At 43.0% G+C, this 144,179-nt stretch overlaps 1 protein-coding gene across 1 annotated transcript; it reads left to right on the forward strand.

Moving 5' to 3' along the window:
• The first annotated feature begins 19,878 nt into the window (after window positions 1–19,878).
• On the forward strand, window positions 19,879–62,981 carry UGCG (UDP-glucose ceramide glucosyltransferase). The gene is made up of 9 exons (XM_056117203.1): window positions 19,879–20,136; window positions 40,808–40,949; window positions 48,329–48,431; window positions 49,729–49,830; window positions 51,828–51,940; window positions 56,399–56,577; window positions 58,268–58,354; window positions 58,802–58,991; window positions 60,386–62,981. Exons 1-9 carry the CDS (start codon window positions 20,039–20,041, stop codon window positions 60,554–60,556), a joined length of 1,185 nt encoding a protein of 394 aa, XP_055973178.1. The 5' UTR covers window positions 19,879–20,038; the 3' UTR covers window positions 60,557–62,981.
• Window positions 62,982–144,179: the final 81,198 nt, after the last annotated feature.

Below are 144,179 nucleotides of genomic sequence, written 5' to 3' on the forward strand. Positions count from 1 at the left end.
GCAATTTAAAATGAACAATTCTATACACATTCTTCTCTAGTGTGCATGGAACATTTTCCAAGATAGACCATGTGCTAGGCCACAAAACATACCTCAATAGAATCAGGAAGATAGAAATAGTATCAACAATCTTTTCAGACCATGATGCACTGAGAATAGAAGTGAATCACACACAGACATGGAGAACCAAATCAAACACCTAAAAATGAAACAACTCAATGCTGAACAATGAGTGGATCAGGAAGGAAGTCAAGGACAAAATCAAAAGATACTTGGAAACAAATGAGAATGAAGACACATGCTACCAGAACTTATGGAATGCAGCGAAAGCCGTATTAAGGGGAAAATTTATAGCTCTGCAAGCATATCTCAGGATGGAAGAAAGGATGCACATAAACAACTTGACTTCACAGTTCAAGATCTTAGAAAAGGATCAACAGAAGGAGCCCGAATCAGGCAGAAGGAAAGAGATCATAAAACTTAGAGCAAAAATCAATGACATGGAAACCAAAGAAACAATCCGAAAGATTAATGAAACCAAGAGCTGATTCTTTGAGAAAATTAATAAGATAGATAAACCACTAGAAACACTCACAAATAAACAGAGAGAGAGAGAACCCTAATAAACCGAATCAGAAATAAGAATGGGGATATCAAAACAAACCGAAACAGAAATAAGAATGGGGATATCAAAACAAAGAAATTCAAAAGATCATCAGAGACTACTTTGAAAGTCTGTATGTCACAAAACAAGAGAACCTAGAAGAAATGGATAAATTCCTGGATTCCTATAATCTCCCAAAGCTGAATCAAGAAGATATAGAGTGTCTGAATAGACCTATTAAAATCAAGGAAGTTGAAACTCTGTTCAAAAGTTTTCCCAAAAACAAAAGCCCAGGTCCAGATGGATTCACTAGCGAATTTTTTCAAACACTTAAAGAAGACCTATTTCCAGTTCTTCTGAAGCTTTTCCAGGAAATTGAAAAAACAGAAACTCTCCCAAACAGTTTGTATGAAGCCCATATCTCTCTAATACCAAAAAGAAACAAAGACATCAAAAGAAAAGAAAACTACAGACTGATATCCCCACTGAACACGGATGCAAAGATTCTCAACAACATACTAGCAAATAGAATTCAACAATTTATCAAAAAGATCATACACCATGACCAAGTGGGATTCATCCCGGGGATGCAAGGATGGTTTTACATTCGGAAATCAATCAACATAATCCATCATATCAACAAATGAAAAGATAAAAATCATATGATCATATCAATAGATGCAGAGAAAGCATTTGACAAGATCCAGCACCCATTTATGATGAAAACCCTCGCCAAAATGGGGATAGAGGGGATTTTCCTCAATATAGTTAAAACCATCTACCACAAGCCTACAGCAGGCATCATCCTCAATGGGAAAAAACTGAGAACCTTCCCCCTAAGATCAGGGACGAGACAAGGATACCCACTCTCTGCACTACTGTTTAATATAGTACTGGAAGTACTTGCAATAGCGATTAGGCAAGAAAAAGATATTAAGGGCATCCAGGTCGGAAAGGAAGAAATCAAGCTCTCATTATTCGCAGATGATATGATACTATACTTAGAGAAACCTAAAACGTCCACCAAGAAACTCCTAGAAACAATAGACTTGTATAGTAAAGTTGCAGGCTATAAAACCAATACCCAAAAGTCCATGGCTTTCCTATACGCAAATAGTGAAAGAGAAGAAAGGGACATGAAGAAAACAACCCCGTTCACAATTGTGCCCCAGAAAATCAAGTACCTAGGAATCAGCTTAACTAAGGAAATAAAGGACCTGTACAAAGAAAACTACAAAACGCTACTTCAGGAAATAAAAGAGGACACGAGGAAATGGAAAAATATCTCCTGTTCATGGATCGGGAGAATTAACATTGTCAAAATGGCAATACTTCCCAAAGCACTATACAAATTCAATGTGATCCCTACTACAATACCCATGACATTCTTCAAAGAAATGGAGCAAACACTCCTGAAATTTATATGGAACAATAAGCCCCCACGAATAGCTAAAGCAATTCTTGGGAAAAAGAAAATGGGAGGAATCAACCTCCCTAACCTCAAATTCTATTACAAAGCAGTAATAATTAAAACAGCATGGTACTGGAAAAAGGCAGAGCTGTAGACCAATGGAACAGGGTTGAATATACTGACATCTCCCCCCAAGCATATGATCATCTAATCGTCGATAACAGTGCAAGAAAAGTGAAGTGGAGCAAGGAAAGCCTCTTTAACAAATTGTGCTGGCAAAACTGGAGAGCTACATACAAAAAAGTGGGCTCAGATCTCTGCCTAATGCCATGTACAAAAGTAAGATCAAAATGGATTAAAGACCTCAACATCAGACCAGAATCCATAAAGTTCATTGCAGACAAAGTTGGTAAAATCCTCCATGATATTGAAGCTAATGGTATCTTCAAAGATGTCTTACCACTGGCCAAGCAAGTGAAAACAGAGAGAGACAAATGGGTCTATCTTAAACTAAGAAGTTTCTGCACCTCAAAAGAAACAGTGACCAAAATACAAAGACAGTCTACAGAATGGGGAAAGAATATCTGACAAGGGGTTGATATCAAGGATATACAAAGTACTGGTTGAACTCCACAGGAAGAAAACATCCAACCCCATAAAACAAATGAGGCAACGAAATGAACAGAAACTTTCTCAAAGAAGAAATCCAAATGGCTAACAGGCACATGAAAAAATGCTCTACATCATTAATCATCAGGGAGATGCAGATCAAAACAACAATGAGATATCATTTCACACCACAGAGACTGGCCCACATCCAAAAGAACAAAAGCAACCGGTGCTGGCACAGATGTGGCGAGAAAGGGACACTCCTTCACTGTTGGTGGGAATGCCGACTAGTTCAGACCTTCTGGAAAAGAGTATGGACGATTCTCAAAAAATTAGAAATTGAGCTCCCATTTGACCCAGCAATACCACTCCTGGGAATATATCCCAGAGAGGCAAAAATGTACAGTCGAAGTGACATCTGCACTTGTTTGTTCACTGCAGCACTCTTTACAATAGCCAGAATCTGGAAAAAACCTGAGTGCCCAGGAACAGATGACTGGTTAAAGAAACTTTGGTACATCTACACAATTGGAGTACTATGTAGCTGTTAGAAAAGATGAAGTCATAAAATTTACATACAAGTGGTAAAAAGGTAAAGGTAAAGGCCCTCCCGTTGATCGTCGATTTGCTCGAGCGGGCCCAGTAACATCTCCATTGGAGACTTTGTTGTTACTGTGTCTGGCATATCGAATACTCTCGGTAGCTTGCCGGGCTCTCCGAGAGGGGCGGAGGAATCGAACTCGGGTCGGCCATGTTGGCCGCGTGTAAGGCAAATGCCCTACCCGCTGTGCTATCGCTCCAGCCCATACAAGTGGTACTACATGGAAAGTATCATGTTAAGTGAAATGAGTCAGAAAGAGAGGGATAGACATAGAAAGATTGCATTCATCTGGGGAACATAAAGTAACAAAATAGGAGACTAACATCCAAGAGAGGCTGAGATTAGTACCAGGAGTTTTGCTCCTTGGCTTGGAGGCCAGCCACACATGCTAGGAAAAAAGGCAGCTCAGATAGAGAAGGAAACACCAAATAAAGGGTGTTGGGAGGATCCTCCCAGGATGGGAGAAGCATTTTGAAAGTAGACTATACACTAAACAGAATTGCCACTCAATGCCTCTTTTGCAAACCACAACACCTAAAAGGAGAGAACAAAAGGGAATGCCTGCCACAGAGGCAGGGTGGGGTGGGGAGATGGGGGGTGGGAGGGATACTGGGATCCGTGGTGGTGGGAAATGGGCACTGGTGGAGGGATGGGTATTTGATCATTGTATAATTGCAACCCAAGCACAAAAATTTGTAAGTCTACAACTGTACCTTATGGTGATTCACTAATAAAAATTAAATTAAAAATTAAAAAGAAAAAAATAAAATGAACAGTTCTAAACTTGAGTTATATTTAAGAAAGTCTGACAAATTTCGAACTTTATCCATGATGAACTCATTAAATCTTAATAGAAACACTAAATATAAAATATTTTAAAGGTAAGTTTTCTTATTTTTTGTATCATATTTTTTCTGGAGCCTTAAGCACTGATTGAGGTCAATTCAGCCTTGTGTTCAAATGGATACTAATACTATTCTCTGTGCAGTGCATTCCAATATCTTCCTTACTCAATATTAATTTACTTGTATCATCTAAAAACTTGCCCTACTATCTAATTTCTTAAAAGAAAAGAAAATGTTCCTGCCTTTACACATTTTTTACATCTCTCAGAAATGTTATCTACATCCATTCCAGAAACCGCTGTTAAAGTTACAAATGGGCTTCTTAGTGTCAAATCTCACAGTCAGTTCTCAGAAGTTGTTGGTTTCTGCACATATTGCTATAATTAATAAAGCTATTCTTTACTTCTTTCTTTATTTAATGTTCATGACACCAAAATCTTCTGATTTCCTCCCACTTCATTTTCCTTCTACGTCTGTTTAGTTTTCTATTCTGGATGAGATCATTTTTGATAACTTCTAAAGAATTTCTAATCTGAGTGTCTCCAAATTTAACTCTCATATATCTATCAATACCAGTGACTTGTCCATCTCAGTAGATGTAAGAAATATATATAACAAAAATTAATAACACTTATGATAATAATAGTTAATAATATTTAGTTTTGTTCAAGATATTATAGATAGAAAAATTATAATGAATCCACAAGGAAGCTATATTAAATCATAAAAAGCTTTGATAAGACCTCAGGCTATAAGATCAACATACAAAAATTAATTGTATTTCTGTTTGCTAGCAATAAATAACTCATAAATTAAAAAATTATAATATATTGGCATAAATAATTAAATACTTGGAAATATATTTAAGAAAATATGTTTCCACTAAAACCTAAAAAATATTGTTCAATGAAATAAAAGACCAAAATCAACAGAAAGCTGTCCAATGTTTATATATCAAAAGCCTTAACATGAAGATGGCAATACTACCTAAACTAATCTGTGGATAAAAATATCACACATTTTGCAACTTCTATCAAGATGCCAGTTTTGTTTCTATATATATAGTTAATATATAGTTTATATAGATAAAGATCCTAAAATTCATATTGAAATTCAGGAAAGTCATAAGACTTAAGGAAGAATGAAGTTGACATATTGACTCTTCCCAATTCCAAATTTACCTCAATTTATAATAATTAAGATATATTTCTGGAAATTAGCTTAAATTAAAGTTAGACATATTTGAGTAAAATTAAATCCATGTGTTTATGGTAAACTGACTTTGACAAGGGTGGCAAGACCATTCAATTGGAAAAGAATTGTGTTTTAGACAATGCTAAGGCAACTAAATATCCATGTGCAAAAGAACAAAGTTGAACTCATAGGCTCAGTGATAAAGCACATGTCTCACTTATATGAGACCCTGGGTTGGATCTCTGGCAATGCAATATAATAATAATAATAATAATAATAATAATAATTTTTAAAAACCTAGATACTACATCTATAAGTTTCAGGGGAAAAAATAGGAGTAAATCTTATGACTATGCATTAAGCAACAATTTCTTTAACAATAAGTGACAAAATAAAAAAATAATAAATAAAATTATTGAAGTGAAAAAGTGTGTCCAGAAGCCAGAGGGAGAGAACGCAGAGATTAACTTGCTTGTCTTACTTATGGCAGACATTGATTCATTCCCCAGCATCACCTGGGATCCCTGTGTATCACTAGGGGTCACTTGCAGATCTCGTTGAATAAAGAACTTCAATCTAGAATAATGAATTGAATTCTGCAACTCAATAAAAACATTAAAACCTAATAGGAAAATCAATATGGGAATTTGGGAGAGGGTTCATGTCTCCCAAGTGGTAGTTAGAGGGCCTCGTTGCCCTTCTCGGTGACTCTAGGCCAACCTGACTCAGTGGTTCAAAGCAATTGCCTGAGCCTGTTTTTCCCCCTCTGACAGACTTCACTCAACATGATACTCTTCAGATCCATCCACATTGCAGCAAATTACATGACTTTATCTATCTTTCCTTAGGGCAGATAAGTATTCCATTGTGTCTATGTACCATAGTTCCTTTATCCAGTCATCACTGTGGGTATTTGGGTTATTTCCATACTTTGGCTATTGCATGTAGTGCTGCAATGAATATAGGAATGCAGATGTCTTTTCTGCATTATAAAACTCAGTATTTTTGTTTAGTGATGGGAAACCACGCATTTCTCTCTTTCTGCGTGTAAAGGAAACACCATTTATATAGGGAGCCATTGATATTCCCCCTCATGAAAGGAGTCATATTCAGAACAAAACCAACCCAGGGAAAAGAAACCAGCCTCAACTCTGAGAAATGGAGCAAGAGCCCTGATGGAACCTCACCCACCTCCTGTGTCCTTTAAAGAGGGTGTGACCATCTGACTAATTTGCCTGGGACAGTCTCAGTTTACACCACTTCTCCAGTCTGACTGTTAACAGCTCTCAATTCTTTCTCAATAGCGTCCTGTTTTAAACAATCATTTATAGGACCATTCTCCCTAAACTGGATTTTCAATGGCATGTCAATAAATCTCAGCTTACTAAGAGAAACTGTTCTTTCAAACTTTGTCCCTTCAGATTTTTCTAGTTGTCTCCCAGACTGCTTCCCCAGATGCTTGAGTTGTTTGAAATCCATAGGTTCACAAAGTAACCACAAAGGCTGTGGACAAAAACTTGTTTTTTTCTCAGGCTTTACCGGCCTAATCACTTAACTCTCTTTTCAGTACCCAGGGCTTTCCCATCGAATCTCTGGAGACAATTCTAAATATAAGCACCTTCCCAGTTCTCTAACAATTCTTCTCATACCTGTGGATCAGAATCCAAGAAAGGACATCACAATGATTTTTTTGTGCGAGTTTCCTAGACAACCCTAAACTTCTGTCAAGGATTACATCACTTTAAACTTTGTATTCAAAGCATGAGAACAATGTGATCCTGGAACATAGTTTCTTTTTATGTCTGTGGAATAATAAAGGAAAAGAGGTGCTAGATAGAAAAGCCATTCATTGGTGTTCTTTGTCATCTTAGAATGCCCCAGTGATTTTGCTTCATGTTTTCCACGATATAATGACGACTGCAAAGTCCAGTTGATATCAAAATAGTTTTAAAACAGGCAATTGGATTTAGGGATGAGCTTGGGGCTTGTTTTTACTTCTACAAGCTGCACAATAGATTCCATTCATGTCTCTTCACACTCGAGAGTACACTTACCAGCCAGAAACAAAGGCTTAAAAAGTTGAAAATGATGTTTCAACCAAAAAATTACTAGATTGTATAAAAAGTTTATCTTCTCAAAGTAATAGTTAGGTTGACACTCATTCATGAAAATATATTTTTTAATTAAGTATTTGTTTATTTTATATTTTGTTTATGATGATTTGTTACAGGCATTCAGTATTCCAACACCAATCCCACCACCATTACACCTTTCCTCCACCATTGTCCCCAACCACCATCTTTCTTCAAACACCTCTTAAGACTACCCACAAAGCAGTCCCTCAATAAATGTTTTTTAATGGGTAAAAATTTTTTAATTGAATCACAGTTACAAAGATTGCAGTTGAGATATGCAGTTATAAAGTTATACGTGATTGGGTTTCAGGCTGTCAATAATTCACTTTATATTTCTTATGATCAATAATTTGCTAGCATGCGCTCCAGGAAGTCCAAAATTTTTAACAGGGTGATTCAGTTGAGTTAAATTTTTAACTGAATGGTGGCATTGGGTGTGTGCATGATTGCTGGGGCTTCAGGAAGTATAAGGAGATGGAGAGAGGTAGCTCATCCCCAACTCCATGAAAGCCTGGAGATTTCAGTCATGAAACCCACATACCTGAGTTTTTCAGCAGATTAATTTCTGGGTGGGGCTCGTCCCAAGCAGTGGAGGCTAGTTCATTGGGTTGACCTTTTTATTTATTCTGAGCAAGTTAAAGGTGTTTGTTTATTTATTTATTTTTATTTATTTATTTTTTGGGTCATGCCCGGCATGCACAGAGGTTACTCCTGGCTTTGCACTCAGGAATTACTCCTGGTGGTGCTCGGGGGACCATATGGGATTCTGGGAATCAAACCCAGGTTGGCTGCGTGCAAGGCAAATGCCCTACCTGCTGTACTATTGCTCCAGCCCCATAAAGGTGTTTATTTTTTTAAATATTATTAACACCTGTGTGTTAATTAACATCTTATTATCTCATTCCTACTTTGGACAAACCGGCAGGCTACCGAATGTAACCTGTCCACACGGCAGAGTCTGGCAAACTCCCCGTGGCGTACCCAATATGCCAAATACCAGTAACAATGATGGGTCTCATTCTCCTAACCCTGAAAGAGCCTTGAATATGGCACTTTTTAAAATCTCAGGGCTAGGACGAAGGAGACGTTACTGGGACCTGCTCGAGGCAATCGACAAATAACAGGATGGTCGTGATTGTCGTGATCGTGTAGGGTGCTGAGATTTGACCCAGGACCACCTACATTCCAAGAATATGCCACAACCCTATTCTAACATTTTGTATTCCAGTTACATCTCTCAAAAGGTACTGTCACTCTCACTGTCCTCCTGGTGTTCATCGATTTGCTCGAGCGGGCCCAGTAACGTCTCCATTGGAGACTTTGTTGTTACTGTGTCTGGCATATCGAATACGTCACGGGGAGCTGGCCAGGCTCTGCCGTGGGGCGAGATACTCTCGGTAGCTTGCCGGGCTCTCCGAGAGGGGCGGAGGAATCGAACTCGGGTCGGCCATGTTGGCTGCGTGCAAGGCAAACGCCCTACCGCTGTGCTATCGCTCCAGCCCCTCAAAAGGCACATGTGCATCTAAATTGTCTTTCTACTTTTTTACGGCATATTTTATTTCAAAGCATGAAATGCACTTTTAATGCAACAGAAGTATCTTTGCTCTTTTACTGTTTAATTCCTTTTCTCCCACTTTAGACAATTGTTATCTAAGAACAGCTACTGCTGATTTGTTAAAGTATTTAAATAAACAAAATAAGATTTATGGGACATTCTGTTTTGTATAATAAAAACAAGCTGTATAATGTTCTATGTCTCTATCATAGAAACCCAATTGCTAAAAAGTACAAATCTATTGGCTAGAGAGAGAGCACAATGAACTGAGCACATGCTCTGCATACAGGAGGCCTGGATTTAACCTCCAGGACCATGTGGTACCCTGAGCTCCTCCGGGATTGACTCCCTTGAACACAGCACTGGGTGTAGCCCCTGTGTGCCACAGGGGGCCAAAACAAAACAAAATAAGCCAAAAAGGGCATCACACGTATACATTTTTGTAAAAGAAAAAATACAGAAAGTTAATGGTCTAAATGAAATCAGAATGAACTCTCATAGAAATTACTTGTGACTAAAACTATCCTACACATTTGATATATAGGTAAAGGTAAAGGCCCTCCCGTTGATCATCGATTTGCTCGAGCGGGCCCAGTAATGTCTCCATTGGAGACTTTGTTGTTACTGTGTCTGGCATATCGAATACGTCACGGGGAGCTTGCCAGGCTCTGCCGTGAGGGCGAGATACTCTCGGTAGCTTGCCAGGCTCTCCGAGAGGGGTGGAGGAATCGAACTCGGGTCAGCCGTGTTGACTGCGTGCAAGGCAAATGCCCTACCGCTGTGCTATCGCTCCAGCCCTTGATATATATTAACATATATTAACTGTCCTCATAGCAACCAATTTTATTCATTCACTCATTTTATCATTATTAGTTATCGTTATCAACTAACATTATTAATATAATTTTGGTTTTGGGGCCACACTCAATGCTGCTCAGGGCTTAATCCTGGCTCTGCACTCTGGGATTGTTCTTGGTGGAGCTTGGGATCAATATGTTGTACTGGGGCTTGAACCCAGGTCAAACACCTGAAAGGCAAATGCCCTACCCCGGTATTATCTCTCTTGCTTCTCATTTGTTTACTTTATATGGGTCACCCATAGAGGCTCTTGGTGTTGGGGGGTAGACATGAAGTTACTCTTGGTGATATTCAGGCTGGCAGTGGGTCAAACTGCTCATTGTTTAACCCTGTAATGTGGAAACTATGCCTTGAAGTTCTGGGGATCATCTGGCCACCCTGGCAGTGGAGTGAGCAGAAATTGCGGTGCTGGGGGTTTGAAAATAGTGTGCAGCATGTGGCATGCATATGCACTACCCATTGAGTTAATCACCCCGTCCCCTCCTCCCCCCACTGCCAGCCCATAACCCATGAAGAGACAAGAAAATGAAGAAGGCCTGGAGCGCTAGTACAGCAGGTAGAGTGATTGCCTTGTACCAGCCAATGTGGTTCACTCTCTGGAACCCTATCTGGTCCTCCAAGCCCTACCAAGAGTGATCTCTGAGCACCGAGCCAGGAGTAAGTCCTGAGCAACACTGGGTGTGATCCAAAAACAAAAAAAAATGGGAAAAGAGGTCAAGTGAGTTTAGATGATACAACAAATAAATGGTGGAACTGGATTCAAACTTGATTTTCTCTGAGTGTGTGCTTGATCATTGGCTCGTGTATCCTAAATGATACTCTAAGGTAGAAGGCATTTGGGTCAGATTCTAAACTACGAGATGTAGTTTATCTCAGCAGCCATTGTTCTTGATAAAAATAAATGATTGGGGACCAGAGATCATATAGTGGTTAGAGCAATTGCTATACACACAGTAGACCTGGTTTCAGTCCCTGGTACTTCATATGGTGCTCTAAGTTTGCCTGGAATGATCCCTGAGAACGAATCCAGGAGTAAGCCCTTCACAGAGGCCTGTGTGACCCCCAACCCGATAAATTATTTTTATTATTATTTTTGCTTTAGGGCTCACTCTACTGCCAGGGTGGCCAGATGATCCCCAGAACTTCAAGGCATAGTTTCCACATTACAGGGTTAAACAATGAGAAGTTTGACCCACTGCCAGCCTGAATATCACCAAGAGTAACTTCATGTCTACCCCCCAACACCTACTTGTGCTCTGGCTTACTCCTGACTCTGTGCTCAGGGATCACTCGTGGTTGGGCTCAGGGGATCATATGTGATGCTGGGAATCAAACCCAGGTTGACCACTTGCAAGGTAAGCCATTACATGCTATACTATGGCAGTGGCCTAGCAAATTCATATGTTAATGATATTGTTGACAATACTATGAGGTAATACAATAAAGGACTGAGCTCATTGATATTTTTCTAAATTATTAAGAAAGACTTAACAAAGACTTAAAATTGTTTATTTTCTTAGATGAATTGTTCTGAAATAGCATAGTGAAATTACTCTTTTTTTTCCCTTTATTTTATTTTATTGTTTTTTTACAGTTGTAGATTTACAATTTTTTGTGCTTTGGTTTCAATTATACAATGATCAGATACCCATCCCTCCACCAGTGCCCATTTTCCACCACCATGGATAATATCCCTCCCACCCCCATCCCCCCATCCCCCCTGTCTCTGTGGCAGGGCAATCCCCTGTGTTCTCTCTCTCCTTTTGGGTGTTGTGGTCTGTGAAATTACTCTTAATGGAAGGAAAAGTTGTAATGAAAAAGGGCAAACTGTTTAAATTGCCTCTGTCTTAACAGAAAAGCAATCATCTGATACTTTCTTAAGTCTCAGACAGTAGAATGGACCTTAATAGGACATTGGTAACCAGAGTAAATATTGCTAAGCCAAAATCTATTTTGCAATATGAACTTTAAAGATTCGTTATCTAAATATCATTTAAATTCACTCAATACTGTGCTTATAAAATAGCATTGACTGGCTCTCTTCTTTTCAAATATATCATCTGGGACATAAATTTCAACTTTCTCAGCTTCCAATGAACAGTTTATGACTGTGAAAATCAAGCAAATATTTTGAAATTTTGTTTGGTACAAAACCTATGTGCCTTGGGTTCAATTAACACAATAAATCATATTTTTAGTCTCAAGCTCTCTTTTGTAAACTAATCAAGTTTGTCTGTTGCACACACATATAGACGGTTTTAACATTATTTTCTTTTTAATAAACTAAACACATTTGCTTATATATACACATGGAGTATAGATAAGTTTTAACATTACCATTGTCAATGCATTGCATTGAGTCATGACTGTCTAGCTGAAAGCACAATTTCAAAAACACCTTTAAAAGAAAATAATTTATATTTACATGACACTCTGGAAATCATTTCAATGTCACTTCTTTTCAGAACAAACACTAGTGATTCAACCTAGCACACCATGGATAAAAACAAAATCAAACCTGAAATTTAAAAAAGAAACATGATTAGGGCACAAAACATTTTAGTTAGTCATTTGAATATGAGTTAGCAAAACAGCTGAGAACAAGATGCACTCTAGTGACCTCCAGGCACTCCCCTGGACCACACCCGCACATATAAACACTCTACCCCAGTGGTTTATCAAGATCAGGCTCCGAACTGACAATTTGCCTGGAGCCTTTATATCATTCCAGGACTCTTCACAATAACACAGTATCTAAGGGTCAGAGACTTTTACAGCTACCATTCCATGAGTAACAAAACTAATATAAGTTTCTATGCTTATTAAGTAGAAGTGTTTTTCTAGTAACTTTAAACTCTGGGAAAGAAAAAAGACAAGAACTAACATTGCTCCTTTTGACATTATCACCTCAGATTTCCCATCAATGTACAGTTTTCAAAACTTCAAACCTATCTAATTGAATCACTTTTTTTTTTTTTTTGGCTTTTTGGGTCATACCTGGCGATGCACAGGGGTTACTCCTGGTTCTGCACTCAGGAATTGCTCCTGGCGGTGCTCAGGGGACCATACATATGGGATGCTGGGAATTGAACCGTGCAAGGCAAATGCCCTACCCACTGTGCTATCGCTCCAGCCCCTGGATCACCTTTTAATGAAAAATTTTATTGAGCTGAAAAGTAAAGTTACACCTATCTTTAAAAAAATAACAATGCACCAACCATATGGAACTGAACTGTGATCTTTAAAGTTTTACATGACAGACTATAATAATTACAAAGATAACAGTATGTCCAATAATCACATAGTGAGTATGTCAAGGAGTGTATAGACTTTGGAACAGATCTCTGGATTATGATTAATTAAACAAATATATATATGCTCTTAACTCTGTGGTCTAATCTGTATAATGCAGGAAGGAAGGGATATGGTTGTTCATGGATACTTCTTTTACACAAAGAAAAAATAATTTAAACAATTATTATTTTAAATTACAATGTTAAATTAAGAAATATTAAAATTTTTCAAACACAGAAGCAGGTCGAATAAACTTTTTCTCAATGGACATTTTAAATTTATTTGTTCAATAAATTTATTTAAATTTAAATTAGCACCTAAAGGTGCAAATCCTAGGAATCTGATGCCACATTAGTTTGTCTCGCTTATTCAGACACTCAATCTTTCCAATAATTTTTTGAGTGGTGCATTCACTAACATTTTCAAAACTATTTTAAAAGCAGTTTTAGGTTTACAGCTGAATTAAGCAGAGTATGTGGAAAGTTCCCAAATACCTTGTGCCCCAACACAGATGACTTCGCCCACCAATGCCCTGCATCAGAGTGGCCCATTTGTGATGGCTCATGAACCTCTCTTGACACATTATTATTGTCAAAATCCACAGATGACATTAGAATTCATAATTGGTGCTGCAATATTTACGGGTTTTGATTAGTGTACAAAACATGTGTTCACCTCTGTAGTATCCAGTAGAATAGTTTCATTGACTTGAAAATCCTTCCTGTTCTGCCTCTTTATCCCTCCCTCTCCTCTCTCACTTGGTTGCTAGGGATCTTTTCCCTTGTTCCCATCGTTTTAACTTTTTCCAAAACAGAATCGTTAAGAATATGGTCTTCCAGACTCTTTTCCTTCAGCAATATGCCTTTAAGCTTCCTCTATTTTATTAATTTTTAATGTGTTGATAGCCCATTTTTAGGCACTGACATGCGGCCAACCAGAGTTCAATTCCTCCGCCCCTCTCTGAGCGGCCGGCAAGCTACCGAGAGTGTCTTGCCCACATGGCAAAGCCTGGCAAGCTCCCTGTGACCTGTACAAACACACTAACAACAAGTCTCACAATGTTACTGGGCCCGCTTGAGAGCATCAATGAACAACGGGAGGACAGGGACAGTGACAGAGACAGTCCGTTGTCTGAAGTGTCACAGTGTATTTTGGCATTCATCTAGTGAAGGACATCTTGGTTGTTTACAAGTTTTGGCAATTGTAAATAAGGCTTCTATAAAAATCCATGTGCAGGGGCTGGAGTGATAGCACAGTGGGTAGGGCACTTGCCTTGCACGCAGCCGACCCGGGTTCGATTTCCAGCACCCCATAAGGTCCCCTGAGCACCACCAGGGGTAATTCCTGAGTGCGGAGCCAGGAGTAACCCCTGTGCATCGCCGGTGTGACCCCAAAAAGCAAAAAAAAAAATCCATGTGCAGGATTTTGTATGAACAATAATATGGAAAGTGAGACATGAGAAAGGTGAAACAATCTGTAGAGTGAACATATTTGCTTTAATTGAGAATATCAGATAAATGACCTCTTCTGTTTTATGTGAGTGAGCCTAGTTAAACTTTGTTTGTACAAGTCTGATTCTGAAGCAGGCTAATATAAGATACAGTTATCTTAGATACTGTAAAATCTAAGTTTCTTACTCGTAGTGCGGCAGACCCTGGCTGCTGATAACATTCTTGGTAGTTCACACTATTTGTTTATCTAGGATCATTCTCTCTTAGAAACCAGTTTCATCGAGTTCAGGGCTTCTAGTCCAGTATCATTTAGAATATATTGAATTCATACATTTTAAGCAGCAATATTTTGAGAGGCAAATAAAACCCAAGTTTGGCTATCATTTAAGGTAAAGGTAAAGGCCCTCCCGTTGATCGTCGATTTGCTCGAGCGGGCCCAGTAACGTCTCCATTGGAGACTTTGTTGTTACTGTGTCTGGCATATCGAATACTCTCGGTAGCTGGCCGGGCTCTCCGAGAGGGGCGGAGGAATCGAACTCGGGTCGGCCATGTTGGCCGCTTGTAAGGCGAACGCCCTACCGCTGTGCTATCGCTCCAGCCCTATCATTTAAAGCTGTAGATATTTTAGTTCGGGAAAACTTAATAAGAAAAGAATTCAAAGTGTCTGGTTCAAACCAAGTGGTTGGAACACATTTTCTGCTTACCCAAACCCAAAAGCAAATAAAATAACAATAGTAGACATCAAGCTAGAAGTGAAATGAAACAGCAATGATTCAAGCCCCAAGTCTTGAAAAAGATAAGAACAGAAGGTTGGTAGAGTACAGGTAGACAAATTATTGTAGAGAAACAAAGCAATCTCACTGTTAGCAAAATGGTACTTACAGTTACAGTGTGCCCCACATACCTGTATTTAAAAGTTTGTGTTGCCAGGGGATTGCCCTGCCACAGAGGCAGGGGGGGATGGGGGGATGGGGGTGGGAGGGATATTATCCATGGTGGTGGAAAATGGGCACTGGTGGAGGGATGGGTATCTGATCATTGTATAATTGAAACCCAAGCACAAAAAATTGTAAATCTACAACTGTAAAAAATAAATAAATAAAAAAAATAAATAAAAAAAAATTTTAAAAAAAGTTTGTGTTGCACTTTGAAAAGATTACATTTTCAGTAATGAGATAGCTTCACTTGAATTGTCTCCTTTCCCCAAACTCAGGAAGTTTGGTGAGATTTTTCAACAGATTTTAAAAAGTGACACTGACACTGGGGGTGGGGTAGGGTGAGGGAATACCTTAAGAAATTTACAAGTACAAATACCAGTGTTTGTTTTTGAGAAAAGAAGGGTTTTATTTGACTTTTAAAACAATTTAATTTCTTAACACTTTTTTCATTGTTGTGGTGATGATGATGATGATGTGATTCCTGGCTATGGTGCTCCCACATTCAGCTGTGGGAGGGCTGGTGGCAGGTCCCACACTAGATGTGCTGCTGACACTCTTGGTCATGGTGCTCACAGAGGCTTACACTGCTTTGGTTATAGTGCTTGCAAAAGTAGTTGAGGAACCCAAGTCTTGGCTGCAGTGCTAACACATGCATCTACCAAGGGTTGCACTTCTGCCTGTGGCAACTGAACATTTTTTTTTTTTTACTTCTGGTGCTCACTGGGTGTATGTGTGTGTGTGTGTGGGAGGGGGGTCACCTCCCTTTTTTGTAGTGTGTGCACATGCTGGCTGCATTGTAATTGAAAATTACAATTGTTTGTGGTTCTAAGGATCACAGACTGTAGAACCAGGCACACATAGCAAAGCAGCTGAGGTTAATGCTCTATGCACATGGGACATTGGAATTTGAACTCATTCCCATATGCTTGAAGAGCAAGTACTCTAAATCATACTTTAACCTTTTAACATCTGCAAACTGGCACCAACCCATGGGTCAGCAGTTGAAGACCACTGCACTCAACTACAGCACTATTCCTTCAGACTAAAAAGTGTGGTTTCAAAAAATGTGGCTTTTTCAACAGGTGCTGGCACGGATGTGGCGAGAAAGGGACCCTCCTTCACTGCTGGTGGGAATGCAGGCTGGTCCAACCCTTTTGGAAAACAGTATGGACGATTCTCAAAAAATTAGAATTCGATCTCCCATTTGACCCAGCAATACCACTCCTGGGAATATATCCCAGAGAGGCAAAAATGTATAGTTGAAGTGACATCTGCACTTGTTTGTTCATTGCAGCACTCTTTACAATAGCCAGAAACTGGAAGAAACCTGAATGCCCAAGAACAGATGACTGGTTAAAGAAACTTTGGTACATCTACACAATGGAGTACTATGTAGCTGTTAGAAAAGATGAAGTTATGAAATTTACATACAAGTGGTACTACATGGAAAGTATCATGTTAAGCAAAATCAGTCAGAAAGAGCGGGATAGACACAGAAAGATTGCATTCATCTGGGGAACATAAAGCAACAAAACGGGAGACTAACACCCAGGAAGGGCTCAGATTAGTACCAGGAATTTTGCTCCATGACTTGAAGGCCAGCCACATGTGCTAGGTGAAAAGGAAGCTCAGATAGAGAAGAGAGCACCAAATAAAGGGTGTTGTGAGGACCCTCCCAGGGTGGGAGAGACATGCTAAAAGTAGTCCATAGACCAAACATGATTGCCACTCAATGCCTCTCTGGCAAAACACAGTACCCAAAAGAAGAGAGAGAGAACAGGGGGGAATGCCCTGCCACAGCGGCAGGGTGGGACGGGAGGGGGGGGGGATGGGGGGTGGGAGGGATGCTAGGACCCGTGGTGGGGGAGGATGGGCACTGGTGGAGGGATGGGTACTTGATCATTGTATAACTGAAACCCAAGCACAAAAATTTATAAGTCTATAAGTGTACTTCATGGTGTTTCACTAATAAAAAAAATGATAAAAAACAAAAAAAACAAAAAAAACAAAAAATGTGGCTTTTTACATTATTGACTTTCAACAAGGAACATAATCTTTTTCTACTTGACAAAGTAGTTGATCAGTGATGGAAAATACAGAATATTTTTTGTAATAAATGGAGTTTTAAATCACTTTGGAAAATAATTTGGTAGTTATTTGCAAAGCTAAATGTATCTTTACTATATGATCCACCATGCATTCCTTAACATTTACCCATAGAGACGCGGCATATGCTTTTTTTTTTTCTTTAAATTTTGGTGATTTGGGAGCCACACCCTGTGGTGCAGGGGGATATTCCTGACTCGTGCTTGGGGTCACTCTGGCAATGCATAGAGAACCACACCAGGGATCAAGCCCACACTTCATGCTCCCAAAGCAAGCTTTCAGCCTCCTGAGCTGTCTCCAGCTCAGGCCAATCATGTAGAAAACAAACTTGTTATAAGTTTCAGACAGAATATTTTGGAAATGCAGACTTTAAAAATGCTTAAACTGACTTTTATGACGTTAGTTAAATTTAGAGAACTTTACTTGCAAGATGCATCATTATTTTACATAAAGAAAAAACATCCTTCAATCCAATGCAATCAATTCCCTTCACTGCAATGCATTTCCACTTCAGAAAAGTTAAAATGTGTTAGTTTTCCAAAAGTGTGTTTTAGAAATGCTTAGCTACATTAGTGACATTTTTAGTTTTTCATTTGCAACGTTATTTCAATTTTAGTATACTACCCAACTAATTTATCAGCCATTAACTCTCAAAAATGGGAATTTGGTTTCTAAGTATCTCTCTCTGACTTTCCAAGACTGGGTCATAATATAAGCACTTTTCTGAGAGTAGCGCATCACTTAATTGTAGATTGAGGTAGCTCACTCACTCCGTATTAAGTACACCAAGTAAGCAATGCTAAGATAAACTTCTTTTCAAAATGGAATTCAGCTCTTACATCTCTCCAGGAAGGTCAAGGATTTCTTAAAAAGAAATCACTTGAAATAATAAACAGCGCCGAAGCATAAAACAATTGAGAACCAATCTAACCTCATCTAGGCTAAAGAAACAAACAGACCCATTTAGTACTGGATAAAAACATCTCCTAGGACGATTTTAAATGAAGATAAATAGCAAGTTACCTTAATAGCCACAGTATCACGCACCCCTTTTCAGCAGAGCTACTCAAGTGTGATATAAAAAATTTCTAGCACCAAACCCCGTTTAAAAGGTAAAAAACCACCCAAATAAGTCAAATCAATGTAGTAATTGACTTAACCCAAATGCATCTGAAATACTGCCCTAACATAACGTCAATTTAAAATGTACTGGGTTGCTCTTAGGCATTTGGTGGATGAACGTACGTCTCAGCGCGTGCTCGCCACATCTCACCAGCCACTAGGGGCCGGGGAGATTGCGTGGTGGGTAAAATGCTCGCTCTGCCCGAGGCCAACCCGGGTAAGATCCACCGCACGCAGGGCCCCCCAAACACCGCCGGGAGCGATTCCTGAGCGATTCCCCTCGGGTCACACTCCACCGCCCAGCAATCGCCACGACTCCCGTGTGACTTTCATCTGCGCCGACTCTTCTCCTTCCGAGTCTAACTTCGCACCTATGGCATGCGGGCCCTAAGGTGCTGAGCGCTCGGTGCCCAAGTGGCATTGCCTCTCGGGACGGCTGGGAGCGGGCTCGAACGGGCAGGAAGGCAAGTGGGCACCCCGGAGCGGGAACGTGGCCCGGAGGAGGCCCCGAGTCGCCCGAGCAGAGGCCGGGCCGAGGAGGCGCTGCGGACGCGGCCCGGTCACAAAGCGATCACGGGACGCGCGGGGACGCCCGGGCCACCCGAGGGAGAAGCAGCCGGTGCGCCGGCCCCGGGGTCCCTCCGGCGCGGGGAGCCCCGGCCCGGAGCGGGAAGGCCGGCGGCGCAGGGCGGGGAGCGCGGGGAGAGCCCGGCCGGCGCCCGGCCCGAGCGGTGGCCCGAGGCGCGCCGGCCCCGGTGACGCACGGGCGCGCGGGCGGGGCGGAGGGGCGCGCGCCGCCCTGCTGGGGTGGGGGCGCGCGGGCGGGGCGGAGGGGCGCGCGCCGCCCTGCTGGGGTGGGGGCGGGCGCCGGAGGGCGGGGGCGGGGGCGGGGCGGGGCGCGCCGGGGCGTCCGGGCTCCCGCCGCCGCTTTCGCTTAGTGCGCGGAGCCGCGGCGGCCGAGCAGGGCGCGGGGCGCGCGGGCGCGCGGGCGTGCGGGCGTGCGTGCGGGGTCGGCCGGCGGCGCGAGGGTGCGGCGAGACGAGACGAGCCGGCGCGCGGGAGGCCCCGGCGGCCGCCCCTGACCACCGAGCCCGGCCGCCGCCGCGAACGCGCCCGGGGCTGGTGCGCGCGGGCGGGGGCGCGCGGCGGGGGCGCGCAGGCCCTGCCCGCCCCTTCCGTCCCCACCCTCCTCCGCCCCTTCCTCTCCCCCCGGCCTCTCCCCTGCTGCGCCCCCGCGCCGGGCGCCCACCCCGTGGTCCTCCGGCGGGAGCGCTCTCGGCGGCGGTGGCCGGAGCGGGCCGGGCCGGGCCGGGGGATGGCGCTGCTGGACCTGGCCCTGGAGGGAATGGCCGTCTTCGGGCTCATCCTCTTCTTGGTGCTGTGGCTGATGCACTTCATGGCCATCGTCTACACGTGAGTGAGGGGCCCCCGGGGCGCCCGCGGCGGGGTCCGGGCCTCGCCGTCGGCAGGGAGGGGTCCGGGATGGCGCTGTGGCGGGGCCGGGGCGCGCGCGCGGGAGGAAGGAGGCGCTCTCGGGATGCGCCCCTCGTCCTCCTGCCCCTGGACCAGCTGGTGCGGCGGTGCGGGGTGGTCCTCGGGAGGGGAGGCTGGCGGGGGGGGGGGCTGGCTGCGGAGCCCCGGGCCGGCTGCAGGGTCGCTTCTTCGCCGGACTGGCTCGGGGCTTCGTGCGCATCTGGGCCGGGATGTTCGGCGTCTTGTTTTCCTCTCGCTCCCGACCCGGGCCGCGTTTCTGGGATGGGGATGATCGTCTTCCCTCCTCCGGGCGCGGCAGGAGCCACCCGGGGACCTCTCTGGGGTCGCCTTCTGGGGAGAGCTCCGTGTCCTTAGAGTTAAGCGTGAAGCACCTTGAAAAATGCCTGTCACACCTCCCAGCTGGCCTCGGAGCCTTGCTGCGTCCTGGCAGCTCCCACGCTGCGGTGTGATTCTGCCCCCCATCCCCGCCGCTACTCCCCAATTCCTGTGGGTTGTCTGGTGTAAATGTGTCGCGGCCCCCTCCCCCCATCTTTTCATCATTTATTTAGCAAATGCTCCGTGAGGCCTACCAGATGCCATTCACTTGGGGACACAGCACGGAGCAGGACAGGATTCCTGGCCCTCATAGGGCTTACGTTCTAGAAGGGAAAGAGAATACAATTCCAGCAAGATTATTTCAGGCACTGCTGATGGCTTCTGAATAACCTTGCACACAGTGGCAACGCCGTGAATAAAATAAGTTGCAGGGGTGAATTGAACGAGTATGTGGCTGGTTTGAATAGTGTCAGTGTCCTTATAATGAAATGGCCTTTGCAAGTAAGTGAAAATACTGAGTAGAGCTTGTTACTGATGAGGATTCTTAGGGCTTTGCTTTGTTTGTTTGTTTTTTCCCTGGCCCTAGAAATCAGGTGTGGGCCTCACACATGAGCTACTAGCTTTTACTTGGGGGGGGGGGGGGGGAGGCAGGCACATCTTTACCACCACCTAGAACTGGGTAGGTAGAGGAGGAGGGGAAAGAGGTTGGTAGAGCAGAGGGCTTTTTCCTCTGCAAATGCTGCATTTTATTAGTACAGTGTGTCATTTCCTGGTGCAGGAGAAGGATGTTCCATTGTACGAAACATACCCTAGTATTTGGAAGGTAAAAGAAGCTCTGCTAGTAGACTGTTGTTCATCTCTAAGGTTTTGCAGTTTGTGAGTTTAGTCGCTGAACCTGACCCTAGACTTCATCTTCTGTGTATGAGTTTTTAAAATGTCGTGTTGCTTTCCCTCAATCATAACAGTGACAAAATATATACTGTATAAAGAATTTAAAGAATGCAGAGGAATAAGGTTAAATATACACCAAAACTCTCTATACCTTGTCAAATTATAGGGATACTTTTGGTTGTGTGTGCGTGTATGTGTGTGTGTGTATTTGAAAGAGTGTTGGAGTGTGCGTGCACATAATGAATATTATGATTATTGATCAGAAAGACTATTCTGATTGTTGTTTTGTAACCTGCTTTAAAACTTAATCCATTTCAGTGTCTGAAACTTTATTTAAACACCATGATTTATGATACAGTTGTTTGTAATATGGTTATTTCAGGTATTTATTGTTCCAACGCCTGTCCCCCACCAGTGTGACATTCCCTTCACCAGAGTACCCATCCCTCCATCCCCCATTCCATAAGCAAAATTTAATCTATTTAATACTTTCTGGGAAGCTTTTCTTTACAAGGCACTGTTATAGGTGCTGGAAATAGGATTGAAGAACCAAGGACCCGTGTTGATGTGGTATTTTCATGTCGAGGAATGGTAGAAATTTTTGTCATGTCAATGTGTAATTGCTACATCATTTTATCTGGTGCATGACATTTTCATTTGAAGTACTCACATGTGTTCATTGTTTTATTGATGGGCATTTAAATTGTTTTCAATGCTTTAAGATCACAAACAACACTGACATTTTTAGGCAGATGTCTTTGAGAAATAGCCTCTTTGTAAAAATACACATTTCTTAAGGAGGACAGGCATTACAAATTTTGCAACATATCACCCTCTGGGAAGGTTGTATCCATTTCATAGTAGTGGTAACAGTCTCCTAGGCCCATTCTTCTTACTCTCAGGCCTTTTTCTATACTTTGTATCATTCCTAAAACTATTGCTTCCACTATGGCTTACACTTACATTCTTGTAAATTAATTACAAGCTCATGTCTGTGCTACAACGCAGTTTATTCCTGCGTTGATAGGCATTTAAACCTATTTCTTTCCAAGTCTGTTTTCTGATTTTAAACTTTGTACATATATTCGACAGAGAAGTATATCTGTGACCTTTTTTTTTTTTATAGATATTTTCTGGCATTAAAAAAGTTAAAAGATAAAATTTTTATCTCTTTAGTCCCCCATTTATATGGTATGTTTTCTTTTAGTATTTTGAATTTTCTTTCTTTTTTTTTTTTTTTCCTTTTCGATTCACACCCAGCGATGCATAGGGGTTATTCCTGGCTCTCCACTCACTAATTACTCCTGGCAGTGCTGCGTGATCATATGGGATGCTAGGAATCCAACCCGGGTTGGCTTCGTGCAAGGCAAACACCCTAGCCACTATGCTATCGCTCCAGTCCCAGTGTTTTGAGTTTTCTTAACCTTTAAAACTCTCATTTTATTTTGTTACATGAGATTTAGGGCCTTAATTTTCATTCTGCCTAATTAGTTAGGCACTTGTCCCCAAATCATTCATTGACTGATTATTTAATTTTTCTTCAGTTTTGAAATACAATCTATAATATAGACATTTCTCCCTCTCCCCGTGTACATGGATGTGTTTCAGATCAGCACTGTTGATCTACCAGTTCTTGTATCAGTAACTGCTGGGGCTGGAGAGATAGTACAAGGTGTAAGGCATTTGGCTTGCTTGAGATGGACCTGGGCTCGATCCCTGGCCCCCCATATGGTCCCCCGAGCCTGCCAGGAATGATCCCTGAGAAGAGCCAAGAGTCATCCCTTAGCCCCAGCAGGTGTGGCCCCAAAACAAACAAATGAATTCTATCAGTAACTGCTGTTTGAATTACTCATTTGCCAAAGGAGTCCTCATTCACGCATTTAACTATGAAGGTGATGTGTGTGCTTCTGTATGGAACATAACAGACTTCTTGGCTTGGTTTCACAGATTATAGGGTGTAGCTATTTCTGTGGTATTTACATTGTATTAGGTATTCTAAGTAATCTAAAGAGTTTTTAAACTCATATGCGCAGACTGTGCCCTAGTTAAATACCACTATTTTGCCATTTTTTAGAACCAATTTATATAAGGAACTGGAGCATCAGTTGATTTTGGTGTCCATTGGTGACCCTGAGGGACAACGACAATAAAATTGTCTTAACCTCTCTTACCCTGTTACTGGTAAGAAAAGCCCCCCTTATCCTTTTGTAAACCCTTTTTGCTTTTATGTGCATTTTTACTTATAGATACGATTTAGCGTCCTTTTCCCCAAAACTGAAAATCATTTAATGTAACTTAATTCTTTTTGTTTTGTTTTATTTTGAGGGCCACTCCCAGGAGTTCTCAGGGACTATTCCTGGTCCTCTGCACAGGAGTGAACCCTGGCATTTCTCAAGGGACCATATATGGTGCCGGAATTCCTCTTATACAATGTTTCTGGTTCTAAATTATTTTATTTCTTAGCTGTAATAATTAAATGTATAGCTCTGCTTGGGGAAAATTTGCTTCTTTCCAGATGGGATTATGATATATTTCCTCATTTCTCTACAATTATTATAAAGGCATATGTCCTTAATAAGAAAGTAATAAGATGATATAGCCCAAGAGTGCAGACAGTGATTGTTGGGGACAGTTTATCCTCTTAAACTTGAAACAACTCTAGAATTGGTTTTAGTAGTTTATTTTGTGCTCAATGATTAAGTAGCAAGTTTTTAGAAAATATTCTTAGTTTTTGAGAACAGTATAGGAATGGAGAAATGGTCTAGGGGTTAAGTCACTTGCCTGCACGCGCCCAACTTGGGTTCACTTCCTGGCATAGCACATGGTCCCCTGAGCACCTTCATGAATGATCACTGAGCACGGTCAGTATGGGCCAAAAAGCACTTCCTTTCTTCTGGTCTCAATTTCATAATTATGTGTTTTATTTGAGTCTTAGTGAAATAAAGACACATCTCAGTAAAATATGAGTTGCTTTTAGCTAGAGAACTAAGTATTTGCCTCTCCTATTTTTGGCAAAATTGCAAATTTCATATATCAACATTTTGGCAGACAAGGTTAAGAGCATAGGAAACAAGGTTTTGATGAAAATACTGTGCTAAGCATTCTGTATTTTACTGAAGAATAAAATTAAGAATTTTAAATATTAAAATTTAAGAATAAAATTAAGTTCGGAATACGTGCTCTGCATTCTCTCGAATCCTTTCTTGAAATAAGATAAAGTATAATAAGTTAAAAGAAACAAATATTGATGCTCTCCAAATAAAACCTTATGCTGATAGATGATAGAAATGGAGCTTATTTCCAGAACGTGTATGAATCCATAGTTGTGTGTTAGAATAATCTGTCAGCTCCGCCTTGCTAAAATCGCTTAAGTAATAAAACTATTATAGGGAGAATTGCTGAGGAAGACTATAAGACGTGAAAGAAAGCAGTGGTTATTTAGGGGGAAAACTAGATACAGTGGGTAATCTTCAGGTTCAGTTTTTTTTTTTTAAATGGTGTGAAAAGTGAAGTATTGATCTGTATTTGAAAATGGAGCAGACGGGCCAGGAGATAGTACAGTGGTTAGGATGCATGGCATTTGCCTGACCAGTGTCTGATTTCTGACACCACATGGTCCCCCTAGCATCTCTGGGGTATGGTCCTGAAGCCCCCTGAATATTGTTGGGGTGAGCCCTGTAACCTCAGCACCACAGGGTCCCAGCAGCACAACATCCTTCATTGAGCCATAGAGGCCCCACCTGTGATTCGGGGCCTACAACCTCCCCTCCCCACCAAATAAGATAGAACAGCTGTATTTGATTAGTACAGTGAAAAGTTCTGTTCCATGAAATTAACTTGTTTAGATTTTTCTAATTTCCTATGAATTCCTATCTGTCTCATGTTTTTCACAGTTGAGATATTAGAGAACTCAGTAAACCATGTTTTCTGTATTTTGAGAAACTATTTCTACTTGCTGGTATCAATCTACTGCTTTTCTCCTCTCCGGTTTTCATGTTGATGTGCAGTTATTTCATAACACTTTTAGATGGCAGGGACCTCTGGGGTGTTTGCCTATAATGTTAAAGATCACAGCATTTGAAACCCAGGACTCTTTTCCCCAAGGTTTTTTATTTTCTAAAAATAATAAATGTTCATATCCTCAGTAGGCAGCCTTGGTTAAGTGATCTTTATAGGTTTTTTCCCCCCTGAGATTTTTTTGAGGGTGGGGCGGGGGAGGGGGCACCTCTAATGATGCTTAGGGCTTCCTCCTGGCTCTACACTAAGGAATCATGGAGGTGCTCAGGGGACCATATGGGATGCCATGAATTGAACTTGGGTTGGCCACGTGCAAGGAAAGTGCCCTACCCAGCTCCATTTTGTTTTTTTTAAACTGTTTTGGGAGCTAGTATGGTTTGCTCACATGTGGGCTGCAGTAAAATCATAGGAAAGTCCACAGTCATTTCTTTTCTTCTTTTTTTTGGGTACTTAGGAGCCATATGATGGATGATGAGAGTAGGCAAAAACATCTGGCCCGTTTGTGCATTTCTTTCCTTTTATCTTCATCCTCTTTTCCTCGTATTCACCTTGGGTTATTTTACCCCCTCTGGACATAATATCTTAGTGTTTTGTGTTAAGATATATTTCTTCTATTAGTTGATTGGAGGTGCCAGGCTAGTGTGGAATTGCTCTTTAGGTTCCATAAATATTAATGACTCTAGTAAAGCAGAGATCCTTTCCCTGAAGAATATTTTTCCCAAGTTAATTTTGCTTTTTAAAAATTTTTCTAGGTAGCTTTCAAATGGAATTTCAGTACTCACTCTATCAGAGTAACTGATAAACTACCTGTCGAAACCAAACTTTTAATACCATTTTTATCATTTCAGATAATGCATTTGGATAGTATGGCTTGTTCAGTTTTTTTGTTTTGTTTTGCTTAAAATTCCTTGCATGTTGTTATTCTGCACCTCAGGGGAACATGAATCAAGCACTTTCGCCCTAGATTTCACCCAGAGCATGCACTTGGGCTCTGCTCCCATGTATTTGGTTAAGGCCTTTGCTGCCAGAACCACTTTGGCTGAATGAATGAGACAGTTGAGCCCCATTAATGTGAGCCTGGAAAGAGACAGGATTGCACTCTAATGTGAGGGATTTAAAGAGCAAAATGAAAATTGTAATTGAGTTTTAATGTCTGGTGATGGCTCTGTTCATTCATTATTCCTTCCTTTTCCTTCATAATTCAGTGCAACCTTTCCCAGCGATGGGCCATATGGCTCCTGGGAGCCTCCAGGATATTGTATGGTGAAAATCAAACGGTGAGGGTCGGAGTACAAGTCAAGGAGCTCACATCTAGGACAGGGACTCTGCTGGGAGGGAACAGGGTCAGAAGGGGGCCAAGGTAGGAACAAGGTAGGAACAAGGTAGGAATAATCCACCCTCTGGATTATTGAAACTCTATTCACTGGTATCTCTACCTACATTTTGGGCTCCCTTTCTGCTTTATTTTTCTTAAACATTGTCTTATCCTTTGGTGGAACTAATCTTGGATCAAATGGCATAAAAACATACAATGGTTTTTCTTTGCCTTCAGGTTAAAAGTGCCTTTTTAATTTGCAAGATATGCATAATTCGGGGCTGGAGCAATAGCACAGAAGGTAGGGCGTTTGCCTTGCACGGGCCGACCCGGGTTCGATTCCCAGCATCCCATATGGTCCGCTGAGCACCTCCAGGGGTAATTCCTGAGCGCAGCCAGGAGTAACCTCTGTGCATCCCTGGGTGTAACCCAAAAAGCAAAAAAAAAAAAAAAAAAAAAAAGATATGCATAGTTCTCAAAGGAGCTGTATGCATAGTTTCTTAAGGAGTGGAGCTGTCCCCTTGGACCTGCTTCTTTAGCAACATTGAATTGCTGTCTTTCGCCTGAATACCTGCCTGCCTGCCTTGCCTCTCTCCCTCCTTCTCTCCTCCCTCTCTCCTTCCCTCCCTCTCTCCCTCTCTCCCTTCATTCCCCTCCCCCCCTTCATCAGCAGTAACTCAGGGGATGTGCTCTGAAATCTCTCCTGGCAGGGCTTGGGGGACCATATGGAGTGTGGGGGAACTGGACCCAGTCAGCCATGTGCAAGGCAAACACGCATGGCAAATGCCCTGCCTGCTGTACTATTGCTCCAGCCCCAACCAAGCAAGATAGTTTTTATTGAATGAAATTTATTTGGAAAGACGGTGAGGAGAAAGAAAAGAGAGGGATCACACGTTCAAGAGAGAACTCTTCATCGTGGGAAAAGCAGAGGCATAGAGACCGGCAAGAGGGCTGCATGAGGAAGGAAGAACGTGGGCTTGAAAGCAAGCCTGCCTCGTTTCTCTTTCTCCCTGACTTTCCCTCTGCCTCCGCCCAGCATTTTGTTGAGCTTGTTCAAGTTGTTTTAGACTTTAGCTGCTTCCTGGATTATTAGTCCACCCCTTTTCTGTCCATGACTGTACCCATCTGAATAGTAAATGTGTCCTTTGTTTCTTTTCCTAATGAGGAGATTGGAAGCTTTTTTTTTCTTTTTGGGTGACACCTGGTGATACACCGGGGTTACTCCTGGCTCTGCACTCCGGAATTACCCCTGGCGGTGCTCAGGGGACCATATAGGATGTTGGGAATCGAACCGGGTCCGCCACGTGCAAGGCAAACGCCCTACCCTCTATGCTGTTGCTCCAGCCCAGAGATTGGAAGCTTTTAAGGGTAGGGATGGTGATTTCTTTACTAGTATACATCCAGTGTCTTGGTACTTAGAATATTACTCTTTAACTAAAAGAAATTTGAAGTTTTTCCAGTAGTAATGGTGGTTCAGTCCAGTATCAAATAACCAATTCAGTGTCATTTGGCCATTGTGATTTGAAGTGGTCAGAATTCAGGATGCTTTCCGTGGCCATGGGACCTTTTTATAATAGTTTATAACTTAGAGTTAAGAGAGAGCCAGAACCATGAATTCTCCCAAAGCTTCTAGAAGGTGTGTCAGCCCTGTGCTGAACTCTGACCTTCAGGGAAGGTGGGGCTGCATGCAGAACCGAGGGCTGTTCTGAATGGTTCACACTGCAAATCAGAAGTCCCCAGAACTTTATTTTACACACAAAAATGGCTTCAGTGTCACCTTCAGCTTTTCAAGGGCAGCTGTAGGGGATTGTTAAGTACACTGCCATGTTAATTTCTTTCCGTGTAAAGCATAGATTTTACTGGTTTGAAAGGCTTCTATGGGTTTTTGTTTTTTTGGCTCATTATCTGCTGGGACCACATTGTCTGCCGGTTGCCTTTCTGCCTTAGTTACTCTTAGCAAAATACTTTGCTTATCAGTTTCCACACCCTAGGGCTAACAATTTTTACCAAAGGATTAGTGAGTTTGGTTTGGGGTTGTGGGAGGGCTGGGGTGGGTAGGGGTGAGTGGGTGAGTGGGGAAGGAGACCAAAAAAAAAGATCTCTATTTGTTTTCCCTGGTGATGGAATCTTTTGTATTCATTTGCCTGAAAGTACTGTGCAGTGGCAATAGTTGGTTTCCTGTAAAGCTAACTCTGGGCCACTTTATATTCTGGCAGAATCTCCTGGGCCCCCTTTCATCAGGAGTACATTGTCATGCTGATGACATCTATTTGATGCCATATCCCTTGGGCAAGATAAGTGCTCTACAGACCAAGCACTTAACTATAGAACTTGACACACCACTGGCCCAGGGACACACAGGCACGCCCTCCTGGGCACAATTGTCAGTAACACTACAGAAGTTGTAATCTTTGGAAATTGCTGCCATGGTGTAGGTGAAGTGGGGGGTTGTTGATCTAGCGTTCATTCTACATGAAATATTAGCAGACTTGGAAATGGAGCAGAGAAGATAAATTCCTGGGAGTCAGAAAATTTGCTTCCACTAAATCACCACTAAATCACACAGCTGAGCTATAAAAATAGCAGCCTGAGACAAGGCGCACTTTGCCCTCAAGGAATCTGTATCTTCTCCCTTAGAAGCCTTGAGGGAGGTTCTGGTGCCTCTGCCCCCTGGGAATGGGGAGCTCTCTGGGCTTCTCCTGCCAGGCTTAGCTCCTGATAGAAACTTATTTGAAGTGGTAGAAACCCTCACATTGGAAGGAGCAACAGAGAAAGAGAAACTGGAAATTCCAGAGAAGAAAAGGTGAAAAAAAAGAAGGCCTCACTAAAAGATGAAAAGGGAAAACAGTTCTTTAAAAGGAGAGACTAACAGTTTCAGAGCCGGAGATCTTCTGAAATCTACTTGGTAGATGGTGTCTTGGCAATTCAAGTTTGTGAACCAATAAACATGGACACTTGGTGGAGTTTGGTTTGTTTGGTTTGGGGCCACACCCAGCTACGCTCAGGGCTTACTCTTATCTTTGCTCACTGATCACTCACTCTTGTTGGGGCTCCGGGGACCATACGGGGTGCTGGGGATCAGAATGGGTCAGCTACATTCAAGGCAAGCACCCTGACCACCATACTGTCTCTTCAGCCCCTAACCATGTACACTTACAAAAACACATTTAAAAATATATAGTATTAATCAGTTTGGATAAAATAAGGCGTCCTATCAACTTTAAAGTTGAGACAAGGCTGAGGAGATAGCACAGTGGATAGGGTGTTTGCCATGCCTGGGGCTGACCCAGGTTCGATCCCTGGCACCCTGTAAGGTTCCCTGAGCTGGCCAGGAGTGATCCCTGAGCATCATCAGGTGTGACCCCCCAAAAACACCTGCCCCCCAAACAAAAAACAAAAAAAGAAAATTTGTGTGCCAGAAGGGAAAAGTCAGCAAACTAAAACACTACCACATCCAGCCCCTGAATAGTTCTTTGGGTTCTTTGGGGTGTGTGTGTGGGGGGGGGGGGGCTGGGACTCCTTCTGCCTCTGCTTTGGGGTTGCTCCCAGAAGGATTCAGGGAACCATGAGGTTCCCTTTCGGCCTTTTGGACCCCTCATTGCTCTGAGGAAACACCCGGGTGAGACTGCAGTCCTGTCCCGTCCAGTGCTGCTGGGGGTCCACAGGAGCTGGGAGCTGGGAGCACCTCTCTTCCCCGTCCATGAGCGAAAGAGACCTAAAGAGTTCAAGGCTCTTTTCCTCTTTTGACAGGGGACCTCTAGAACCTGATTTAAAATTAAATGTGGAAATAATTCCTTGGGAAAAGTGACACATTCAGGTTTTATGCTTTCTGGATCACCCACCCCCACCCCAGATTGCCCATTTATATATTTTGAGAACATCCTAGAAAAATGAAGCAAATCAAAACCATTGCCGGGTCATATAGGATGCCCCCTCTGTTGATCTCTCCTCCCCCCGGTATTCTTGGAAAAGTCATAAAATCAAACGTCAGATGGGCATTCTTGTTAGGAGAGGAAGCTCTATTGACTTGGGTTTTTGCACCACACCCAGCAGTGCTCGGGGCTTACCCCTGACTCTGCATTCAGGGATTACTCCTGGTTGGGTTTGTAGGGGGACCATCTGGGATGACAGGGATTGAACCCAGGTCAGCCTTAAGAACTACAAATTTGATGAAAATCAAAATGCTGATGAAAATCCAAGTGTTGGTGAGGTGGTGGGGAGGCACTTTCTTGGCTGGGAGGGGTTGGGGTGACCTATTAATGCCCTGTGCTTTGGGCATTACTGAGTGGTGGGGCTTGGAACAGCCTGAAATTCTATCTGGAATCATTGGCTTCCACCTTGGTGGAGTTGCTGCCTTTTAACAGAATCAAGTAAAGAGAAATTCTGGGGACAACGTAACCCAGCATGTGAGTGAGGAAAAAGAGAAGCCAGGAAGACTAATCGCCACCTCTAGTAGGTGCGTTCTAACAGTCGACAAGGAAAACTCAGGGGCAGAACAGTGACCAGTCGTCGGTAAATGAAAATCTGTGCCCCCAATTCTTGTTTTGCTTTTACACTGTTGGATATTTACCATTGACCTTGGAGTTGGTTCCTAAATATTGGATATTTATACTGGACCTTTTCATAGGCTGTCTCGTTGGTATAATTCCAACTTGACATTAATGTTTTTGCATCTTGTTTTGGCTTATTCTGTTTTAGCCATGATTCAGTCCTTTTGATGAGTTTTATTTCCCTCTTTATAATCACGGGTTGGTTATATTATTATTTTTTTTTTAGGAACAGAATAGCTGAATATTTAAATATATGTGAATTTTTACTCTCGGTAGCTTGCCGGGCTCTCCGAGAGGGGCGGAGGAATCGAACTCGGGTCGGCCGAGAGCATTCGATATGCCAGACACAGTAACAACAAAGTCTCCAATGGAGACGTTACTGGGCCCGCTCGAGAAAATCGACGATCAACGGGAGGGCCTTTACCTTTACCTTTATGTGAATTTTTAAATATATGAATATCTTGTTTTCGTGTATAACTCATCAATGTTCATCTTTCAAAATCTCATGAGAACTGTGGTAATTGAGGTATTTTTTGTGGAAAGTAGCAGTCAGAGAAGTTAAGTGGTTGTTAATAATAATAACCAATATTTTGTGGCTTCATTCCATCTATTTCTAACAACTACATTATGAGTTAGGTGCACAGTGGGTAGGGCGTTTGCCTTGCACGTGGTCAACCTGGGTTTGATTTCTCTGCCCCACGGCAGAGCCTGGCAAGCTACCCCTGAGGTATTCGATATGCCAGAACTGGTAACAACAAGTCTCACAATTTTGTTGTGAGATGTTACTGGTGCCTGCTTGAGCAAATCGATGAATAATGGGAGGTGCTACTTAAAAAAAAATACAGCATGAAACTTCAGGTAAAGAAATAACTTGCCCTGGGTATAGAAATCCAAGCATTTGCCTCCTACCCAGTGTCTTAAACAGCATGCTCAAGATTGTCAGTGATAACCTAAAAATAACCTGGGAATTAATCCATAGGGATAGGGTGACCAAATGGGAAATTCTCCAGTTGCTCTGGATCTCTATTTATTGCGTTAGCAACCCCGAGGTGACTGACAGAGTGCCCCTCCTCCCCCCAAAACCCCTCCCCATTCTCACACCCCCTCCTGCTGAATTTTCTAAGTTAACTCTCCCATTTCTTTACAAGTAATCTCATCTTCCCAGGCAGAGAGCTTTCAACTCTGACAATACTTCACTCACTGGAAGAGCCCTCCCCTCTCCCAGACCCCCCCCCTACACACACACCCTCAACTTGACTGCACTTGGAATCACAGGGGCTTAAAACAGTGCCCGCCCACAGACATACACGCACATACACACTCAACTTTGCACTTGGAATCTGGAATCACTGGGGCTTGAAACACATCACACACACACACACACACACTCACACCCCAACTTTGACTGTGTTTGGAATCACTGGAGAACTCAAACACCCACCTCGCTGCCCCCCCTCCCTCGGTCCATCCCTAGAGATTCTGACTTAATGGGGAGCCAGGATTTTTTAAAGCTCCCTAGGTGGTGTTCGTGTGCTGATGAGCTTGAAAACAACTGCCACAGGCTGCTTAGGCACTGCCCTGGCCTCCACCTGCTGCCTCTTCATTCCTTCTTCATCTGGCCCAGAAGACACAGTTCAGTGCTTCGTGATCCTGCCCCTGGCCTTGCCTCCTAGTCTGCCCTGTGATCCTGACTCCGTCTCATAATTTTCAGCTTCTCCACCTGAGAGTCCTGCAGAGGTTAATCACAGGCGCGTGATTGGTGCTACTCCACGTGCTCAGATCTCAGCGCAGTCCACAGTGATACCTCGAGTGCTTGGTTTCTTGTGGAGCTGTGACGCCCATTCTTGGCTGATTCATTTGGAAATCTTCCTGTTTACCCCAGTTCTAATCAGATTGGCTAGACTCTTGTCTGCAGATCCTGTCATGCCATTGTTTTCTTTCACATCTACCCCCATTGGCTCACTTTTTAATTAAAAATTGTATTGAACTAGTTGGAAATGATCACCGTAGATGAGAACTGAGTGTTGAAAGCAGGTAAAGGGATACACGTAATAACCTCTCAGCATCAGTATGGCAAGCCAAAATGCCTAAATTGAGAGAGAGAGAGAGAGAGAGAGAGAGAGGAGAGAGACGTAGAGAAGAGGGGAGGGGAGGGAGGTGCTGGCTAGGGTGGGGACGGTTTGAAGGGGTGGGAGGGAAACTGGGGACACTGGTGCTGGGAAATTACACTGGTGGAGCGATGGGTGTTGGAACATTGTATTACTGAAACGCAATCATGAAAAATTTTGTAATGCTCTACCTCACGGCGATTCAATAAAAAAAAAAACAAGACTGAGAATGCTATAAGAATAAATAAATTGAATTGAGGTGAAAATTGAAAGTATATACTGATCTTTCAAAAATAAAAATGCACCAACCATATGGAACTAAATTGTGGTCTTCAAAACTTCATCTGAAAGAATGTAATAATTATAAAGATTAAAATATGTCCAATAATCATTCTTTCCCCTTATAGTATTTACTAAGCTGAAAACCCTTCTGCATTGAGTCACTTCAACCCTTTTACTCACTGCCAGGGTTCAGGAAAAGCTAGTGTTTATTCTCTCTGACCGCATCTCCCCTCCCATTGATTTACTTCCTAACCTGTTTTTATCTTTCTCCCGCTCTCCACAGTGCTCTGAGGTCACTGTGTACACAGACTCGTGGGCATTTTGGTTCTTGTCTTGAATTCTCCTTAGCTTTTATAGTGTTACTTTCTTGAACCCTTTCAAAATGGGAAGAAAAAAAAAACAGACTTGCCAAAGAAACTCTTCTGTGACTTAACGTCCTCACTGTCTTTTTAAATTTTTTATTTGGTTTGGGGGCCACACTCAGCTGTGCTCAGGGATTCTCCTGGCAATGCTCAGGGGATCCTATGTGGTACCAGGGATATATTTGGGATCAGCTGCACTCAAGGCAAATGTCTTGACACCAATACTATCCCTCTGACCCTAGTTCCCATGTATTTTTATCTCTGGATCAAAGCCACTTTTCTGAGTTGTGTATTAGTTTCTGAGTTATGTATTTGTTATATATTGTTATATAAGCATACTGAGGTATGGTATTATTGATTTATTCAATCCTTTATGGAGTTGACACCATACTATATATTATTTTGCTCAGCCCAGGAGAACTTCTTTCCTGGAGTGCACCTGCAAGTGTGATTCATTGAAAATCTGCCTCACAATTATTTGGAATTATTACAAAAATTTAAAATTCCAGAGCTGAAAAGATAATTCAGTGGACTGAGTTAATGCAGAGTTTTGCATGCTGGAGGCCTGGGTTACCCCCTAAGCACCATATGGTCTCCCAGCATTGCTGAGTTTGGCCTTCTCAAAATGCAGATACCTTGTCTCTGCACCTGAATCTTTAAGTTGTGATCTTCTACCTGTGGTGTGTGTGTGTGGTGTGTGGTGTGTGTGTGTGTGTGTGTGTGTGTGTGTGTGTGTGTGAGTGAGAATTGAATTCACCTGTAAAGCCTATTGTCTACCACTGAGTTCCATCCCAGTAACCCCTGGCATTTGTGTACTAAATGTTGAAAAACACCTGCTGGATCAGAGATATTGGTAGGTGCTGTACTAAGACAGGTGATGTACTGAAGTTAGTGCATTTAAAACAGTGCTCATTGCTTTCCACTAGCTATATTGCACAGATATTATGAATGGTGCTGCTAGTTATCTGACCTAAAACTGGGATTCAACAATGGTCAGTTCCCATTCTCCCTCATTGCCTCCACCTCTGCCTCCTTGTTGCCCATAAGCCGAGTCCCATAAATTCTGAATTCTTTCTTTCTACTTCCATCTTTCTGTTGCTGCTTTAACTATACACTTTTTCTTCTGGGGATTTATATTTTCCTTGTGTTCCATCTCCCCTGCCTCTGTTCTGTTATCTAAATTTTTGTAAAAAATTATCTTTGTTGTTTCCATGTAACCCTTCATGGTTATTTCTCACTTACACAGTAAGCTCCACTTCTGTTCATCCTTGTCTGTGATGTCAAGAAAGAGTTTATAGCAGAGTGGAGTCTCAAAGGAGTGCTTCTCAAACTTGAAGGTGCCTATGAATCATCTCGGAGCTTGTTAAAAAGCAGATTCTGGTTTAGTAGGTCTGGGGGTGGGACTCAAGGTGCTGAATTTCTAGCAAGTTCCCCCGTGCCAATGCTGCTGGTCAGAGGCGCACACTTGGAATCTGAAAGTCTTTAGAAGGATTATCTCATAAGAAAGGCACACTGCTTCCTTCTTTTGGCCCTCATACTTTCAGTATCGTCTCTGTCAGGCTGCATTACAGAGGCTGTGCACAAGTTGTTCCTGCATTTGAGGACAGTATCTCTTAGTCATGGTTTTGTGCCTGGGGTTGAATCCAGGGCCTCATGCATGTGAAGTGTGCACTTGACCTTTGAGCCCCATCCCTGACCTTCCGTCCTAGTCTAAACACATGAAATGCTGTCACGATTTTGCATCCTTACAGCCTGAACATAGAAGAAAGGAAAACACTCAGATTTCAGAATTGAAGGAGGAGTTAGAGCAGTGAGTTAGACTCGTCTGCTAACTTCATCTCAGGGTTGCTTTCCAATGGCTGATTTTTTCCCCCTCATTTCCCTCACAGGCTTTTTCCTGGCTTTTGGCATACCAGATATTTTATTAGACACCAGACAGTTTGAAGTTCGCTTTGTTGGGTACTGGATATTTTTATGTTTCTGGACACTCGACTCCACCTCCTCAGTTCAGGGGTCCTACTGGGCTCTGCCTGTGTTCTTTTCTCCGTGCCATACCTGGAAATTGTCTCAGAGCACTAAGCTGGGACTGGGGGGTGGGGGGTGGGTGGGGTGGATGGGGGAGGGACACGACGACACACCTCTTTGCCCTCAGGGATTCCGTCTTGGACCAGGTTCTTAGATGTCCTATGATTCTGTCTCAGAATTGTGACAGCTCTAGGTCTTTGGGCAGATGGCCTTAGGCAAACATCAGCCAGTTACTTATTCTTTCCTCGTTTCTGATGGTGGGGGGGGCAGGCGGGGGGGGGGGGCAGCTTTCCATTCTTTTTCTAGCAATTTAGACACATTAGATACCCATTTAGTACACTTGTATTAAAACGGAGGGGAGAACGTATTATATGAGAACCTCTCTCTCTCTCTCTCTCTCTCTCTCTCTCTCTCTCTCTCTCTCTGCTTGTGTATGCATTTAAAATCCCCTGGAAGGGCATCAGAGTGAGAGTGATAGTACAATGGTGTGTGTGTATGTGTGGGGAAGAGGGCTTGCCTTGCACATGGCTGACCCAGATTTAATCCCTGGCATCCCATATGATCCCCTGAGCTCTGCCTGGAGTAATTCCTGAGTTCAGAACCAGGAGTAATCCTTGAACATTATGGGTGTGGCCCCTCCAAGAAAAATTCCTGGAAGCATAAGCACAAAACTGTTAATTTTGGAAATTTGGAGAAGGCTGGTAATAGGAATGAGGCAGTGAAGGGATGGGGAGATTTTATATGAACCTCTTAATAGTGATTTAAATCATCATGCAGATACATTACCAGTTCAATTTATTTAATTTTTTATTTTTATAAGGTTGTTCACAATAATTTTTTACAGTCAATATTCTAACACCAATTCCACTATCATTACACCTTACTACCACCACTATTTTGAGTTTTACCACCACCTCCCAAGCCTGCCCCCTAGGCAGATCCTAAATAATTTATTTTGTGTTGCTTTTTAAGAATAATCTGCTAAATATGATTTTAAAAGTTTTCCTTAGAGGAGAGTGTAAGATTGTTGTATCTCACCTTGGAGCTATTTAGTCCTTGTATAAGAGATTACTAGCATACTGTTACAGCTCGAGTCTGAGTCTTATGTGCTAATATATGACTGTATCACTGTCATCCCATGCTCGAGTGGGCGCCAGTAACATCTGCATTCGTCCTAGCCCTAAGATTTTGGCAACCTCTCCTTACTCGTTCTTCCCAACAGTGCCACACTGGAAGCTCTTTCAGGGTCAGGGGAATGAGACACATCATTGTTACTGTTTTTGGCATATCATATACGCCATGGGAGCTTGCCATTTGGGCAGGATACTCTCGGTAGCTTGTCGGATTCTCCGAGAAGGAGAACTATAAGAGGTCTTCCAGAAGCTTTGTTCTATAGTCTCTGGATCTTGGCCATTGATGGGATTTCATGGTGCTGGGAGCAGTTTGTGGGTGTGATGGCCTGGCTACTAGAAAATGGGGGATCTGGGTAGAGGAGGCCCAGTCCCGATCTGAGCAGGCTTGGAGATCTCAGCCCCGGGACCCACGCATCTGGGTTTCAAATAACTTTTCTTTCTGCTACTGCATTTTAAAACATTTTTTGTTTGTTTTTGAGTCGTTCCCACAGTGCTCAGGGTTTACTCCCTGCTCTGCGTTCAGTGACCATGGGACCTTATGGGGTGCTACACATTAATATATATAATATATAAGGTTTTCAAACTTTTATTTATTTTTTATTAAGATCAGTTGCCTTTTGCTTCATACCCCATCCAATGTGTTGTGCTACTACTCCTAGTAGTGGAGTGGCTTAGAGTGTGAGATGTTGTTCCAGGAATTCTAAAATTTTAAACAGGATGATAGAGCTGGAGTTAAATTTTTGACTGGTTGGTGACTTTCGGGTTCAGAAGCATCTCTGCAGCTTGCGGCTCTCTTTCGAGATTAATTTGTGAGCGTCTAGATCATGACTGTTAGCTTACATGGCACCAGAGACAGTTCGTGGGTGTGACCGCTTGGCTCCTGGAAGAACAGGGAGATGGGGGAAGGTGGGGGCCTCTTCATTTTGTTCACTTAAAGGTATATTCAAACATGATGGCTTCTCGGTATCTGTAATTGCAAACCATAATGCCCCAAAGGGGTTGGGGTGGGGGGAGAGGGGAAAAGAGATATGCCAGAGAGGTGGTGGGGGGTGATGGCAGGAGGGATACGGGGAATATGGTGGTAGGAAATGTTCACTGGTGGAAGGATGAGTGTTGGAACATTGTATGACTGAAACCCTTTCATGAAATCTTTGTAACCGTATCTCATGGTGATTCAATTAAAATAAATTAAAAAGTATAAATAAATAGACACAGCAAAGTAGCAACAGAGGTCCCAAGACAATATAGTAGGAGAACTGATCCATACAAATGAGTTGATGGGGGCAGAGGGGTTGAAAGGGATGGGTGTTAGGGTCCTTAAAAATAAATAAAAATAAAAAGATATTTTCCTGGGGCAGAAGGGGATGCTGAGTAATTTTGTCCAGAAAATGGGGTGGTAGCCACAGCAATTGGGGAAACCTCTATAGATCTGTATATTCCAGACTGGTCAGGGAACAGTTCTTTAAAATTTCCCAGTCTGTCTTAGACCGATACTTCTGTTAATTGCAATAAAAATAAATCACTGATCAAGTAATGGATCGAACATAAGTGTCATGACACTGTCATTATGCTGAGCACACTTCTAAATGCTTTCTGGCCACTCCTATTCATCATCAGTAAGTTTCAGAGCTTGTGGATCAGCTGTAATGGGCACCTGCTCAGAGATGGTACTCCATTATTTTCCCTGTAGGTTTAATTTTTTCTTCTGTTGCAAGTAAACCAATTCTCTTTCTATGAAGATGTTTGTATGCACTTATTTGAAACAGTAGGTGTTTGTTCTAGCCTGCTCCCGCCTTAATTAGGGGAGCATGTCTTCACCTAACTGCTGTGGATAATGGTACTAGTGTACCTCCAAAAGCCACTGGTGGATAGAGTGCTTTTCATCGAGCCTAAGATGATGGATTCTGCTGTTCTGATCTTCTGAAAGGGTTTGGTTGGTTGGGCTTTATGCTATTAAGTCAGGAAGATGCCATAGACTTCAAAGTTATTAAAGCGCAGGAGCACATAGGTCTTCAAAGATCCTTCAGATGATGCCATGATTGTTCTAGCCTCTAATTACTGGTGAGTGCTTGGAGACTTGCTTATGAAAAGGAAAGAGGAAGTCATTGGTGACTTCCTTTAGAATAAATGTTGCCAGTCTGCTGAATGACATCTTTCTGTTGTTTGGTTTGGGAGCCACACCCATAGGTGCTCAGGGCTTACTAGGAGGGAACTCAGGGACACGGTATGCAAGGCAGGCCCCCACCCTGGCTCCAACGTGAGAGCCTTCTGTCTATATGGCCCACTCTGGCTTCTCTATGTCTGGACTGCCCTCATTCCGTGCTGCAGCGTTCTTGGGCTGGATCAGCACAGAGAAGTTTTGCTTACAAGTTTTGCTTGTAAGTTGGTGGCACTACATCGTAGCTAGTGTCGTTGATAGCTACTTTTTCATCCTTGAAATTTTTATTAAAAATTTAATTTTTTTTAGTGAAGCAAGATCATTTTTATTATTTTCTCCCTTCTTATTGAACGACCGTGATTGTGTGTCCAGTCATACATGTTCCTAACACTCAACCCTTCACCCGTGTACATTTCCTACCACCAGTGTCCCCAGTTTCCCTCCTGCCATCCCCTGTCCCCCCTCCCCCCCAGTCATTGAGATTTTTGTTGTTCTTACCTTCAGTATTTCTCTGGTCCGCCATCATCATCCTGAGCTTGTTGATATTGGCAGTCCTGTCTGGTTTTTATTATTATTATTATTATTATTTTATTGAATCACCGTGAGATACAGTTACAAGCTTTCATGTTTGAGTTATAATCATATAATGATCAAACATCCATTCCTCCACCAGTGCACATTCCCCACCACCAATCTCCCCAGTATCTCCCCCCCCCTTCCCATCCTCCCCCTGCCTCCTTAGCAGGCAGTTTCTCCATGCTCTCTCTGTACTTTTGGGCATTATGGTTTGCGATACAGATATTGTGAGGCCATCACCTTTGGTCCTTTATCTACTTTTAGCACACATCTCCCATCCTGACCGATCCCTCCAACCATCATTTTCTTAGTGATCCCTTCTCTCTATCCAGGGCAGTCCTATCTGTAATTCTGACATATTATTTGCCAAATCAGCAACTTGGTACTTCTAGACTCTTACAGAAATTTCTTAACATTGCCTGGCTACCCTCCCGGACTGCCCTGTCCTTCTTTTCTCCGCTGTGTGTTTAGTGATTGCCTGGCATTGTGCAAGGTATAAGGCATAAAGCAATAATTAGTAGTCTTTAGTTCCAATCTTTAATGGACCATTCATCCTGCTTAGTGTTTGGTCTTCCTGTTTTATTTTCTTCCATTTCCTTTAAAAACCTCTCAGTCTTTAAAAGCAAGTGAGCATCAAAACTGATGGTTGCTGGGAACTGAAGTAATGCAGTGCTTTTGAGGGGTCAGTGGGGATTGTGCAGTCTCACACATGCTAGCTGTGTGTTGTACCTCTTTTATAACCTCCTGGACTTTCAATATAAACATTTAAAACACTTTATTGATAGTGTGATAATACCTTATATCGAGTTAGCACTGTTTGATTTTTGAGAAGTAACATATGTTTCCTTTGCCTTTCAGTCGGCTACACCTCAACAAGAAGGCAACAGACAAACAGCCATATAGCAAGCTCCCAGGAGTGTCTCTTCTGAAACCTCTGAAAGGAGTGGATCCTAATCTGATCAACAACTTGGAAACATTCTTTGAATTGGATTACCCCAAAGTAAGTAGTGTTGTATTCATTTGGAATGGGCTAGAACATACTTTTTTAAAAAAAATGTTAGTTTTTCTCTTTTCTCCTGGTAAACAGTTAGAAAGGAAGTTCTGACACAGTATAAGGTAAAGGTATTAAAAACTCCTGGTGATGTCCATCTCATTAGACTTACATGTTAGTAGTCAGAGGGCAGAAACAGGATTGAGAAAATGGACTGTCAGTTCCTTTTGTAACTGCAAGTGACCACCATCAGAATCAGCAGTACCTGATACTGGGAGACTAGTGAGTGCCCGGTCGTTTAAACGGGGAAATCGTGTTCCTTCCAAGCTGTGTGCAGGCAGCTGGGCCTGGAGGCAGGGAATGAGAAGTAATGCCCAGTGGTGTGAATGGACAGACAGAGGGACAGGTAGAAAGAAAATGAATTCCCTGGAAATCTGGACTAGATCTGTTGATGGGAAGATGGGCTTCATGCCTGATTTTTAATTGCATTCATTTCTCTTTATTTTAATATTTGTTTTGCCCTCTTTCACTTATTGCTAACAATCCGTAGGTTGTAATGTGCATTTCCCTTCATAATTGCAGGACTTTCACTTCTCTGAGATGGGAGAAATTTTTTTTCTCTCTTTCCTTAAGTTTCTTAGGAGACTTATATTCCTTGATATTTGGGGGTGGGGGGGTGCTGGGTATTTACTTCACTTTTTTACTTGCCTCTTTGTGGCACTGCATTTAGATTTTGCCACCCCGATGGCTCTGCCCTTATTAGGACAATGTAGACTAAGTAAAGAAAAGATAGATGATAAATGTAGACCTCTCTCTCCTAGTGACTGGTTTTCATGATCTTATTTCTTTTCCTTTAGCCCTTATTTTTCTCAGTAGCACCAGTAACGTCTCCATTGTGAGACTTGTTACTGTTTTTGGCATATCAAATACGCCACAGATATCTTGTCAGGCTCTGCCGAGTGGGTGGGGTACTCTTGGTAGCTTGCCAGGTCCTCCAAGAGGGACAGAGGAATCGAACCAGGATTGGCCGCCTGCAAGGCAAATGCCCTACCTGCTGCGCCATCGCTCCAGCCCTATAACTTTAGGAATTTTCAAGTCTAGGTATGTGAAACTAATTTAAAGCAGAAGTATATAATTCAGTTTGTGTATAATAATGCAGAGAGTGCATTTAGATAATTTTTTAAAATCCTCCACCCCTCTCGGAGAGCCCGGCAAGCTACCGAGAGTATCCCACCCGCAGAGTAAAGCCTGGCAAGCTACCCGTGACATATTCGATAATGCTAAAAACAGTAACAACAAGTCTCACTTCATGTTCCTGGAGCGAGAAGATGCCATTGGGCGACATTAGCACGTGACAGGGATGAACGGAGATGTTACTTGTGCCCCCTCGAGCAAATCGATGAACAATGGGACAGCAGTGCTACAGTGCTATTTGATTTTTTTTACCAAGCTAACAGTGAAAGTGTGGTCTTTCTTCCTTTTTTTTAAAAAAAAACATGTTGGGGCCACACCCAGCTGTGCTCAGTGCTGACTCCTGGCCCTGCACTCAGGGATCACTCCTGACAGGGCTCAGGGAACCATTTGGGATGCAGGGATTGAACCAAGGTCAGCTGCAAGCAAGGCAAGCGCCCCCGGACCCACTGAACTTTGGTTCTCGCACTGGAAGTGTGGTCTTTTCTAATTCTGAATGATGGACAGAACACTGATTTTAAATTTTTTTGCAATTAGAAAAATGAAATTATTTGAAAGCTCGTATGTTGCAAGTAAATGCAAAGAAGAATTTATACTTTTGAAAGAAAAAAACTATAGATTGTGAATGAATCTCATAGCTTAGAATCATATGCATCTTCCTTTTTGAGACTTGGTCTCACAGCTCTAACTTTTATAACCCTTTGCTCTTTCATGGCTCGACCACTCGTACAACTTAGTTCTGGTTTTTATGCAGTTCCTCTTCTCAACTGGTTGTTTTAGTGCCTATGAAAGTTAGTGTGAGTTTTAGTTGTAGAACATACTTATCTCAGGAACATATTTATACATTATGAAAATTGGGATGAATTGATTTTTTTTAAATTTCTCTGAATGTTTTAAAATTATAATTTGGGATTACCTCAAGCGTCTTGTTGTTTTACTTCTTTTGATTTTGTGCTCTGGGATCATTCCTTGCAGGGCTGTGGAGACCGTGTGTGGTTTCCAGGAATTGAACCCAGATCAGCTGTGTGTAAAGCTAGAGCTCTCCCAAGGCCTTACTTGTTGTATTATCTTTTTTGGCCCATTTTTATTTTTTAGTTTGCAGCTCATTCCTAATTCTAAAAGTATCATTAGTCATGCAATTTGGAATGCAGAGGAAAGGCAGTTCAAATCTGCAATCTAAAGAAGGTTTTGGTCACACCTTATTTTATTTGCTTTTCAAAGACTAAAAACACAGTGGTGAGTATTCTGCAAGAGAGTGGAGCAGAGCCAGTGAACTCAGATTGGCGTAAGGGTGAACAGATGAGGCTATTGTATCATTCCACACAGACAGTGGTCAGTCACCAAACAGACCTCGTGTGACTGTCAAGCCCCAGCACGCCTGATTACTTAACTTTTTCCTTACTGTCAAGTATAAACATTCTTTTAAAAAAGAATGGAAATATTTCCATCCTGCAATTTTGAGAGTGGGAGGTGGCGGTGGGGGAGGGGTACACACATCTGCCCGTGTTCAGGACTCACTCTTGGCCGAGCTCAGGGACCATGTGGGGTACTAAGGATTGAACCCGCGTCAGCAAAGTATGTGGCAAAGTGCTTTGCTTGCTGTACTATCTCTCTGACCCTGCATTCTGGGTATAACTTATTCATCTGTTTTTGGCTGAGGATACTATAAGTCTTTTTTTTTTTTCTTTGTTGAAAAAAGGAAAAGAACATGTTGAGGTTTTAAATTGTTTTATTTAACCTTGTATACATGCAAGATGTTTACTACTGGCACTAGCTGTGAATTTCTAGGTTGACATTTTGGTGGGACCAGAGAGATTTCTCTGTCTTAAGAACCTACCTTATATGGATACCTAGTTCTTTTGGGAAAAAGTCATTTCTTAGGAAAGATTACCAGAATGAGAAAGTGAGGATACGTTCGTTTTCTATTAAATTGCATACAAGATGTCCTTTGGGCAGATTCAGCACTGACAGTGACTTTTTAAAAATTCTGGCCATCGGAGATTTTTTTAATTAGTGATCAGTTATTAACAGCGAGGTTAATAACTGATGGTTAATAACTGAGGTTAGTATGGTAGCTGATACTCATTTTTCATTTTTCTCAAATACACACTTAATTTATAGTGTGCCAGCCCTGCTGTTTAGATTTTTCATTGTCACTAGTGTGGCTTTTCTTAAGAGGAATTATTTTATGACTAATCTCCTAACAAAGAATTCAAGAAAATTGAAAATAGGAACATTTATTATAACACCAACCACAGTACTTGGAATGAAACTAAAGTCTGATAGGTTGCGGATTCACCAGATTTGAAAACCCATATAAATTACAGAGCTCTAGAAAATAGGTGTGTGTTCAGTTTTATCAGAGCAGTTTTCTTATAAAACTCTGCATTAATCTAACATACATTCATCACTTTCAGTGCCAGAGAATATCCTGGGCAGTTGAGGTTTAAAGTTTATTCAAGAAGAATTGGACCATACCTCCAATTTAATAAGGTTTTTGATATCAGAGACAGCTGAAAGTTATCGATTTGTTATGTGACTTTCTGAACATAGTTAAGATAATACTGAGTTTGGTTGAAATCTGGCTAATCAGAAGGTGTTTGATAATCATTTGAAGTTAACTTTAAGAAGGATAATCAGTAAAGCTTAAACTTTGAATTTCAGTAGAGGTAAACTATTCCCTTCCCATTCTCTCAAAATTTCCTCTAACCTAGTGTGGTCCCCCACCCCCAGTTTTGAGTATATTTCTCTGTATTTTTCTTAATAATAATGACTTAAAACTAAAATTGGTCTTTTAGTTACATTTTATGAAATTGGAATGCTTTGAAGTTTTCCTTTCACTGTATTTACTCAGACCTGAAAAACAGCCTACTTCAGGAAAGCATTAAAGAAAGCTTTGCGATGGCTGGAAAAACAAAGAACTGTTTAGAGCAGGCCTGGCTCAGAAGCTTAGTATCATAGGAAAGCTAATTGTTACTTTTATCCTCTGGAAAGCCCTTGAACCTTTCTAATCTTCCTAGTTAAGATCATTGTCTTTTTGGCAGCTGTATAGAGCAATGTTTTGAAAGTCAAATTTGGAGGATGCTGAAGATGTGTAGACATAGAACCACCCACTAGGAAATTTCAGGAGTGTGCCAGGAATGGTGCCCTTCCCAGGCTGAGATACTCATCTGGTCCCTGGGGATGGACAGCTATAAGTTACTTAATAATTTTAACATCTTTCGAATGGAAATTTGGGTCAGTCATTAAAGGTAGAGCAAATATATAATGCAAATATATAATAGCAATAGGTAGGAAGAATGAAGGAGGAAAGCAGAGTGCCGTTTCTCTATCACAATTGTTAAGAAAATGTGGTTTGTTTGTTTTTCACAGAGGGGGAAGAAGAAATTTTCTTTTGTTAGCTTAACCTTCATTGATCCAAGGTCTGTCTGGTTCTTAAGTGCTGAACCACTCGTTTCTTTTACGGCCAGTTTTTGCTGCTAAATGTAAGGCAAATGGTAATTAATCCCCGTGCTTGAGGACACCGTAAATATTTTATTTCTTCCTTTCTTGGGAATGTTTATCAGTGGAAATAATTAAACTGGCCTTCCTGTTACCTGAGTTAGTCCTTGCATGTTAATCACTTAGAAAGTTGTGTCCTTGGCTCTTTGTTATTTTTTAGAGCAGAAAGGTAAATAGCTTTGTTAAATTTTCATGGACATTAAACTCCCTCCTTTCCTTAAAAATGTTTAACCTACTGGGCCCGAGTGATGGCTCAGTGGGTAGTGCGTTTGTTTCCCTTGCACACAGCAGAAGTGGCTTTTTTTCCCCCAGCACCCCATATCGCCCTCTGAGCACTGCCAGGAATAATCCCTGAAAACCGCTGAGTGTGGCCCAACACACACACACACACACACTGTGTTCAGCTGGCTTGAGTCAGCATGAATTTATTACCACATCACTTTCCAAAAAATTTCTTCATATTCCAGAAAATAATAAGGTAGTATCTTCATTTGTCAAAGCAGGCAGTTAAATTTTTTGTTGTTTTTTTTAGTAGTTTGCTAAATGGTGACTTAGAGATTTAGCTCAAGATTATTACAAACCTGGGCTGGAGTCAAGGGTCAGCTCAGGGGTTAAGGCACTTGCTTTCATGCAACCGCCCCATTTCGATCCCCAGCACCACATGGTCCCTTGAACTATCGGGAGCAACCCCTGGGCATTGCTAGGGGTGGCCCCTGCCCAGGAAAATGAGGCCACTATTAACCTGACTATGTCTGAAGCTCCAAAGATTCTTACTGCAAAAGTATAATGGATGCCCTGGAGAGAGAGGACAGCAGGTCGGGCACTTGCCTCAAATGTGGCTAACATGGGTTCGACCCCTGGCACTACATACATATGGTCCCCTGAGCTCCACCTCACTTAGACTTCATCCCTGAGTGCAGAGCCAGGAGTAAGCTCTGAGCACTGCTGACTGTGGCCCCAAACAGAAGTGTAAATGGAGCTAGATGTGGCATGAGAGGTTAAACAGGCTCACCCTGTGCAACACTGTCACGTCACTGTCCTCCCATTGTTCACCAATTTGCTCGAGCGGGCCAAGTAAATGTCTCGGTTGTGGCGCTTGTTACTGTGTTTGGCATATCGAATACGTCACGGGCGGCTTGCCAGGCTCTGCCGTGCGGGCGAGATACTCTCGGTAGCTTGCCGGGCTCTCCGAGAGGGGCGGAAGAATCGAACTCGGGTCAACCATGTCGGCTGCATGCAAGGCAAACGCCCTACCCACTGTGCTATCGCCCCAGCCCACCCTGTGCAAGACACCTTAACTTGCTTGCATTTTGTCTTGGCTCTTTTGTGCCCTTCCTACCCAGTCATTTGGAGGAGGGAGGTCGAGGGGCCACACTCAGTAGTGTTCAGGGCCTACTCCTGCCCTACTCCTGACTCAGTGCCCAGAGGTCACTTCTGGCAGGGCTGGGGGACTGAATGGGTTGGCCATGGGCAAGGCATATACCCTACCTGTGATGGAATGGGTTGGCCACAGGCAAGGCAAGCACCCTACCTGCTGTACTATTGTTCCAGCTCCCAGATTCTCTCTTTCAAGTGCTTGCCCCAGGGAAGTTTTGACTTAGCCAGTTAAGTGCTCTTAAATGACTTCCTTAATTTACTATCTAAAAGTAAACATAGCAGCAGGCAAAATAAAACACTGAGGGTCAGAGAGATAGTACAGCAGGTTAGACACTTGCATAATACCACATAGGGTCCCCAAGCCCTGTCAGGAGTGATACCTGAACAGAGTCAGGAGGAAGCCTTGAATATAGCCTGGTGTAGTTAAGTGCTCTTCCCACCCCCAGCTCTCCCTCCCCCCCCCAAAAAAATAAAAGGAAATATAAGAAAGGAAATAAAAGAATATATTTCATTTCAAAAAATTATTACCAACACAAAATCTAGAGGGCAGCAAAGCAGTACCTTGATACAACACCTGGCCCTGGGTTCTATCCCTAACACTCCACCCCTCCAACCCCCATCTAATACCACGTTTATTTTTTAAAAAATTTAAATGTAAAGAGTTTGGAAAGGCCTTTTAAACTGATCAGAATTTGATTTGATTTCTAATTTTCAGCATTTTTATGAAATAACAGATTTTAGGAAAGGGTGTTTTATTTTTATTTGCTTTCTCTGCTGCTTTTGCACTGTGAGCATTTTGCCTCATAGAAGATTTCTCTGTGATGATTTGGAGAAGCTTGAGATGGAGTTTAATTACTAGGCCAGGGCTCTCCGGGAATGAATGGCAAGATGCAGCTGTGGGCTCATCCAGCCTCTTCCTTCTCCTGCTTGCAACCAGTTCCCCATTCTGGGGAAGTTACTGTCAATTAAAACAAGTGCTATGCTGGCTGTGTAGATCTATTCTGAATTCTCACTTCACTTCCTGATTTTATTGGTGGGGGCATGGCTCACACAGGGTGTGCTCTTAGGAGCTCTTGCCGGGCTCAGCTGTCTGTCACCCCTGGTGGCTCAGGGGATCAAATCTGGGCTGCCATCTGCATGCCAGCCCATCGATCCATCTCTCTGGCTCCACTCTGTACTTTTAAACTTGGTACAGTTGCTTGTTTTTATTAATTTTTTTTTTTTTTGGTTTTTGAATCCATCACTCAATGCTAATAATAAGTGCTTTTATTTTCTCTTCAAAAAAGTTTTAACATAAATGAAATATATTCTTTGATTAGTATGAAGTACTCCTTTGTGTACAAGATCATGACGATCCAGCCATTGATGTGTGTAAGAAGCTTCTGGGAAAATATCCAAATGTTGATGCTAGGTTGTTTATAGGTAAGTAATTGAAATTCTAAGTAATTATTTTGCTTTAATAGTATCGTCAGTAATCTTGCATTAAACTCTAATGTGCTAGCTTCGCCCCATTGAAATGATTAGCATGTTTGCTTTATTCTAAAGACTTGGAAGGGTATTTTTGTCTTTTATATTCATTTTTCTTTAACTGACGTAAGAACATAAGACTTAGATAACCGAAACTAATGAATTTCTAAGAATAGAAGATGCATTTCTTTTTTTCAAAAAGTATTCTTTTTCTGAATTATTTGTAGCACTGTCCTCCTGTTGTTCATCGATTTTTCTCGAGCAGGCCCAGTAACAATCTCCATTGTAAGACTTGTTACTGTGATTGGCATATCGAATACGTCATGGGTAGTTTGCCAGGCTTTTCCGTGCGGGCGAGATATTCTCAGTAGCTTGCCGGGCTCTCCAGGAGGAGCAGAAGATGGCTAAAAAAGGACAAAACAATTTTAAAGCTTATTGCTTTATTTTTGTAATTAAAGAACTTAGTCGTCATGAAATTGCTGTTATTCATGATTGGCTTTCAGGCATACAGTGATTCAATACCAGTCTCTTTACTAGAGTTCACTTACCTCCACCAATAGGGGGGCTCCCTCCCTCCCCATAAGTGCGTTGTGATTTGCAGTATTCTTACTGATAGTACTTCACACATAACACTTCACCACCGTTCAGCACCGTTCCCTACTCCCCACTGAACATTTCTCTCTACCATGATCACTGCCCTCTCCCTGTCGTATCCTTCAGCACGCCCCCACCCCACCCCAAGTGGCATATTTCATATTGAGTTTCCTACCAGTTCTCATGTTCTGTTTCCGTTGTCTTTGCGCATTTTGTTATTCCGCTATTATGTTTCTTTATATCCCCAAATGAGAGAGGTCATTCTGTGTCCATTTCTCCTTTTCTGACTAACTTCACTCAGCATGAGACTCCCCAGATCCATCCATCCATGTAACAGAAAAGTGCTTGATTTGATCTTCTCTTATGGCCTTGTAATATTCCATTGTGTATAGGTACCAATAGTTTATCTAGTCATGTGTCCTTGGACATTTGGGTCGTCTCCAGATTTTGGCTATTATGGATAATGCTGCAGGGAACCTAGGAGTGCAGATGTCTTTTCTCCGTTTTGTTTTGGGGCCCTTGGTATGAAAAGTTTCTCACTTTAAATTATTAAATATGTGTGTACTTTTCATTTTTCTCAGTCATGTGTTTATAGAATATAAAATGTTCATTGTTCCATCAATTTCACAATGTTTCACCTCTATCTTTAAATTTTTAGGTGGCAAAAAAGTTGGCATTAATCCTAAAATTAATAATTTAATGCCTGGATATGAAGTTGCGAAGTATGATCTTATATGGATTTGTGATAGTGGAATAAGAGGTGAGGTCTTATTTTATGGGAACTGTTATTTCATGATAAAATGCTGAAAATAGTCAAAAAACATTATCGGTCCATTTCGCTAATAAGGTGGATCATTTCATTGCTGTTTCATGGTACAATAGCACAATTTTGCTTGCTATGGTTTTTATGCTAACCTAGAAAATTACATGTTTAAAAATACTTTTATTTTCAGTGGAAAATTCCAGCCATTATAAATTTAGTCATGGGCCAGAGTCATAGTACAGGGTGCTTACCTTGCATGCATATGACCCCAGTTTGATTCCTGACCCTGCATGTGGTCCCCCCAATACTCATCAGCAGTGATCTCTGAGCACAGAGCCAAGAGTAAGCCCTGTGCACTGCCAGGTATGCCCCTCCGCCCCAGAAAAAGAAAAGCCATGGGTCATTATAAAATCTACTAAGTTCTTGGTTTAGTTTTTACCTTGTTCTTATAAAATTTTGCATTTTAATTGGTGTCACTCATAGTGTACTTTCTCACAAAAAGGGACAGAAATGAATAGGTTTTTACAGAAATACATACATTTTAGAATTTATGGCTTTGTACTATAGAAAATTTCAGTATCAAGTGGAAAGTTTTAATATAGTAAAATTATAATCTGCTCTTTTAAATGTTTATGTTCTTAATAACATTGCTTGACAAACAAACACTGTCCTCCCGTTGTTCATCGATTTTGCTCGAGCAGGCCCAGTGACGTCTCCATTTTGAGACTTGTCACTGTGTTTGGCATCTCGAATACATCACGGATAGCTTGCCAGGCTTTGCCGTACGGGCAAGATACTCTCAGTAACTAGCCAGGCTCTCCGAGAGGGGCGGAGGAATCGAACCTGGCTCGACCAGGCTGGCTGCCTGCAAGGCAAACCGCTGTGCTGTCGCTCCGGCCCCTTAATAACATTAGTATCCTATAATAAGAGCAACTGTGAGGAGCATAACAAATTGTGTTAGATATAATTATTTCAATTTTTGGAGGTGATGATGATTATTATTGGAGATAATCACCTCATTCCTATTGCTATTTGGCATTGGGTGCTTTTTTGTTGGGGAGACCTATCAGGTGACCTCTGCCTACTTAATATAGCACCCCTCTCCACTTATAACTCCAAAATGTGTCCATTGCCCCTTTGAGGCAGCATTTGGGGACCACTCTCCTAGAATGATAGGTGTGGTATTTCAGGTAAAAAAAAATCCACATTAATTTATACAATAGATTAAAATTCTTAAAGACTTGAAGGAACTCAAAATGCAGTATTACGTGAGATGATATGAGATGTTTGCTGTTGGATATGTACAGTGTTTTTTTTTTTTTTTCAATTACTCCGAAGTTAAAATTTAAAAATTAGTGGAGGCTTAGCATTTTTTAGTAATCAGCATTGGTACACTTCAGTGAACCCGTGATCAGAGACTGTGTTCGTTCCTCACATTTGTTCGTTAGATTATTTGCTGTTGTTTATCGGTTACTTTTTCAGCATGCAGATCGGTCAAGTATAATCTCCTTTGAATCCTCTTGACAGCTGTTTAAGATCGGTTATCTCATACCCTCTGAGAAAATGGTGGCTCATTTCCTATGGCTAGGAAATGGGGAGCCATTATAAAAACTGAGGTGCACTGACCTCTGCTCCTGTATCTTGTACCTTTTCCCAGTAGGACACAGAGTTCGTGATTCCACTTTAGAGGCTCTGACATGGGGGTGGCGGGTGCAATTTCAAAATATGTCCTGCTACTGGTACATAGGTATAGAGGAGCCTGGAGACATGTGGAGGAGACATTGCTTCTTGTAAATTCAGCTTTTTTTAAATTTTGTATTCCACTCAGAAAGGGTGATGAGATGTATGTTATTAGATACAAGTGGTTTAAAAAATTGCTTTTAGTAGTTCGTAACTCCCAAGATAACATTTTGCATTAGTGGGTGTCTTACTAAAATAATTCTTTTCTCCCTTCTTGTTTACCTTCCCCTCCCTCCCCCCTTTTTTTATTATAGTAATTCCAGACACTCTCACTGACATGGTTAACCAGATGACAGAAAAAGTAGGGTTGGTACATGGGCTGCCTTATGTGGCTGACAGACAGGGCTTTGCTGCCACGTTAGAACAGGTAAGTGTGATCTTCCTAAATATAAATGTTCCTAAATATTTCCAGCTTCCTACCTACCTTTTTAGAAATTTGACATGATCTTGAGATTTGGGATGAGCTACCTGAACACTAAATCCATTTGAATCTGCCAGGTCTTAGAGCCCAAAGTTGAGAGTAATTTTTCTTTCTTGGGTGCCATGCCTACAGTCCTCAGGAGCTATTCCTGGTTCTGTGTTCAGAAGGGACCTCTAGAAGTGCTCGGAGGGTTGAACTGGGGTTTCTGCAAGCAGGGCAAAGCACCTTGCCTCCTCTCCAGGCCGAGTATTTTCTTTTGTGAGCGCATTTCTGGGTCCCTCACCACTGAACGAGCTACGCATTAACAGAAAACAAATGCACAGGAAGCATCTGGAAACTTGATTACCAGCTCAACACAGTAGACCCTCTGTAAGAGCATTTGCTGCCACTTCCAATTTTCTCTTTGAGACTAAGGGGTCTTAAACCATCGTTCTTATTTGAATCACTTGGGGAGCTTTTAAAGCCCCTAGTGACTTTCTAATATTCCTCATAACATGATTGAGGGTGAGACCACAGTCATGTCAGTGATATTGGAGCCTTTCTGAGGGTGGGATCCAGGCCTTAATATTTTTAATTCTGTTCAGATGACTCCACTGTGAAGTCAACATTGAGATTCACTGCTCTAGACTTACCCACTTGTGACCCCTTTTACCCAAGAAATATTTACCTAACTCCCTGGTAGGTAGGGGTTTAAATTAGGCATATACATCAAGCATTCACTGATAATGAACCACAAAAAATTTTATTTAGGACTGGAGAGATAGTGCAGTGAGTAGGGTGCTTGCCTTGCGTGTGACCTACCTTGGTTCTATCCCCAGTACCCAACTATGAGTGATTCTTGAGCCAATAACCAGAGAAAGCTCTGAGTACTCTTAGCACAGTGGTAGGGCGTTCGCCATACAAGCGGCCAACATGGCCAACCCGAGTTCAATTCCTCCGCCCCTCTCGGAGAGCCCAGCAAGCTACCGAGAGGATCTCGCCCACACGGCAGGGCCTGGCAAGCTCCCCGTGACGTATTCGATATGCCAGGCACAGTAAGAACAAGTCTCATGATGGAGACATTACTGGGCCCGCTCGAGTAAATCGAAGAACAACGGGAGGACCGTGATTATTGTGATACTCTAGATATGGTGGCACAAAGCATATCCCCAGATTTTTTCATTTTTAAATGTTAAGGGTTTTTTTGGGGGGGGTGACACCCCCCTGTTTCACCATTTAGCACTGTCCTGACCTGTAGTCTAAATAAGCTAAACCAGAGTTTGTTGACCTTTTCTGACCATGACCCTCTTCTTACTTTAGTTTCTTTCTACACCCACCCCCACCCTGTCCTACTCATTGGTCCCTTAGTCTAGTGCTGTGGCCCCCTTGGAACATCTTAGAGGGATTATAAAAGCTCACGTTAGATAGTTTTTTCAAAGAACCAATCTTAAAAGAATGGTTTTTAAAATGTCAAGAGTATTTCACGTATATAAACAATGAAAGTTGTTTATAGTAAATGTAAAATCAATTTAAGATATTGCTAAATAACTGCAAATTTTTTTATTTTTCACTCTTTTCTTTAACCTATAACTGAGATACAGACCTGTGTATAGGAAATTATAAATTATTTCTAAAGAAAAATCCATGGAACATATAACTAGGTTTTAAAAATTACAAGTTTTTGTTTATTTTTGTTAGTATCTTTCCACTTTGATAGTAGTAGTATTCTAAAAACAACTTGCACCTTTTTTGCCCTCAGTCCTTAAGCTTTCCTCTCTATCATTAGTAATTTCGTTTAATAGTAATTTTGGAGGTTAGCATTCCCCCAAATGGTGCTCAGAAGGCCAGAACCTATTATGCGGACTCTTTAGTTCAGTGTTCAGGTCTGGTGATACTTATAATTCTCAGGCTTGGAGCCACAGTGGCTGCCTGGTGGTGTGCCCCAAGATATGTGATGCTGTTCTGGGGATTGAACTTGGGGTCTTGTGAATGCCAGGCTAACATACCTGCCCATTGAATCCATTGAGGTATTTCTTGGTCCCCCAAAGTAATTTTTATTTATTATATTATAGTCTCATCATCTATATGTTTTGTACTTGATTTGACTATCCTTATACTGTTTAGCATTTAGAATGAAGGACTTAATGTTATAAGAGACAGATTATCATTTCAGTCTTTGAATATGGCAGATTACTTCCAGGTTATCTGCATTAATGCTTCTTGGAATTAATAATCTTTTGACCGCCACATAGTAAGTACAGGTACATTACTAAAACTTGAATTTTGACCTTTGGCAGTATAAAGCATAAGCACTTCTTCCAATGCCTCCAGTATACTTGTCCTACAGTACGAAATCAGAAGTCTTAAATAGGATTTTATTTAGAAATTCTAAATAAATTAGAATTTATTCTAATAATTGTAGGTTTTATTCTAAATTTGTTGTAATAAATTGTATTATTTTTTTTTAATTTTAATAAAATTTATTCTAATAAATAGCCAGAGTGGTAATACAGTTGGTAGGGCTCTTGCCTTGCATGTGACTGATCCAGATTCTATCCCTGGCATTCCAAATGGTTCCTTGAGCACTGTCAGGAATGATTCTTGGAAGCAAAGCCAGGAGTAACCCCTGAACATTGCCACATGTGGCTCCAAATAAAAAAATAAATAAAAGAAATTATAGTAGGTGCTGAAAAAAAAAAAACCAAAAAAGTTCTTGCATGACACCTTGTTTTTTTTTTTTATACAAATATCCAAGCAATGTATGTGCCATTGATAAACATCTCCCAGATACTTAGGTTTAATTTCTAAGGGACATTCTGCCATACTTTGAGTGGATGGAAAGAATTATTCCAGTCTGTCAAGTAACTTCTCCTCATGGTCCCTCATTGTGTTTCCTTCCTGAGATGTCACCTCATCGATAATTGCTTAAAAAATTAGGATATATGCTTCTAGGGGCTGGAGCAATAGCATAGCGGGTAGGGTATTTGCCTTGCACGCGGCTGACCCGGGTTCGATTCCCAGCACCCCATATGTCCCCCGAGCACTGCCGGGAGTAATTCCTGAGTGCATAAGCCGGGAGTAATCCCTGTGCATTGTTGGGTGTGACCCAAAAAGCAAAAAAAAAAAAAAAAAAGATATATGTTTCTAGTCTTAGAAGTTTTAAGTTTAAGTTTTCTTAAAGTTTTAAGTTTTCTTTGCTTTTTTGACATAGGTTAATATGGAAGTAGGCCATCAGAATCATATTCTTGTCCCATATTCCAAATCTCTCTTATTCCAAGTCTCTGGGTGTAACTCTGCCATTGAGAAAGATCACTGTTCTTTATTCAGAGCTAATTAGAAAGTTCAGCATATCTCAGATGCAAGTAATGCATGGTTTCATGTGCAGTAACTGCAGTGATGCCCAACGATTGGACCAGGAATTTGGCAGCTTCTATAGTTCATGGTTTCAAAAGCATACCTAGGGAAAGGACATGAAAATAGGGGCATTTTAGTACTCATCTTGCTTGTGGAAAGTAAAATGGGAGAAATTGGGAAGAAACTGACCCACACAGGGGCAGGCAACACATAGCTGTGGAACAGTTACAGAAGGATTCTCCTGTAGATTGGTCTACCCATGGGAGGTTTGTGTGTGGGTGTATCATGCGGTCTACCCTTCATTCACTTCCTTGAATATTCTGTAAGTAGGAAACTTTGCTGGGACTGGGAATCAAGCACAGTTATAGAAACCCAATGCATGGCCCTGTGTTCAGTCCCCAGCATTACCGGGTATAGCACCAGTGGCCCCAGAGCACTCCTGGGTGTGACCCCTATAAAAAGTATTGTTAATGTTTTATTAACTGATGTCATACCTGTCTTACTTTCTATTCAGATTAAATTCTACTTGGATTAATCTTGTCATCCATCCTGCAGATTTAGAAATGGCAATGTTTGTTTCAGAACAAGATACTCTTGTCTTTCCTATAAACAATTTTTTTGTTTTGTTTTGGGGCATATATTTGTAAAAGAGATAATAACAAGAGTGGGCAACCAAGTAAGATATTACTGCCTGATATATATATATATTTTTTGGCTTTTTGGGTCACACCTGGCATTGCACAGGGGTTACTCCTCGCTCATGCACTCAGGAATGACTCCTGGCAGTGCTCAAGGGACCATATGGGATGCTGGGAATCAAACCCGGGTTGGCCGTGTGCAAGGCAAATGCCCTACCTGCTGTGCTATTGCTCCAGTCCCAATTTTGCACCACTTTTTATACAGATAGTTTCTCTAAGAATCATATGCATAAATTCACATGTAATTATGTATTCTATATTTATATATACATTCAAGTATGTTTTAAGGAAATTCATTACAAGAAAAAGTCACATACACCATACATTTGATAATCAAATTGTAATTGCCCACTTGATGTTTTTGTTTTGACAGGTGTACTTTGGAACTTCCCATCCAAGGTCCTACATCTCTGCCAATGTAACGGGTTTCAAGTGTGTGACAGGAATGTCTTGTTTAATGAGAAAGGACGTATTAGATCAGGCAGGAGGGCTGATCGCGTTTGCTCAGTACATCGCTGAAGATTACTTTATGGCTAAAGCAATAGCTGATCGGTAAGAAAACGAGATTAAATTAAGTTCTGCTTTTCCACCCTGAGCTCCCCTGTGCTCTTCCCATTGTAGTTGCCGCAGTGACTTGGGGACCTGCACACACCTGGCCTTATACTCACAAGCATTCTCCTTTTTCAATTGTGATCCTCACACACGTGGTTTGCAGTGCGCCAGTGGGTCCCTTGGCTGAGTGCTGGGCATGGCAAACACCAGTGCTTCTCGGGTCACACTTGGCATGGGGGCTGTTCTGGGTGAGTGGGGACTGGTGAACTCGCGGCCTCATGCCAGTAAGATAGGGATTCTACCTTTGAGCTCTTCCCAGCACCCCCTAGGCTGTAGAATCTTCAGCGTTTAGCTTCACTTGATCTACTCTGTTCGTTAAACTCTTGGATCAAAGTCGGTTTTATTTTCGGCTAGTGAGTACAAATGTGTTTTTTTTTTTTGACAGTAATTCTAGTATTTTCATTGATGTATCCTAATGAAGCAAATAAGCGTTCCAATGGCTCCACAGTCTTCAAAGTAATGCCTTTGAAGTGATTGAAAGGCAATTGCCCTGTGATTGAGTTTTTGTTATGATGGATTTAAATTTTTGTGCGTTTTAGAGTAATTTTTTAAAAATCATTGTTACAGGGGGCTGGGGAGATGGTGTGAGTGATCTAGCACATGACTAGCAGACACATGGTCCTGAATTTCAGTGCCAATACCACATGTCCCCAGCCCTCTAAGCACTGAACCGTGAAGTCTGTACCGGCAGGCCGAGTGTCCCCACCAGGAGAAGACAACAGCATCAAAGGATGTGGCCTCTTTAAAAAAAATAATAAAAACAAAACCCATGCATAAGCCAAGAGGAGAGATCTTAAGGAATATAATTTCAAATTTGAAATTTCAGTACTCTGCTAGGAAACCACCTAATGATTCCCACAATTGATTCAACATTTCTCTATCCCAAAATGATAACGTGTTTGGGGGCTGGAGCAATAGCACAGTGGGTAGGGCGTTTGCTGCCTTGCACGCGGCCAACCCAGGTTCGATTCCCAGCATCCCATATGGTCCCCTGAGCACCGCCGGGGGTAATTCCTGAGTGCAGAGCCAGGAAAGTAACCCCTTTGCATTGCCAGGTGTGACCTAAAAAGCAAAAAAAAAAAAATGATAACAATGTTTGCTTAGAAAGGGGGTCATTGCTTATGTGATCATTTGCTAAAGATAGGATTTTAAAAGTTTAAGTGTGCTTTTAAAAGTCTCTAATAGGGCGTTCATGTTGTTCATGGCATCGCTCTGTCTCCCAAAAGCCAAGTGCATAATGTCACTTTTTCTCATTTTGTGTTTCTTGGACTTCTTGGTGTCTTCATAACCCTTCCTTTTATTTTTTTTTAATCAGTAGTGATCAGAGACAATTATTCAGCAAAGCCCTCTCTGCATTTGGTTATCTTCAGAATGCCTATATGTTTTGAGTTCGTTAAACTATAGTGCTACAGTTCTTCCAGCTGTTAGATGATACTGTTGTAGGTCTGTATAATTGCTGAAACATCCTTAAGTATGATATGTTCCCTAAGCAGATGCTAATCCTGAGAACAAGGCTCGCCCAGAACATGAGCAGTTGGTAACTCTTTATAGTGATGAGTAAATGCATAACCAGTCAGGCTTGTATGTGTTCATAGTCCAGAGCTCATTTTATAATTATCTTTCTTTTCAGAGGTTGGAGGTTTGCAATGTCCACTCAAGTTGCCATGCAAAACTCTGGCTCCTATTCAATTTCTCAGTTTCAGTCCAGAATGATCAGGTAAATCAGCTGACTTTTTTCTTTTTTATATTCTTTTATAAGAGAGGTAGGATTCATTTTTATGTAATCTAACATTTAAAATAAAAGCTAAGGATAGATTTTTTTTTAGTTCCACAAAATAGTTTAACTTCTAACTTTAAATGTGTATATTTTCTTATATTACACTCTTGTGTGTTACACTGAAACCATTCATACAGAGATGCTGAAACTTAGATTATTCTTTTATATGCCAGTCTATTTTCTAACATTCTATCTGCTCTTTGGATTTCGTAATCTTTATTCATCAAGAATGTCCTTCATTCAAATAAATTTGTAAAGTTTCATTAAAGATTGATATAGAGGAGTGTCTGTGTAATAGTGTGGAGACCTGTGATGTTTTGAAGAAAAGAATCATCAGTCTTGAAACCGGGCTATGAAAAGTAAACCTTTAATTTTTTTTTTTTTAAGGTGGACCAAATTGCGAATAAACATGCTTCCTGCTACAATCATTTGTGAGCCAATTTCAGAATGCTTTGTTGCCAGCCTAATAATTGGTTGGGCGGCCCACCATGTATTCAGATGGGATATTATGGTATTTTTCATGTGTCATTGCCTGGCATGGTTTATATTTGACTACATTCAACTCAGGGGTGTCCAGGTATGTGGATAGGCATGAAAAGGCTTGGTAGTCACTTGGAACTACAACTATTTTAATTTATGAAAGGTCGATCTAAACTGTTGTTCAGCTTCCCACAAAAGGTTGCTTATGTGGTTTAAACATTGCTTTCCCTAACGGTGCATAAACATACAAGTTGAAGTAAAAAATATTTTATTATTATTACAGTTTAGATTATAATATTAACAGTAGTAGTAGTAGCGACAGTAGTATTAACATGCTTTTAATGGGTGTGGTTACTACAGCTCACCAACCACCAAAGTGCCCAATGCCTCTGCCACTGCCCTTATATTCTTCACTTCTTCATTCCTCCCACCACCTCTGCCCACCACTTGGTAATCTGATAACTTTTCTTTTTCCATTTAGACACCATGATTTACATGGTTATTTACATTGGGGTTTTCAGGCACGCAGTCTTCTCACCTTCACTCCCCCACCCCCAAATCTAACTCTTTGACAGTTGCATGTAATTGCTATAATTTGGGGCCCCCAGTCTACAGTAGTGTTGGATCCAGTGGTGTAGATATGTTCAGATACTTTGACCCTACACCAGAGAGGGATCCAAGGCCCTTGTTCCTGGCCCTCGGTAGCTTCCAGATCTCTTCTTCCTTCCCAGCTCTATTTCTCTCTTGCCTTGCCATTTTCATGCCCGTAATCTAGAACCAGTGTTTTGCCCACCTCTGCTACCTGCCATTCCCTCGGCAGGTTATTCTGTATGCCAGAGATTAGTGAGAATAACTTAGTGTGGCCCTGCCCTTTAACTTAACATAAAGATCATCCTCCAGTTCAACCCACGTTGCTGCACATTGACATGATTTTATTAATAACTTGATGTTTAACGTTCAGAGGTTTTATAGCTAGGACATGGCCGGTGGTAGGCCACTGTCTGCACCCCACCAACTCCGAAATATCTCAAGAAGACAAAGTGGTTATATTGTCACTTTTATTAAGCTTTTGGATACTGTTAAGCTATCACAAATAGTGTGCTAAGGTAGCAGGATTTTATAAGCAGTAGGTTTTCATTTTTTTGGAGGGGTTGATTGGGCCACACTGCTGTGCTCAGGAATCACTTCTGGCAGGGCTTGGGCACCGTAATAGGGTGCCAGGGATCGAACCCAGGTCAGCGGCTTGCAAGGCAAGTGCCTACCCCACTGTACCTGCTATACTCTCTCTTCGACCCTAGCTGTAATTCTAATGCTGCTGCTTCTTGTAATTAACATTTCCTTCATCAATACCGCGTGGAAATTGAATTATATAAAGAAGCAGACTTGACTTTCGATACTGCTGAAAAGATTAAAATGGAAGAAATGATTGTTAAGCGTATCTTAGTCTTGCGGCTGGCCAGTCAGATGTCCTTTCTCTTTTTTCGCTTTTAGGGTGGCACGCTGTGTTTTTCAAAACTTGATTATGCAGTAGCTTGGTTCATCCGGGAATCCATGACAATATATATTTTCTTGTCGGCATTATGGGACCCTACGATTAGCTGGAGAACTGGTCGCTACAGGTTACGCTGTGGAGGCACAGCCGAGGAAATCCTCGACGTATAACGACAGCTTTGTGACTGTACATAGAGGAAGAAAAGAGAAGTATTATAAATTATGTTTATAGAAATGCTTTTAAAAGATCTACCTTCAGTAGTTTTATCATATGTATGTTTTTGGTATCTTGTTCTTTAATTTATTTTGCATGGCACTTGCGTCTGTGGAAAAACAAAACAAAACACATCGGTAGTCTTGGCCAAAAGGTACACTTTAATTTTGTGGAAGTAGAGAATCAAGAGACTTGGTTCTAGGAACCTGGGTTTGGGTTTTGTTTATTTTTTAAAATTCAATACAGGTAGTATATATATATAAATGCTCTGCAACAAGCCCTCTGACAGTATCCTTCAGTCGAGAAAGTTTCTTACTTGTTGATGATACAACATTTAAGGGATGATGGCAGCTTGGTTCAAAGGTTCGGAAATAGCTAGAAGGTAATCACTTAGTGCATCTAAATGGAACTGAACAGCTGCATTCGAGGTACTAACTGAGAAACTTTTTCATGCTTTATGCCTACCTCTTGTAGTTGTTGCAGAGCAAATAAAAACTGTAATAAGGTAGCTAGGCCTTGCAAAAACAAATGGAAAAAACTTTAATAAAAAGAGCTGGAGTCTAGTATTTATATGAATCTGTGAGGAGATGTTTTTGGTCTCACTGCAATGAACCAAAAGTGGCTGAGTTTGGTTTTCAATTGTAGCCACGTACTGAAGGCATCTTTGTGACCAACTCTTGTTGGTTCTGTCTTGAACCATTGTTAATCAATCACTGTGCTGGTAAACCTTTCCTTCCCTGCTCTCTTCTCTCCTGACCCACCCCATCTTCCCTTATCTTTTTGGGGGTGGGGGGTGGTTTTATTTCTGCGTGAGTGAATGTTTTGATAGTTGTGAGGGAAAAAAATGCATTTCAGACACATTTCACACATTGAGCTATTTTCTTACACAGTATGTCTTCTTGTTAAAAAAAAAGAATGTACTTTCATGATACAGGTATTTAATATCTTTTTAAAGTAAATATTCTAGCCATCAATAAATAAATTGCAGTTAGAATATTAAGCGGGGGGGGGGGCGGGGGGAGGACAGGATAAGTTTGACCCTTAAACTGAATCAGTATCGAACTAAGTCATCAAACTAAGTCTACTGTGTGTGTGTGTGTGTGTGTGTGCGCTTTTGTTTTTACTATTACAGTTAGTCTAGCCCTATTTAAATTGGATTTTTGTATTCCACTTTGTATGACAATAGACTGCAGTGCTAGTCGTAAGTGCATGCTGAATTTCACTCTCTCCTACCCCTCATGCGCCAAACTTGCTTGTCAGGTTGTGCTTAACTTGTGGTGAACTGGACTGTTTTTGTTTTTGTTTGTTTGTTTGTTTGTTTTAATAGGCAAACATGTAAGAGACAGTGCATAAGCCACTTCTCCCCGCCCCTTTTATTTTATTTTTCTGGTTCTTCCTTTTTCTTGTAGTGGAGTTTTTGCTTTCCTCCAGGGTTGGATGGCATGTTGTCCATATGAATGCCTGCTACAAGGCTGACCTGGCAATATGGCAGCTTTAAATTCCAGGTGATGCCAGTTTTTACGTCAAAGCATAATGAATAGCATATTAGCAATAACAGATCTATAGAAAATGAACACGTTTTCACTTCACTGAGCCAATTCACTTCATTGTTAGATGACTTCTCTACATGGTTTAAATGGCAGTATATCCAAGAATATTTATATACTTTGTATATGCATATTTTGAGACTTTTCTCTGGGCCAAACTGCTTTGTTTTTAATTTTTTGATTCTTTTTTTTTTTTTTTGCCTGATGATAAGTTAATTTGAAGGGCATTTTCTTCGTGAACAAAGACTTTGATGCATATTCCTGTGTATGTGAAATGGGTAATATTTTCCCCAAGGAAAGTTGCACAGTGAAAACCAGTCTAGTTGTGACCCACTCTTTTATTTATTGTTAAATCACTATTACTCAGTTGAATTTTGCCGACCTTGTTTGTAATTTTGTTGGTTTGTTTAATGAAGTTTGGTTGATGCCATCCTTTGTACTGCTGAAGTGAGGCCTTCCTTCTTATTAGCGCTTTGCTGGTCTCAATGTGGGCAGTGTAACAGCAAAACCAAAATGGCAGGACAGACTTCTTGTATTTTGTAAATAGAAAATATGACTGTTCGGTACATGTGTTTTATGTGGGAGTGTGGAATATTTCCGTCAAGTGATGCCTCATTTAAGCAGTCAGAATGAACCTTTGTTTAGCAAGTTTAAGTGATAAACTAGAAATAATATACATGTTGAAGAAAGCATCACAACAGAACTGTAGGAGTCCAAATTTAATAAACTGTCTATAGAAAAAAAGGTCTAGATTATGCCATGTTTTTATTATTTAAAATCATTGTCTTAAGTTTTTGTTGAAAAAAAATAAAAGTTTGAATACAATCAAAATATGGGCAATGTGTTTTGGTGTACTTTTTATATTTTTATTATGTTCTTACTATCTCATTAATTACATACAATAATTATTAGAAGAATTCTGTCAAGCGTTAGTTTTGAAATCTTCACAATCACCTCTGCTACAGATCAGTTAATCACTTAATATTGGACTTTTTGAGGTAATTAGAGTCTCTTGGACAACTTTCTAGAAATTAAAATATATATACAGATGCAGAAATTCTGATTTATTCCATTGTTTTCTGCACGCCCTTTTGAGAAGCACTGGCCAGTAATGACGTTTAGAATAGACTCAGTGTTCCCTAGGCACCTCTCACCTGTCTTGCACCACCTTAACCCAGCCAGATAAGGAATGCAATGGTTTTGCTCTCAGAGATATAAATGGGAGCCAGACTTAACTGCAGCCCGCACAAAGTCCAAGGCCGGACTCCTCCCCATCTCCTCTGACACATGTTTTATTGCCGGTCTATAAAAGCAGAATGCTCTTGTTTGGGGATGAGGTTCAGGAGAGGAAGAATCTTAAGAATCTAAGGTTCAGGAGAGGAAGAGGGGTGCTCTGGTGAGAGCCCACTAGAGGTTCCACTCCTGACACCTTCACCCCCAAAGAAGCTCTTTCCTCCTACTTTATGAAATATAGTCCCAGTGTTTTAAGAAATGATTAAACGAATGGTGAATTTTGTGTTGTTAATTCTTATAGCTAGGCAAACTTTGAAGAGCCCTTGCTTTTTGGGCCACACCCAGCGATGCTCAGGGGTTACTCCTGGCTCCGCACTCAGGAATTAGTCCTGGTGGTGCTCGGGGGACCATATGAGATGCCAGGGATTGAAGCCCGTGGGCAGTATGCAAGGCAAACACCCTACCCGCTGTACTATTGCTCCGGCCCAAGAGCCGTTTTTAGAGTGCATGCGTGCTCACACACACACACACACACACACACACACACACACACAGATACACAGTGTCAACACTGGTTACACCCAGGTGGCTGGCAGAGCAGGAAGCGGCCCCACAGTATAAGTCAATTCCAGCATTGTATGCCATTGTATTCATCTCTCCTCTACATCTTGTTTATAGTTTTTTTTTTATTAAATCACCGTGAGATACAGTACAAAGCTTTCATGTTTGAGTTTGTCACGCAATGATCAAACACCCATCCTTACACCAGTGCACATTCTCTACCACCAATGTCCCCAGCTTACACCCTCCTCCCCCTTCCCAACGTTCCCCCTATGGTTCTTTCTATGATAGTTTTAAACCTTGCTTTTTATTGTCTTCATTGAAAATCACAAGAAATCTAGGGGGAAGAAATCCTAGGAATTAAAGTAAGTTGAACAAGGTATTAGGGTCCCAGATAACCTTTACAACACCATTGCATTTGTATTCACTGGGAATTGTATAAACGTCAACTTAAAATATATTAGTATTTACAATTGCCAACAAGAACAGAAAAGAAATATGGAGCTTGGATGCTGGATATTACAAAATGCAAATGAAAAAGATACTTGCATTGGCTAAGTCTGGTTTTATCCTTGGCACCACATGGTCCAAGTACTGCCTGATACAGCCCTGGATTCCCCTGCCCAGGTGCTCCCTGGCACTCAAGTACCCCCCAACTACCCAACAAGTTTCCATGAATTGCTGGAAGGGCCCATAAGCCTCCTGACCTTGTTTATTATTTTGCCATTTGAGAGACCTGGGACTACATTTTCCCCACCCCAAAATAAATGGCATGCATAACCAAAGGTTCATAGGGCTCAGATCAACAACATCAAACATTGTTGATCTGACCCTTAGTCCTCAGAGAATCTCAAACAGTTCCTTAGGGGCTGGAGCAATAGCACAGCAGGTAGGGCGTTTGCCTTGCACGCGGCCTACCCGGGTTTGATTCCCAGCATCCCATATGGTCCCCTGAGCACTGCCAGGGGTAATTCCTGAGTGCAGAGCCAGGAGTAACCCCTGTGCATCGCTGGGTGTGACCCAAAAAGCCAAAAACAAAAAAAGTTCCTTAAGCAACAATTGTTTTAAGAATTAAAAATGTGTCGAACTGTTGCATGACTCCTCCCTAATCCAGGGAGACAGGCAGAGGCTGCTGTTGTCTGTGGAGTGGTTTCCTGTGGTTGTGCTGTTTAGGCGATTACTCATCTAGACATCTGTGCTCTTAGCATGAACTTGTAATTATCTAAACTATCTAAATTATCATTTCTTTCTACCCAGGACTAGAAGTATCCGTATTGGCCAACTTGCCTTGGCCTCTTCTGACTCTTTCATACCTCCACTTGTCATCTTGTTTTGACTTGGTTATCCTGCCCTTGTCATCAATCCTGGGATTTCCATCACCTCATGACTGACTAACACAATGAGTGTTGACAAGATGTGGGAGAAATCAGAGTTCACTGGGGTACAGCTCTGGAACTTGGGTGAAGGTTCAGAAGTGGAGGCATGAGAATAATTTCCATAGTTGATGGCAGTGAATGTGTCACTCAGGGCAGTGTCGCTAGATAGTTGAGAGCTAAGGACCGAAGCATGGGGGTGAGAGGTAACTTTGGGAAAAAAAAAACAACAACAAGAAAAAGGGCTGCCAGACTTGAGGCCAGACCAAGCCTCTCAGGGGATTGGGGAATTTGGACACACCTTGCTCTATCTACCCAAGCCACTGACTGCTAATAATTGAGACTTAAAACACTTGCTGAGGTGTAGACATGAGGAAATGAAGTCATGTATATGGGGCATAGGGAAGGTTAGCTTCCCCTTTATAGAAAAAAGCAAGGAGGACAGGAAGGATAAAACAGTGGGGAAAGTGCGTGCCTTGCACACTGCTGACCCAGGTTCAATCCCTGGCATTACATATGGTCCCCTGAGCACTGCCAGGAGTAATTCATGAGAAAGAATCAGGAGTAAGCCCTGAGCATCATTGGGTGTGGCCCCAAAACAAAAGGAAGTAGTAAAAGCGTCATAGGAGCCTTGAAAAGGGCTTTCCAAAAAATGGGCTAGAGGTTGATGGACAGTCAGAAGTGTGTCTACAGTGCTTGCTCTTGGTCCATTATGAATTGACTCCAATTAATGAAAGGTGCGGTCATCTGACCATATAGCTTCATTCTGAATTGATAGCTTATTTTCTTGGGTGAAAGAGAAAGGGCTGGCACACTCATGTAGAGCTAGAAATTGCTCTTGAATCCAGAGAGTATCTGGTTGTGCCAGGCAAATGTTAAAAGATGGTAGCTGTTGTGAAGTCAGTTTGGTAATGTGGGAGGCACAGAGATCAAATTATTTGAGCTAGATTGGGATGGGGGGAAGGGGAGTGGAAGGGATACGGGGACTGGTGGTGGTGGAGAATGGGCACTGGTGGAGGGATGGGTATTCGATCATTGTATAACTGAAACCCAAGCACAAAAATTTGTAAGTCTACAGCTGTACCTCATGGTGTTTCACTAATAAAAATTTAAGGAAAAAAATATTATTTGAGCTGGAGAAGAATAGGAAGATGGATTAAAGCAATGATACAGGCATTTTTAATTAATGAAGAAACAACACACCGTTTCCCACCCAAGGGCCAAAGTAAACCTAAACCGAAAAGAATTGTGACTGGAGTTCTTTCAGCATTCAAGAGGATGGCAGGTAGTTAATTGCCCATCTGAGCTTCCTGTCCTGTGATGGGATCTTCCACCAACTTCCCTATGCTGCAGACAGCATCCAATGAGTCTGAGGCTTCCTGGCCTTACCTCCATCCTGTATCTTTCAGTTTGGGTCTTAATTGCTTCTATATGCCAATTTTTCTGAATTTTCTCTGTACTCAGAGTAAAATGGCTTAGTGTCTAACCTCTGCCATCTGGCATTTTTCTTACCCACATTTGTCAACATTATTCAAAGCCTGCAAAAGGTTGTCCTTTCCTTTCCCTTAACACCTGTCACCACCAGAGCCTACCCTCAACCTTTTCGCCTCACTCCTACTGTTCTCCAAATGGAGCCAGAGCTTCTCTGTTTCCATCCCAGCTCCTGGATCCGAAGTAGCCCTGTGAATTCTCTGCCTTTCGATCCCCCCAGACTCATATTCAAGCATTTGCAGAAGGCCCAATACTTACCTTCCTGTCGCTCTCTGTCAGTCATTTTGTGTCTCCAAAAGTGTCTACCTCTTTAAGAAACTGGACTCAACCTGCCTCAGTTGTGATTTTATACCCTTTCTCTCCCTTTCCCCTACCTGCCCTCCAGTGCCTCCATACAATAGTTAAGTGTTCATTACTTTTTTTTAATATTTTTAAATTTTATTTATTTATTTATGCTTTTTGGGTCACACCAGGCTTTGCACAGGGGTTACTCCTGGCTCATGCACACAGGAATTACTCCTGGCGGTGCTCGCAGGACCATATGGGATGCTGGGAATCGAACCCGGGTTGGCCGCGTGCAAGGCAAACGCCCTACCTGCTGTGCTATCGCTCCAGCCCCATGCGTTCATTACTTTTAGTGAAGAAACTCATAAATCTGGTTTCAAATATTTAGCATGCTTTAACTGCTCATTGTGTTGGCAATGTATTTGTTCCATTTTCTTTCTCTGCTTAATAAAGGGACTTATCTATACTGGAGTGCTTAGTTTTTGTTTGGCTCAAACAATCTTTAAGTTCTTATTTGTATGTGTGATTTTTGGTTTTGATATACTTTTTTTTAATGTTTAAATTTGTTTTTATTTTTTTCTTATATTTATTTATTGAATCACTGTGGGAAAAGTTACAGAGCTTTCAGGTTTAAGTCTCAGTCATACAATGATCAGACACCTCTCCCTTCACCAGTACTCATTTTTCACCACCAAGAACCCCAATATACCCCCCTCCCACCCCTCCCAATGCCTGTGAGGCAGATAATTTCCACTTCACTCTTCTCTACATTGATTGCATTCATTATTTCGACAAAAGATGCACCATTATTGTTTAGAATTCCCCCCCTCCCCCCAACAATCAGAATTGCTGAAAAGGCATTGTGAAATACTTTGTTTTCTATAGCTGGTTATGAGAATCATATAATCTCGCATGGCCGCAATAGTGGCCTCGCGATTTTGTATTTCTGCAAAGAGCCAAATAATTACGAGATTGGTTTCTGTGCATCTGGTGTTATGGCTGTGCCAGAGAGCCGCTCATGGGGGGCAACTCGTGACCTTGGTAGGGAGTGAAGGACGAGCCGGTACGCCCCCCTTCCCATGAGACTGCAGTTGCCCCGTCATGGCCGGCTCACACCTGGCTTTCCAATAAACTCTGAGGCAGCGGCTACCTTGCTGCTGGGGGCGGGGGGGGGGGGGGCGTTGAAAGGAGCTAACCCTTTCCCTCCCAGGGAGGCATGGCTCCGTAGTTTAATTCATGGTCAATTCACTTTTCTGCCTTTCTGCCACAAGCTCCTGGACTCTGGATTAAGTCCTTTTGCCTCTGGAGCCATGGCCGTGCTGGAGAGCCACTCATGGGGGGCAACTTGTGACCTCAGTAGGGTGTGAATGATGAGCCGGTACCATCCCCCTTCCCATGAGACTGCAGTTGCCCGTCACTGCAGACTCATACCTGGCTTTCCAATAAGCTCTGAGGTGGCGGTCACCTTGCGGCTGGGCAGGAAAAAGGCGGAAGGGAGCAACACCCTTTCCCTCCCGGGGAGGCATGATGTTGTAGTTTAACACATGGTCCATTCACTTTTCTGCCGCAGGCTGCCGAGCTCTAGATTAAGTCCTTTTGCCTCTGGAGCCATGGTTGTGCCAGAGAGCCACTCGTGGGGGGCAACTCGTGACCTTGGTAGGGCGTGAAGGACGAGCCAGTACCGCCCCCCTTCCCATGAGACTGCAGTTGCCCCGTCACCACCGGCTCATACCTGGCTTTCCAATAAGCTCTGAGGCGGCGGCCACCTTATATGCAGTCCAGATCAATTCTGCCAAAGGCCGCTGGGTTTCGAGATTTGTTTCTGAGTCTCTGGGAACATTGTCATTAATCAGTTTGATCAGGAGCCAGAGAGGCCACTTGTACGCAGCAACACGGGATCTCGCTGGGATGGGGAGGAAAGGGCCGGTTCCACCCCCATCTGGTGAGGCCCTGTGTGTCTCATCACTGTCGGCCCAAACCTGACTGTTCAGTGGCCTCTGGAGGATGGTGGTCACCGGGCTGCCAAGGAGAATAGGCCAAGGCATGAAACCTATTCCCACCTGGAGTGTCCCAGCACCAGTAACCTACTGCAGGAACAGGATGCATTTCTGCCAAAAGCCTTTGGGTTCCGAGATTCGTTTCTGAGTTTCTGGGATCATGGCCGTTAAACGGTTCGATTAGGAAGCAGAGAGGCCGTGCCTCCAATTATATAGCTGAGCCGGAGGTGGTTTGTGGGTGTGTCTCTCACATACCTAACTTTTGGCCGTTTACTTTCTTGGTAAACTTTGCCCCAAGTTTTTGGGGTCTGGCTAAAGGCACAGCAGCAATTTTGGGGTATCTGAAAGTCTGACGGTGCCATCAGGCTGCTGATGCACTCGCCTCACAGGTACAGGTTGACCTGCTGGCGGCAACATAGGGTTTTGATATACTTTTGAAGTTGATGATTAATGGGGAAAAAAAAGGGCAGTCATCATGAAATATTTTCACTGACAATGTACAAACAAGCTTCTTGGGTTTTGACAAAGAGACCAAGAAATATAAGGCACACACAAAACTCAATAATTAAAACTCAAACATCCTCATCAAAAAAATAAGAGTGGTTGAACAAATTCCTCAAAAAAAAAAAAGTCATATAGGGACTGAAGAGATAGGCCAGCTGATAAGACACTTGCATTGTATGAGGCTGACTTGGGTTTGATCTCCAGAATCCTATATGGTCCCCTGAGCTCCTCAGGAGTGATTCCTGAGTGCAGACCCATGATTAACCCTCGAACACCACCAGATGTGGCCCAAAAACAAACAAACAAAAAAATAGAACAACCACAATGATGACCAAATGAGAAAATATTCATCATCACGGATTATCAAGGAAATACAAATCAAAAGGACAATGAGATACCACTACTCTAATAAGAACGGCCTATTTTATTTATTTGGTTGGGGGAAGTTCTCAGACAGTGCTCAGGGGACCACACTGTGAGTGTTTGGGGTCTAGTGATTCATCCTCATGATGCTTGGTGGTCCGTGTGCTGTCAGAGATCAAACTGGTCAGCCTCTTGCAAGTCAGGCACCTTGAATCTTCAGCCTGACAACAGCTTAATCTCAAAACTCCAGAAGCAATTGGTACTGGAGGGGATGTGGTGAAAAAAGAAGCCTAGTCTACTGGTGAACTGTCATCTGGTTCAACCTCTATGGAAAGCTTCCTAGTCCCAAATTAATTGCCATATGATCCAGTGATTCTAGTTCAAAGCTTCTATCCTAAATACACATACAATAAATAAATATGCACCTATGATCACTGCAGAACTGTTTCAACAGTCTCGATTTGGAAACTACCCAACTGCAGATGAGTTTATAGTGAAATTGTAGCATAGGTGTACAATGAATTACTACCCAGCTTAAAGAAAAAAATGAAATCTTGAATTTTACTTCAATTTTGATGAAACTAGTGGGTGTCACGCTAAGCGAAGTAAGAAGGATAAGTGCCAGATGATCTTGCCCACATGTGTAGTGTAAAGAAACAAAGTAAAGGAATAGACACTGGCCATTACAACAAACCCTAAGATTCTGTCAGTAGACCTGCCAAGTAGGGGTGAAGGAGGTATTAGGCAACAAAGGGCCTAGGGACAAATGATTGAGATGTGGGTGGAAAGCAGTAACGTGATATAGTTAAGACATTAATATTAATGTCACTGTAAATCATGATACTAAAGTAAAAATTCTTCTTCAAAAAACACTTCTTGGTTCTTATTGGTGGGTTTGGTTTTGGTTTTGGATTTTTGTTTCAGAGGACTCCCAAACAGTACTAACATGGCCTGGGGGGCCCTCCTGGTGGTACTTGACTAATAAGACCACTGGTTCAATGTGAGGACCCAAGGATGCTCGGGTCCCGTGGTATCAGGGACTACCTAGGGCACCCCAGTGCAGTTGGGGGCCTCCATGTTGGAACTTAGTGATGCTTAAGGTACTATGTGGTACTGGAGATCAACCCAGGATCATCCAAATGCAAGGCATGTACCTTAATAGTACCCCTGTACTATTTCTCATGTTCCTAAATTTTGTGATAAAGGCCCTCCCGTTGTTCATCGATTTGCTCGAGCGGGCCCAGTAACGTCTCCATTGGAGACTTTGTTGTTACTGTGTCTGGCATATCGAATACGTCACGGGGAGCTTGCCAGGCTCTGCCGTGTGGGCGAGATACTCTCGGTAGCTGGTATATATTCACTCAAGTGTGAAGTTCGGCCCAAGTGTGTGGAAAGCGGCCTGGAGCATGTGTAGCGTTTGGGTTGTGGGGGTCAGCTGCCGGGACTGGGTCCCTTGGGGCAGGGAGGGCTCTCACCCGCTCCCCTCTAGGGCATCCTGAGTGAAAACAGACTGGCACGGAGTCTGGTGGCATGGTTATGGGGGCCTCATTCTATGCTCCCTCCTGGGAGAAGCAGCCATGAGTTCTCTGAATTTTGTACTTTAAAAGGTAGATTTGGAGAGAGAATGAGAGAGAGTCTGAGAGAGAGAAAAACAGACAGAGAGAGACAGAGAGACAGAGAGAAAAGGAAAGTGCCTGCCATAGTGGCAGGTGGTGGGATGGGATGGGGAAGCAAGAGGGAAACTGGGACTGTTGGTGGTGGGAAAATTACAATGGTGAAGGAACAGGTATTGGAACATTATATGACTGAAATCCAATCATGAACAACTTTGTAGATGTGTATATCATTGTGCTTCAATTAAAAAAAAACAAATAAATGGGGGGCGGGGAGTGGATTTGGCAATCATTCTACTGGTGAACAGGTTAGGCATGCGAAAGGGTAGGGTTTGGCCAGAGTGATAGCACAGCAGGTAGGGCGTTTGCCTTGCATGCAGCCCAGCCGAGGTTCAATCCACAGCATCCCATATGGTCCCCTGAGCACTGCCAGGAGTAATTCCTGAGTGCAGAGCCAGGAGTAACCCCTCAGCATCGATGGATGTGGCCCAAAAAGCAAAAAAATAAATAAATTAAAAGGATACTTTTTTTTTTTTTAAAAAGGGGGCAGTGTTCCAGCCCTAGCATCACATGGTCATTAAGCAGAGCAACCCTGTACACGGCGGGGTAGGGCCCAAACACCAAAAAATCAATAAATTTATGATATTTGAATCATATCTCAATTTTAAAGAGATAATAAAATGTCATTGTTAATTATTTCCTTCCAGTATTCTAACCCATTACTGAAATGTTTTCTAAAGAGAGGGGTGTGTAATTCCCATTACTTGGCATCCTTGCAAGATCTCAGATTTAGTATTTCCTAAAACTTTCTACAAAAATATTCTGTCTCATTGTTTAGGCAAATGCTTTTAATGACTAGTTATACTATTTTTAATAAATGACTTTTCTTTTAAAAATATTATTGATGAAGTAACTTAGTTATAATGGTGTTAACGTTTATACTTTTGGTGTACAAAGTTATTGTACCAACACCAAGTGCCAAAGACCCTCCACAGCTCCTCCTATGCCACTTGTTGGCCTCTCCCTCTTTCCCCTATTCTCTCCATCCCAGACCCCATCTTGGTCACCTCAACACTATTGTCAGGTCAAATGATTTATCATTACTCTACCTTTTCTTTTTTGTTTCTTATGTACCACATACAAGTGAGATTATGCCCTTTGCCTTCTCCCTCTGACATTTTGCTTAATTCGACCCCCTCTAGTTCCATCCGGAAAAAAAAATCAAGCCCACCCCCCATCCTGTCCCGTCCCATCCTGTCCCTTTTCTTTTTTATTTCTTTCCTTCCTCTTTCCTTTCTTTCTTTCCTTCCTCTTTTCTTTTTTCCTTTCCCTTCTTTTGTTTTTTTTCTGCCCCCTCCCATTTTGGGGGCCACACCGGGCAGTGCTCAGGGCCTACTCCTGGCTCTATTACCTCTTACTCCTTATTACTCTATTACTTCTTACTCCTTACTCTTTTCTTATAAGCAATGAGTAGAGTTTCATTGTGTACATGTACCAGTTTCTTTATCCGCTATCTGTCTTTGGTCATTTGGGTTCTTTCCAGATCTTGGCTACTGTAGATAATGCTGTGTGAGCATAAGTGTGTATATATCTTTTTGAACAAATATTTTAGTATCGGGATAGATGCCAAGGAATGGAATTTCAAGGTCGTATTATATATATATATATATATATTTGAGAAGTCTCCTACTGTTTTCCATTGAGACTGATCAGATGGCAGTAAATGAGGAGTTCTTTTCTACCACATCCTGACCAGCCTGGTTTTCTCCAGGATTTTTGATAGGGACCATTTTTACTGGTGTAAGGTGATATCTCATTGTCATTTGGGGGAATTTTTTTATTACTGTTTCAGTTTCCTTACTGGAACTGATTTGTTCAAGTTTACTGCTTCCTGCTGATTCAGTCTTGGAAGGCTGTATGATTCTTAAATTTCATTAATTTCTTTTAAATTCCCAATAAAATTGTTCAGAGTATTGCTTATGTTCACTTGCATTTCTTAAATATCTGTTGTAATTTCTCTTTCATTTCTGATCAAATTTATTAAAGTTTTCTCTCTTTTTTATGAGTCTATCTTAGGAACTGTCAATTTTATCTATTCTAAAACAACATCAAAAATAGTCCTTGGATGGGGGCTGGAGAGTTAGCACAGCGGGTGGGGTGTATGCCTTGCACGCAGCTGACCAGGGTTCAATTCTCAGCATCCCATATGGTCCCCTGAGCACCGCCAGGAGTAACTCCTGAGTGCAGAGCCAGGAGTAACCCCTGTGCATCGCCGGGTGTGACCCAAAAAAGCAAAAGCAAAAGCAAAAGCAAAAAAAAAATAGTCGTTGGTCTCATTATTGATTTTTCATTTTTTAAAATATTTTTATATCATTGGTTTCTGCTCTAATTTTTATTATATCCCTCCTATTTACATTGTCGTTTGTTTTTCTTTTTCTAGTTTCTTGAGATGTGAGGTTAGGTTATTTATTTGAACTTTATCTTCTTTTCTATTGTAAGCCTGTATTTACACGAACTTTCCTTTTAGTACTGCTTTTCTTGTGAAATAGGTTCTGAAGATACAGCTTCTATTTTCATTCTTGTTTGTTTCCAAGAATATTTTTATTTCTTCCTTAATTTTGTCTTTGGGTCAATTGCTTTTTCCATAATATTTAATTTTTTCTCTTCATTTTAGATGTTGCCCTATACTTTGTTCTCCAGGTATAAGACATAATTTAAATTCGGAGTTTGATTCAGAGTTTGGCTTCTTCCATTCTGCTGCCTCGTTTTGCTGACGTGTTTTTTTCACTCAGCTATTGTCCTCATTGGCTAATTAATTTCTATTTGCAGATCATTTATATTTTCTTTGAGAACAACAAGAATTTTTTTGCAAGAACAACTAAAAAAATTTGTTTATTGTTGGACATGTTTCACTCATCCATCAAAAAGACCCCCCAAAATAAATAGTAATATCACAGACCAAAATTAGGGGGAGGAATCCTCTTATTTTGGTTTTTTGAATCATATCATACAAACCAACTGCTTTTAGCACAGACCAAAGAAAGTTACTAGAACACTCAGAATAAGATTTTTCAATTAAGAGGTGGGTGTTTGGGGCCATACCTGGCTATCCTTAGGATTTACTCTTGGCTCTATGCTCAGGGGCCAATCCTATGGATGGTTGGGGACTATATGCTGTGCCAGGGATTAAACCAGGGTTGACCATTTTCAAGGCAAGTGCCTTACTTCCTTTACGATCTCTCTGACTCTAAGAGTATTTTGTTATTTTTGCTTTTTTTTAGTATTTTTTAGATTGTTTTCCTCCTTAGAGATTTTAGTGGTCATATCACTAAATCAGAATAAGAGAGAATGTTCTGAAGTCTGAGTTGGTCATCTAAGATCATTAAAAGTAGATGGTCTTGTGCAGCCGCATTTGCGGCCATGCGACACATCATAAGACACTCCTTACTTAAGACACTCCTACCTTAAGACACTACATAAGTACCACACCATATTTGATGGGGTTCAAATAGTAAGAAACAAATTATAGAGGGAAATATAGGCAGAGCCTGGCAAGCTACCCGTGACATATTCGATATGCCAAACACAGTAAGTAAAGTAAGTAAAGTAAAGGCCCTCCCGTTGATCGTCAATTTGCTCGAGCAGGCCCAGTAACGTCTCCATTGGAGACTTTGTTGTTACTGTGTCTGGCATATCGAATACTCTCGGTAGCTTGCCGGGCTCTCCGAGAGGGGCGGAGGAATCGAACTCGGGTCGGCCATGTTGTCCGCTTGTAACGTGAACGCCCTACCCGCTGTGCTATCACTCCAGCCAAACACAGTAACAACAACAAGTCTCATGATGGAGACATTACTGGGCCCGCTTGAGCAAATTGAAGAACAACGGGAGGACTGTGACTGTGACTGACATATTTTCAGATATATATATGAAAGCTCACATCACTCAACCTTTAACAACATATTAGTGACATCCTAAAGAATGTCTTAATGGCCCCTCCAAAATAAAACAATCTTCACACTGTCTCCTCTATGGTACTTTTTGATAGCATTTTCAGTGCTTTTTCATAACAAACAATATAAAATATATTATTTCAGTTGTGCTTTGGGACAGGGGTTGGGTCTTGGGATAGAAACATCCCAAATTTGATGGTGAGAAGGTGTAATGGTGGTGGTATTGGTGTTTGAATATTAAATGTAATCAAATACTGTGAACTACCTTATAAAATAAAAAAATAATAATAAAAAAATATCTGGTCCTATCTATGTGTACAAAATACAAATAAAAAATACAAGTAAATTTTACTTTTAAAGCAATCCTTTGTAAAATGTAAATGGAATCATAAAAGTTAAATACAAGTGTAATGCAAGTCTAGCAATGAAAAGTAAAATTCCTTTTGAATATTATTGTGCCTAGTGAAGATATCATAAAATTGATTGGAAATATTAATCTGTAAAGACTATTCTCAGCTTTTGAACCATACAAAAATAAGTGAGACTTATATGTTATAGATTGCCAGTCCCTGCAGTTAAACTGATAGTTATACCTGTTCTTTTCTTTCTTTCTTCATCTTCTACCCCTACCCCCCGATGTAGCCAAGAAAATAGGTAGGAACATTCCTCCTTCCTCTCTTCAGATTAGATTAGGATTCATAAAACACACTGAGGAAAATGCAGGAAGAATTCTATAGGTTATGGACCTCAGAGGTGTTTGACTCAATTGGCAAAGATAAAGAAAAAAAATAAACAAATGGGACTATATCAAATTAAAAACTTTTTACATAGAAAAAGAAACTCAGGCTACAGATAAAGCTCCTATTTTGCACATGGATGACCCACGTTCAATCCCCAGCACTCCATGTGGTTCCTTGAACTTACCAGGAGTGATTCCTGAGCACAGAGCCAGGAGAAAGTCCTGAGCACCACTGTGTGAGGCCCCCAAACAACTCCCTCTCACCCCCAAATCCCTCAGACTGATTAAAGGATACCCTGCTGAATGGGAGAAGATACTCGCACACATTGCATCAGATAAAGGACTAATTGCAAAGTAAATGAACAACTCACAGAGCTCAGCAGCAACAACAAAAAATAACCCTGTCAAAAAATGAAAGGAGATGAACAGACGTTTCCTCAAAGGAGACATATGAGGAGGCATATGAAAAAGGGTTTATCATCACTGATCAGGAAAATGCAAATCAAAGCAACAAGATATCATTTCATGACCATGAGGATGGCATATATCAAGAAAACTGAAGACAGAGTTGGTGGGAATATGGAGAAAAAGAAATTCACTGTTGGTGAGAATTTATCTGTCTCAACTGTTATGGAAATCAGTAAGGAGATTAATCCCTAACGGAAAGAATAGAGATTCCAAATAAACTAGCAAATCCACTTCTTGGCATCTACCTTCCAATCACCAAACTCACTGTATCACTGTATCACTGTCATCCTGTTGTTCGTCAATTTACTTGAGTGAGTGCCAGTAATGTCTCTATTCCTCCCAGCCCTGAGATTTTTAGCAGCCTCCTCTTACTCGTCTTTTCCCAAAGATTGGAGACTCTTTCAGGGTCAGGGGAATGAGACCTGTGTTTTGCATATCAAATACGCTGCAGAGAGCTTACCCGCATCCCTGCGGGTGGGATACTCTCAGTAGCTTTCCTGGCTCTCCAAGAGGGATGGAAGAATAGAACTCAGGTCAGTCGCATGCAAGGCAAACGCCCTACCTGCTGTGCTATCACTCCAGGCCAATATGCTCCTAGTTGGGAAATTTTTTTCTAACAACTGGGTACTCCTAAATCAAATTTATAAGTATGAATCTAGAAAGAAAAGAACTGACCAAAGTAAAATTTACTTGTAGTGAGCACTACAGACAAAGATTCAGGAGAGTTGACTCTGGTGAGGATTCTTACCCTTTTTAGCTTCTGTGGTTCTTTAGACTCTGAAGGAAGTGGGGTTTGAAGTAGCATTGATATCCAGTGGAATTTGACAAGATTTTCCATTTATTTTACTTTTAATTTCTTTACTTTCAAAAGCAGTTTACAAATCTATTGATCTACTGCCTCCTTTGCAAGAAAAAAAAGTCAGAACCCCTTTGAAAACTATCTTATTTAAGCTAACAAATAGAGAGCACTCCCATTTACACCCAAACAAACTACCATCTCCTTAAACCCTTCAGTCTGGGTTGGGGTGGTTGTTTGAGGTAGTAACTGGTTGTTGTTTTTCACAGAATTTGTTACAGTCCTCTTAACTGGTAGTAATCAATAGTCAGAAGTAAAAGCCACTCCTTTGAAGATAAAATTTCTTATAATTATGAACAAAACACTAATTTCTGAACTAATGTGTCTTTGGAAAACCCTGAAGGAGAGGGTCATAGGAAAGGTCCAAGTATTGTTTATAGGTGAACCTTAACTATTGTAAATTGATAAACTTTTTTCCAATGTTCTCTAAGTCTCTTCAAAGTAGAGAGAAAATTACAATAGAGGTTTAGGGAAATGTGGGTGTTCAAGAGGGAGTTGTCATGTATTTTGTTTCATTTACTGTCAGTATTGACAGTAAATCAAATTTTAAAATAATTAAAAAATAAAAAGTTCATTATCCACAAAATTAAAGTATGTTTAAGGAGAAAAGCAGGCTCTGAACTTTTATTTTTCCTCCTCTGTTGCAAATTTGCATGTGGCACTCCATGGAATAGGAGTGATGGTGGGGGCGAGGAGGTGGGAGGGAGGCGGGGAGCTGGGATGACTTCCTATGCAAAGGTCCAGGTCACAGTAACCTTGTTATTAAGTTAAACTTTTCCTTTTTGACTGTCTGGTCATCCTCATTGATCTTCTGCTTCTTGGTGTTCACGTCATCATCTTCACCTCCAGCTGTGTATAACTGCCTCAGACTCTTCATCTTCTTCTCCATCCATCTTCTCCATCATCCCCGTTTTTCTCCTCTGCTTGCTGCCCTGTTCATCTACCACTTTATCTGTTTCCTGCTTCCCATTTTCCTCATCAGTCGTACCATTAGCAGGGACCTATCATTCATGCTCTGTGGGTTTTACAACTTTACTGTCCTTGGTGGTGATTATGTTTACTGTGGGTGACTGGTTGTCTGGTTGGGTGACTAGGGTTAGTATGTCTTTGTATGCTCACAGTGAGACATGAAGAGGTGAAGAAATGTGACCCAGATGCCTCTGTGATGCCTCAGTTTCCTAGAACCAGGGCTCCTTGGTGGCGATTTTGTTTTTGTTTTTTTGCTTTTTGGGTCACACCTGGCGATGCTCAGGGGTTACTTCTGGCTCTGCACTCAGGAATTACTCCTGGAGGTGCTCGGGGGACCATATGGGGTGCTGGGAATTGAACCCAGGTCGACTGCATGCAAGGCAAATGCCCTACCCACTGTGCTATTGCTCCAGCCCACTTGGTGGTGATTTTGGAGCTGGTGTCCACTGCTGCGTCTGACTCAATGAAGCATGCTGGTAATTCAATGCAGTGGATTGAGAAGGAAACAACAGTTTGGGCAACCTGGTAAAGATCAGCCAGAGGTCACAGCAGCAGAAGAGGCTTGTGCAAAGGTTCATGCAGAGAAACTAAGAGCAGGACATGGGAAATATGCAAAGATAGTTTTACAGAGCAGCCAGTGGCCTCTAAATTCACTGAGGATCTCTTGCACTTACTTCTCAGTTCATGGACCATCACTAGGATTGTTGTTTTGAAGGTTTCCTTGGTAGGTTTAGGAAGTTCTGGTGTGTTTGAAGACCTCTCTGGGCATTTGCCCCATCCATTGATGTCGCTATATTTGCCCGTTATGTTCATGATGCTGCTACATGAATACTGAGGTGGAAATCCAACCAGGAACCGGCATGAGCAACAACTAGGGGTTTATGTCAACACAATCAAGCTGGTATTAGTAGTCTAAACTTGCATGGGCGTAGATGTCTGCTGGAGATTTGTAGTCCCCAGTACCCTATAGCTTCCATAACTCGGAGATCTAACTGGCCTGGGCTCTGGGCAAGGGTTCACAGTTGCTGATATTTGGTAATTGTTATGGAGGAAAAGTCTTAACCAGCCTGGGAAGCAACTGGGGATTGTGACCATATGGTACCCAATCAATAACAACTATTCAAACAGCTGATCTTTGTGGATACTGGTGGGATTGCAGTTGCCGATTTCTGGGTCTAACTGCAAAGCCAAAGTTAGCAGACCTAGGAAGTGACCCTTGCATGCTGTGATGATGTGATTGTTCTGCTGAGTCTATTGCATCAAGTACGAATGGGTCTTTGTTGTTGACAGATGAACTATTCAATATGTCTGAGTGCTGTGTGTGAGCAGCTCTGATAGATGATCAAAGGGACACATTCCTGCTATCCTCTGAAGGGTCTGTGTTAAGTTTGAACAGTTCAGATGGGCAGCTACATTTCTTTAAAACAGTTTTGAAGACTCTGGGAAAATACGACCAGAGAATTCAGGCTTGTGCAAGGCCAATGATAGCTGTGACCCAGTCAGCCTTGTGGGACATGCTTCAGAACAGGAAGGCCTCACAGTACTTGATCACCTGCACTGGGAGGTTCTGAATGGCAGGGAGAGGCTCTATCACTAGAGTTTGGGAGATTGAGCTCTGGCTCTTCCACGAGTTTGGCACGGGCCTCTTGCTTGCTGCTTTGGGAGGATTGCTCTGCTTAGAAGCCCACCATGGTGGACTGGGTATGCTCAATCAGTTGGTTTGGCTCAGCAAGTGTCTATCTGCTGAGCTCTTGCTCAGCGACAGTCCTGATGGGCAGGGCTCACCTGTGGAATGATGGCGGCCAGCCACATAGGCAGAGGCAAGAAAGACTCCACCCATGCGGCTCCTGCCAGCTTCTAATCTTTTCCTTCCCCATTCAGTGGATGGGAAAACAAAGCTGGAGTTATGGGGAGCCTGTGTACTCAGCACACTCCCCATTTCCACTTTGCTTTTCAATATCTAGGAAGCCCACAACTGACGTCTGTTCTCAGCCTGCCAAAGGTCTGTACCAAGTGCTACGCCTCTCTTCTTCTGCCTGCACTCCCACCACAGAACTCCTCCCCAGGGTGGATATCGAGATCCACTGATACTCTCAATTAGAACTCAGGTCAGGTTCTGCATTCTTCGGTGGAAGTTTTGCTAAGGGAATGTGTTCGACGGGTTCCCCTTCATTCTATCCTCTTAGCACTCCTGCCATGATTTTTGGGTGTGTGTGCCAATTAAATTAGGTCTGTGTTCTGAGAGCAGAGTTGCATACATGGCCATTTCACCAGTGACCATGAGTTTCCTCATCTTACAAAGAAAACCTGACTCTCTTATTCCTCTAGAGCCTCCGAGCTAGAAAGGCAGTATAGAAAGGATAGAGGATAGGATGGTTGCCTTGAATGTGGCTGACCTGAGTCCAATTCCTGGCACTGCATTGGGTCCTCTCAGCCTACCAGGAGTGATCCCTGAACACGGAGCCATGAGTAAACCTTGAGCACCACTGGATGTGGCCTCAAAACTTAAAATAAAAAGAAGAAAATAGAGACTAAGTATCTCCTAGGCCAGGGAGGTCATTTTAGCTAGGACTGTGCCAAACCCTCAGCTCTTACCTCTTTCCTCAACCATTCATAAACTCTCTTCCTGCAAAACTCATGTGTCTGCTATTTTCTGCTCTGAAATCTTCATGTTTGTTACTTCTTCAGTTGAGTCCTTCAATTCCTTTAACTAACAGCCATTCTTCTCTTGGGACTTGAATCAGATCCAACTCCTTTGTGGTCTGGTTTCCCATGGCTCAAGTACCCCGGACCTGTGTCTCTTTCTCCACCCCACTTCTGCCCTAGTCCATAAAACTAATGGTTTAATTTCTCCTTTAATTTCTTGTGTTCATGACTAGATTGGGAAAGTCAAAGACAGAGAGGGCCAGTCATACTTGACATTGGGTCCCAAGCACTTAACTTAGGACCTGACATAAAATCCATTTTACTGAGCTAATTAATGAACAAACAAAGATAAACTTGCCTGGATCACTAAATATATCCATTGCTAATTAAAAATCATTTGGGGTACAAACAGTGGAAACAGGATTGTCAGGGTCATTCCCATATCACTCCTTGCTTTCTGGACTATGACTCTGTGCCTCAGTGGATATTGACGTTACTTCATCCTCAGGCTTGATATGATGATTAAAGGAGATAGTACAGATAAAAAGCCATGTATCAATAAAGACCTTGAATTGTGATAAAGTCTCTAGGGCTAGACTGTGGTCACTAAGTGAAAATAAAAGCGGAGTTACCCAGTCAACAAAGCTCTTTTTCTTCAAAGCTTGGGAGGGAAATGCTCACAATCTTATGGAGGGAATTGTATGATCTTTTGCAGGGTTATTGATCCTCAATCCTTGGTAGGTCAGAGTAAATATTCTAGCACTTAGTGACAAAATCAATCTGATTTCTTTGAACTATTATAAATAGTGCTATGGTAGCCTATCAAACACTGTACATGACTTTGAGTGATTTTTTTCTTTATTATTTTTATGTAGGAGTACTGCTATTTATTCAGCCCCTGATTAGGCTGATTGAATTGTGCATGAACTCCACCTTACCTTCCCCCCCCCCCCGTTATTTATAATTTTATTTATTGAATCACCGTGAGAGAAGTTACAAAGCTTTCGGGCTTAAGTCTCGGTCATACAATGAAACAACCATACCTTCACAGTTCCCATTCTCCACCACCAAAAACCCCGGTATACCCCCATCCCTCAGCTTCCCCCTATCTGTGGGGCAGATGATTTCCAAATTACTCTCTCTCGCTCTCTCTCTACTTTGATTACATTCAATATTTTGACAGCAGACCCACCATTATTATTTGGGGTTTTACCCCAACACTCAGATCTGCCGAAAAAGCACCAGTAGACAATTTGTTTTCTATTGCTGGTTATGAATAACATATGATGTCGCATGGCTGCAGTAGTGGCCGTGCGATTTTGAAATTCCAAGACTTTAACAAATAAATCTGGAGGGATTTCTTGCCAAAACCTGTTTGGTTCCAAGATTTGTTCCTGAGTCTCTGGGATCATGGCCGTTAAGCAGCTTGATCAGGAGCCAGAGAGGCTGTTCGTGGGTGGTGACCCGGGGTCTTGTTGAGATGGGGAGGAAAGGGCCGGCTCCACCCCCATCCCATGAGGCCCTGCGTGTCTCATCACTGCGGGTCCAAACCTGACTGTTCAATGGCCTTTGGAGGATGGTAGCCACCAAACTGCCAATGGGGAGCAGGCGGAGGGATAGTATCCTTTCCCCCCTGGGTTGGCCCGGCGACAGTAACGTACTGCGGGGTCCAGATGCATTTCTGCCAAAAGCTGCTGGGTTCCGAGATTTGTTTCTGAGTCTCTGGGATCATGGCCATTAAATGGCTTAATCAGGAGCTAGAGAGGCCGTTAATGGGCAGCGACTTGGGGTTTCGTTGGGGTGGGGAGGAAAGGGCCGGCTCCACCCCTATCCTGTGAGGCCCCATGTGTCTCGTCACTGCGGGCTCAAACCTGACTGTCCAGTGGCTTCTGGAGGATGGCAGCCACTGGGCTGTCAGGGGGAACAGGCCAAGACACAAAACCTATTCCCACCTGGGGTGGCCCATTGCCAGTAACCTACTGCAGGGACCAGACGCATTTCTGCCAAAAGCCGCTGGGTTCTGAGATTTGTTTCTGAGTCTCTGGGGTCATGGCCAGTAACGGGCTTGATCAGGAGCCAGAGAGGCCATTCGTGGGTGGCGACTCAGGGTCTCGCTGGGATGGGGAGGAAAGGGCTGGCTCCACCCCCATCTCAGGAACTTTGAGTGATTGAATTGAGCTGAATGCCTGGCAAACACTTGCAAGTCTCCATTACACAGGACTGCACTACTTTTTTTGTTTTAAAACTAATTTTCTATTACAGTTTAGAAAACATGTTTACAATACTGTTAATTTTTATGGTTTGGTGTACTCAGTTACTGCACCCCAGCACCACTATCCAAGAGCCCAGGACTCTACAGCATTGTTCCTGTGGCACCTCTATAAAACATATCCTTACAAGAAGAGTCCACGAAGTGTGGATGCAGGGAGACACAAGCACTCACACTACAGGACTGAGTAAACTACATGGTCTAAAATGAACCTCTGTTCAGAAAAGAGACTAAGAGATTAAACTAATGGAAGAAGCAAAGAACATAATGCAAACTATTTGAGGGTGGCACCTTAGGGGATGACTCTTGGCTCTACACTCAGGGATCACACCTGGCAGGGCTCAGGAAACCATACGGGGTGACGGGGATGGAACCTGGATTGACTATATGCAAGGCAAATGTCCTACCTGCAATATTATGGCTCCAGCCCCCATAATGCAAACCTTTAAGAGGATAAAATTTGAGTATCGAGGAATAAAATGTTGGAACAAAAAAAAGCATTTTTTAGAGCTAAAATTAGAAATCTATTGTAGAAATTAAAGAGAATAGTTATGTTTGAAAACCAAATTGATACTGGAAATGGGTATCCCATAATGCAGAGAAAAATGAAACAAAGAATACTAACATAAAAATGGATTTTTATAATAATTGATTTTAACATTGGAGCTTTGTCATCTAATCAATTTCAACTCTAGAATTGAATCAATAGTTGTAGTTTTGTGTACATTAATTTTTTTAAAAAGCTTATTTAAGTGTGAAAATGTATAGAACATATGCTTTCATGCAAAGAACCAATTAAGCAGAGATTTACAGAGTTGTAATTGTGTAATAGTGTTGTAACTGGAATTTTAGGAAGAAAAAGAAGATTGAATAAACTAAAGAAACCCCTGATTATTTAGGTGTTATTCAGTTCCCAGTGAGAATGGTGAAGCAATACACTCATACAAGGATTTGCTTTGTGCCGTTTTATTTTGATTTTGTTCACACAAAGAAGTTTCTTTGTGAAATTTCTGGCTTCACATATAAGTGTAAGACTCAACAACCACAAAAAAACAAGTTGTTGTTAAAGAAAAGAGAGGTGGAGCATCTTGGGCAATAAATATATGATATTTCTATGATTTTGAAGTAAAAAAATTATGATCTGAGAATCTTAATAATTAGTGAAAACATAATTATAGGGGAAAATAGAAGGCATTTTGAGATATGTAGGCCTTGGAAAGTCTACCACTTATGTACTGTGAAGAATTTAATAAGTATTCAAGTTTGCGCAGGAGGTAGGGCGGGAAGAGGGGGAGAGAGAGAGGCCGCTGGGGGAGGGACACTGACTTTGGCAATGGGTTTGGAGATGGAACACTGAATCTCTAAAACTCTACAATCAACAGCTTTGTAAATTACAGCGAATGTAAACAAAGTTTTCAAGAAAATAAGCCTAATAAAAATCTCTGCGTGGGAGAAGACAAAATAGAAGAAAATGGGGGTGAATAATGAACCTTATATTAGTTATATTCTAAGCGAATGATGCTAGCTTGATGTGGAATATTAGAGACTAGAGAAAGATAGTACAGTGGACAGGGCACTTGTCTTACATGTAGCTGACCCAGATTCTTTTTCTGGCACTACATATGGTCCCCTGAGCTCTTTCAAGAGTGATCCCCAGTGCAGAGCCAGAAGTAAGTCCTAAGCATCTCCAAGTGTGACCACAGCTCCCCCCATAAAAAAATTTGTGAATTAGATAAAATTTATTATAAATGGGGAAATCCAATAAAATAATCAGCTCAAAATTTATTATAGTAATGTAATACTAAAGAAGAAAACGAGTAAGTAAAAGTATATTCAGTTGGCTGGCAGGAAATTGACTCAAAGACAGAACACACAAATGAAGCAAAGATGAAAGAAAAAAAGGGTATAAGGAAAAAGATGGTGGTGGCTGGTCCTGGAGGTCTCCGGCTGCCAGAGCCCTGGTCGGGGCGGGGAGGAAAGCTCAACCTGCTCCCCTCCAAGGGGCCTCGGTGAGGAACAGCCAGGTGTGGGGGCAGAAGACTGCACTGTTCTCGTCCGGGAGCTGGATTTTATAGTCTCTGAGTACTGGCAGAGGGACAAAGCCACACGGGTTCCGGGGCCGAGATCTCCAAGCCTACTCGGATTGGAGTCGAGCATCCTCCACCCAGATCCTCCAAATTCCAGTAGGCGGGGGTCACACCCACCACCTGGCCCCCTGGCGCCGTGTAATCCCATCAGCGGCCAAGACTCAGAGACTATAAAATCCAGATCCCGGACATCTTATCAGGACATCTTTTTATGACATCTTATTATCTTATTCCTACTTTGGACAAACTTGCAGGCTATCGAATGTAGCCTCCCACAGGGCAGAGTCTGGCAAACTCCCCGTGGCGTACCAAATATGCCAAATACCAGTAACAATGATGGGGCTCATTCTCCTAAAGAGCCTTGAATATAATCTCAGGGCTAGGATGAAAGAGACGTTACTGGGGCCTGCTCGAGGCAATCGACGAGTAACAGGATGATGAAATGAAAAAAAAATGAAAAAAGGAAAAAGATGGAATATAAAGACATAGACAGTGATTTAGGGGTGGATTTATTATAAATAAGGGATTTGTCTACTTATCCCCAATAAAAACCAAAAATCTACTTACATCACCAAACCATTAAGTAATGTGCTGTTGCAGAAAGAGCCTGGTTGTACTAAAATAGTCTTTCTGTTTTCACTAAGTGTGTCCCGAGAGTGGTAGAGCACTAAAGCAAGACTAAGCATAATACTCAACTCTAAAAGCATGGTATTTGTTGTAACTGGAAATTATACAATTTATCTTATGCTTGACTTTCTCCCCCTTCTACAGGACACAATGCTGTCATTGTCACTGTCACTGTCCTCACGTTGTTCATCGATTTACTCAAGCGGGCACCAGTAGCGTCCCGCAACAATTTGTGAGACTTGTTGTTACTGTTTTTGGCATATTGAATACGTCACAGGTAGCTTGCCAGGCTTTGCTGAGCGGGTGAGATACTTTTGGTAGCTTGCCGGGTTCTCCAAGGGGGTGGAGGAATCGAACCCGGGTCATCCGTGTGCAAGGCAGACACCCTACCTGCTGTGCTACCGCTCCAGTCAATGCTGTCATTATACAGCATCAATCTAATAGGACTTAGAGGCCAGCATAGAGCAGGTAAGATATATGTGAGCCTAAAATGAAAGTTCTATCCATGAAAGTATAAGGGGCTGCCAACTTGTTAAAGTATAAATCTCCAAAGTTCAGGGATTTTGAGAAGCACCTGTGTCTTCTTCTTTGTAGACAGAGATTGGATTCCTGTCAATGCACAGCAAGAATTCATGAAATGTCAACTGCCCATTGTGAATTGGATGCTACCTAATCCATTAGGCCATGCGTACTTAGCAACACTCCATCAAAATGTCCTAAAGGCACAAGTTAAGTAATAAGCTCAGGTGACTCAAACTCTCATTATGACTACTTCCTCATGCTCACCTCTTCCTTGACACATACCTATGATCTCATAGGGAATTCCTTAAACCCAGTAGGTCGAATAGAGGTGACTGCATGTTCCGGCAGCAAAGAGGGAGAAATCTAAGCATATTATGCCTCTTTAAGAATTAAACCACAAGTTTTTTTTTTTTCTGCATTCACAAGTAGAAGCCTTTTGACCAAGAGTTGGACATGGTATACAAAGCACCTTTAACTTTTTGGCAGTGTGTGTGTTGGGGGAGCCCACATCTGGTGGTGCTCAGAGGTCACTCCTACCTCTGCAGTCAGGAATTACTCCAGGCAGTATGGAATGCCGGAGGAACTGAACCCAGGTTGGCCTTGTACGAGGTAAGTGCCCTACTTCCTATTTTATCGCTTCAGCCCGACATCTTTTACATTTAGATGTAATCACCCATTTAGAAAAATGGCAAAGCTCATTTCCAAACAATGAGTCCCACTGGTTTAGAAGTCTTAGTAGACAATCAAAGGATGTTTCCATCAGGGATACAAAATTGATGATACTGGAGTGAAAAACCAAAATGGTCAGCCAGCCATCTGAGGCTCTTCATAGTGCTTGACAGGCATAAATGGAGTGTTGATTAGAGTGATTGTTGGTTTTTTAAATCTTTTTTGGAGGGGCACACCCAGTGATGCTCAAGGGTTACTACTGGTTCTGTATTCAGGACTCACTCCAGGTGGTGCTCAGGGGACCATATCTAGTGCCATAATTGAACCTGGGCTGTCTGCATGTAAGACAAATGCCCTTCCTGCTATACTGTCATTCTGGCCCCTTGACTAGAGTGATCGATCCTAAAGAAGGAGAAATAGATTCTGTGATACCAAGGTGGGAGAGAGAATCACTTAATCACTTAACTTCCCATTAGTCGTCGATTTGCTCGAGCGAGCGCCAGTAACGTCTCCATTTGTCCCTGTCGCGTGCTAGTGTAGCCCAATGGCATCTGTTCGCTCCGGGAACATGAAGGGCCTCAAACTGATCGTTCATGATCTTTTCATGATCTTGACGAAGAAGTCTGACCATCTGGAAGGTGGGCGGCCACGTGGTCTTTTGACATCCCGTGGGATCCAATCGGTAACAGCTCTAGTCCAGCGGTCGTCTTTAAATCTCATTACGTGACCAGCCCATCTGATTTTCGACACCTTGGCAAATGAGACAGCGTCCCTGATTCTTGATCGTCGACGGATGTCAGAACTCCGGATTCTTTCTCTCATTTGAGTGAAACGTGATATTCCAAGCATAGCTCTTTCTATTCTTCTTTGGGAGACCTGAATAGCATTCTCATCCTGTTTGCGTAGGGCCCAGGTCTCTGAGGCATATGTTAATGCAGGAAGAACAGTGGAATCAAAGAGATGTGCCCGGAGCCGGAGGTTCTTCGTCCTCTTAGCTATTTCTTCGACGTTCTTGAAGGCATTCCAAGGTGCTCTCTTCCTCCTGCGCGCTCGGGTGCCAGGTCATTTGTCATGTTGACCTCTCGACCTAGGTACACATAGCTGTTGCATTCGGAGATGGTCATTCCATTGAGAGCGAATGGGGCGTCAGGAATGAGGCTGTTTCTCATAAACATTATCTTCGTAAGATTCAGCTGTAGTCCTACCTTTCCACACTCATGGTCAAAGTTGGCCAGCATTTGTGCCGCTTGGCTGATGTTTGGTGTTATTAAAACAATGTCATCAGCAAAGCGGAGGTGGTGTAGTTGCCGACCATCTATCTTCACTCCCATTCCTTCCCATTCCAGTCGTCGCATGATGTTCTCGAGGGTGGCACTGAAGAGTTTCGGTGAAATGGTATCACCCTGCTGCACCCCTCTCTTGACATCAACGATCACTTCTTTGTAGAATGGTGAGATCCTGGTAGTGAATCCGCAATACAGCTCACGGAGGATCCTGATGTATTTGGCTTGAATGCCCTGATTGGCTAGGGCTTCAATGACCACTTCCGTCTCAACAGAATCAAAGGCCTTCTTTAAATCAATGAATGTTAAACAGAGCGGCATCTTGAACTCCCGAGAAACCTCAATGAGCTTGGTTATCGTGTGGATATGGTCAATGGTGCTGAATCCTTTGCGGAACCCTGCTTGCTCGCATGGTTGTCCTTCATCTAGTGTTCTGCCAATCCTATTTAGGATGACTCGAGTGAACAACTTGTAGATGACAGACAATAGGCAGATGGGGCGATAGTTGCCAATGTCATGGATGTCTCCCTTCTTGAACAGTAGTACGGTCCTGCTGGTTTTCCATTGGGACGGAACCTTGCATTCAGACAGGTAGCGAGTGAAGAGCCGAGCCAGTGTATTGATGAGTACTGATGGCAGGTTCTTCAGGTGTTCAGGTCTGACCTTGTCTGGGCCGGGTGCTGTTTGTTTCTTTACCGACGAAATGGCGTGTCGGATTTCGGAAGGGAGAATGTTGGGAACGACATACCCATCCTGTGGAATTTGGTATGTCGGCAAGTGGACATGGCTATCGAAGAGATTTGAGTAGAAGTCATGGATAATCTTCTCCATTGCCGTTCTGGAGGATGTGATGGATCCATCAGGACGTCGGAGGGCAGTCATCTTGGTCTTGTAGTTGGCGAAGGACACGTGGGCGTTACGAATACTTTTCCCGGCTTCTGCCGCATCTACCAGTACTTCTGCTCTTCTCTCTTTGAGGTCTTCCTTGATCGCATCTCTGCACTGCTTTGTGAGCTTCGACGTTTGCTTGTGGTTGCCTGAGGCATGCACCAAACCACGCTGTCGAATTAGCTCAAGAGTTTTCGAAGATAGGCGATTTTTTTGTGGCTATCTCTCTCTTGGCGTTCCTCGCACATTCATGGAGGTGCTGAACCAGTCGATCGTATTCCTCGTCAATGTTGTCAACAATGGTATCTTCCCATGTTGCCGCAATAGTACCAAAGAGTACCCAGTTGGTGGTCATTCTGGGAGTTCTCTTTTTGAACTTTGCAGCCCTTTCTCCCCGTTCTGTGAAGTAGAATTTTGTACGAAGGAGACGGTGGTCCGATCCCATTTGAAATTTTGGGACAACAGCGACATCAGTCAGGCAAAACCGTCGATTGAATATGATGTGGTCTATTTCATTGTGGAATCGTCCACCGGGAGACTCCCATGTCCATCGTTTAGATTCTGCCTTCTGGAACTGTGAGTTACCATGAATGGTCTTGGTCGACATGATGAACTCAGACAGTCTCTCACCCTGTTCGTTCCATTCTAGGCCATGGGTCCCGATGTGAAGTTCTTCAGCTGATCTTCTCGGTCCTATCTTGGCATTAAAATCACCCACAATGATCTTGTAGAAGGTGTGGTCTTCTTTATAGAACTTCTCTAGCTCCATGTAGAACTTCTCGATTTCTCTTTCATCATAATGAGATGTTGGTGCGTAGACAACGAAGATAGAAACTGCAGGCAGTGAGTCACATCTATTCAAATGTAAACGTCTGATTCAGGTTGTTAGGCATTCGAATGAATCAATGCTCTTGGCCAAGTTTGTGTTGACAAGGACACCGACGCCTCCAACACCTCTTTTATCGCATGTTCTGAGGAGAGAGAAGAGGAGTTGAAATTTAGGATACACCTTAGACTGGGATATACCCAGTACCTTGTTGTCCTGTAGCTATTGTGCTCCGCAATTTTATATTATAAGGCCAGGGATCTCAAAAGGTAGAGTGCCCACTTTTCATGTGGGAGTCCCAAGTTCTATCCTCAGCACTGCATTGTTCCCATGCACTTGAGAGGTCCAAAATTCACTGCTAGCCCCCCTATACTGTATTATAAAACTATGATAATCAAAACAGCATGGTATTGAATAAAAGCAGACACTCAGACCAATTAGAATTGAGAGCACAGAGATGAGTGAACATAAAATGTTCGCTTTTGGGAAATTATTTAGTAAATGGTGCTGGGAAAACTGGATAATTACTTATGAAGAATTGAAACCAGATGTTTTGTGGAACCTCCCAGTATTGCTCAAGTGGCCTGAAGGTCCACTGGAAAATCTCAGCCATGTGATTTTACTTGGGCCTCACAGTGCTGGGGATACCTGGGCCACTCTGGTGATGCTGGAGCCCCCAGGTCCACACCCAGCTATGTTCAGGAGACCCTGTGGTACCTGAACTTTAACCTGTGCCAGGCACACGTGAGATACTTGTTCTAACCAGTCTACTATCCAGCCCCTGAAATCAAACTCTTACCTGATACCACAAACAAAAGTGAACTCAAAATGGATAAGATTTAGACGTTAGACCTGAGACCATGAGAATACAATATTGAAAACATAGGCATAACACTCCATGATACTGGCTTCAGTGGTTTCTTCAGAAACCCAATTTTTGAAAAAAGTTGAATCACTGTGAGATACACAGTTACAAAGTTGTTCATGGTTGGGTTTCAGTAATACAGTGCTCCAACACTAGTCACTTCATCAGTGTATATTTTCTGCCATCAATGTTCCCAGTTTTCCTCCCATGCCCCCCAGCCTGCCTCTATGGCAAGCACTTTTCCTCTCCCCGCACCCCCGTCTCTATTTCTCTTTCTCTGTCTCTGTATCTCTCTCTCTCTCTGCCTCTCTCTCTCCTTTTGACTTTATAGTTTGTAGTACAGATACTGAAAGGATATCATGTTATTATGTTTGTCTCTTTCCCTACTTTCAGCACTCAGTTCTTGTCCAGAGATCATTTCCAAATATTCTTGTCATAGTGGCTCCTTCTCTATCCCAACTGCACCCCCCCCTCCTGACTTGTGACAAGTTTCTAACTGTGAATCAGTCCTCCATGCCCTTGTTTCTACTGTCCTTGAGTAGCACTGTAGCACTGACCTCCTGTTGTTCACTGATTTGCTCGAGCAGGCACCAGTAACGTCTCCGTTGTGAGACTTGTTGTTACTGTTTTTGGGATATAGAATACATCACGGGTAGCTTGCCAGGCTTTGCTGTGTGGGCAGAGTATTCTTGGTAGCTTGCCGTGCTCTCCGAGAGGCGTGGAGGAATCAAACCCGGGTCTGCTGTGTGCAAGGCAAACGCCCTTCCCGCTATGCTATCACTGTCCTTGAGTATTACTTTCATATTGTGTTTTTTTATATCCCACAAATGAATACAATCATTCTATGACTTTTTCTTTCTCTATGACTGATTTCACTCAGCATGATACTTTCCTTGTCCATCCATTTATAAGTAAATTTCATGCCTTCCTTTTTCCTGTTGGTTGCATAGTGTTCTATTATGTAGATGTGCCATAGGGTTTTTGTTTGTTTGTTTGTTGTATCCAGTTGTCTGTTCTTGGGCATGTAGGCTGTTTCCAGATTCTGGCTATTGTGAATTGTGCTGCAATGAACCCAGAAGTGCAGATGGCGCTTCTACTGTGTGTTTTTGGATCCCCCAGGGTATTTTCCCAGAAGTGATATTGCTGGGTCATAGGGAAGCTCAATTTCTATTTTTCAAAGAAATGCCCACATTGCAAAAACCCAATTCTATTGAAAAAGAAAACAAAAGTTTAAAAAAGAAATATTGCCAAGCAAAAGGCTACATTGAGAAACTGAAAGGGAGAAAATACTTATGTGCAATATTTCTGGCAAAGTGTTCATATCCAAGGCATACAAAGTGTTCATAAGACCATAACACAAACAGCAACAAAACCAGTCCTATCAAAAAATGGAGGAGAAGAGCTGAGCAGACACTTCTCCAAAGAAGGCAGACAGATGACCAGCAGGCAAATGGGAAGCTGTTTATCATCTCTGATTTGTTTGAAACGCAAATCAAAATGACAATGAGACATTTCACACCAGTAGGGAATCTTCATTCTCGTTGGTGGGATTGTAGAGACCCTATGGAGAAGAAAGTGAAGATTGCCCCCAAAATTAAAAATATAACTAGCATATGATCCACAATTCACTCCTAGGTACCAAATACAAATACAAACAAAGAAACACCCTCCACTAATGTGGGAGGATATATGCACACCTATGTTAACTTTAATTCTATTTACAATAGCCAAGATCTGGAAAGTACCTAAATGCCCAATGGCACAAGAGTGGATAAAGAAATCGTATATATGTACAAATTAGACTCCTAGTCAGCTACTAGGAAGGATAAACTCTTGCCTTTTGCTGTAGTTTGGATGGAAATAAATGCTTATGGTAAGCAAAATGAGTCAGAAGGGAAGGTTAAGCATCAAATGATCTCACTCTTATGTGGTATATGGAGGAATGAAGTAAGTATCTAATGAAAACAAATGGTTACCAAGACAGGGGTGAGTATGGGTACAAAGATGAGAAGTGATACAAGGACAATGGTGGAGAGTGTTGTTTTTTTTTTTTTTTAAATTTATTTACTGAATCCGTGAGAGCAGTTACAAAACTTTTGGGATTAAGTCTTGGTCATACAATGAAACACCCGCCCCTACACCAGTGCCCATTCTCCACCCCCAAAACCCCAATATACCCCCATCCCACACCCTCCCCCTACCTGTAGGGCAGATGATTTACACATTACTCTCTCTCTACTTTGATTACATTCAATATTTTGACAGCAGACCCACCATTTTATTTGGGATTTTACCCCAACATTCAGATATGCTGAAAAGGCAACAGTAGACAATTTGTTTTCTATTGCTGGTTATGAATAACATGATGTCAAGTGGCTGCAGTAGTGGCTGCGTGATTTTGAAATTCTGAAATTTTAACAATTAAATCTGGAGGGATTTCTGCCAAAACCTGCTGGGTTCCGAGATTTGTTCCTGAGTCTCTTGGATCATGGCCGTTAAGCAGCTAGATCAGGAGTCAGAAAAGGCCGTTCATGAGCAGCGACTCGGGGTCTCGTTGGGACAGAAAGGAAAGGGCTGGCACCACCCCCATCCTGTGTGGCCCCATGTGTCTCGTCACTGAGGGCCCAAAACTTACTGTCCAATGGCCTCTGGAGGATGGCAGTCATTGAGCTACCAAGGGGGAGCAGGTGGAGGAACAGCACCCTTTCCCTGCTGGGGTGGCCCAGTGACAGTAACCTACTGCGTGGTCCAGATGCATTTCTGCCACAAGCCACTGGGTTTCAAGATTTGTTTCTGAGTGTCTGGAATCATGGCCGTTAAGCAGCTTGATCAGGAGCCAGAGAGGCCGTTCGTGGGTGACAACTTGGGGTCTTGTTGGGACGGGGAGGAAAGGGCCAACTTTACCCTCATCCCATGAGACCCCGCATTTCCTGTCACTGTGGGCCCAAACCTGACTGTCCAGTGGCCTCTGGAGAATGGCGGCCACCGGGCCATCAGGGGAAAACAGGCCAAGGCACAAAACCTATTCCCACCTGGGGTGGCCCAGCGCCAGTAACCTACTGCATGGACTGGACGCATTTCTGCCAAAAGCCGCTGGATTTCAAGATTTGTGTCTGAGTATCTGGGGAGTGGGTTTTTTTTTCCTTCATCATTTTAATAGTGGTGGTGTTAGTGTAATAACTTTGTGCATCAAAAGCATAAACATCAACACTGTTATAAATCATGTTACCTCAGTAGTAATATCTTTTAAGTTGAGATATATACCCAGTTATAAGAAAATTACTATAAAATTATTATAAAAATTATAAGAAAAAACTTATTTCACGTAGAAATAAGTCAAGAGGAGAAAGACCAACACTGGATGATCTCACTCACAGGTAGCATCTATGCTTTAGAGAGTGAGAAAATAGATAACACATATGAAAACAAACCTACAGACTCTTGCCCAAACTACTGAGGCACACGTAGAAGGGAAAGCTCATGAGTGGAGGTTGTTGTTGGTGGGTGTGGTGGTACAACACTGCAAATCTCTAAAACATAAAATATGCACACTTTGGTCAACTAATTTCACCCCGGTAAATTAATAATTAAATAAAGAAGGAAACCAGAGACGGGCAAATAAAGGTTCACGAGTGGAATAATCATGTTAGTGGAGAACAAAAGAGTACGGAATGAGTGGGGAAGAAAGCCTGATGTATAAATACCAGTTCTGACCACTCAACCAATTGTGAGTGGGAAGACTAATCTACATACTTATATTTTTTCCTTTATGTGTGATAACTAAAAATATTTTCTCCTTTTAAAAAAAATCCCCTCCAATTTATATGGATATTTAGGGAAATAGTCTATTTACAACCTAGTTTATGATATAAAGACAATCCAAATGGACCTAGAGAAAGGAAGTCCCTCCCTAAGAGATCCTGAGCTTGAAACTGACCGCTCTAATTTAGAACACTCTCCCATTTGGGACAGAGACAAGGTCTGTTCTTATGTGGGAGACTGTTGCATTATCTAAAGTAGGAAAGTTATTATGGGTAAGCTGAAGGATGCTAGTGGAGTCTAAGTCTATGTTGGACAGACAAAGGACTATAAACTGTAGATATCCATTTCATTTTCTGGCACCCCAGCACAGTTTTGAACACTTTCACTATATTTTTGGGAAATTTTAAGGACTTTATAGTGCCCCACTCTCAAAAAGCAAAAACAAAGTAAAACAAATGTGCATTAGTGAAGAGATAGGTGTTGGAACATTTGCATGACTGAAATTCAATCATAAACAACATTGTAATTGTATATCTCATGGTGATTTAATAATTTTAAGAAAGGATTAAAAAAAAACCCAAAGCAAAACAAAACAAAACAAAAAAAACCCCCTATTTTTAAAAAAACAACCCAAGATTTTTTCCCCAGATTTCCTGGTACCTGGGGAACAGATAACTGGGGTTCCATTCATCAGGGTCTCCTATGGATGACCTGCTTTTGAAACAAGTAGTTGACGGAAGCATGGAAGCAGATCTGCTGCATAATGGGTCTTTTTTGATGACAAGAGCGTAACAGAAATATCTTGCTTCCAGAGCCCTTGGGACTGAGTTCCTAATGAAAGAACACAAGTGGACTGCAAGAGCAGCTGCCAGAGAAAAGAAATTTCTGGCCCTGAAATGGCAGCACGGAAACCACAGCATTTGGTTAGTCTTCCAGGGAAATATTGGGCATTTCCTCATAAAGCCAGTCAGCATTGTGGTCCTTGGCAATGTAGGCCTATAGGTGATTCACTGGGCTTGTCATTTGATCATCACATTACCCAACAGCCAGAGAGTTTCTGTTGTTTACAACTATAACTGATCCAAAGAGGTACCAGTCTGCTTTGAAGGATACATGGAAAGAAGGGGAGAGGCTGATGCAGATTACCCTGTAGCTTCACCCACCAACCCCACACATGACAATCTGAATAATCCTCATGGACCTTACAACCTAAAGAGGCGTACCTGCTAGCTTTGTCCACTGGCAGCTGCTCCTTGACAAACCAAATACATTAGTATTAAATCTATGTGTCTGGTTGGTTATTGTTTGAGCGGGGTGGGGGGATGGGTGTACTTTTTCGGTTTTTTTTTTTACTTTGGACCACACCTGGCTGTGCTTCTGTGCTTAGGAGTTCCTCCTAGCTCTGTGCTCAGGAATCACTCCTGGCAGTGCTCACCAGACCATATAGGGTGTTGGGGATTGAACCCAGTCTGCCACTTGCAAAGCAAGTGCCTTATCCACTGTACTATTTCTCTGGCCCCAGGTGTTAAAGTCTTTGGTCTGATGATTTTCATCCTATCCAGTAGTGAGACGTGAAGTCTTTTTGCTTAGCTCAGAACTCGCTATGGTTATTTTCCCATCCCAAATAATCAGCGACTTAGAAACTTTCGTGATTAACTTTTCCTGGTGCTCTAAGCAGATACTTTTCGCACAGTAGGTGAATTTATTTCTAGGGTCTCTCTGAAAGCTTGAGCACAGCTTCCTGGTTCTCACGAACTGGAGCAGCACACATTGCTTATCTGTGTTGGAAGAAGGTAAGTTAAAGGAGAGCAGGGCTGCATCTCTGTAAGAGATGAATCTCTCTCTTTGCAGATTCATCTCTTTCTTTGCAGATTCATCTGCAGAATCCTAGTCTCTTTCCAAAGTATCTCTGGGGATCAGCGAGATAGTCCAGAGGGTAGAGCACTTGCCTTGTATATCGCTGACCCACCTATCATCCCCCAAGCCCTGCCAGGAGTGATGCCTGAGTGCAGAGCCTGGACTAATCCCTGAACAATGCCAGGTGTGCCCCCTCCCCCCCCAAACCAAACCAAACCAAACCAAACCAACAAACAACAGAGTCTCTGGTAGGGCCCGAGAGATAACTCTGTAAGCTGAGCACCTGCAAAAAGCCTGGGTTTGCTCCCTGACATCTATGGTTTCCGGGCTCCCCTAGGAGCAAACCCTAAGCAGTGAGCCAGCAGCAGTCTCTGAACACTCTTGGACATGGCTTCCAAAACAAAAACAAGCAAACAGAATCTCAGGTGATAGAAGCATGACGCTTTCATTTCATTTGCTTTGTTTTGTTTGGGGCCTACATCCAGTGATACTCAGGGATTATTCCTGACTCTGTACCCAGGAATTGCTCAAGGGACTTCCTAAAGCCCGGACAACCCCTTTCCCACCTCCCACCCCCAACAACCCCATCAACTCACACACTCACACACTCACACACTACTTAACTGAATCCCAAATCTCTCTCCCAGGAGATGCTTGCCAAGTGGCTAAACTTGATGGAATCAACAGTCCCCACAGCTGAAAACTCAGGATCACGCAGTCGGGGGTCAGGTGGGCTGAAAACCTGCCCAAGTTTCAACAGCAGCACCCACATTCCACACTGCAGCCACGCCAAGAACTTCAAGAATATTCTCTGTAGAGATGCGAATCTAAGAATTATTTCAGGTACCTGGTGCCCAGGTTGAAAACGTTGGTGGTTTTTTTTTTCCCCCGCTGGAGTCAGGAAGGGCAGCCTTTCTCCAATCCCCATGTCCCCTTAAATTAACAACTGGATAATCTTGTGACAAAGAGTGCAGGAAAGAGATTGATAGAAAGCAGTAGCTTTATTTTTCTAGACTAGCCTCCTGTGGTCTTGATCTTCAATAAGCTTAGAACTTTTTAAATTTATTTTTTATTTTAATGTAAAAAACAACCATAACTGTTGAATAATTCTAGAATTAAAATTGATTAGATAAAAGCTGCAATCACTGTATCACTGTCATCCTGTTTTTCATTGATTTCCTTGAGCAGGCACCAGTAACGTCTCCATTCGTCCTAGCCGTGAGATTTTAGCAAGTGCCACATTGGAGGCTTTTTCAGAGTCTGGGGAATGAGACCCATCATTGTTACTGGGTTTTGGCATATTGAATACTACACGGGGAGCTTGCCAGACTCTGCCATGCGGGCAGGATACTCTCAGTAGCCTGCCGGGTTCTCCGAGAGCGAGAACTAGATAATAAGAGGACCCACGACTGTGAATGCGGCCACCAGATTCTGGGAGCTTGGTTTTATAGTCTGGATCTTGGCCATTGATGGGATTACATGGCACCAGGGGACAGTTGATGGGTGTAACTCTCTAGCTACTGGAAGATGGGGGATCTGGATGGAGGAGGCCCAGTCCTGATCCAAGCAGGCTTGGAGATCTCAGCCCCGGGTCCTGCACACCTGGGTTCCTCTGCCGGTTCCTTCATGGGTGAGACTCATAGAGCATGTGGAGAGTGGTCTTAAGCATGGCTGTGGCAGGGTTCTTGAGTTCTCATGCTGCTGAGGCTCTGCTCAGGGCAGGGAGGGAAACTCAACCCACACCCCCTCTAAGGGGCCCCGGTGAGGACAGCCAGGCACGGGGCAGAAGACTCAGCTGCAATACTAAAATATATATTTTTTATTTTTTATAATTTTATTTATTGAATACATGAGAACAAAAGCTTTCAGGTTTAAGTCTTGGTCATATAGTGAAACACCCATACCTTCACCAGTGCCCATTCTCCATAGCCAACAACCCCAGTATGCCCCCATCCCACACCCTCCGCCTACCTGTGGGGCAAATGATTTCCACATTACTCTCTCTATTCTGATTACATTCAATATTTTCACACCAGACCTACCATTATTATTTGAGATTTTACCCCAACACTCAGATCTGCTGAAAAGGCAACAGTAGACAATTTGTTTTCTATTGCTGGTTATGAATAACATATGAAGTTGCGTGGCTGCAGTAGTGGCCGCGTGATTTTAAAATTCCATAATTTTAACAATTAAATCTGGAGGTATTTCTGCCAAAACCTGCTGGGTTCCAAGATTTGTTCCTAAGTCTCTGGGATCATGGCCATTTAGCAACTTGATCAAGAGCCAGAGAGGCCATTCGGGGTGGTGACTTGGGGTCTTGTTGAACAGGGAGGAAAGGGCCAGCTCCACCCCCATCCCGTGAGGCCCCACTTGTCTCAACACTGAGGGCCCAAACCTGGCTGTCCAATGGCCTCTGGAGTATGGCAGCCACTGAGCCGCCAAGGGGGAGCAGGCAGAGGGACAGCACCCATTCCCTCCTGGGGTGGCCCGGCGACAGTAACCTAGCATAGGGTCCAGACACATTTCTGCCAAAAGCCGCTGGGTTTCAATATTTGTTTATGAGTCTCTGGGATCATGGCCATTAAATGGCTTGATCAGGAGCCAGAGAGGCCGTTTGTGAAAGGCAACTCGGGGTCTCGTTGGGATGGGGACAAAAGGGCCGGCTCCACCCCCAACCCATGAGGCCCCATGTGTCTCATCACTGCGAGTCCAAATCTGACTGTCCAGTGGCCTCTGGAGGATGGCAGCCACCAGGCCGCCAGTGGGGAGCAGGTGGAGGGACAGTACCCTTTTCCCCCTGGGGTGGCCCAGTGACAGTAACCTACTGCGGGGTCTGTACACATTTCTACCAAAAGCTGCTGGGTTTCGAGATTTTTTTCCTGAGTCTCTGGGATCATGGCCGTTAAGCAGCTTGATCAGGAGCCAGAGAGGCTGTTCGTGGGCACCGACTCAGGGTCTCGTTGGGAAGGGGAGGAAAGGGCCGGATTCACCCCTATCCCATGAGACCCCACGTGTCTCATCACTGTGGGCCCAAATCTGACTGTCCAGTGGTCTCTGGAGGATGGCAGCCACCGGGCCCCCGGGGGAACAATCCAAGTCACGAAACCTATTCCCACCTGGGGTGGCCTGGCACCAGTAACCTACTGCAGGGACTGGATGCAGTTTTGCCAAAAGCCGCTGGGTTTCGAGATTTGTTTCTGAGTCTCTCTGGGATCATGGCCGTTAAGCAATTCGATCAGGACCCAGAGAGGCCATGCCCTCAATTATATAACTGAGCCCAGAGGTATTTTGTGGGTGTGTCTCCCACATACCTAACTTTTGGCCATTGACTTTCTTGGTAAACTTTGCCCCAAGTGTTTGGGGTCTGGCCAAAGGCAGAGAAGCAATTTTGGGGTATCTGGAAGTCTGAAGGCGCCATCAGGCTGCTGATACACTCACCTCACAGGGACAGATTGATCTGCTGGCGCACCATACCCCCTCAAAATATATATTTTTATATATTTTAATAATTCCTCAATACTTCCAGAAGCCCTTGTAGCCATACCCACCCCCACAGCTACTGCCATGTTGACTGATTAGCCCAGACCATAGGTCTTAAAGTCTCTGGCTCCTAAGACTGCAAGTGCAGCTTGCCAACACCTCCTAAACTAAGAGTTCATCTGATCTCAGACAACCTATGATCAGATTAAGCCATTTTCCATAAATTTATTTTCTATACCTATATATTTTAATATTGCAGCTTTTATCTACTCAATTTTAATTCTAGAATAATTCAACGGTTGTGGCTGTTTCCTACATTAAAATAAATTTTAAAAGTTCTAAGTTTGGTGAAGACCAAGACTACAGGAGCCTAGTCTAGGAAAATAAAGAAAGCCACTGTTTTCTTTCTTTTTTTTTTTTTTAAAAAAAAACATGACCTTCAGCTTTTATATACTGCATGACATTTGAAAGAGTTGATACTTTTTGTACTGATAATTTAAAAAAAAACTACTTCCTCTTCGATCACCATATTCCTTCTGAAAAACTGTACTTTTAATACTTTTCTTTTTTTTGAGAATGTTTTATTTTTTCTTTTTCTTTTTTTCTTTTCCTTTTTCTTTTTCTTTTTGTTATATTTATTTATTGAATCACTGTGGGAAAAGTTACAAAGCTTTCACTTAAGTCTCGGTCACACAATGATCAAACACCCCTCCCCCACCAGTACTCATTTTTCACCGTCAAGAACCCCAATACACCCCCCTCCCACCCCTTCCAATGACTGTGAGGCAGATGATTTCTCCTTAACTCTCTCTCTACTTTGGTTACTTTCATTATTTCGACAAAAGATGCACCATTATTGTTTAGAGTTTCCACCCAACAATCAGAAATGCTGAAAAGTCATTATGAAATAATTTGTTTTCTATAGCTGGTTATGAGAACCATATGATGTTGCGTGGCTGCAATAGCAGCCGCGTGATTTTGGATTTCTGATATTTTACTAATTAAGTTTGGAGGGATTTCTACCAAGAGCCAGATAAATAAGAGATTTGTTTCTGTGCCTCTGGAGCCATGGCTGTGCTGGAGAGCCACTTGTGGGGGACAACTCGTGACCTTGGTAGGGCGAGAAGGACGATCTGGTACCGCCCTCCTCCCCACTTCCCCGCCACCCCCCCGATGAGGCTGCAGTTGCCCCGTCACCGCCAGCTCATACTTGGCAGAAAGCCACTGCTTTCTATCAATCTCTTTCCCGTACTCTCTGTCACAAGATTATCTAGTTGTTCATTTAAGGAGACATGGGGATTGCTTGGAAAAAGCATTTCACTTCCTGACTTTTGTGGGCTGAACTTTCCTTATCTTTGTTCATGGGACCAATTTTATTATTGGTTCTCTGGTAAATTTATTGACCTGCGAGAATAGAGAGGTGGACAGAGGGTGGAACAGGAACAGTGGGGTCTAGAATACCTAGAGAGCAGGGAGATAATTCAGCCAGAAAAAAATAACAAGGCCCCAAGTAAATGGTGCCTTTGAGAGTCCCCAGGAGAATGAGGCAAGAATGTATGTAGTTTTATCTGTGCTTATTGTGGGGACAGGTATTTTCCCCCTGATAACAAGTAGACTTTAATCTTAGGTAAGAGTCAAGTCACGTCAACAGGAGTGGCTACGAGGAAATTAAAAGCAGTTGCCTAAGATACAGCATCTTCCCACAACTGAATTCTCACACTACAGAACTACATTACTGTAGGAAATGACCACCATGATACAATGCATTATGTTATATAAAAGACTGATTCTTCCATGTCAATATCTTCCCGTGCTTCAGGAGCCAGTCAGCAACTGAGAGGTGTGACTCTGGGGCATGAGCACGCTTTGAGAGCACTCAGACCCTGCAGTGCCCGCTCCTTAGGGAGTGGGTGTCTCAGTCAAAGAGCACACCAAGTTGTCAGTCACTTGGCAACTCCAAGAATTTCCTGCAGTCAGTCACTAGCTTCGTGCAGGAAATCTTGAAGCTGATTATATAAAGCACATCAAGTCGCTGAGTAGGAAGAGAGGAGGAGAAGAATGTAGATAAAAGACTCCTGACTCACATCCTTTGGACCAAGGAGAAGGATGTGGTCAGAGATTGTGGCTATATGAGCCGCTTAACTTATTCCAGGATATTGTGAGTTTATGATGACACCTCCAAGGGAAGGAGCAGAATGTCTGTTCTCACAGGGAACGCTTCTGAAGGCTAGGAGAGGGACACTGCAGCCCCAGGAACAGCAGCTATGATATCTGCTATGAAGTCTGATAAGACATGGCTTCCACTGATGAGCCAATAACACTCACAGCTACAAGTTTCATGAGCTTCCTCCCACAAGCCCTCCAAGAGTGATATTGGTGTCAACTGGTTCCACTGCTCACCTATTGTCGTGGAATGCAGGTGTAGTAGTGAAGAAGGTGAGATTTCCTCCCAGCTCCACACAGACCCAGGAAGAGTGAGGGAGTCATATACTCCAGGATTAAATCCCAGCTAAATCAGTTCATAATTGGATGGATATGGATAAACAATTTCTTCACCTATAAATTAAGGATTAGATTATCCTCTTTAGAGAGGGAGAGAGGGAGAGACAGACAGAGAGAGAGGAGAGAGAGAAGAGAGAGAGAAGAAAAGTGCCTGCCATACATGCTATAGAGGCAGGTAGGAGGTAGGGGGGTTGATAGGAGAAAATATGGGGTCATTGATGCTAGGAAATATACACTGGTGGAGGGATAGATGTTGAAATACTATATGACTTAAACCCAATCATGAACAGCTTTGTAATGGTCTACCTCACAGTGAGTCAATTAAAAAGTTTTTAAAAAATGATTGTAGGGCATTTCTGTTGATTAAATTAAGGTATAGGAAGTACCAAATCTAAAGCCTTGAACAAGGAGAAGTTCCATGAAAAGAATTAACTTCTACCAATTTACCAATTTTGACAGGCAGCAGAAGACATAAGTATTTACACATCCTAATCCTTGGATTAGGAGGAACATATTATGTTGCATGTTTATTGTATAGAAGGAGGCATTAAGGTTACTCAACGGCAGATCTTAAAACAAGATTACCCTGGATGATTCAGATGAGCCTAGTGTCTTTTAAGAGTCATACTCATTTTGCATGTGTCACATGCTCATTTTGCATGTGGCCAACCTCAGCTCTATCCCCAGAACCACATGGTCCACCGAGCACTCTGGGTGTGGCCCTGGAGGCTTCCTTTAAATGTGAAAGAAAGGACCAGGAGTATTTCTGACTTCGAAGATGGAAGGAGGGGCCATGAGTCCAGGAGTGGAGGTTGTCTTCCCAAACTAAAGATGGGGAGGGAATGATACTCAAGAACTTCCAGAAGGAAAAGCAAAAGCTCTCTGACGCTTTGATTTTAGCTCACTGAGACCCATTTCAGATTTCCTTTCTGTTAGTTTGGGAGTGGGGGTGGGGAATGGCAGCCCCTCCAGCAATGCTAGGGGTTTCCAGGGCTACCCCTAGTGCTGTTAGGGCAGCCGTGCAGTGCTGGGGATTGAACCTGGGGCCCTGAGCATGCTCTCCAGTCCTCTGAGTGCCAGCTCCAGATTTCTGACCCCCAGGATTCCTAGTAATCATGTGGCATCTTTTTTTTTTAATTTTTAAATTCAATATGAGATAGACCCTTATAAAACTGTTCATGATAGGGTTTTAGTCATACAGTATTAACCCATCCCTCCACCAGTGTACATTTCCCAGCACCAGAGTCCCCAAGTTCCCTTCCATCACCCCCTACTCCCCATCCCCTGCCTGCAGGGGCAGGCACTTTTCTTCTCTCTCTCTCTCTCTCCTTCTCTCTCTCTATCTATCTATCTCTTTCTCTCTCTCTCCTCCCCCCTTTGGATATTGTGGTTTGAAATATTGATACTGAAAGGTTATCAAGAATATCCCTTTATCTTCTTTTAACCCTCAGTCCTTGTCCAGTGTGACCATTCCCAGCTATTATTGTCATACTGGTCTCTTCTCTATCTTACCTACCCTCAACCCCACATACACTTGTGGTTAGTTCCAACCATTCACCAGTCCTCCTAACCCCTTTTTTCCCTGGCCATGAATTTTAGTCTTCCACTACATATATTTTTTATATACCACAAATGAACGCATCTGTCCTTCTCCTTAGACTCATTTCACTCATCATGATACTCTCCATTTCCATTCATTTATAGGCAAATTTCATGATTTCATTTTTCCTAACAGCTAGATAGTATTCCATTGTGTAGAGTGCCACAGTTTCTTTATATATTCACCTGTTCTTGGGCACTCAAGTTGTTTCCATATTCTGGCTATGGTGAATAGTGCCGCAATGAACATAGGAGTGTAGATGGTGTTTCTGCTGTGTGTTTTTGGGCCTTCAGGATATTTTCCTAGGAGGGTATTGCTGGGTCAAATGGGAGCTCAACTTCTAGTATTTGGGGAAACATTCATATTGTTTTCCAAAAAGGCTGGGCCAGTCAGCATTTCTGCCAACAATGAAGGAGAGTCCTTTCTCCCCATATCCACATCATTTGGCATCTTTAAGTCACTAGGCTTGTTGTTATTTGGTTCGTTAGTCAAAGATTATGCAAACATGAACCCATTTCAGACCGCTTCCTATACTATTTTCTACTCGAGGCAGGAAACTCCAATACTCTCTTGCTCAGCAGTCCTAAGTGCTTCTTATCCTCTAGCAAAAAAAAAGGCCATGATGACCTAGGTATCGCTTTCATCAAAATATGGTGTTCTGGAAAGCCAGAGGAGCTTTGGACTCCCCAAAAAAGTGCTTTACCTCATACAAGCTCTCTGCCACAAAGGTTGATGGTAGTTTCTTTTCAGTGCCTACTGTGTTACACTCAGCTGAAATCACATCCAGTGTGGGCTGTACAACACTATCTTTAAGGTGACACGTATGCACCAGTCTGACTTCGCAATGTGTTTGCGTAGTGCTCAGTTGCTACCTCCAGATGTTTCCAGAATTAGTCATCCATCTACGTGGAACCGCCTTTCCCAACAATCATAAGGATCCTGCATCTGATAGAAGAATTTTCACCTCACCCCATTCCCAAGACGCTTAAAATGACCATAACTTCTTTCAGACAAAACAAAACTGTGCAAAGTAAACAAACAGCCTGGTCTGGAGAGACAGGGGTGAAGTGCTGATTTTGCATGTGGCCAATATCAGCTTTACCCCCAGAACCACATGGTATCCTGAGCACTGCTGGGTGTGGCCCTGGAGGCTCCCAAGCACTGCTTGGGTGACCCAGAGTCCCCAGCACAACCCCCTTGCAGGAAACCACTGGGATGGTTGACAGAGAATCCCAGGAGAGGCCTGACCTTCTGAGCATCACTTGGGAGTGTCTCCCTCTAAGGGCTCTCACCCTCTTTAAAAAAAATAAGAAAAACCCAGTCCGACCTTTTTACTGTAAACGCATTTTCACTTTCCAATCCCCCTGAGGAAATGAGCTCATGATTAGTACCCGGTCTTGTTTCCCATCAATGTAGCTTTATATCTAGATCAGTATTGCTTCTCCCCACTTTTCTAAATGTCCCTACCCCCACCCTCGCCACACACACATACACACACACACACACACACACACACCCATAAACCCATCAATAAAGTTAAGAATTTTGCCACATACTGCCTGACAATGAGACTTTCAGGAAGAAGTATCAGGTTTTCCAGAATGTTTTGCATCTCTCTGTCTATGTCTCTGTCTCTGTCTCTGTCTCTGCCTCTGTCTCTATCTATCTATCTATCTATCTACCTACCTCTATTTCCCAGGACCCCATCCTCACTCATGGGCCCTTCACAAGTGTCCTGCCTAACAACTGGGATGGAGAAGGGACCACTAAGTGAATGATGCTTGGAGGGCTCTCTTGGGATGGGAGATGCGTGCTGAAAGTAGACTATGGACCAAACATGATGGCCACTTACTACCTGTATTGCAAACCACAACACCCAAAAGGAGAGAGAGAGTAAAATGGAATATGTCTGCCACAGGGGCGGGGGAAGGGGAGGATGTTGTGGGGGTGGCGGGAGAGATACTGGGAACATTGGTGGTGGAGAATGGGCACTGGTGGAGGGATGGGTACTCAACCATTGTAGGATTGAAATGTAATCACGAAAGTTTATAAATTTGTAACTGTATCTCAAGGTGATTCATTAAAAAATATAGAAAGAAAGAAAGAAAGAGAAAGGGAGGGAAGGAAGGAAGGTAGGAAGGAAGGAAGGAAGGGAGAAAGAAAGAAAGAAAGAAAGAAAGAAAGAAAGAAAGAAAGAAAGAAAGAAAGAAAGAAGAGAGAGACAGAAAGAAAAGAAAGAAAGAAAGAAAGAAAGAAAGAAAGAAAGAAAGAGAAAGAAAGAAGGAAGGAAGGAAGGAAGGAAGGAAAGAAAGAAAGAAAGAAAGAAGAGAAAGAAAGAAGAGAAAGAAAGAAAGAGAAAGAAAGAAAAAGAAAGAAAGAAGAGAGAGACAGAAAGAAAGAAAGAGAGAAAGAAAGAAAGAGAAAGAAAGAGAGAGAAATAAAGAAGAGAGAGACAGAAAGAAAGAAAGTGAGAGAAAGAAAGAAAGAAAGAAGAGAGAGACAGAAAGAGAAAGAAAGAAAGAAAGAAAGAAAGAAAGAAAGAAAGAAAGAAAGAAAGAAAGAAAGAAAGAAAGAAAGAAAGAAAGAAAGAGAGAAAGAAAATGCCATACCAAGAAAAAAGTCTCCTGCCTAAGGCCGGTGGTTGCCACAGCTCCCAATCGCTCCCCCCAGAGTCGCATTCCAGTCCTGCTTCCGGCCTCAGCGTCTCAGAAACTGCACGTCCTTGGTTTATTACCCGCAGGTCCCCTTTGCTCCTTACTCATTAGCAGGCTGCAGATTGGGTGGGAAGTCCAGGATGCTTCGTGGGACATGAATCACAGTTCATGGGAGGTCGCTGACAGCTCAGCTATAAGGCAGGAAGTGGCATGGGATTCGAAGTATCGATAAGACACCCTGGGAGCTCAAACATGAGCACACCGGATCACTTTATTAAAAGAAATGAAGATAACTGAGTTTAATAAAACTCCATTAATAAATAATGGAGTTCATTCCGAATGTGTATTTTTGTCTCCCAAACAGAGCCGCTTGTATGATGACCACGACCGCTGTGTCCCACTGTCACGATCCACCTTCAGTCCAGGAGGTGGCACGGATGCTGAGCCAGGCCTTGCAAAGGAGGAGCGAGTTGGGGACGAGACCAAAGGGGGGCGGTGGCATTTCTGGCATTTCAGGTGAGCAGAGAGTTCAGAGGCGTGATAAGGCCGGGCGGAGCTGTGGGGAAGAATGAAGTTCAGCGTGAAGGGAGCAGAGCCCGGTCGGGGGAGAGGGGGAGAGCAGATGGGAAGTGTCCGCTGTGCCCTCGGCGTTCTGTCAGGCGAGCAAATGGGCTTGTGTTGATAGCAGTGGGGGTCTTGAAAGTTTGGTGGGCAAAGAGGAAAGTCATGTACTTTTTTTTTTTGGCTCTGGGGGAGATACCATATGGACCCTCCAAAGCATCTCACAATCCCCCAAAGTCAGATTCTTTTTATTTATTTTTAACTCTTTGTTTGGGAGCCACACTAGGCAGTGCTCAGGACTTACTCTATTATTATTATTATTATTATTATTATCATATTATTATTTTGACTTTCTGGCTACTGCATCCTCATGAGCACTCTCTTCTGATCCTCACAAGAACAGCCTCCACCTAGCACATGCCCTTCTGAGAGACATGGACCAGGGGCTTGTACCCCAGCCTTGGCTTTTTCTGCGTCTCCTACAGTCACAAGAGCAGGTCCCGATCCTAGTCACTTGGGGCTGACAACCCAGCTGTGGTCCCCCGGACCAGGTCGAGTGCCCTTCACATCAGTGAGCTCGGAGCTGTGTGCTGTCACCTGCAGTGTGGACAAGATGGGAGGAGGGCAAGAAGACGGCACAAGGTCAGGGGACAAAGGCCAAGTTCAATGTCATTCTGAAGTCAGGGCTTGCTCTTGATTCTGCATGCAGGGACCATTCCTGGCAGGGCTCAGGGGACCATACAGGATGCCAGGGCTTGAACCTAGATCAACCACATGCCCTACTGGCGGTACTATGTCTAGCCCCATTCCATCATTTTTTAATGAATAACCCATTTGTTAAATAAGTGACCAAGAAAGTTGGTGCTCAGGGTTTTTTGTTTGTTTATTTGTCTGTTTGTTCTTTACTATACTGTAGGACTTATCAAGCCTCTGGTCATTCTCCAAAACACTTTTTAGTTTGGGGGACATGCCCAGCAGTGCTCAGTGGCAACTCCCATCTTGGTGCTCAAGAGTCCAGCCCTGCATTTCTTGAGAACTCTGCATAAACTTTTCTTTAAGTCTTTTTGAAATGACTCTTCTGGCTGCATCTACTTTCAGAGCAGTAATGTACAGTTCCAAGTACATTATTATGCATAATACACATAGAATTCTAGCTTTGTAATACAAGCAACTCCAAAATTGTTTAAGTTACATAAATGCTTCCACTGAACTCTCCTCCCACTTCGATGCCAGAATCAAGGTCTGCTCATAATCCTGACCTGTTTAGAAAACCATGAGAAAGACCCAAATGAGAAAACTTAGACAACTTCTCTTGCCTGCAATCAAATGAACTCAGGCTGGGTGTAATTCAAGAATTTTAAAAGTCTTTTTTTTTTAAAAGCTCTCCCGACTTTTCTTTCTCTGCGGTGGATGTTTTTCCTGTGAAGATCAGGAGTTGTGCACACACTTAGCTTAAGTGCTCACACATTTTAATTGTGGAGATTGCTGGGGGGCTGTACATCCAACTGTAGCGCTCACATAACTCAGCCCCAGTGCTCACCAGCACTCTAGTTGAGTTGCTCACACACATTAGGGTTTTAGAGCTATAGATCGCCGCGGTGCTCACACAATGCTCACTAGGGGTGACATGCCCTGTCCCATGCGCCGGTATGTCCTTCAGTTATGGTGCTCAACAGGGGTTACACCCCTGTGTTGTGTTGCCAAGTGCCAGGGAGAGGAGGAAATGGTGGAGCAGCACCTTTCCCTTGACCATTTCCTCTCCCCGCTATTGCTCTCCTGGGCAAATGGCAGAAGTGGGGGGCAGGAACAGGAAATGCATCACAGACTGAGGAGGACTCTGCCATCCTCCCTGTCTTCTAATAATAGCACGTGCAGGTGGGTAATTGGCCCCTGAGCAGAGCCCCTGCTCTGCCTCTATCTGTGATGGGGAAATTATACCCCCCCGCCCAGCAGAATGTGCATGTCGGCATAAAGCAGTTCAGAAGCTGCTTTATTGGGAAGGAGGCGGTGGGGTGCACTGACAGGCAGCGGCAGAGCCTCCCAGGGGCTTCCCAAACCCATTTGGAGAAGAGAGGGAGACACTTTTGTACCTGCCCACAGACACATGATCAGCCTTTGGACACAAGGGAATATGAACTCCTAACCAAAGCAATGATGAGCCATCTGAGGAGCAAGAGCCTATGAAGAGGACCAAGCACAAAGCCAGCATCACAGGAAGCAGAATTAAAGGACCAGACCAGTAAGGAGCCAATGAAGCTTTACAGAGGATCTCGGGAACATGGTAGAGGAATGAAACATGTGATCAGATGAAACCTGAAGTTATAATGAAAGGAAATGCCATGCGTGCCTAAATGCAATAGTGACCCTTAAGAAAACCCCCAAAGGTATGTCCTTGATGATCTACAACTATGACAAAACAACAGTAACATGATGGGGAGAAGGCTGGGCCACAGAGAGGTGAAATTTTGGGAATGTTCTTGACTTATTTCAGAAGAGGGCATGGATAAGTTTTAAAGATAAGGCACGGGGGAAATCTCAGTGCCTGGTAAACAGAATTTGAATAAGAAGAGTCCAGAGAGACCAGGAAAGCTTTCTAACTTTAGGTAAAATACATATTGAACTTTTCACTACCACTGCCAAAAAAAAGGTGAAGGGGGGATTAATGATTTAATGTATCTTTAGGAGCTTAGATCTTAAAGATGATATAACTATGGGCATATGTGCACACTAAACTGTCTTAACATCTATAGACACAACTGATGGGACTCAGTTAAAAAAAAGAGAGAAAAAATATATTTAATTATATGTATATATACATACATACATATATATATATATTCAATTCTCAGGGTTTACACCTGGCTCTGTAATCAGGGATCACTCTTGGCAGGGCTCAGAGGACCGTACAGAGTGCTACAGATTGAACTAGGGTGGGACTTAAACAAAAGAACTATTTTCAGAAGTTTAACCACTTCCTTCTCAAGAATTATACATACTGTATCGATAGCTTAATAAACATAGTATTTTTTTTGTTTGGGGTCACACCCAGTATTGCTCAAGGTGTTTTCCTGGCTTTGCACTCAGACATCACTTCTGCAGGGCTCGGGGAACCATTTAGGGTACCTGGAATGAAACCCAGGTTATCTAAATGACAAGGCAAGCACCTGAATCTCTGTAGTCTCTGAATCTCTGAATCTCTGGCTGACATCAGCATTGGATATTAAAAAAAAACAGCACTTACAACATATGTGTTTCCAACTTATCTGAAGAAAATTCCTCATGATTAACAACTATCCCCCAAAGTCGGAAGCTTAACCAAGGGGTCAGAGAGATCGTACACAGGTAGGGCACTTGCCTGGCATGTGACCAACTCAGATTTGATCCTGAGCACTGCATACAGTCTCCTGAGCATTGCCAGAAGCGATCCCTGAGCACAGAGCCAGGAGTAAGCCCTGAGCAGAGCCGATGTGGCCTCAAAACCTGAGAATGCCCCCCCAAATAAATATGTATTTTGTTCATCTATCTATATATCCATATATCTACCTATACATATGTGCACATATGTATCTCTCCCTTCAGAGAGAGAGAGAGAGAGAGAGAGAGAGAGATTGACTACTTTGAGTTTGGAGGTATAAATAGATATACAGTGTGGCTAGAACTTTTGAACCACACTGCCTATGTAGGATTCTGCTACACTATTTACAAACTGAATAACCTTGGGTAAGATACTTTGTTTTCTTACCCTTGATTCTTTCTTTCAAGGCACTTAAATCAGGGTTATGAAAATGAAATGAATTGCTACACAAAAGAATACTTGGCGCAGGGAAGTGCTAACTAAATATTTGCTACCTTAATTACTAACAGTGATTATTTCTGGAGAATATTTCAGGACTGCTACTTTTGAAATTAGGGAAAACAGTTAACGATTTAGAATAGTTAATAACCCTAAGGTCAGTAAAACCATGAGCTACTGATGCAGAAATAGGAGAATGGCTGAAAGAAAAGAGACGGCAGCAAAATTTCAGTTATGTTGAAATATTAATAGCTAATAAGTAGGTGAAATCAGTGGGAAAGTTTGGGTTCATTCGTCCAGCCATTTAGGGAAAAACGTATGGCCGATATTTGGAGGACCAAGTCTGAAGTGATGAACTGTCTGAATATTTTTCTTTCTTCTTTTTTTTTTCTCTTTCTGTTTTTGAGCTACATCGTGCAGTTCTCAGGGCTGACGTCTTGCTCTGAGCTTAGCATCCACTCCTGGAGGTGCTCAGGTGAGCATGTAGGGTGCCCAGGCTTGAATCTGGATCAGCCACATGCAAGGCAAGTGTCCAAACCACTGTGCTATTGCTCCCGCCCCTCGTGTGTCTGCATTTCTCGTCTAGACATGCAGGGTGCAATCACTCTGCTTATCTGCAATGATCTGTGCTCTGCTATCCTTTAGTGCTATGAGTACTGTTTCCCTTCCTCTCTTTTCTGAGTTAGCTTCTCCCTCCCCAGAGTGGGAGTCAGGCAGCAAGCGTCCCCTTAGTACAGTGTTCTCAGCTCTAGCTGAATATTAGATTCATCTGGGGAGCTTTTCCAATCATTCTTACCGGGGATCACCCCTGACTGAGCATTTGTCATTGTCTCTGGAACGGGGCCCAGATGTCAGGATTTTTCAAAGTTCCCAGACAATTCTACTGTGGAGTTGGGATTAACTAGCACTGCTTCATGGCATATTATTTTCCCAGAGTGATATATTACATGTTTTTTTTTCTTAGAACAAAACTCTTCACACGAGTTGCGTATAGAGAGCATTAATATCCCAGCCTTTCTCCGCTGAAGAAACTGTCATTGGTATAATTCTGTATTTAAATTTCAGCATAGAATGTTAATTACTTGGCCTGTCATAAAAAAGAGAATTTTTTATGATGCCTTGATATTAAAAGAAGTTTCTGTAGTGTGGCTGAATTTTACCCTGTATGTTTGAAATATTTTGTGTACTTTCCTAAATTTTCCCTATTGGAGATCTGCGTTGGCAGAACTTTTGATTCAGATGGTGCTATCCCGGAGTCCTGTGCTTACACAGTGGCAGGCTGCAGATGGCCGAGAAGCTTCACTTCTCCAGATTGCATGGACTCGAGGCCCCATCCTGGGATTAACCCCAGGAGAAATTCCCCAACACCACCCATGCCCGTCTCAGCTTCTTGCTGCCATGTCAACAAATGTTTCTTTGGAAGCCTGCCAGATTATGCCAATTGTAACGCTGCAAACCCAGATCTTGGAGAGTTTGAGCATAACAATCACCAGTTCCAAAGGAACCTTTGGAGGGCCAGCACTTAGAGACAGGGGTTTGATGCTGTTGGCTTACAGAAGAATGATGATCTGGCGGAGCAAGAGAAATTAATCAAGAGAGCACAACCAGTGGGTGGTCACATGCCTTGATAGAGCTAGAGCTTTTCAGGAGGGGATTATATATTGTACAGAGCAAAGGCACAATGAAGAATAGCCCGGGCACAAAATTTAGAACAGGGTAAAGGAAGATGCTAAACTGAGCCCAGAAGACAGTGATAATGCTTCCGGGTTTGTTCCCATTCTCAATCAAGGGATTGTCTGGCCTGTCCAACTCCCAAGATCAACTCCAGTTTCCACTACCTACAAGCTATTGGGAGGGGCTTGGTGTCTTTCACTGCATTTCCCCTATTCAGCCAGATGCCTGTTCTTGGCTTCCTCTAAACAATTTGAGGAAGGAAAATGATCATTCGAGGGTCAGGAAAGTTTTGAGAAACTTGAAGTAGCGTTGCCTCTGGAACGTTACTGTATTGCTCTCTTAGCGGAAACAGTCATCTCCTTGGCGGAGAGGAAAGTCTTAACCTTACCACATCAGTGCCTTTTTCTAGCCTGGCATCTTGGGCTCATGCTGAAAGCCCCGTCAGACACATTTTTTTGGGAAGTAAGCTACTGAAGATCACACCACAGAAAATATGGGGTGAGGAGAGACAGTGGCTAAAGTCCCTCCTAGCAGATTCCTTGGTGTCTGTGGTGCAATGAGAAAGGAGATCTGTAATAAGCCCACAGAAACGTTATAGAGGTAGCACTGTAGCACTGTCCTCCTGTTGTTCATTGATTTGCTCGAGCGGACAACAGTAACGTCTCCATTGTGAGACTTCTTGTCACTGTTTTTGGCATTTTGAATTCGTCACGGGTAGCTTACCAGGCTCTGCTGAGCGGGTGGGATACTCTTGGTAGCTTGCGGGGCTCTCCAAGAGGGGTGGAGGAATCAAACCCGGGTCGGCTGCGTGCAAGGCAAAAGCCCTACCTGCTGTGCTATTGCTCCAGTCCAATTCAGCGAAAAGAACCCTGGACATGGAAGAAGAGATTGTAAATACATTTTTTTTTGCAATTTTACCAGTTTCTTTCCTGGAAAGTGATTTGTAACTCTTTTTAGACTTGAATGTTCTCATTTTAAAGTGAAAATATATGTCTTTCTGTGCAAATAGCAAATATATATATACATTATATATATATATATATATATATATTTAATTCAGAGTTACACAAATACGGATTTTGGTTTTTTGTTTGTTTTTTAATAGAAGCCATTCCCAGAAATGCAGGGAAGAAGCATGAGGCCTCTCTAAGTAGTGAGATCTGAACTATTCTGTACCTATTAAGCATTTTACAGGTTAAGAGCTGGCCTGGTAGCAGTTCCTGCGGGTCAACCAGGCTAACCCAGCCATTCTCTGGGGCCATATGGTACACAGGGGCCATGCAGGGAATCAGATTAGTATCCCTTGCCTGTGTGACTTCCACTATACCACCTGAGCTAATTTTTCAGCTCTGCAAACGCAGGTATTATTGAGCATCATGACTTTAAACCACCTTTTCTTTTGCTTTGCAAATTTTAAGACAATACAGATGGGTTGAGTGACAGTCAACTTCCTAGGATTCTTTGTTAATTTGTTGGGGGAAAAAAAGACCTAAAACCATTAACACAATTATCACTGCCCTCTGGGCGTTGAGCTGAGCATAGCAAAACTGCAAAATACAGGAATTTGATGATCTACCACACATCTGGAAATAATTGATAGGAGAAAAATATCTTGCCAAATATCTTGCACCTTTCTAGAAACCTGTGACAGCTACCTTTGGGAATGAGGGTGTGTTGCTCATGGTAGTAGTTTGAGGTATTGAAGGCATTCTCTGTTCGGTATGGATACATTCATTCCTAGCTTTCATGCCCATCCAAAGACTTCTGGTCTCCTTGTGGAATGAGAGCAACTGTCAGGAAACCAAATACTCTGCAGACTAAGCACTAGGCATGAAAGTCTAGCTGACATCAGGAAGCCTAAATAGAAAAAGGAAGAAGGTTCAAGGCAGGTCCCAGCCAGATCTAGGATATGCTCCAGCAAAGTGGCCACCCAGAGACAGAAGAAGGAGCCTGGGGCTGGTTCCTGCCAGAAAAGAAAGACACTGTTCTTGGCTTTCTTTCTTTCTTTTTTTTTCCTTTTTTTTTTAGGTCACACCCAGCAATGCACAGGGGTTACTCCTAGCTTTGCACTCAGGAATTATCCCTGGCGGTGCTCAGGGGACCATATGCGATGCTTGAATCAAATCTGGGTTGGCCGCGTACAAGGAAAACGTCTTACCCACTGTGCTATTGCTCCAGCCCCAGTGTTCTTGGCTTTCATTCTAGTTGTATGCACCCCGTCACATGGGGTGCCAGGGATTGAGCCTATATTGGCTGCATGCAAGGCAATAGCTTAACCTTTGTACTATCTCTCCAGTCTTGCAAGTATCTTTTCTGAATAGACTTTTGGGGGCCTTTGGGATGGATGTTAAGAAGTGGAATTGTTAGGTCATGTGGAAGCTCAATTCCAAGTTTTTTTGGAAGTGTCCATATTGTTTTCCAAAAAGGCACTAGACCACCCAACATTCCTACCAATAGTGAATGAGGGTCCCCTTTTGCCTACATCCATCCACTCTAACATTAGTGGTTTTGGTTCTTTGAGATGTGAGCCAGTACCCCTGGTTTGAGATGATATCTCATTGTTATTTTTATTTGCACTTCCGTAATGATAAATGATGCAGAGAAGTTTTTCATATGCCTTTTGGTCTTCTTTATGTCTTCTTGAAGAAGTTTCTGATGATCTCTTACCCTTATTTTCTGATGAGGTCGTTTGTTTTCTTGAGTTAAGTTCTACCAAGTGCTTTATATTCCTTGGATGTTAACCCTTATTAGATGAATGATAGGCAAATATTCTCTCCAAGCCTGTGGAGTATCTCTTTATTCAGATCATTGTTTCTTTTGCACTGCAGGAATTTCTTAGTCTTATGTAGTCTCATTTGTTTATCTTTGCTTGTGTTTGCTTGCCTAATGGCATTGAATCATTGAAGATTATTCTAGAATCAATATCATTCTACCTACATTTTCTTAAATATGATTTGTGAATTTAGGTCTAATATTAATGTTTTTAATCTATTTTTATTTGACTCATGCATAGTGTTAGAAAGGGGTCTGAGATTGTTTGTTTGTTTGTTTTTTGCATGCGATCTACAAGTACTTGAAAAGAATAGTAATCAGGCATAACATGAGGCCCTCATAGCCATGCCACTGGACTGTGCACCAGGCTGTTTCCTCAGGGTGCCCCAGAGGGGGATGGGTGAGAGCCCTCCCTGCCCCAAGGGACCCAGCCCCGGCAGCCGAAGACCTCCACAATCCAACCATCTCCACGCTCAAGGCTGCTCCTCACATGCTCGGGCCAAGCCTCATGCATGAGTGAAGACCCACGGAACCCAGGTAATGAGGAACTTTGTGACCTTTGACTCTGTGCTCAATGGGATCTGGGATCCCTGAGTGTAGGGCCAGGAGTAATTCCTGAGTATGGCCAGGTGTGCTACTCCCAATCTTCCCCTCACCCCAATTAAATAAAGTAAAATAAAAAAAAAACAGGACTCTCTAGACTGGCTTCCCTCCCTCTGTGAATCATTCAAGCTCCCCGTCCTCCTTGTTTATGGCAGGCATATTGAAATCTCTTCTTATAGCGTTTTGAGCAGATAGAGAACTGCAAATATAAGGAAGCATACTTATCTTATACAGTAACACACAGAGGTATTTAAGAATCCGCATATACTGTGAATGAGGGGGGGATGGAGGAAGAGAGTGAAGGAGGAAGTTCAAAGGGAAAGCACCTCAGCAGGTCTCTGGGGCCTCTTTGCTTCTAGAAGTTTAGCTGCTTCCCACTAATCCCTGTGAAGAGAAAATAAATGAGGCAAACAGTAAAAGACAAAAATGGTATGGCCTTGGTTGCCCTCAGAAGGCACCAGACTCAATAGCAAAGCCACCTGTTGGCTGTTACAATCTCTGAACACTCTAGCTGGACCTCCTGAGTGGTGGACACGACAAGAGGGTACGAGGGTATTTTCCCAGTGGTATCAAGGAGGCCTGGAGCCGACTTTGTTAGGGCTTTGTAGTTCACACACTATATACTTTGTTATGTTCTCAAAGTAGGTGACATGATTATTAGATTGGGTTCAGGAGAAAGTGGGTAGAGAGGACGCCATAACTTACAGTTTCAGAATATCGCCCATACCTGGGGTGATTTGGGGGGACATTCTGGTATGGTCTCTTATTACATGTGGCTCAGACCTAGAAATGACACTTGGACACTGGTGGAGGGTCTTCAGCACTTTATGGGGGGTAAAGGTGTAGACATCTTTGTAGAGCAAAACCATTAACATCAGCACTGTAGTAGCTATACTACCCCAACTCCAATAAAAAGCCAAAACCAAACCAAAAAAGTGGCATCAGTGGAGGTGCAAAAAATGTGGAAGCAGGTAAATTTGGAATCTCAGAGAGTCTGAGCTTAATCTGTCAAAAACCTTGGAGTGTAATCTGGGGCCTTAAATATTTTTGTTTGTTTGTTTTGCGGCAATTAAAACAAACCTAGAAAGTGGTGCTCGGGGGTTACTCCTGGTTCTGCACTCAGGGATCACTCCTGGCGGGCCTCAAGGGTGCGAGGGTTCTAATTTGGGCCAGCTGTGTGCAAAGCAAACATCCTGGCTGCTGTATCATTCCTCCAACTGGAGTTTTTGCTTTTATCTTGAAAGGAAAACTGAGACACTCATCGTTAGATTATTTTTGAGTCCATTTTGATCTATTCAAATTATGACGTCATTGAATCACAGCCTTGCTCACCAACTCATTGCAACATTTATGAAGTATTCCTATCAGTAGCATTGACAAAAATAGAGAATTTTTTAAATTCCCTTTTTTGTTATTCATGTGATAAGGAGGAGGTCGGTAAGTATCTCCCTGGTGCAAAGTTTAAAGAGTATCAAAACTTGAAGTGCTACAACTAATGATATGTAATGATATGACATGACAATACTATAAAAAAATCAAAAATTGATCCTCAAAAATGTCTCATGAACAAAATATCAAGTGTGTGTGTGTGTGTGTGTGTGTGTGTGTGTGTGTGTGTGCTATGGGAATTGAACCTAGGGTATTACACATGCAAATACTCTATTGCTGAGTCACATCCCTAACCCCCCAATTCAATTTAATTTAATTTGGAGGAAATTTAGGCCATACTTAGCAGTGCTCAGGGTCTCTATGCTCAGGGATCACCCCTGGTGGTGTTCAGGTGACCATGCAGTACCAGCGATTGAACCCAGGTCAGCTTTATGCAAGGCAAGGGCCTTAAGCCCTGTACTATTTCTTCAGTCCTTCAACATTTAAATGAAGACAGAATCTACTCCTGTACTTGCTCAGTGATCAATGTGAAGGCCTCATTCCCCACACTCTTCTACCCTTACGCTGACAAAACTTATTACCATAGAAATAGCTAGGTGCACACTGTTCTCTGTGTCTGGAATACTCCTACCCAGTCCTTGACTAGTGTACTCTCTCAACGTTAAGTTCTTGTTCTAATGCCATATTCTGAGAAAGGCTGTCCTTCTCTGTCTTCACTGTGGAATAGCTGCTTTACTTTTTTCCTGAGCCCTTGTTACTATAAAATTGTGTGTCCCTAAGTTTGCTAATAACTTTTTGGAGCCCAACACAGATAACATGTTCAAAAAAATTAAACTGAATGAAGGAAACAAACAAGCAGCTGTCTGTTGGACATCAGGCCAAGTACTTCCCATACATGAGCTCATTTGATCCTTTCAATGATCCTTTGAGGTTAATTTAAATACCACTTCTTTTTTACATGAGTAAACTGAGGCTGAGAGGGGTTAGGAGACGTTTTCAATTTCTATGAAATAATGTCACAGAACTAGTAAGTGAGGAAAGGTTAAAATTACTCAGCATCCTCTTTCTTTGCTTCACCTCACGTGGAATCTCTCTGGAACACTTCTTTGGGTGTTGTGTTTCTCTCTTTCAAGGATAGATTTAAGACTTTCATTCCACAAAGATTCCACTTCCCTCTACACTGACTCATAGTTGTGGAGCCACTAAAAGCTTGACTTTTTCATCTATAAAAACCCCCTCCTGCCACTAACAATGGAAGTACTAACCCCTCAGTCTCAGGTGGGGTCTGCTTTCTTCCTTCAGCCCTGCCTGAAATCACTTAGATAACATGTCCTCAAACACATGTTCTTTCCCACCAAAACCCACCAGTGTGACTTTAAAGTTTATGAACTGTTGTACTGGTTGGTGAGATTTGATGAGAAAGTAACAACTCTGGGGAACAGATCTTATCTAGGCTCAATAATAGATGATACAGATAGCATCCATGCGTCCTCTTTGGCCTCGGGTAAAATGGACTGTGCTACTGACCTTGTGTGCACATGTGCGTGTATATATGTATGTGCTTGAATAAATTTAAACATTTTTAAAACACCAATAATTTCACTGAGTTATATAGCCAACACGACTGCCTCTTTTTAAACATTTCTTTCACTTAAACATTTAAACACCTGTTCATAGCTGATCCCCATCAAGAAATGCCAGGCAGCTGAGGCCCACGGACTGGAAGGAGAGGAGGGAATATCACACAGTGTCTGTTGCATCCTGCTTTACTCATAGGTGTTTGACATACTTGCTTTGTGCTCAGCCTGTGCTTGAAAGACTGGGACAACAGAAAAGCAATAGAGAACCCAGTTTCCTACTCCAAGGAGGTTTCAAACTAATGAGGGAGACGAGAACCTCCAGGGGACATTGGGTTGGGACATATCTAAAGTAACTTGTTTCTAAGTACAAGAGGAGGGGACCCAGGTTTGTCTTTCCATGAGGACAAAACTGGAGGAAGTTGCTTCAGGACCTGCCAAAAACCCAGCAAACTGACCTCTGAAGAGGAAGACATTGACCAAAACTGCTCACCCAGTCCTATTCATACACAAGTATCTGGAATACTGTTCAGTAGTTAAAAGACACAAAACTTATACATGCTCCAATGGGGCAACACCTCAAATGCATTAGGCTAATTGAAAGAAGTCATACATCATTCTACGACTGAAACTCAATCCTGAAAGCTTTGTAACTGTATCTCACGGAGATTCAATTAAAAAATAAAAATTGACTAGGAGAAAAGGCAACTCAGATAGAGAAGGGAGCACCAAATAAAGGGTGTTGGGAGGACCCTCCCAGGTTGGGAAATGCATGCTGAAAGTAGACTATAGACTGAACATGATTGCCACTCAATGCCTCTTTTGCAAACCTCAACACCCAAAAGGAGAGAGAGAACAAAAGGGAGTGCCCTGCCACAGAGGTGGGGTGGGGTGGGGGGAATGGGGGGTTGGAGGGCTACTGGGATCATTGGTGGTGGAGAATGGGCACTGGTGGAGAGATGGGTACTCGATCATTGTATAACTTAAACCCAAGCACAAAAATTTGTAAGTCTACAACTGTACCTCATGGTGTTTCACTAATAAAATTTTTTTTAATTTATGAAAGAAAAAAAGAAGTCAGACATAGACAAGCACAGATGAGATGAATCCATTGAAGTAGATAGTCCAGGAAAAGCCAAACTTTCTACAGAGGTAGAAAGTAGATTAGGGTTACCAGAGTTTAGAGGATCTTCCAGGGAAGCCATAGTGGAAATCCCATTTATGGGATGAGAAAAGGAGGCCAACACGTAGGATGAGGGTTTGGGGGAAGGGAAAAGGTTCAAGGAAACCACCCTAGAAAACCAAGGTCAGAAGAGCCTACAGTCTAGGCCACTCTCTGGTACTACATAAATTCTCTGCGAATGGTTGAGCTGAGTGAACGAGATCAGGAGAGAGGCACAAACTGTCTGTGTTTATCTCTCTAGTTGATATGTTGGTTTTATGATATTATTATCCTTTCCCAAGTATTCACAGTCATTAAAGGGAAGAGGATCCATGAGCTGGCCTTCAGGGACAGAAAATGGGAGACTTCCCTCTAAGTCAGTCTCTGAGAATGATCCAGTGTGAGTGGGTCAACCTCATGGGGATCACCTGCAGCAAGGGAAGAATAGAAAATTTGGGGGAGCCAACTGAGCAGGAAAGAACCACTCAGGAGCCAACTATTGGGTGCCACTGGAGGAGGAAAGGCCTGCTCCACAGATCTGAGCCCTCACGTGGTACCCCAAGACAAGACCTGTGCCCATGGGGGCTGTCGGGCGATAGAGCCCGCTCTGAGGCTGTTAGGAGGTAGATGCTGCCTACATGCCGCAGGCAGTTAGCCTTGATCGCATGAGAACACCAGCTTTCCTGCTGTGCCTCTCTGGCTCCTCTTGCTGCCTTTTTTCTCTGCTTGGAGGGCACATACAAAGGCACATCTCCTCTACCTCCTCTACCAAGTAGCAGGTCCTCAAATTCACATCCATCTATCCCAGCATTGTGAGCCCAGATGGGCATCCTCCCCTTCTCTGCCCTCACCCTGCGCTCAGGGCATTTGTACAAGGCAGATGGGCCAGGAGCTCCCTCAGGACAGTGGAGGTCAAAAGCAAGAACCAGGCCCCAAGAACTGGACAGCCAATCACTGCCTGCCTTCCTCCCTCCCTTCCTTCCTCCCTTCCTTCCTTCCTTCCTTCCTTCCTTCCTTCCTTCCTTCCTTCTTTTTTCTTTTTTTCTTTCTTCTTTCTGTCTTTCTCTTTCTCTCTTTCCTTCTTCCTCTCTTTCTTTCTCTCCTTCTTTGTTAACATATTTTTTAACTAAGGCACTGTGACTTACAAAATTATTCATAACGGAGTTTCAATGTTCCAACACCAATCCCACCATCATTGTGAACTTCCCTTCACCAATGTCTCCAGGTTTTCTACCAACTGCCCTCCTTAGCAGCACATTTTTATCTGTTTATTTTTATAGTTTGGGTCTCCTGCTTGCAGTGTTGTTGGCCCGTGTTTTAATCCTACGCATGTACCTCTGTATTACAATGTGCAAGAAGGCCTGGGCCCCTGCCCCTAGAAGCTTCCCTTACCTTTTCTTAATTTCCCCCTCAATTTCTTTCCTTCCCTATCCTTATTTCTGTAATCTAGAGTTCAGGGTAATCTTGCTGTTTCTTTGTTTGAGCCATGTGCGAAGTTCCTTCATTTTTTAATAAAAACAAACAAATAAGCCTAGACAAATGACGTAATTTTCCTAAAATCCCCAGTAAGTGGCAGAGTTAGAAAACAACCAGGAAAGAAGATGTCAATGTCATATGTTCTTACACCATCTGCATTTCCTTACATGTAAAGTGAGAGGGTTGAGGAGGATGGGAGGATGTATACAAAGGTTACCTTTTTAAAATTTTAAATATTTTTTGAAGTAACATTGTTTATAGGACTAATGTGTTTCAGGGGCATGAGTTCATATATTTTTATTGTTTTTTTGGGTCACACTTGGCGATGCTCAAGGGTTAGTCCTACTCTTCACTCAGGAATCACTCCTTCGGTGCTTGGGAGACCATCTGGGATGCTGGGGATGAAATTCAGATCATCTACATGAAAGGCAAGAACCCTACTTGGTGTACTATAGCTTCAGCCCCAAGTTCATAGCTTTTCAAAATAGATGTTGCCTCAAAGACCCAGGTGCAAAGTGCTGATATTCTCTCCCACATTTTCCTGGGGCCCTTCACCCTTACACCCACTCCCCTCCCTGCTTTGCTAACTTCAGTTCTGTGATGGAATCTTCAGGATTGTTTTCATTTGACACTGCTCTTTGGGGTTTTTTTTTCCTTTAAGTACCACACGTACCTGGGACCAACTGTTCAGTGTTTCTCCTCATGACCTATTTTGCTTAACACAACTCCACCTATTTCATTTAATGTCGTGGCAAAAGGCACTATTTCATCTTATAGCTGAGTCATTTTCCATTCTATCTATATTCCACCATTTACTTATCTCCTTATCTTCCATTGGTCACTTGGGTTGTTTCTAGATCTTGGCTATTGTAATTAGCACTGTAATTAATGTTGGTGTGCATATTTATCTTTTTGAACTAACATTTTTGTATCCTTTGGAGAGATACCTAAGAGGATTGCTGAATCAATGGTAATTCTATGTTTAATTTTTGGAGAAACCTCCATCCTGTTTTCCACAGAGGCTGAATGCCTTTACATACCCACCACGAGGCAGTGAGGGTTCCCCTTTTCTCCACATCCGCTCCAGCACTTATTTCTGGCTTTTTTGACACACTTCACAGGTGTGAGGTGATGCAGGTGTTTCCTCTGGGGTCTAGCCATTAAGCCATCCTGTGAGAAAGAGGAAGCCATATTTGTGCGGACTGTGCTGTAGCTCACTGCTCTCCCAATTCCCGGCTGGGATATTGATTCATCTCAGCTAAAATCTAATTTAGTAACTGGCACTTACTAAACCAGAGCATTGCATGACTTCAGAATTCCCCCCACCCCCACCCCATCTTTTGGTTGGGAAAAAAATCCCTTCCCTGAATTTCCAGGAAGCTCACGGTCCTATGGAAAGAATGGACTCTTTCTCGACCCCTTGTCTTCCTCAGTCGACCCTTCTTCCTCTGGAAAGTTTCCTCTTCTGGGCTTTGACTGAAAGGGCCCCTGCTGTGCAGAGAGCAGCCTTTGAACCTCGGACTCACTGACAACCCCTCAGCATTCACTTGTTTACTGCCTCCTGAACAATCTCTGGTCAGTGCGACCTGAGGGCCCCTATCTCCAGAAGAACCAGCACATCTGAGAGAACTTTGCTCTCCTATATGAGGCCTGGAGGAAGTCTGATTTAACTGCCCCAGATATATTTTCTAATTGAAATTCTGTATCAGTATTATTAATAATGATTTATCATGTGCATAATTATAACGTCACACCTAACACCAGTGGGGAACTCCCTGTTGCAAATATTTTTATCTAAAATTATGAAGTGGGCACATTTATCATACATGCCAATTCTCAGAAGCTTTCTTCCGGAAGGAATGCTGCAGGAGTGGAAAATAGAGGGTAGTGAATGTTGCTCTCTCATCCTCATTTCAAACTTTGAGACTTAAACTCTTATTCCTACACCATCAAACCCTTCTCCTTCACTTCCTACATTCTCTTTGTCTTTTAAATAAACTGACAAGTTCCAACAACAAATGACCCCTATTGACCCATGAGGCACAAATATGTACAGGTTTGGGGTTCTTCGCCCCAGATACAAAAGTAAAACGTGCATGTTATGGTTTGAGATGCTTTATGAAAATTTGAAAGTTTGGGTATGAAATTTGAGGTGAGGGCATGAGGTTGGGATGTCGGGCCTGACCATGTGTGTAGAGAGAAACATGTCTATTTCTGGTAGACAACTCTCAATTTCGTTTCCTGAAGGTGGTTGTACTAGCTGGGAAAACGTGAAGAGGAACTTTTGTGGTGTGTCTCAGTATCTTAGAAGGTAAAGGCAGGATGGGTGGCAGGCACGCCTTGGGACTCACTGTCACCCGATGCTTTTATCATCACTGCTCGAGAGTGGTCTGAAGCAGCTGCTGGGAACAAGAAGACTTGCGGGCAGCAGGGAAGGCAAGAGCCCACGGGAGGGAAGAGGCTGCACCCTAGTGACATGGGCGGTGGTTGAGAAAACATTCAGGGACAGCTGGCCCCCTGTTGTCACTGAATCTAACCAAACACAGAGCCAAGTTCCATGGGGAGGGCTGTGCTCGACTCAGCTTTCTGCAGGCGGTTCTGCCAATCAAGTTTCTGGTGGAATAGTTTCTTTTCTTAAGGAACTACCTCAGATACAAGAAGGTTGAAAGCAGAAAACAGATATAGACAAGTTAGGGATGCTCTTCAGAGGCTCTTTAGTGGGAACTTCTAGTATGACCTACACATTCGACCACAGTGTCCCCCTCCCCAGGACAGGAAGATTTGGGAAACCATTGTAGCAAGGGTGAATGTCACTGCATGGCACTCAGATGCAAAAATGTCCCATGTCTTTCTCTAAATAAGACCCATTGGCTCAGTGGCTCACCAATGTGGAGAGTGAAATATTCCATCTCAGTTCTGATTCAGATGCTCTGATTTATCTCCACACCTCCCTACCACAAAATCACACATGCCAGATGAAGTTGCTGTAAAAATCCTGGGGTGGCAGGATGTGAGAAGGCCAGGAAAGGCAAGGAGGGGAGGAAGGGAGGTCCATCACTTCTTGAAGACAGATGCTCATGAAACCCTGCAATAGAGCTGCTGGTTGTGGGAACCACCAACCACTTCCAAGTTACCAGATGTGAAGCAGGTAGACTTTGGAATTGTGGGCAAATCCAGAGGTTAGAGGACAAGGAGTGATGTCTAGGCCTCTGCAGGGTGTGTGAGCAGTCGTTCCACACAGTCCCACCAAGGAGAGGCGGGTGAAAACGGAGAGGAAGGTCCCAATGGTTTGGTGGCCCTAGAGAGAGGTCCCTTGCTGGGGTTATAGCAGGAGTTGGGAGTGCAGGGTACTAAATGGGTCCCCTATAGTACTCCTCTTGCTTTGTTTTCCTCAGACACTTATCCTCAACCTTCTTGCTCTTGCCCTGCCTCTGATCTTACTTTCAGACCTTGACCTTCCAGCTCACTTCATTTCTTGATCTCACAGATTTGTTTACCTCCTCTTTCCTTGACTTCCCTAACTCCTGAGTCAGATGGGTTTCATGCTTCTCTTTCTCCTCACTATCAGGTCCTTTTGGTTGATTCTTTCTTCCTGCTAGTCCCTGGTTGCATAACCTAGAATCCATGCATATTCATGCCTCAAAATCTCAGGCTCTGTGATTTAAAAAAAAGAAGAAGGAAAAAAAGAAAAAGAAAAAAAAAAAGGTCGTCGTCATCATCATCATCATCATCATCGTCGTCGTCGTCGTCGTCATCATCATCATCATCATCATCCCAGGTTTACCTTTATCCTTGCCGGCCCTGAAGTCCCCGTTTATTCCAAACTTCACGTGACCACTTGAGTTGTTGGCTGAACTGACCTCACCCTGCCTTTCCTGGGAAGCGGTTGGCTGATTCTGAGACACCTACAGGACTCATACTCCAATGAAAAGGCTAGTTCATGGCCGGGCTCTAAAGTGCCCTCCAGTGGCAGTGATGTAACCACAGAAGAGACCTGTAGGTGATCGCAAACATTTGTGTGTACTTGTAAATAGGCAGGTTCTATGTCTTCTACATAATGTCTTAATTTAACATTCCCATCAGTCTCTTGAGTGATGCATATTATTAGCATTATTTTACAGACAAAGAGGCACAGAGAAACAAAAATAACTTGTCCAAAGTGACACAGCCAGTTAGGAACACAGTAGGACTTCATTCTAGTAGGTCTTGTTCCAAAGTTGGTGATTTATGGTTTCTACTACAGTCTCAAACAGAGACAGGACCCATTATCCACTAGAACTTCCTGCTATAATATCTCCACCCCACCACAGAAATTATTTTCTAGGCAGATTACCACATGCTTGCAGACAGGTGTGGGATTCCTTGCCTTGTTTCCCTCTCAGTGGTAAAGTGAGAGGAGGGACATTCTCTAAGCAGGTATACACTGCTCTAAGGTTTATTCCTTTGGTGCTGGAGCTAGAAGACCAACAGTATTAAGCGATCTTGTCTTGCAAAAGGCAGTTGCTTTTTCCAGCTATAAGACTCTGGTTGGCATCTTGCTTGCATCCTATAGGGTCCCCCAACCACCGCCAAGAGTAATTCCTGAACACAGAGTCAGGAGTAACCACTGACCATTGCTGAGTGTGACCTAAAAAAGTCCTGGTACCGCTGAGAATTACTGTGTATGACCCGAAGAGGTCTCCAAGTACTGTCAGGTGGTCCTGGTGGTCGCCAGCCTGCAGGCCCCTAGTATCAACACTTCCTTTGGTCATAGGAAGAGCATATCCCCAAAGAACATATCTGTTCTATTTTTCTGGGCCTCCCTCTAAAGAGAGAAACAAAGCTAACATCATAGAGCTCCTCTGAGCTATAATCTAGCATTCAAACATACCAAGTAATTATCACAATGATCAGGAGTCTAATCAGTAAGTCATAGGTCCCTGTCTTCGAAGCAGAGTAAAATTCAGGTTCAGAATGTTCCTGTACTAAGATCCCATTCTGAGCCTCTGTGGTGGAAGGATGTGGAGTTTCCCATTGACCCTCATGTGGAGAAGCATATGACCCCAGTGCTTGAGGATGGGACCACTACCATCTGCTTGCCATGGTTCTCATTCTTGGCTTTTACCTTGGTGTCTATGTTTGTGTCTGCATTATCAGGACCCCTGCAGAGTCACATTCTTCTGAATACCCACAAGGCTTGACTGGGAAAATGCAGCCAATATTTATAAATCCCACACCCAAGGAGGTATGGCATGTTCAAAGACATACCACTAACCCATTAAAAGAATGCCTGAAAGGAAGTTAATCTTTAATCTGCATTTCTATTGTGTTATAAGGAATTGATTTGTAATTCCCAACAACATTATGTGGGACAGAGTCCTTCAAAGTAAGACAGCCAAAAGAACTTGATGAACTTGATGAATAAACTCTTGTTGAGAATTTTCTCTCCCATTTTTTTAGTCTGCTGCACCATCTGTGAACTGTCTAATTTCCTCGTAACCGTTGATGGTAAACTGACTTTTGTGAGACAGTCTTGTTCCTTAGGAAACAAAAAGCATTCCCATCTTACAGAGAGAAAACAAAGCTGGGAACAAATTTAGAGTAAATGTTTATTCTTTTTTTTAAATTAATTAATTTATTTATTGAATCACTGTGGGAAAAGTTACAAAGCTTTCAGGTTTAAGTCTCAGTCATGCAATCATCAAACACATTTTCCTTCACCAGTACTTATTTTTCACCACAAAGAACCCCAATGTACGCCCCCTCCCAACCATCCCAGTGCCTGTGAGGCAGATGAATTCTAGTTAACACTCTATCTACTTTGATTAGATTCATTGTTTCGACAAAAGATGCACCATTATTATTTAGAGTTTACAGCCCAAAATCAGACCTGCTGAAAAGGCATTGTGAAATAATTTGTTTTCTACAGCTGGTCACAAGAACCAAATTATGTCACGCAGCTGCAATAGCAGCCACGCGATTTTGGATTTTTGATATTTTACTTATTAAGCCTGGAAGTATTTCTGCCGAGAGTCAGATAATTATAAGATTGGTTTCTGTGGCTCTGGAGCCATGGCCATGCCAGAGAGCCGCTCGTGGGGGGCAACTCCTGACTAAATGTTTATTCTTATGGAGATCTTAAAATAATTTTTTCAATCCCAAAATGAAACCTATGCGCTTCCCTAATTTAGTACTTACCAAATTGTAGATCACAAAAGTAGCACATTGAGTCTTGTGAACTGTTTCTAATATGGTACTTAATTGAATCTAAAGCAATGGGGGAAATACAGCTTTGTTTATGCACCATTGAGAAATAAAATAAAATTTTTTTGTCAATGAAAATCATGATAAATGTTTACTCTGAGCATTTGTTGTTGAATTATCTTGTTTTTCTTTTAAATTATGGATTTAATCTCCATAGAAATAAGAAACTGTATTCAGCAATAATCTACTCTTGTGGCAAAGCAGAAAAGTAGAGACTGAACTGGTGAGTTGGGTGGTTATTACAAGAGAAGAAGAGAGTAGGCCAAAAGTTGTATTCTGTGATACTGAGGTGCTCATACTCTGTCCAGGTCTGACAAAGGATCTCTAAGTCTGGCCACCATACAGAGTGAGACTAGAGAACAAAATCCCCTGCCCATGAGAAGCAAAGTCACAGATGGGATACTCGAGCAAGAAGGTTGAAAATGCTTATGTTATCATCTTTAAAATACATCCATGGGGGCTGGAGTTAGAGTTCTGTGTAGAGTGGTTACCTTGCACACAGCCAATTGGAGTTTAATTCCCGGCATCCCATAGGGTCCCCCAACCACCGTCAGGAGTAATTCCTGAACACGGAGTCAGGAGTAACTCCTGACCATTGATGAGTGTGATCTAAAAAGTCCTGGTACCACTGAGAATTACTGGGTATGATCCTAAGAGGCCACTAAGTACTGTCAGGTGGTCCTGGTGGTTGCGAGTCTACAGGGCCCTAGTATCACCACTTCCTTGGGTCATAGCACTAAATCATACAGTCCAGTTGACTGAAAATGATCACGAGTGTTTCCTGGATGCTGGGAGGACCAATTAAGAGGCCCCCTCCGAAATTTGACCATGAACTTGCAATGTGTCTCCCAGGACAGAGTCCCTCACCATCTGAGAGAGAATAATTATGATCTTGAGGCTGATGAGCATTGTGGAGTAATTGTTGGATATTTTACTCATATGTAGAATATGAATTACTAAAGAAAATTAATTGGCAGAAAGCAGTAAAACTAATCTCTCAATTCAGTGAAAACTATCATAGTTTCCAGAGAGAAGGGGGTTCAAGGAGGAATAAGCAGAGGGCTCTTTTTGGTGATGGAATGGCACTGGAAATTTAGTGGTGGAGGAATAAGAATTATGTATGTACAGGAATGTCAGACTAAAACACTAGGGCTCCATAGTACTGTAAACGAAGACTAAATGAACAAGAAAGGAAGAAAAACAGAAGGAAAAAATAAAAAAGAAAGAGGGAAAGAAATAATGAAATAAACAAAAGGGAAGGAAGGAAGGAGAAGGAAAGAAAGGGAAGGAAATAAAGAAAGAAAGAAAAAAGGAAGAAATAAAAGGAATGAAAGAAAAAGAAGGAAATAAAGATAAAGAGAAAAAGACAGAAAGAAAAAGTGAAGAAAGGATGGAAGAAAATTAAAATTATTGCCACCCTTCCCTTGGCAAACCTTACTGCTGAATTCCCACCTTCTGGAATTGTAGACCCAAAAATCCACAGAACATCCAGGCAATTCATATCCCCAAATTACTGGTGCCAATAAACTTTCAGAATACTTGAAGATGTCTCTTCTAATCAGGGTCTCAGGTCTCAGCCCCAGAGAGGCAAACTCTGGCCCCTCCATCATTCACTCCCCACTTTCTTTCTCCCATACCCTCTCCTATCCTGAGGTCCCTTGGCTCTGTCTCCTTTTCAGGGGACCTCAGTCTCCCCAAGGCTTCTTAGGGAGCCCTGAGGACCTCATGTTTGGTAAGCAGAGCGTCATCTCAGTATAAGATTAATGAGGTGCTCCAGTTACAGAGCTGAATGGAACTGGACCATAAAAGAGAGGCCTTTGGCACTGACCCACTTCCTCAGTGCCACCAACTGTCCCCACATTTGAAAATTGCCATTTGGTTGCTGTTAGAACCAAGTGACTATGAGGAAAAAGAAACTCCTATTCATACTAACACCACTGTTCCCCATTTTTGGTCACAGCTGAGTCCTGTAAACCCTTAGTGACAAAGCCCACTTATTTTCAGCTCTCATTTTTCACTGTTGTCAGACAATATGACTATACTTTTATTTTTTCTTGATGATTATTATCACTTTTATTTAGAGACAAATAACTGATGTTACTCACACTCTTTGAGCAAAGGGTTTCAGTGAAGGAAAGCAAATTGAACATGCATTGTTTTCTCATTACAAAGTGACTAAAATGACAGTGGAATGAAGTTTTCCAAAGGCATTGTATTTTCTGTTTGTTTGTTTTGGGCCCATACCTGGTAGTGCTTGGGGCTTACTCCTGGCTCTTAGTCAGGTACAATTCCTGGTGGGCTTGAAGAACTATATGGAGTGCTGAGGGTTAGAACCAGGTCAGCTACATTCATGGCAAGCGCCTTACCAGTTCTGCGATCTCCCACTCCCTCTAAAGTTTTTGTAAACCAACAAAGACAAAGAGAACTTAAGAATAAATAATTGTAAATTTAATTGGTGGTAATGATTTTTGTTTGTTTGTTTGTTTGGAGCCATACCTGGGCTGTGTTCAGTAGTTACTTCTGGCTCTGTGCTCAGGGATCGCTCCTGGTGGTGCTCAGGGGCCATATGTGATGTGTCTGGGATCAAACCTGAGCCAGCCACATGCAAAGCAAATACTTTACCTCTGTGTTATCTCCTGTACAAACCCATTTTGCAATTGAAAAATTTTTTTTTTTTTAATTTATTTATTTATTGAATCACTGTGGGAAAAGTTACAGAGCTTTCGGGTTTAGGTCTCAGTCATGTAGATACCGAACACATTTCCCTTTACCAATACTCATTTTTAACCCCGAACCCCAATAGACCCCCACCTCCCACCCCTCCCAATTCTTGTGAGGTAGATGAGTTCTAGTTAATACTCTATCTACTTTGACTAGATAGATTATTTCGATAGAAGATGCACAATTATTGTTAAGAGTTTACGACCCACCCCCCCCCCCAATCAGACATGCTGAAACAGCATTGTGAAATGATTTGCTTTCTACAACTTGGTTTAAGAATAAAATGATGTCGCGCGGCCGCTATCGCGGCCGCGCGGTTTTGAATTTCTGCTATTTTACTTATTGACCCTGGAAGAATTTCTATTAAAAGTTAGCTAGTTAAGAGATTGGTTTCTGTGTCCTGGAGTCGTGGCCGTGCCGGAGAGCCGCTCGTGGGGGGCAGCTGGCGACCCCGGTGGGGCGTGGGGGACGGCCCACAAAGCCCCCCTTCCCATGAGGTCCCCGCTGCTCCCCCCCCGAGCCCGGCTCAAACCCGCTTTCCACAAGGCTCCCGTGCGGCCGCCATCTTTCTTTCCAGAGAGGAGCGGGCGGGCTGGTCAACGCCCTTCCCCCTCCGGGCAGGCTTGGTGGCGCGGATCAACACTAGTCCATTTGCTTTTCTGCTCCAAGCGGCTGGTTCTCTGTGCTTAGTCCTTGTGCCTCCGGGGCCGTGGCCGTGCCGGAGAGCCGCTCGTGGGGGGCAGCTGGCGACCCCGGTGGGGCGTGGGGGACGGCCCACAAAGCCCCCCTTCCCATGAGGTCCCCGCTGCTCCCCCCCCGAGCCCGGCTCAAACCCGCTTTCCACAAGGCTCCCGTGCGGCCGCCATCTTTCTTTCCAGAGAGGAGCGGGCGGGCTGGTCAACGCCCTTCCCCCTCCGGGCAGGCTTGGTGGCGCGGATCAACACAAGTCCATTTGCTTTTCTGCTCCAAGCGGCTGGTTCTCTGTGCTTAGTCCTTGTGCCTCCGGGGCCGTGGCCGTGCCGGAGAGCCGCTCGTGGGGGGCAGCTGGCGACCCCGGTGGGGCGTGGGGGACGGCCCACAAAGCCCCCCTTCCCATGAGGTCCCCGCTGCTCCCCCCCCGAGCCCGGCTCAAACCCGCTTTCCACAAGGCTCCCGTGCGGCCGCCATCTTTCTTTCCAGAGAGGAGCGGGCGGGCTGGTCAACGCCCTTCCCCCTCCGGGCAGGCTTGGTGGCGCGGATCAACACTAGTCCATTTGCTTTTCTGCTCCAAGCGGCTGGTTCTCTGTGCTTAGTCCTTGTGCCTCCGGGGCCGTGGCCGTGCCGGAGAGCCGCTCGTGGGGGGCAGCTGGCGACCCCGGTGGGGCGTGGGGGACGGCCCACAAAGCCCCCCTTCCCATGAGGTCCCCGCTGCTCCCCCCCCGAGCCCGGCTCAAACCCGCTTTCCACAAGGCTCCCGTGCGGCCGCCATCTTTCTTTCCAGAGAGGAGCGGGCGGGCTGGTCAACGCCCTTCCCCCTCCGGGCAGGCTTGGTGGCGCGGATCAACACAAGTCCATTTGCTTTTCTGCTCCAAGCGGCTGGTTCTCTGTGCTTAGTCCTTGTGCCTCCGGGGCCGTGGCCGTGCCGGAGAGCCGCTCGTGGGGGGCAGCTGGCGACCCCGGTGGGGCGTGGGGGACGGCCCACAAAGCCCCCCTTCCCATGAGGTCCCCGCTGCTCCCCCCCCCCGAGCCCGGCTCAAACCCGCTTTCCACAAGGCTCCCGTGCAGCCGCCATCTTTCTTTCCAGAGAGGAGCGGGCGGGCTGGTCAACGCCCTTCCCCCTCCGGGCAGGCTTGGTGGCGCGGATCAACACTAGTCCATTTGCTTTTCTGCTCCAAGCGGCTGGTTCTCTGTGCTTAGTCCTTGTGCCTCCGGGGCCGTGGCCGTGCCGGAGAGCCGCTCGTGGGGGGCAGCTGGCGACCCCGGTGGGGCGTGGGGGACGGCCCACAAAGCCCCCCTTCCCATGAGGTCCCCGCTGCTCCCCCCCCGAGCCCGGCTCAAACCCGCTTTCCACAAGGCTCCCGTGCGGCCGCCATCTTTCTTTCCAGAGAGGAGCGGGCGGGCTGGTCAACGCCCTTCCCCCTCCGGGCAGGCTTGGTGGCGCGGATCAACACAAGTCCATTTGCTTTTCTGCTCCAAGCGGCTGGTTCTCTGTGCTTAGTCCTTGTGCCTCCGGGGCCGTGGCCGTGCCGGAGAGCCGCTCGTGGGGGGCAGCTGGCGACCCCGGTGGGGCGTGGGGGACGGCCCACAAAGCCCCCCTTCCCATGAGGTCCCCGCTGCTCCCCCCCCGAGCCCGGCTCAAACCCGCTTTCCACAATGCTCCCGTGCGGCCGCCATCTTTCTTTCCAGAGAGGAGCGGGCGGGCTGGTCAACGCCCTTCCCCCTCCGGGCAGGCTTGGTGGCGCGGATCAACACAAGTCCATTTGCTTTTCTGCTCCAAGCGGCTGGTTCTCTGTGCTAAGTCCTTGTGCCTCCGGGGCCGTGGCCGTGCCGGAGAGCCGCTCGTGGGGGGCAGCTGGCGACCCCGGTGGGGCGTGGGGGACGGCCCACAAAGCCCCCCTTCCCATGAGGTCCCCGCTGCTCCCCCCCCGAGCCCGGCTCAAACCCGCTTTCCACAAGGCTCCCGTGCGGCCGCCATCTTTCTTTCCAGAGAGGAGCGGGCGGGCTGGTCAACGCCCTTCCCCCTCCGGGCAGGCTTGGTGGCGCGGATCAACACAAGTCCATTTGCTTTTCTGCTCCAAGCGGCTGGTTCTCTGTGCTAAGTCCTTGTGCCTCCGGGGCCGTGGCCGTGCCGGAGAGCCGCTCGTGGGGGGCAGCTGGCGACCCCGGTGGGGCGTGGGGGACGGCCCACAAAGCCCCCCTTCCCATGAGGTCCCCGCTGCTCCCCCCCCGAGCCCGGCTCAAACCCGCTTTCCACAAGGCTCCCGTGCGGCCGCCATCTTTCTTTCCAGAGAGGTGCAATTGAAAAATTTTAACGATCTTGAACATCGAAAGTCTATGCAGCCACCAGGAAAAATGAATTCACTTATAAATAAATGGACATGGAGAACATCATGCTGAGTGAAATGAGAGAGAAGGAGAAGGACAGACATAGAATGATTGCACTCGTTTGTGGGATATAAATAAAACATAGTATGAGACTAATAACCAAGGAATAACCAAGGACAGTAGAAACAAGGGCCAGGAGGATTAGCACATGGTTGGAAGTCTGCCTCAAGTGCTGAGAAGGCAGTTGGGATATAGAAGGGACCACCATGACAAAGATAGTTGCGAATGATCTCTCTGGGTAAGAATTGTGTGCTGAAAACAGGCAAAGGAACAAGCATGATAACCTCTCAGTGTCTGTATTGCAAATCATAATGCCGAAAGAGAGAGAGAGAAAGAGAGAGAGAGAGAGAGAGAGAGAAAGGGAGAGAAAGGGAGAGAGAGAAGGAAGAAAGGAACAAAGTGGGGTCGAGGGGGTAGGAGGGAAACTGGAGACATTGGTGGTGAGAAACATATACTGGTGGAGGGATGAATGTTGGACATTGTATGACTGAAACCCAACCATGAAAAGCTTTGTAACTATGTATCTCAGAATGATTCAATAAAAATAAATAAATTTAAAATAAATAAATAAAAGTCAGTGCTGGGGTTGGAGAGATAGTATAGTGGTAAGATGCTTGCCTTGTGCAAAACTGGACGGCTACATGCAAAAAAGTGGGCTCAGATCTCTGCCTAATGCCATGCACAAAAGTAAGATCGAAATAGATTTATGACCTCAACATCATACCGGAATCCATAATGTTTATTGAAGACAAAGTTGGCAAAACTCTGCATGATATTGAAGTTAATGGTATCTTCAAAGATGTCACGCCACTGGCCGAGCAAGTGAAAACAGAGACAGACAAATGGGACTATCTTAAACTAAGAAGCTTCTGCACCTCAAAAGAAACAGTGTCCAAAATACAAAGACAACCTACAGAATGGGAAAGAATATTCACCGAATACACATCCGACAAGGGGTTGATATCAAGGATATACAAGATACTGGTTAAACTACACAAGAAGAAATCACCCAACCCCATCAAAAAATGGGGCGAGGAAATGAACAGAAACTTTCGCAAAGAAGAAATCCGAATGGCAAAAAGGCACATGAGAAAACGCTCTACATCACTAACCATCAGAGAGATGCAGATCAAAACAACAATGAGATATCATTTCACACCACAGAGACTGGCCCACATCCACAAGAACAAAAGCAACAGGTGCTGGCACGGATGTGGCGAGAAAGGGACCCTCCTTCACTGCTGGTGGGAATGCAGGCTGGTCCAACCCTTTTGGAAAACAGTATGGACGACTCTCAAAAAATTAGAATTTGATCTCCCATTTGACCCAGCAATACCACTCCTGGGAATATATCCCAGAGAGGCAAAAAGATACAGTCGAAGTGACATCTGCAATTGTTTGTTCATTGCAGCACTCTTTACAATAGGCAGAATCTGGAAAAAACCTGAGTGCCCGAGAACAGATGACTGGTACATTTACACAGTGGAGTACTATGTAGCTGTTAGAAAAGATGAAGTTATGAAATTTACATACAAGTGGTACTACATGGAAAGTATCATGCTAAGCGAAATGAGTCAGAAAGAGCGGGATAGACACAGAAAGATTGCATTCATCTGGGGAACATAAAGCAACAAATAGGGAGACTAGCACCCAGGAATGGCTGAGATTAGTACCAGGAATTTTGCTCCATGACTTGAAGGCCAGCCACATGTGCTAGGTGAAAAGGAAGCTCAGATAGAGAAGAGAGCACCAAATAAAGGGTGTTGTGAAGACCCTCCCAGGGTGGGAGAGACATGCTAAAAGTAGTCTATAGACCAAACATGATTGCCACTCAATGCCTCTTTTGCAAAACACAGTACCCAAAAGAAGAGAGAGAGAACAAGGGGGAATGCCCTGCCACAGTGGCAGGGTGGGATGGGGGGGATGGGGGGTGGGAGGGATGCTGGGACCCGTGGTGGGGGAGGATGGGCACTGGTGGAGGGATGGGTACTTGATCATTGTATAACTGAAACCCAAGCACAAAAATTTATAAGTCTATAACTGTACCTCATGGTGTTTCACTAATAAAAAAATGATTAAAAAAATGAAAGCTCGCATTTCAGTGGTGTGTGGGAATAAGAGAAAAGGTTATAAAAAAAAAAGTTGCTTGCCTTTCGTGTGACCAACCTAGATTTGATCCCCAGCACACCAAATGGCTCCCTGAGCTCCACAAGAAATGATCCTTGAGTATAGAGCCAGTAGTAAGCCCTGAGCACTGCCAGGTATGACTCAAAAACAAAACAAAACAAAATTACATTAAAGTCAATTGTTTACTGTTTTCATTTTTTGTGCTTAAAAGCAAAACGTGCAATGAAAAAATACTAGTGGTATTCTAATTTTCTAAATACAGTTTCAGCAATATCCTCAGAACTGTTCTAGTCATCTAGTAATCTAAAAGAACAAATAAGACTATAAATAATAAAATATGTACTTCGAATTAGTAGCTATGTTATGTATAAAAGAGTTTCTTTTTAAATGTCCAAAAACAACTGCATAGAGAAACAGACCATCAAGAAAACCTTGCTCCTGTTCAAAGTAGGTAAATGGACAACCTGACAATCTTTCAGCAAACCATAATGTCCAAGAGGAGAGAGAGAGAGAGAGAGAAAGAGAGAGAGAAAGCAAGAGAGAGAAGGAAAGTGCCATAGAGGTGGACTGAAGGGTGGGGGTGGAAAGAGGGAAATTGGGGACATTGGTGGTGGAAAATGTTACACTGGTGAAGGGCCAGGTGCTGGAACATTATATGACTGAAACCCAATCATGAACAACCTTGTAACTGTGTGTATCACTGTGATACAATTAAAAATAAATAAATTTAAACCATAATAAAAAGTTTTAACATAGAACTTTTTTAGACCATTTCCCCTGACAACAAAACAGGCACACATTAAAATTTACAGCATGAAGATAGAACTTCTGCTAAATAGGCAGGAACTTTCAGCAGTTTCTCCCCATGCCACATGCTTTTCTGCCCACTCTCTTCCTGCCTCACACGCTTTCACCAAGCCAGGTGGCTTTGCAGTTGCTCAGCTAACTTCCTATCCCTGATCCAGCTCAATTGCGGGGGCGGGGGGGGCAGGGAGGGGGGAGGGGCGATACCAGGACATGACAGGACACGAACATGAGGGCAGCTCCAAGACCCCAGCCTGCCCCGCAATGGGATGCCTGAAAATCGGGTCCCATAGTTTCACACAAAGTTTCTACTTACGCTTATGCTTGCCCTTGAACTCTCTGCACCATTCTAACCTCTAAGAGCTTCCTACTGAGCATTTATTACCATCTGGCTTAGTTGCTAATAAACTGGCTAAACTAGCATTTTTTAAAAAAAATTGTTATTAGCAAGACACCATGAGGTACAGTTGTAGACTTACAAATTTTTGTGCTTGGGTTGCAATTGTACAATGATCAAATACCCATCCCTCCACCAGCGCCCATTTCCCACCACCACGGATTCCAGTATCCCTCCCACCCCCCATCCCCCATCCCACCCTGCCTCTATGGCAGGGTATTCCCTTTTGTTCTCTCTCTCCTATTGGGTGTTGTGGTTTGCAAAAAAAAACATTGAGTGGCAATCATGTTTGGTCTATAGTCTACTTTCAGCTTGCTTCTCCCATCCTGGGAGGATCCTCCCAACACCTTTATTTGGCGCTCCTTTCTCTATCTGAGCTCCCTTTTCCCCTAGAATGTGTGGCTGGCCTCCAAGCCATGGAGTAAAATTCCTGGTACTAATCTCAGCCACTCTTGGGTGTTAGTTTCCTATTTTGTTACTTTATGTTCCCCAGATGAATGCAATCTTTCTATGTGTGTCCCTCTCTTTCCGAGTCATTTCGCTTAGCATGGTACTTAACATGTAGTACCACTTGTATGTAAATTTCAATGACTTGTCTTTTCTGACAGCTACGTAGTACTCCATTGTGTAAATGTACCAAAGTTTCTTTAACCAGTCATCTTAAACCAGCATTTTGAATTCCCATTTGCACAGTGTTTCTATAAAGTCTCACAGGAATCTGAGGAGGAGCATAACAGTGTGAGAGGTTGACTCATGCACCTCCACCGCCCCAATATAAATACTGCAGATGAGCATCTTCAAAATTCGACCTTGCTTTTTTATATGTTCCATTTGGAAGTGAGAAGAAGACTGCCTCCCTTCCCCAGCATTAATCTATTATTGTAGATGACCTAGGAAATTGAACCTCCAAAATGAATGGGTTGCTGCCATTTAAGAATGCTTTCTAGGGGCTGGAGCAATATACAGCAGGTAGGGTGGTTGCCTTGCAAGCGGCTGACCCAGGTTCGATCCCCAGCATCCCATATGGTCCCCCGAGCACTGCCAGGAGTAATTCCTGAGTGTATGAGCCAGGATTAACCCCTGTGCATGGCCGGGTGTGACCCAAAAAGAAAAAAAAAAGAATGTTTTCTATTCCTAAACAAAGACGAATGCATGAACCTTTAGTGATGAGAATTTAAATACAATCCACCCTAAAGAAGTTCAGATGGTCAAAATAATCATGACAAAAATAAAAACGAATTCATTAGGAAACAAAATTGGATTTTGAACTGATAAGTAAACCGAACAGCTGTTTCACTGGGTCAATGAAAAACGAAGACAAATTTCTGGCAAATGTAGTTATTTAAAAAAAAAATAAGGCAACACAAATAACTACTTTTATCCTGGCTTTAGAAAGGATTTAATTATTGACGGGAAGATTTAGAAATCATTAACAAATGCCACAAACTGTTGTGTGCTAATGAATAGGAAAATTTTAATGAAACATACAATTCCTGCCTCCCACCAACTTCAGCTGCCAAAAGCAGAAAATTTCTTTCAGAAGGAGACCCTTGACTGACATGTTGGGTCTGGAGGGACTGCTTGACCCTTTTTCTTTTTTAAAAAGGTGAAACGTTCAAGTTACACTGCAACTCTCAGGACGCAAAGCCTATTCCTTTCGAGCAGTATTGACTTGGTCTGTACTAAAGCTAAAAGTCCAGCACACTTTCAGTCACCTAAGAAAAGTACGCGTGGGAATGTGGGGACGAGAAGGCACAGAGCCCAGTGTGTGACCTGGAAAACACTGAGTCAAAGACCTTGTTATGAAAGAAAGCAATGCGGAGTGAGAGGGGAAAAATAGGAGGGGAGAGAATAATCAGTGTGCCGTGGGAAAAAAAGTTAAGACAACTTAAATTTCTGATCTAACCGTTTCTTTTCTAAGTTGAAGTTGTATCACATCGGATTTTATCTTTTCTGCAAATAGGAGCTAATTGCCACTTATCTCTAAATTGTTAGGAAGAAGTAACATGGTATCAGAGGAAGTTATTTGCAGAGAGAAAATCCTGCAAGAATGGTGAGAACCTGGGCCTCACCATAACAAAGACTCCAAGCTATCTTTGTTATGGTGAGGGACATAACCTAGAGGATCTGATTGGTGGTTTTAATGCTGGCTTACATGGGTTCTAAGCAATCAGAAACAGCTAAGGATGGGTGAAGGTAGAGTATTTAAACACAGGTCACTGCTTCAGGGTGGACCTTAGGCTTGGCAGATGGCGCAGAGTGAAGGACAAAGCACACTGACAGATACTGTGTAAAAAGAAAACTGTGCAGCTCGGGAGACCAAGAACATGGGCATCCAGATTGGAGCATAATAGAGTTCATGAGAGGAAGACATCCTTGCAGTCCTTCAGATCAATGGAAACTGGTAGGTAGCCTACGGGTGGGCCAGTGAGTAGTGAGAATGAGAGAGCCCTGAGCAACTGTAAGAGGCAAGTGGTACCACAGTGAGGGACTGAGCGATCACTGGGGTTGGAGTCCTAGATGCAGGTGCTCCTCTTTCAGGGGCTATTATAGCTTCCAGAGGTTAAAAGAGCTGTAACACAGAATACATGTGGGGGTTGGTGTGCTAATCTTTTCTTTTCTTCTTTCTCTCTCTCTCTCTCTTTCTTTCTTTCTTTCTTTCCTTCCTTCTTCCTTTCTTTCTCTTCTTCTTCTTCTTCTTCTTCCTCCTTCTTCTTCTTCTTCTTCTTCTTCTTCTTCTTCTTCTTCTTCTTCTTCTTCTTCTTCTTCTTCTTCTTCTTCTTCTTCTTCTTCTTCTTCTTCTTCTTGTGGGGGGAGTGGGAGATACCTGGCAATTCTCAGGGGTAACTTCTGACTCTGTGCTTAGGAATCACTTCTGGTGGTATTCGGGGGGCCATATGGGATGTAAGACAAATGCCCTACCCACTGTATCATCTTTCTAGCCCCTTATCTTTTCCTTTTAATTGAATCACTGTGAATGACAAAGTTTAAAAATTGGTTCATGACAATAACATTTTTTGATACTGAAAAAACCAAAACTATTCATGATTGAGTTTCAGGTATACAATGTTCCAACACCAGTCCCTTCACCAGTTCCTACTTCCATCCACCAATAGCCCCAGTTTCCTTTCCTCTCCCCAGCCTTCCTCTAAGGTAGACACTTTTTTTCTGTTTCTTTTTCCCTTCCCCTACCTTGTAGACACTGTGGTTTACAAGAATGTTACTGACAGGATATCATGCATATCACTTACTTCCTCTTAGCACACAGGCCTGGTGCAGAGGGACCACTTCCCTCTATCATTGTCATAGTGATCCCTTCCCTGACCTATACCCCCTCCACCACCCCAGTGGCAAGCTTCCTACTAAGGATCAGTTCTCCTGCTCTTAAATTCTATTGCCTTTTGGTATTAGTTATTTCCCTGCTATGTTTCTTTATATCCTTCATATGAATGATACAATTTTTTTAAATGTAGGAGTACTGCTCTTTATTCAGCCATTGACTAAGCTGATTGAATTGAGCATGAACTCCACATTAGTTTTTTTTTAATTTTTTAAAATTGGATATCTGTAAGATAGACCATTACAAAGCTGTTCATAATTGAGTTTCAGTCATATAATGATACAGCACCTATCTCTCCACCAGTGCACACTTCCCACCACCAGTATCCCCCCGTTTCCCTACCACCATCCCCCAACCCTCCAATCCCCACCCCCAGTCTCCTTCTATGGGAGGCACTTTTCTTCTTGCTCTCTCTTTCTCCTTTTCTTTTTTGTGAATAAGACCATTCTGTGACTGTCCCTCTCCCCCTGACTCATTTTATTGAGCATGATATCTTCAGATCCATCCATGCACCAGAAAATTGCATGATTTTATCTTCTTCTTACAATGAGTAATATTCCATTGTGTATATGTATTATAGCTTCTTTATTCAGTTATCAGTTCTCTAGCCCTTGGACTGTTTCCAGATTTTGCCTAGTGTGGTGTGTTATCTTACACTCTGCCTATAGGGACCCCAAAACTAGCTAGTTCCACTGTAACATACTGATCTTCAGCTTTTCAATGCAATGGTCCTCCCTCATCTGCCAAAGTCTTAGTCTGTCTCTTCAGATATTCCTGTAGCTCTTGGCTGGCTGATGGAAGGTTGAAGGCCTCTCAAAAGTTAGAAGGCCCAGGTGCCTGAGACAAGAAAGCACACTTCTGTACTCCACTAATCCTACAATGAAGTAAATAAGGGCAACATCATATGTCACCTCTCCTCTGGTACCCTAATTTCTTGGTCACCAAAGTCCTGTGTAAGAGGATCTGAAAAAGTTTTTGGGGCCATAGATGTGGTAAATTAGTATCTGTTGCTAGCTAGACTCTAATCTACTCTAACATTGAAACAATTAATCAAAACCCACCAGAACTCAGATCCATGATGGGAAGCGTAGAGCAAGTGAGGACACAGAAGGTGGCTTAGCTCAAGGGGACCTGGGAGGTTTAGTGATTGCTTGTGTCTTGGTATAACATGGAAAATATAAATTCTGAGCAAACCAGTTGTCCCACTTCTGGGTATTTGCCCAAAAGAAATTAATAGTACTAGTTTGAAGAAATATCTACATACCCCTATGTTCATTGCAGCCTTAGTTGCAATAGCCCAAGTGCCCATCAACAAAACTATTAAAGAAGATGTGATCTATATACATGGTGGAGTAACTTTTGGTTTCAAATTTTTTTTAATAAAATCCTTCCATCTGCAACATGGATATGTCTAGAGGGTGTTATGCTAAGTGAAATAAGCCAGAGAAAGACAAACAAATATGACTTCATTCATACTTGAAAGATAAAGAACCAAAGGTAATGAATAAACAAAGGGAATTGAAAAACAAGAAAAGAGAAAAAAAAAACACCTGCACAGCAGTAGGGCGTTTGCCTTGCACGCAGACAACATGGCTGACCCTGGTTCGATTCCTCTTCCCCTCTCAAAGAGCCCGGCAAGCTACCGAGAGTATCTCGCCCGCACGGCAGGGCCTGGCAAGCTCCCCGTGACGTATTCGATATGCCAGACACAGTAACAACAAAGTCTCCAATGGAGATGTTACTGGGCCCGCTCGAGCAAATCGATGAACAACGGGAGGATAGTGACAGTGACAGTGACAAGAGTTTTGGTGGATGCCAGAAGAGAAAGTGTGGAAGGAATATGGTAGGGTGGAAGTTAATTGCAGGGTAAAGGGTGAATGCTAGATGTTGGGTGGGGAATATAATGTAGTTTATACAGAGGCTGATTAATAGTAAAGCAGGCAAGCAGATAGGGTTGGGTGGGACTGGCACAGACTGGTCACTGCCTAGTGGAGATGGAGGGACACAAGCATCTACTCCAGTAGGTGATATGGTAGACTTTATTAGGCTGGGCCCTCTCAGGCACTACCCCAGTGACTGAGGTGAAAAAAAGAGGAAGGTAGAAAACTCCCCTCTCAAGGCTATTACGGCTCCTCTCCACTTCACGTAGATTACCTGCAACAGTAATGTAATACATCTAAAACCTACATACTGTATATACCAATAATTTTGGGGAAGGGATTGGACTTGACTGTTCTCAGGGTTTACTCTTACCTCAGCGCTCAGGGATTACTTCTGGTGGTGCTTGGATGACTGTATGTGATGCCAGGGACCAAACTGGAGTCAGCCATGTGCAAGCAAGCACCTAAACCTCTGTAATATGCAGTTGATCCAAAAATTAATTTTAAAGATATTTTATTTGCAAGTGACTGAAACAGTATAACCATGTCAGCAGAAATGGGAAACTACCAAAAGATGAACAAACTGAGTGAGAGCAGGGAGCAACTGCTAGAAATAGAATTTGGTCACTGTGACTGGACCATCTCTCATTTTTGTTTTTTGTTCTTTCCAGATCACCAATTTATTTTTCTGTGAATTTCTCTGCACTATAGGAAGTATAGCTGCAAGAGGCACTCCAATTTGGTATCTCCCTTTTTCTCTACCAGACAGAGGCTGCTTTTATTCAAACTTGTCCCAGATTTTATAGCACCAGAGGAGACGGGCTAAGCTTGACAGGAATCTTATTGGATTATTCGCTGTGGGGTCTTGTCCCTTGGCATGTGACAGAGGCTCAGCAAACTTGACATGGACAATATTGGTGAAGGATGCTCCAGCATTGAGTGTCCCGTTGGGAGGTGAAACCATGAACTCAACCAAGCTTCAGAAGAGTGATGTATGGAGGGCCCAGAGGCACTGCCAGGCCGTCAAGAATGAGAACATTATTGTTTGACTGTCTGAATTAGAATCCCAGCTCCACCACTGACCTTCCAGGAGACTGTGGGCAGTGATTTTTATCCTTTAAAGCCTCACTTGTTCCATCCACGAGAAACAGAACTAAGAGTAATGAACACCAGTTTATAGGACTCATGATGAACATGGGATTAAAAAAAAAGTACATAAAGAGCTCAATTATCATTGATGGACAGTAGACTATTCTCTCAAATAGATTTCTGCTCTCTCATGCTCAGAACTGAATTTCTTCTAATGAGACTATGAGTTTCATGTTTTAACACTCCTGCCAGTTAATCAGTTCATTTCTGCAGCCAAAAGGGCAAGGATGTGAAGACAATTGTACTTTTCTAACCAGGAAGAGATAATTCTGAAGTATGCACCATTGTTGGGGACTGGAGAGTGAGTACAGAGGTGAGGGTGCATGCTTTGCAAGTGAC

This window comes from Sorex fumeus, unplaced genomic scaffold, assembly GCF_029834395.1.
Source record: "Sorex fumeus unplaced genomic scaffold, SorFum_2.1 ptg000034l, whole genome shotgun sequence".
Classification (NCBI taxonomy): domain Eukaryota; kingdom Metazoa; phylum Chordata; class Mammalia; order Eulipotyphla; family Soricidae; genus Sorex; species Sorex fumeus.

What these genes read in the sequence shown, in the direction of transcription:
- UGCG (XM_056117203.1), top strand. Translation starts at nt 20,039, where the DNA reads ATGGCGCTGCTGGACCTGGCCCTGGAGGGAATGGCCGTCTTCGGGCTC. An exon ending in TTGAATTGGATTACCCCAAA is followed by an intron (nt 40,950 to 48,328) that starts GTAAGTAGTGTT and finishes TTCTTTGATTAG; the next exon opens with TATGAAGTACTCCTTTGTGT. An exon ending in TTGTGATAGTGGAATAAGAG is followed by an intron (nt 49,831 to 51,827) that starts GTGAGGTCTTAT and finishes TTTTTATTATAG; the next exon opens with TAATTCCAGACACTCTCACT.